At 42.7% G+C, this 144,179-nt stretch overlaps 2 protein-coding genes across 3 annotated transcripts; both read left to right on the top strand.

Annotated features, from left to right (window-relative positions):
* Positions 1-34,074: 34,074 nt before the first annotated feature.
* Positions 34,075-82,840, top strand: ARL8B (ADP ribosylation factor like GTPase 8B). The gene is made up of 7 exons (XM_027522428.1): positions 34,075-34,437; positions 69,109-69,189; positions 70,528-70,601; positions 71,233-71,326; positions 74,803-74,870; positions 75,180-75,250; positions 80,321-82,840. The coding sequence occupies exons 1-7, from the start codon at positions 34,135-34,137 to the stop codon at positions 80,368-80,370; spliced, it is 741 nt and encodes a 246-aa protein (XP_027378229.1). The 5' UTR covers positions 34,075-34,134; the 3' UTR covers positions 80,371-82,840.
* Positions 82,841-90,410: 7,570 nt separating this feature from the next.
* Positions 90,411-118,743, top strand: EDEM1 (ER degradation enhancing alpha-mannosidase like protein 1). Of its 2 annotated transcripts, XM_027522384.1 has the most exons (12): positions 90,420-91,061; positions 96,904-96,976; positions 100,326-100,429; positions 101,629-101,800; positions 102,829-103,012; positions 104,089-104,263; positions 106,302-106,422; positions 106,885-107,055; positions 109,024-109,097; positions 109,967-110,063; positions 112,469-112,672; positions 114,971-118,743. In XM_027522384.1, exons 1-12 carry the CDS (start codon positions 90,550-90,552, stop codon positions 115,058-115,060), a joined length of 1,977 nt encoding a protein of 658 aa, XP_027378185.1. In that variant the 5' UTR covers positions 90,420-90,549; the 3' UTR covers positions 115,061-118,743. The 2 variants fall into 2 exon arrangements, 1 of the variants encoding a protein (XP_027378185.1); XR_003507729.1 differs by lacking the exon at positions 109,024-109,097 and having other exon boundaries at positions 90,411-91,061; positions 114,971-115,184.
* The last annotated feature ends 25,436 nt before the right edge of the window (positions 118,744-144,179 follow it).

Consider the following 144,179-nt stretch of genomic DNA (forward strand, 5'->3'; position numbering starts at 1 on the left):
GTATAGTTCCTCAATGCTTGTTTTTTGCTAATTTCATTTGGTTTATTTAGAAGAAAATATGAGAACTGGCAGAAGAGTCTGAAGGACTGCAGTTGGTCTTCAAACCAAGGCTCACTTAGCTCTTGATTCACTGAGGGAGAGAACAGGTTCACCAGCTTGTGCTTTCAACGTAAAAATTGTCCACTTGAAAAATAAAATTGAGTATAAAGCATCTACATGTTAGAAAATATCTAAAAATGGACATGGTTTCTTTATAGAAATGCACTCCCTCTTTGCCAGTTGTACTCACAAAATGAATTAAAATTTTCATGGTGAACAGATTGTTTAAAGCTTAACAGATAGTGAATTCAGGATGTTCACTGGGTGGGTAATTCTCCATTTGCCCCAGATCTTTTCTCCACATTTCTAGACTCTGCTCTGAACCCTGGAAAGCTGATCCCTGTGAACCGTGTTTGTCACCCAAGTCCTCTTGCCCCCTGACTTCTAGTTGGCCAGTAGGAGGCACCAGCTGGAGGTTCAAGCATGGAAGAGGGAGAAAGGTCTGGATATTTATTCCTCCTGCTTTTTCACGACTTGGCCTGATTAGGGCTGCGTCTGTATCACTTTGTGACTTCAACCTCCCTCAAACAGCCCCTCTGCATGGTGCTAACTCTGAACCAAGCTCTGGTAACATCATTTTTCTTTTTTTGACTGTGTTGGGTCTTCGTTGCTACATGCGGGCTTTCTCTAGTTGCAGTGAGTAGGTGCTAATCTAGTTACCGTGCGAGGTCTTCTCTTCACAATGGCTTCTCTTGCTGCAGAGCACAGGCTCTAGTGTGTGCTTGGGCTTCAACTGATGTGGTGAACAGGTTTAGTTGCCCTGTGGCATATGGGATCTTCCAGACCAGGGATTGAACCCATGTCCCCTGCATTGGCAGGCAGATTCTTAACCAGTGGACCACCAGGGAAGTCCTGGAAACACCTTCCAGCCTGCAGGTGGTAATGGCTTCTCAAGTTGCTAGTCCCTGGGTACCTTGGCATCCCAGTTACTTCCTTGAACCCTGGCCACCTCCATGAGTAGTTGCTCAAAGTCTGTTTAAAAGTACCAGCTGGTTATTCCAGCTATATGACATTTTGGAAAGAGCAAATCTATGGAGACAGTAAAAAGATCAGTGACAGTCAGGAGTTAGGGGCAGAGGGATGGTTGAAAAAGCAAGAGTGCAGAGGATTTTTAGGGCAGTGACAATACTGTGCATGATATTATAATAATGGATATGTGTTACTGTGTTGTTGCTATTTAGCTGCTTAGTCATGTCCAGCTCTTTGTGACCCTATGGGCTGCATCCCACCAGTCTCCTCTGTCCATAGGATTTCCCAGGCAAGAATTCTGGAGTGGGTTGCCATTTCCTTCTCCAGGGAATCTTCCCCACCCAGGGATCGAAACTGCATCTCCTGCATTGGCAGGCAGATTCGTTACTACTGAGCCACTAGGGAAGCCCGTGTGTCCCTATACATTTGTTCAAACCTATAGAATGAACAACACAAACAGTGAACCCTAACATAAACTACGCACTTTGGGTGATTATGATGTGGTAATTAATGTAGGTTCATCAAATGTAACAAATGTAACAGTCTGATTGGGGGCATGTTCATGGGGGAGGTTGTAAGAATGGGGACAGTGGGTATATGGGAAATTTGTACCTTCTCCTCAATTTTGCTGTGTTGTAAAGAAAAAAATCAATTAATTAAATTCCTAGCTGTATATACCATGTGTATTTCCATGACTACTGTATGGCTTTTTGTGTATACATTGAGTAACAATAGCATCATAAGAATGATGGCCGTAGAGGAGGAGATAGACCTGGGGAGCAAAAACAAGACAGCCAATGACTGTCCCAGACTGTAGGAGATTTGAGTGCAGTGCAGAGACCCAAAACAATGGTGGCTTCAACAAGAGCCATGTATCCGTCTCACATAAAACTCTATGCACTTGTCTTTCAGATGGAGGTGATGGTGGGGCCGCCTCCCTGAGTTGTTTTGAGGATTCGTGGAGCTAATGTATGAGAACTTCATGACCAAGGAGGAAGTCCTGCTTTGAACTAAGCAGCACAGGGTTGATTGCTAGTAAGAGAAGTAGAATATTTCCTTCCCCATTTGCTCTTGTTTCCCATTAAATAAAAAGCAATGATATGAAACAGTACCAAAAGTAAAAAACTTTCCCATGATTAAAAATAGTCTTAGCACACTGCTGTGCTAAGTCGCTTCAGTCATGTCCAGCTCTTTGCGATCCTATGGACTGTAGGCTGCCAGGCTTCTCTGTCCGTGGGGATTCTCCAGAGAGCCGCTAGTGTATAATAAACGTAGCTTTTATTGCTATTGTCATTGTCACCCTCTGTCATACCTCCCCGCGTCTGCCTTGCCCTACTCCTTCTTTTGATTCTGTTATGTGGGAAATGAAGCCCTTTATGATGTGCTAATCTAGCTTTTGATTTTACTGTGTTCCAACTCTCTTGGTAGTTAGTTTTGGAGGAAGGAAACCTTTGGGCAACCAAAGGAAGATTAGTGGCAGAAGGAAGGTGGTCAAATAGCAATTAAGGACTTAGATATGGCAAGTGTCCCACATTGGTGAACACTTCAGTTTGGTTCAGTTCAGTTGCTCAGTCGTGTCCGACTCTTTGCAACCCCATGAATCGAAGCACGCCAGGCCTCCCTGTCCATCACCAACTCCCGGAGTTCACTCAGACTCACGTCCATCGAGTCGGCGATGCCATCCAGCTGTCTCATCTTCTGTCGTCCCCTTCTCCTCCTGCCCCCAATCCCTCCCAGCATCAGAGTCTTTTTCAATGAGTCAACTCTTCGCATGAGGTGGCCAAAGTACTGGTTTCAGCTTTAGCATCATTCCTTCCAAAGAACACCCAGGGCTGATCTCCTTTAGAATGGACTGGTTGGGTCTCCTTGCAGTCCAAGGGACTCTCAAGAGTCTTCTCCAACACCACAGTTCAAAAGCATCAATTCTTTGGAGCTCAGCTTTCTTCACAGTCCAATTCACACATCCATACATGACCACTGGAAAAACCATAGCCTTGACTAGATGAACTTTTGTTGGCAAAGTAATGTCTCTGCTTTTGAATATGCTATCTAGGTTGGTCATAACTTTCCTTCCAAGGAGAAGCATCTTTTAATTTCATGGCTGCAATATGGTTAGAGGTTTTGCAGGACCTAGCATTTCCCTAAAGTTATTTTAAAATATCTATTGTCTATTTTATAGATCACCAGTCCAGGTTCAATGAAGGAGGCAAGGTGCTCAGGGCCGGTGCATTGGGATGACCCTGAGGGATGGGACGGGGAGGGAGGTGGGAGGGAGGGTCAGGATGGGGAACACATGTACACCCATGGCTGATTCATGTGAATGTATGGCAAAACCCACCACAACATTGTAAAGTAATTAGCCTCCAATTAAAATTAAAAAAAAAAACCTATTGTCTATTTTAAATGAGAAGAGCATTTAGCTACTGCCAAGCTAAAACACGTCTGCCTCTTCCACTGTGGTGGATACTGGAGCTGGGGGTTGAGCAGTGAATGCCAGTATGAGGGATGACATCACCTGGCCCTTCAGGATGGAATTCTGGTGAGACAAGGTAGATCCCCTGGATGCCGCCAGCCTGGTCACTTCTTCGTCATACCACCTAACCCACCGCCCCATCTGGGAAGCAGGATAAGCCTAAACCTGAAATAACTGAGGAAACCAGGAGCTGAGATTTCATTTCCTGCCATGTGGCAGAACAAGGGTCCAACAGAAGCTTACTACCAAGTGGAAGTAAAGTGAAGTGAAAGTCACTCAGTCGTGTTCAACTCTTTGTGACCCCGTACAGTCCATGGAATTCTCCAGGCCAGAATACTGGGCTTCCCTGATGGCTCCATGGTAAAGCATCCACCTGCCAATGCAGGAGACGTGGGTTCAATCCTTGGGTAAGGAATATCCCCTGGAGAAGGAAATGGCAACCCACTCCAGTATTCTTGCCTAGAGAATCCCATGGACAGAGGAGCCTGGTGGGCTACAGTCCATGGTGTTGCGGAGTAGGACATCATTTAACAACTAAACAAAAACAATCGCCTAAATCAAGATATTTTAGAAGAAATTTCAACATGAAAAAATTTCCCCCTGAGCTCTATCCCAGTCAAAATTATGCCAAAAATGAGAACTATTCTTATTTCTAATCCATAGGTTTTTGCTGTTCTTGAATGTCATACAAATGCAATCATAAATATATGAATATTTAATTTCCTTACATGACTTCAGATCAGATCAGATCGGATCAGTCGCTCAGTCGTGTCCGACTCTTTGCAACCCCATGAATCGAAGCATGCCAGGCCTCCCTGTCCATCACCAACTCCTGGAGTTCACTCAGACTCACGTCCATCGAGTCAGTGATGCCATCCAGCCATCTCCTCTGTCGTCCCCTTCTCCTCCTGCCCCCAATCCCTCCCAGCATCAGAGTCTTTTCCAATGAGTCAACTCTTCACATGAGGTGGCCAAAGAATTGGAGTTTCAGTTTTAGCATCATTCCTTCCAAAGAAATCCCAGGGCTGATCTCCTTCAGAATGGACTGGTTGGATCTCCTTGCAGTCCAAGGGACTCTCAAGAGTCTTCTCCAACACCACAGTTCAAAAGCATCAATTCTTCGGCGCTCAGCCTTCTTCATAGTCCAACTCTCACATAGTTATTTGGGTTTAGATAATGTGCTCAGGAAATGCTGAATACATGCTTATGGCAGGCATGAAGGGCTCTTACTTCTAGTGGCACAAATAAAGCTTTATAAATATTTATTATAATAAATAATAATATAAATAAATACAAATAAATATATATATAATAAATAAATATATACATCTCTCCTGCATTGCAGGCATATTCTTTACTGCTGAGCCACCAAGGAAGCCCTAATCTATTTATAGATTATTTTTTTTATCATTCATTCATTCAACAAACATTTGTTGCTTGTTGGTCAGGTTCTTTTGGAGCAGACATTGAGTTAGACTTTGAGCAGCAAAGTATTTATTAGGGATGCAGAAGAATTGATGCTTTTGAACTGTGGTGTTGGAGAAGACTCTTGAGAGTCCCTTGGACTGCAAGGAGATCCAACCAGTCCATTCTAAAGGAGATCAGTCCTGGGTGTTCATTGGAAGGACTGATGTCAAGCTGAAACTCCAATACTTTGGCCATTTGATGTGAAGAGCTGACTCATCTGAAAAGACCCTGATGCTGGGAAAAGATTGAAGGCAGGAGGAGAAGGAGACGACAGAGGATGAGATGGTTGGATGGTATCACCGACTCAATAGACATGAGTTTGGGTAAACTCCAGGAGTTGGTGACGGACAGGGAGGCCTGGTGTGCTGTGGTCCATGGGGTCGCAAAGAGTCAGACATGAATGAGCAACTGAACTGAACTGATATCTTCTTTTATGAAATCTTACTTTTTAAAAAAAAATTGATTTAGTTGTTTTCTACTACTGAATTATAGGGTTCCTTTGCATACCCTAGATGGAAATCTGTTGTCAGGTAGATGTTTTGCCAATATTTTCTCCTAATCTGTAGCTTGCTTGTGTCTCTGATGAGAAGTTTGAAATTTTAAGGAAATCCAACTTATCAAATTTTCTTTTGTGATTTCACTTTCTGTGACCTAAGAAACCTTTGCCTATCCTCAAGTCCCAAAGGTATCCTTCTGTATTTTCCTCTAGAAGCTTTATGATTTTATCTTTGATTTATCACAGGTCATGTTAAAGGTACATGGACAAATATTTTAAAAATTTCGTTGTACTGCTTTAAAAAATTGTTATGGTTTTCATTTTATGACAACTTATAATTGTTTTCCATTTAGAGTCAACATACAGGTTTCTTTCTTTTTTTTTTTTTTTCTCTTATGGTCACACCCTGCAAGTCGTGGGATCTTAGTTCCCTAACCAGGGATTGAAACTGGGCCCTCGGCAGTGAAAGTGTGGTATACTAACCACTGGACCTTAGGAACGCCAGGGACTTTCCACAAGTTTCTTTTTCAAATAAACTTATTAAAGTCAAAAAAGTGAGAATGAAAATATTAGTGGAATGGATGATAGCTAACAAAAATCATGAAGATGACACTTGATTTTGGAAAATGTTGAACTACTGTGTAAAGCAAGAAGCTTTAGCTGTTGTTGAGTCCAGATGACAATTGATTTAGTTTCTTATTGACAGCTGAAAATAACTTCTCCATTGATCTTTGCATTAAGATTTGGCATGATTTCCATTATATTTAATTTTGGCTCAGGTCTAGTCCAGGCCAATACCATTTCCAACGACTAACAACTTCCAATTATGCAGAACATTGGTGAAAAGAAAAGCAGAGAGGACTAAAAAACAGTGATACTATATTTTAAAATCAACATTTGACGCCAATCATCTTTATTTGGCCTTGGAGTACAGAATGAAGCAGGGCAAAGGCTAATAGAGTTTTGCCAAGAGAATGCACTGGTCATAGTAAACACCCTCTTCCAACCACACAACAGAAGACTCTACACATGGGACATCACCAGACGATCAACACCAAAATCAGAGTGATTATATGCTTTGCAGCCAATGATGGAGAAGCTCTATACAGTCAGCAAAAACAAGATTGGGAGCTGACTGTGGCTCAGATCATGAACTTATTGCCAAATTCAGACTTAAATTGAAGAAAGTGGGGAAAACCACTAGACCATTCAGGATTTGACCTAAATCAAATCCCTTATGACTATGCAGTGAAAGTGAGAAATGGATTCAAAGAACTAGATCTGATAGAGTGCCTAATGAACTATGGATGGAGGTTCATGACATTGTATAGGAGACAGGGATCAAGACCATCCCCAAGAAAAAGAAATGTAAAAAAGCAAAATGGCTGTCTGAGGAGGGCTTACAAATAGCTGTGAATAGAAGAGAAGCAAAAGGCAAAGGAAAAAAGGAAAGATATACCCATTTGAATGCAGCGTTCCAAAGAATAGCAAGGAGAAATAAGAAAGCCTTCCCCAGTGATCAGTGCAAAGAAATAAAGGAAAACGATAGAATGGAAAAGACTAGAGATCTCTTCAAGAAAATTAGAGATACCAAGGGAACACTTTATGCAAAGATGGGCTCAATAAAGGACAGAAATGGTATGGACCTAATAGAAGCAGAAGATATTAAAAACAGGTGGCAAGAATACACAGAAGAACTATACAAAAAAGATCTCCACAACTCAGATAATCACAATGGTGTGATCACTGACCTAGAACCAGACATCCTGGAATGTGAAGTCAAGTGGGCCTTAGGAAGCATCCCTATGAACAAAGCTAGTGGAGGTGATGGAATTCCAGTTGAGCTATTTCAGATCCTAAAAGATGAAGCTGTGAAAATGCTGCACTCAATATGCCAGCAAATTTGGAAAACTCAGCAGTGGCCATGGGACTGGAAAAGGTCAGTTTTCATTCCAATCCCAAAGACAGGCAATGCCAAAGAATGCTCAAACTACCGCATGATTGCACTCATCTCACATGCTAGTAAAGTAATGCTCAAAATTCTCCAAGCCAGGCTTCAGCAATACGTGAACCATGAACTTCCTGATGTTCAAGCTGGTTTTAGAAAAGGCAGAGGAACCAGAGATCAAATTGCCAACATCTGCTGGATTATCGAAAAAGCAAGAGAGTTCTAGAGAAACATCTATTTCTGCTTTATTGACATGCCAAAGCCTTTGACTGTGTGGATCACAATAAACTGTGGAAACTTCTGAAAGAGATGGAAATACCAGATCACCTGACCTGCCTCTTGAGAAACCTGTATGCAGGTCGGGAAGCAACAGTTAGAACTGGACATGGAACAACACACTGGTTCTAAATAGGAAAAGGAGTACGTCAAGGCTGTATATTGTCATCCTGCTTATTTAACTTATATACAGAGTACATCATGAGAAACGCCGGGCTGGATGAGGCACAAGCTGGAATCAAGATTGCCGGGAGAAATATCAATAACCTCAGATATGCAGAAGACACCACCCTTATGGCAGAAAGCAAAGAAGAACTTAAGAACCTCTTGATGAAAGTGAAAGAGGAGATGAAAAAGTTGGGTTAAAGCTCAATATTCAGAAAACTAAGAGCATGGCATCCAGTCCCATCACTTCATGGCAAATAGATAGGGAAACAGTGGAAACAGTGGCTGACTTTATTTTTTGAGGCTCCAAAATCACTGCAGATGGTGATTGCAGCCATAAAATTAAAAGACCCTTGCTCCTCGGAAGGAAAGTTACAACCAACCTAGACAGCATATTAAAATGCAGAGACGTTACTTTGTCAACAAAGGTCCATCTAGTCAAGGCTGTGGTTTTTCCAGTAGTCATGTATGGATATTAGAGTTGGACTATAAAGAAGGCTGAGCACTGAAGAATTGATGCTTTTGAACTGTGGTGTTGGGGAATACTCTTGAGAGTTCCTTGGACAGCAAGGAGATACATTGAGTACATGGGTGGATCAGTCCTGGATGTTCGTTGGAAGGACTGGTGTTGAAGTTGAAACTCCAATACTCTGGCCACCTGATGCGAAGAGCTGACTCATTTGAAAAGACCCTGATGCTGGGAAAGATTGAAGGTGGGAGGAGAAGGGGACGACAGAGAATGAGATGGTTGAATGGCGTCACCAACTCAATGGACATGAGTTTGGGCGAACTCTGGGAGTTGGTGATGGGCAGGGAGGCGTGGCGTGCTGCAGTTCATGCGGTCGCAAAGAGTCGGATACAACTGTGCGACTGAACTGACTGACTGATCTTTATTTGGAGCATTGTACTTATTCTGAATAAAATCAATGAAGAAATTTCAAGGACAGTACATCTTTTTGCTTTTTTTTAAAAAAGGGGGTTGTGATAGCGGAATGTTGCATGTGTTTGAGTTTAAAAAGAAAAACTTTTCCAAGATATGAAAAAGAAGAGAAAATCATGTCACAGAAGGTTTTTAGAGCAGTGAATACTCTTATAAGGCTATCATGATGGATGTTTATCATTGTACATTTGTCCCTACCCATGAAATGTGTGACATGAAAAGTGAACCTAAAGTCTATTTGGGTGATTATGTGTCTGTGTCAGTTCATCTTTTGGAACAAGTGCACCACTCTGGAGGGGGGAGATGCTGATAAGTTGGGAGATCATGCAAGTGTGGGGACAGAGGGCTTATGGGGAACCTCTGTACCTTCCTCTTAGTTTTGCTGTGGACTTAAAACTACTCTTTAAAAGTAAAAATTTTATTTTGAAAACAGAGAAATTTTTTAAAAAGAAATTATTTGTCTATCAGTGACTTTGTTCTGATCAGCAGTGTGGATTATGAGGGCAACTTTTCTAGACAACTCATTTCTGCTTATATTGTCTCATCCTCAGCCAAGGTTGATAAGGGAAATAGAAGGGCCAACTCATTTGAATTTGTTTAGACCAGCACTCTCCAAACTTTTTTTCGTCTTCTACTTTATCAGCAGAAAACTTTGAGCACATGCTCCCAATATATGTTTGTACATTTATTTATTTATAAATTATATATAGGCTCCTCTACTCATACAAATAACCTCATAAAACATACCTAAAATGGAATTTTAAAAGAATGAAACAAGGATAAAAGTATTTTATTTAATTTATTATTAACACTAAAAACTATTTCTTCTCCTCTGTAGCTGATCTATTCATATGGAATATAAGAAAAGAATCACCTTCTCTGTTTCCTATCATCTTGTGCTTATATTCTCAGTTTGTCTTCCATCAGTAGATTTGCTGCATGTATCTATTAACAATATTTTTCTGTGAAGGTTAATTTTATTAAAATTGAAGGAGAAAAATCTGTAAATCCATATAAGTAGGAACATAGTAAAATATGCTAGAGACAGATGTCTTAGCCAGGTTCTCCCCAAAGTAGAGCCTGGTACAAAGTCTTATTTGCAGCTAATTTACTTGGGAATGTGATCCCAGAGAACAGTGATGCAGGAAAAGGGAGTGAAACAGTAGGGAAACCAGTACAAGAATGTCTGGCCAGGCTGTCTCTCCGACTGCCCTGAGTAAGGTAAGTTGGTACTTCAACTCATTGCAACCTTGTGGGGAGCATTATGGAGTTCATTTCACAGCTGTGTGCCCTTGGAGCAAAAACAGGAGACTTTAGCCATCGGCTCCTCTCCTGAATTGATGAAGAGTGGCTTTCTGGGCACAGATATCCATTTTTTTTTTTTTTTTTCTGGATTAAGCAAAGGAGGATCCCAAGGAGTCGGGAGAGGGAGCCACAATGTTGGCCATATCAGAGGCTTTTGAAGTGATACAGAAGAGGTCTCCCACGCAGCAGAAAAACCCAAAAGAATGCATTTATAATCAGAGTGATCCAATACTGTACTGCCAAATGGTCATTTGGACGCTGAGTGAACGAAAAGCTTTATTTCCTTCCTTCCTCCCTCCCTCCATCTCTTCTCTCCCTTCCCTCCCTTCCCCTTCCTTCCTTTTCTTCTTTTTTTAAACCTAAATATAAGTGAAAGTTGTAATGACTTATTGTCTTACCTTACTGTACAAAAATTCTTCCATCCTGTACTCCATGAGTGAGTTCCCATGCTGCTCAGAGGATATACACAACCAATAAAAAGATACTAGAGGAAGTAAATTTGTTACTATTGAAAAAAAATCCAAGCAGTATAATCCAAAAGCCAAAAAGCATTTAGATTTCCCAGTCCTTTTTAATTAAAAAATGTCCAAGATTTGGAACAATTTATGTCCTAGAGTGGATGATAGAGTATTGGCAGTATAGAATTTGAACATTTATTGTGTATACAAGATAATAGCTGCTATTCGAAGATGTTTATAAGTGGTGAGACAATCTATCCTTGTAAGTTTGGGCATTGAGCCAGACTATTAGAGGGTGACTTTCTTGAATTGTCTTGGTCTCTGAAGGAGATATTTTATTAAATTTATGCTTTGGCATCATACTCGTGGCTTGTGTTGAAGAAAATCATAAGAAACAGCTGAAAGTAATTCACTGCTATATTTGCTTTAGAGGTGATGTTGGAGGAATAGCCATTACATCAGCCAATATGCCCTTTATGAAGACTTCTGAAGAAATCAATGCTCAGGCATCAATACTAGTTTTTCCAGAACAATGGGTACAGTGACTAGGGTGTGTGTGTGTGTGTGTGTGTGTGTGTGTGTGTAAAATCAATCAAAATTTATTTAAATCTTGTATTCAGTGATCAAAATCAGTATTGAAACTGTTTTTCTTTCTGCTTTGGCCACCTGAAAGTTTAGTATTTAATTTGCTGCCCACTTTTAAAAATTGGACAAGACCATAGAGCATGCTTTATCTTGTTATTGGGCCTTGATTTTCCATACTCTGTTTCTTAAAGCAAGAAAGAAAATCTTCGGCAATTGCATGCATTTTTTTTTTCAAAGCAGCCTCAAGTATGTTTAGAGTTAGACTAAGAGCAATTTTCTTTTAAAAATTATTTATTTATTTATTTTTGGCTGTGCTGAGTCTTGGTTGCTAAGCATGGGCTTTCTCTAGTTGCGGCAAGCAGGGCTACTCTGTCGGTGTGGTGTGCCGGCTCATCGCAGTGTCTTCTCTTGCTGCGGGGCGTGGGCTCCAGGGCGCATGCGCTTCAGTAGTTGTGGCACGTGGGCTCCATAGCCACGGGTCCTAGGCTGCAGAGTACAGGCTCAGTAGTTGTGGTGCACGAGCTTTGTTGCTCCATGACATTTGGGATCTTCCCAGACCAGGGATTGAGCCCGAATCTCCTGACTGGCAGGTGGATTCTTTACCTGTGAGTCACCAGGGAAGCCCAGGCTAGGTGCAATTTTAAAAATAAGAACACCACGAGACAGCAAAAGAGACACTGATGTATAGAACAGTCTTATGGACTCTGTGGGAGAGGGAGAGGGTGGGAAGATTTGGGAGAATGACATTGAAACATGTGAAATATCATATAAGAAACGAGTTGCCAGTCCAGGTTCGATACACGATACTGGATGCTTGGGGCTAGTGCACTGGGACGACCCAGAGGGATGGTATGGGGAGGGAGGAGGGAGGAGGGTTCAGGATGGGGAACACATGTATACCTGTGGCGGATTCATTTTGATATTTGGCAAAACTAATACAATTATGTAAAGTTTAAAAATAAAATAAAATTAAAAAATAAAATAAAAATAAGAACACCATTTCAATATTCTGAGATTCATATGATGTAAATAAATCATTCCAAATGATAGGTATTTTAGCATTTAAGATCACGAGAAAAACTAGACTATGAACATTTATATCCTGCACTATTTTAAGTCTCTCATTTTTTTTAACCTTGATGCCAATAAATAACATTCCTTGATTCCTTTCCCAGTTCAAAACAGTTGTAGAATAAGACACAGCAGAGAGACAAATGGAGATAAAGATGTTATCTCTATTATTGACAAAAGTGATTGTAGACCATGGCTTCAGCTCTGTGTCCCCGAGGGCTTGCTAACACTCCACTGGAATTAACAGACTTTCCCACCTAGGCTGTGATACAGAAGGACTCCAGGTCTTCCCATAAGAACAGAGCCTGCTGAGCAGTCCACTGCCCATGAAGTGTAGGCTGCCCCCGTACATTTTCAGGCTGGCAAGTCCCAAGGCCTGATCCCAAGGCCTGATTCCACCATGGCCTGAGCTACCCTCCTCATTCCTTCTCCCAGAGCCACCAGTCAAGAGAGGTCACTGCTTCCCCGGGGCAGGGAAGGAGGTGGGCAGAGAGGCCAGAGTATCACCCTAGTGGGGTGTTACTGAATGGTTACCATCGCTGTGTTTCTGGTTGAAGGGTCCTACACATTGTACGATGTTTAGCATCCTTGACTTGTGATTCAACTATTTAACAGTCAAAATACTGCCCATGTATTTCTAGATGCACCTCTTTACCTCACAGAGTTGAAAACCTTGCTTGAGAGGAAGTTCCTCCACGGACACAGGAGGCCTATGTGTGACTGTGAATGGGAGTGAGTGAGAGGGGTCAGGTTTCTTGTTTATGTTAATGCCTTTGTTGTCATATACTTTCTATCAGCTATAAATTTTTTAACTTAGAATGATAGTGAGGAAGTTGGTGTCATTCTGGCCTTACCTGGTGTCCCCAAGAAATGTTCAACATAGCACAGTGAGGCAGCCAGCCTTCAGATTTGCTTCAGTGGCTTCTCACCCCTCCAGTTGGTAGTTCCCACATGTGATCTCAGGAATTGTCATATGGGAACCTTGGTGGCTTGACTTCTGACTGAAAAATCCTACAAAACTAAAGCAGAAGAAGAGGGCAGGTGTGGAAGATACCAAGGGAAAGCTTGGGGAGGAATGGGGAGGCTTTTGCCTCTCCCACCAGAGCCACCCTAAACAAACAAAAAATAAAAGCAAATACATCCCCTGAGTCAGACAACAAATTTCTATTGGCTATCTACTTTACGTATGGTAGTGTACATGCTTCCATGCTGCTCTGTCCATTCATCTCACCCACTCCTTCCTCCCTTGTCCATAAGTCTGTTCTCTATGTCTGCATCTTAATTGCTGCCCTGCAAATCGGTTCAAAGAAAAAAATAAATTTAATATCTGCTCCATCACGGTCCCAATTTTAGCCATCTAAAGGAACTAAAAAGTTAACATTTTTAAACGTCCATCCTTGTTTTGAATCCATCACTCTCAGATATGACAATTTTTCATTATTTTTAAGTTCTACAGGTAGTTAGGGTCTTAACCTGACGGCTCAGTAGGTAAAAAATCCTCCTGCCAATGCAGGAGACACAGGAGATGTGGGTTTGACCCCTAAGTCAGGAAGATCCCCTGGAGGAGGGCATGGCAACCCACTCCAGTATGCTTGCCTGGAAAATCCCATGGACTGAGGGGCCTGGTGGGCTACAGTCTAAAGGGTCATAAAGAGTAGGACATGACTGAGTGACTAACACTTTCACTTTTTCCCACAGGTAGTTAATACTTATTTCAAACACTATTGCATATTCATATCTTATCGACTGTAGATGGTATCTGTTGTCTTCAGGCCATGAGTTATGAAGAACACAGTGCATTTTCTCTACTACCTTTGTACCCACAACTCTTCCTTCCCCATCTAGGTGTTATCTTTAATTTTTACAATGGTGATCTTCATGACCTAAAATAATATTATCAAACCTCAGTTTATTTTTGGAATGTAGACATTTGTCTATTGACACTCCCCAGTAATGGAAATGGAAATCAACTCACAAACATCTCCATCAAGCTCTCACCTCCACACACTTTCAAATTTTTATTTTTCTTCTTTTTTACTGGCAAGATGGTAATTCTTTTCTTATCCATTTCAAGATTGAGTCTAAATTTCAAATTTAATACAACTATTATAATATTTTCATTAAGTAATCACTAGTGCTGTGATTAGTTGCTCAGTCAAGTCCGACTCTTTGTGACCCCATGGACTGTAGCCTGCCAGGCTTCTCTTGTCCATGGGGATTCTCCAGGCAAGAATACTGGAGTGGGTTATCATGCCCTCTTCCAGGGGATCTTCCTAACCCAGGGATAGAACCCAGGTCTCCTGCATTGCAGGCAGATTCTTTACCATCTGAGCCACCAGGGAAGCCCAAAGAGCTAAATTAATCTGATTGAATCCATAGAGAAGAAAACGTAATCTTGTGCCCTTAAACTTCAGCTACTTGGCAGGAGATGCCTTGACCATCAGTGTTCAAGGGTACCTCCCTTCCTTGCTTTTGAATTTTCCTCTCTTCATCTGAATCATACTTAACCATACTGCTGCTGTTTTGTCTTACTCTATGTTCTTGCTTAAATTTTTTTTCCTCATTTTGCTAAACTGTCTCCTTTTTAATTACTATGTTGTTCTGGACTTCTGTTTATTTTATTGAAGGATAAACATAAACATGTCCTGTAAGCACGTGAGTGCCTTCATTTCTCCAGGAGGTCACTGTGGCATGGGTTAACTGTAGGTGATGCACATTCCTATTTTGCTGGCTGAATTTTTACCTTGTAATTTTCCATCAGAGACTGCAGATTGGAATATGAGTTTGTTAGAATGCCCTCCTTATGGCTATCATTGAAAATCCTCACTTACTGATTTAAAAATATTAAAACAGACAATTGGCAACTTTGGTGGCTATTGATGGTACAGAGTTACTTAAAACAAAGTCCATCCTGTCATCATGCGCTGTTGGCTGAGAACTCCAGCTCTGACGCTTTTGTTCATGACCCTTTTATTCTCAGGCTCAGCTGATAGTATTAAAGATTCCTGAGAATCATATTTGTGTGTCAGCCCTCCCATCTCTCCCTCTTTTTACACCCAATCATTAAAACTGGTGAATTTTATGTCTTGATTTTTTTTTCCTTTGTAGATACCTTTATGGAGGCAGTTTATGTAGAGGAAAATGCCCAAATCTTAAGTGTACAAATCTCAGGACAAACAACATTCCTGTTACTCTGGAAAGTTCTCTTATGCTCTTCTTTAGTTAGTTATTTCCTCTCCTCCGAGGTAACTCCTCTTCTGACTTCTAGCACCATAGTTTATTTTGATCTCTTCTAGAATGAACTTAGGAGAAGGCAATGGCACCCCACTCCAGTACTCTTGCCTGGAAAATCCCATGGATGGAGGAGCCTGGTAGGCTGCAGTCCATGGGGTAGCTGAGGGTCGGACATGACTGAGTGACTTCACTTTCACTTTTCACTTTCATGCATTGGAGAAGGAAATGACAACCCATTCCAGTGTTCTTTCCTGGAGAATCCCAGGGATGGGGGAGCCTGGTGGGCTGCCGTCGCACAGAGTCGGACATAACTGAAGTGACTTAGCAGCAGCAGCAGCAGAATGAACTTAAATGGAACTAGACCTTTGGAGTCCTTTGTGTCTGATTTCTTTTGCTCAACATAATGTTTTTTGAGATTTATCCATGTTGTTGTGGGTATCTGTAGTTGGTTCTTTTCTACAGATGAATGTTATTTCATGAATATACCAAAAATCTTTTTCTCCCCATTCTTCTGTTGATGGGCATTTGGATTTTTCCTTAATTTTGGCTATTATGAAAAAAGCTACTATGAGCAGTTGTGTATAAATCTTGACGTGCGCTTATGCTTGTATTTCTCATTTATACACCTAGGAATGCCTTTTGCTAGGTTATAGAGTAAATAAATACATGTGAACTTTACAGAAAGATGCCAAATTGTTCTCCCATAGTGGTGGCAGCATTTTATACTCTCACCAACAATATATGTGTTCCTAGTTGCTCCACATCTGTCCCAATACTTGACGGTTTTTTTTTTTTTTTAATTTTAGCCTTTCTGATGTATGTATAGTAGTATCTCATTGTAGTTAAATATTTCTTTGAGAATTTTATTTTTCAGTTGAGAGTATATGTATCCTAGCATGTATGAATATGTCTGCATGTGATTCGTGTTGGCTGTGTATAGAAATCTAGGATCAAAAAAAAATCCATTCAAAACTAGAAAACATGATGTCACTGACTTTTCGAATCATGTTTGCTGAGAAGTTCAGTGACAGTAATGGGTCTCTGCTTTGCAGATAAACAGTACTGGTGCAAAGAATGTGAGTATTTCTTGAAGGATTTTTTTCTTTTATCTTAGAAATCTGAAGTTTCAATTGTGTGTTTCTCTTCATGAACTTTTTCTTTATTCCATTTAGCACTCAGGGACCTTTTAGATTCCCCATCTTTTTTTTTATCTTGACAGTTTCCTCTCTTTAGGGAGATTACTTTCTCCTCTTTGTGGCGGCTGCATCTCTTCTTTCTGATAGTCCTAGTACGTAACAGTTGTGACCTAGTGGACTCATCTTCTATGTTCTTCAACTTTTTAATCTTTAACACAGCCTCCTCCATTATCAGCATCACTAACCAGAATGATACTTAAAAAAAAAATCAGAGTGACCATACACTGACACATCATAGTCACCCACAGTCCACAGTTTACATTATTGTTCACTGCTGGTGTTATATATTCTGTGGGTTTGAACAAACGTGTAAAGATACATATCCATCATTATGACATCATACAGCGTTATTTTCACTGCTCTAAAAATCCTCTGTGCTCTGTCTGTTCATCCCTCTCTCCCTTCCCTCAGCCCCTGGTGAGCACTGTTTACTGTCTCCACAGTTTTGCTCTCTGCAGAATGTCATATGGTTGAAATCACACAGTATGTAACCTTTTCAGATTGCCTTTTTTCACTTAGGAACATGCATTTAAGTTTCCTCCATGTCTTTTCATGGCTTGACAGCTCATTTGTTTTTAGTGCTGAATAATAATCCACTGTCTTGATATATCACTGTCCATTTACCCATTCACTTACTGAAGGACATCTTGGTTGCTTCTGAGTTTTGGCAATTGTGAATAAAGCTCCTATATACATCTGTATGGAAGCTATTGTGTAGATGCAAGTTTTCAACTCCTTTGAGTAGATACAATCTTAAAAAAAAAAAAAGATTTTCCACCTCTTTGCTTTTGCTCTACATCGTAGGGGATTTTTTTCAAGATTATCTTCTAGGTTGCTGTCTTAGGCCTCACTTTATCTGTTCTATTATTCAGTCAGTCCATTCAATAATTAATTTTGGTCAGATTCTTTTATTCTGCTTCTGTCTTTCTCATATCAGCCTATATTATTTTATGGATGTAAAATATTCTCAAATAATTTTGATGGTCTTAATTAGTTCTTATTTAAAAATTAAATCTTTTTTTGCTGATTTTTTTTTTCTTCCTTCTTGGGTCAGTTGTGTTTGTTCCTCTTAATCCTTCTCTTCACTGTTTTTTGTTTTCCTTAATCATCTGGTGTACTCAGTCTAAACACAATTTGTGGCAGCTTATATTTTCCAAAGATAAGTACGCAAAAGTATTCCATCTCATATATACTTCTTAAAATGTGATGCTGACACTGTTCCATCAAGAAGAGAAGTGTATATTCTTTCCCTTGAATTGGAGACAGTCTGCAATTCACAGTCTGCAATGGATGTGATGCTATATGACTTCCAGAGCTAAGCCACAGGGTCAGTTCAGTATCTGCCTGTCTCTTTCTTAAGATATGTCCCTTTGGAGCCCTGAGCTGCCATATATGAAGCTGAGCTGCCCAGAAGCCACTACATCTGTAGACACCACACAGAGATAGCAAGCAGTGCCTGTAGTCCAGGCCCAGCATTTGAACTGCTCCAGTGCTCCGAGGAGCAGACACAGCTGTCCCCACTGAATTCTGTCTGCCTCAATTGAAGATTTGTAAGCAGAATAATCGTTGTTATTATTTTAAGTTTTTCGCCACTTGCAGCCCAATGATAGATGACCACAACACTGCTCTTAACCCGTGATGGCCTCCCAGCTGCCCTACCCTGTGGATTTCCACCTTCAAGCTTCTCTTGTTCTTGGGAAGGATTGCTCTTTATTTGAGTGCTTTCTCTCTTCTCTCTTCTCCCTTTACCAAATCCCATTTTGCTTCTACCTTTTAGAATCACTCCCTCCCCCAATTTTAGCTCTGGTCCTGGTTCCTCTACGTTGTTTTTCTTCATAGTTATGGTTTTAGTAGCATATAAAAAAATAACTCCTTTATCTTCTCAGCAGGCCTTGGGGGACTAAATTCTGTCCTCAGCTGACCAGAAGCCTTGAAAAAGTAATACACACACACACACACACACATTTTCAAAATGGAACAAAAATTCTGAGTGGAAATAATTTGGCAAAGAAAAAATTTTGGTCAGTCACACACAATGAATTTTTAAGTTCTGGAGAAGTGAACATTCAACATGATGGAAAGCAAAGTTACAGTATGAAAAACCTCCTTTATTTTGGTGAGAACACAGCACATGATCTGTCCTCTTAACAAGTTTTAAGTGTGCAGTACATTATTGTTGACTGTTGGAACAATGTTGTAGCACAGATCTCTTCTTACCTAACTAATCCTTCTTACCTAACTGAAACTTTATGCCTCCCCATTTCGCCCTCCTCCTGGCCCTTGGTAACTGCTGTTTCAGTCAAGGATTTTAAGAAGTTGACTGTTTTAGAAACCTCACAGAAGTGTAATCATGCAATACTTGTCTTTCTGTGACTGGCTCTTTCACTTGGTATAATATCCTCCAGGTCCACTGTCTTGGCACATATAGCATAATTTTTTTTCTTTTTAAAGGCTGAATAATATTCCACTGTGTATATATACCACATGCCCCCAGTCAGAACCCACGGAGAACCCCAGGACCAGAACACATGGAGAACTTGAGAGTTTTCCACAAACCTTCAAGAACCTGCTTGCCCTTATCTCCTCTGAGGAAAATATTCCTATGAGGGGCTTTCTTCCAAGAGTTGTCATACAATCTGAAAAATGAACTCACATCTCAGGCTGTGTCTCATTGGATCAGAAATGGCACCAAAACTCTCTGAACATGAGAAACTCCATGCTCTAAGGCTGTGTGGGGCATGAAATTCTTCATTCCACTCTGCATGGTGAAGAGCTGTCCAATCTCTGTGGGAAATATATGTTCTAAATGAACAAACATAAAGATGGGTACTTGACTTGGGCTGTCTCCTGTGCCTCATTGATCAAAAAAGCAATTGGAGCTAGAGAGATTGCTTGGCTGGAGAAAGGGACCATGTTAGCTCAATCATAACATCCCATCTTGGGACTTCCCTGGTGGTCCAGTGCTAAGACTCTGTGCTTTCAATGCAAGGGGCACGGATTCCATTTCTAGTCAGGGAACTAAGACCCTACACCCAAGGGCACAGGCCCCCCGCCCCCCCAAAAAAACCCCAAACCCTCCAATCTCCAAAGGAATCTCTGGGCATGTTTGCCGTGGACAAGTTACAGGAAATAGACTAATAGGGTGAGTGTGACAACCAAAGTTAGAGTGTAGCATTTACTTCTAGGTTCAGCCTTAGGGCTTGGGAGAGGGCAACACCTCTGACGTTGCTTTGCGAAACACAAAGTGCAGCCGAAGTCCTTGCTGAGGACCAATGGGGCTTTTGTTTCCATGTGACCGTCTTCCTCAGAGCTATTTTTTGGGAAGTATTTTGTTTAAAATACAAAAATCTGTGTATCACTGGATGCCTGATTAACTAGACTCTGGGAGGAGTGGGGAGAAGGATGGAGCCCAGGAAATCTGCGTTTGCAGCTTCCTGGGATATTCCTTCTGCACACTGAAGTTTGAGAACCTATACATGGGTTCAATCCCTTGGTGGGAAAGATCCTCTGGGGAAGGAAATGGCAACCACTCCAGTATTCTTGCCTGAAAATTCCACAATGCAGGAGGCTGGTGAGCTATAGTCCACATGATTCGCAAAGAGTCAGAGATGCTGAGTGACTAAGCACAAAATACAGGTAGCTTTCTTCAAGGATGTGTGTGTGTGTGTGTGTGTGTGTGTTACGGGGGGGGTGGTATATGCACAACCTGTGTGTCAAGGGTTATGTGGTGGCCATTCTTAGAAAGGGTCCAAGGTTTGTGGGACCAACCTCTTGCCTAGAAAAGAGGGTGATATTAGCATTTTATTGGGTTGACCAAAAGTTCAAATGCTCTCTGAGAAGTTCCCTTTGGGAATAAGAAGGAAGCTAGTGATGTCATTTCCACCAGACTGCAGAGCCCTCACAGAGGTAGCCCCTTTGAGGAAAGGTGATCTCATGGGAGGATGTCTGTTAGAACTGTGTTCAAATGTTGTAGAGTGCAGTGAAGGGCTCCTTGGGTCAAGGAAAGGAACAAACATAATCTACGTTTCTTCAGGGGAAGTGCTATCTAGGGCATGAAGTTGGGCAAGCAAGAATCCACTCCCAGTGTCACCAGCCCACTTGACAGACAGGCCATCAGTGGGGCCAGGGACTGCATAGGTGGTTGACATACTAAAATACTTTTGTAATGGTGGTTCCCTGTAGCCACTGCCTCAATCTCCTGTCCCCTCCAGTGTTCTCTCCTGACAACTCTATCCTTGCTTCCCCCTCATGTCCAGTATCTATGATCTAATGAACAAAGATTAAATTCAGGAATGATGGGGTCCCAGAACCCTCCCTGGCCCTGCAGCTTGCTTATCTTCTGATGGGTTGGTGCCATGCAACACTAGATGGTTCATTATTTGGGGTCACAGTTGTAGTGGGTGATTCATTTCTGACAATGACATCAAGTGATATCTTGGAACATTAGTAACTCTGGTCAACTCTGAAGTGAGGATGCTTCCTGTTGAGCAGACCCCCTTCTTGGATTCTAACGTCCCCTCTATAGTCTTGCATGCCAAGGCCAAGAGAGCACCCCAAACAGACAGATACCAGACTGCCTTCTAAACTTGATATATAGGCCTGTGAACAGCTCCTAATTCTATTTTAAAAATAAAGACATAGAGTCATTGCAAACCCCAGGGTCAGGAAGCAATTCATATGGGTTAAATAAGCATAAGGAATTATTATTTTTATTAAATTACCATGTATGTCACAGAAAGGTTACTGAAAACAGATCATCAGGGCCTGTGGTTTCATGGCCCATTGGAAGTTCAGACCAGTAGAACAAACCTTCCAAGAGGGTTTTCCTTTTTCTGTTTTGTTCACTGAGACCCCGTTGCCTAGGGACTAGGACAGTGCCTGGCACATAATAGGTGCCCATCAAACGTTTTTTGAATGATACCACAATTTCAAAGGATACCTAGTTGTTTGTTTCAGCAAAGGTAAGAAGAAACAAGCAGGAGATAACAAATCTATTTTCTACATGGAAACATGAGAATTTAGAATCCCTACCACTGTAACTGTGGGATTCTCTATTAGAACTTAAATATCCATGGCTTTGACTTGCAACCTCTGCTTTTGAGGCCAATTGCAATTTACTATGTAGAGTAGTACTCTATATGCGTGCTCAATTGCTCAGGCATGTCTGACTCTTTATGACCCCACGGACTGTAGCCCACCATGCTCCTCTGTCCATGGGATCTCCCAGGCAAGAATACTGGAGTGGGTTGCCATTTTCTTCTCCAGGGGATCTTCCCAATCCAGGGATCAAACCCATTTCTCCTGCATCTCCTGCATTTTACCACCTGGCCACCTGGGAAATCCTGTAGTACTCTAAAGAATTGACAAAACAAAATAGGGATGTCCTCATTATTCCAGATTTGCACTTGAGCTCTGTGGAGAGGCTCTCAGTAAAGGCTCACTCAGTGACAGGCTCTGGGCAGATCTAGACTCAGGAACTGAGTTCAAGAGGCCAGAGGGATTGATGGATGAGATGAAGACTATTTTTTAATTAATTTATTTTTTAATTGAAGGATAATTGCTTTACAGGATTTAGTTGTTTTCTGTCAAACATCTACATGAGTCAGCTATAGGTACATAGACTTTAAAATTTTTATTTGTTTTAAATTATTTTTTAAACTAAAGTAGAGTTGATTGACAATGTTGTTAGTTTCAGGTATACAATAAAGTTTTATACACACACACACACATATATATTCTTTTTCAGATTCTTTTCCTTTATGCTGCTGCTGCTGCTAAGTTGCGTCAGTCGTGTCTGACTCTGTGCGACCCCATAGACGGCAGCCCACCAGGCTCCACCGTCCCTGGGATTCTCCAGGCAAGAACACTGGAGTGGGTTGCCATTTCCTTCTCCAATGCATGAAAGTGAAAAGTGAAAGTGAAGTCGCTCAGTCATGTCTGACTCTTAGCGACCCCATGGACTGCAGCCTACCAGGCTCCCCCGTCAGTGGGATTTTCCAGGCAAGAGTACTGGAGTGGGGTGCCAGTGCCTTCTCCATCTTTTCCTTTATAGCTTATCATAAAGTACTGAGTGTAGTTCCCCACGCTATACAACAGGTCTTTGTTGGTTATCTATTTTATGTACAGTAGTGTGTGTGTTAATCCCAACCTCCTAATTCATCCCTCTCCCCTTCCCTCTTTGGTAACCATAAATTTGTTTTCTATATCTATGGGTCTGTTTCTGTTTGGGGATGAGGTGAAAGTTTTTTTTTCTTTAATTTTATGAATGTTATTACTTGGATTCTCTGGATCTGATTTTCACCACATGAGATCTTTTAGTTGAGGCATGTGGAATATAGTTCCCTGACCAGGAATCGAACCTGGGCCCCCTGCATTGTAAACGTGGAATCTTAGCCACTGAACCACGAAGGAAGTCCCTGAGGCGAAAGGCTTTGGACTTGATCTCCTGTTGTCAGATTTCTTCTTGGCATTTCACCTGTTTTGCATTTTCTGTTTGCTTCTCTGAGCCTCATTAAAAAGTAGCTTAAACATTAATTAGCAGCTATCTATTATTTCCCTCCTCTTATTGAGCCCACAAAATCAAGCCCTCAAAGCAAAATACCCAGAGAGAACTGGCAAGCCCTTGAAATTCAATAGATTTTAGTTGCATTAGGATGATTGCATTAAATGAAAACAAATAAACACACACATACACACACCCTTCTCTAACAGTGGCACACCTGACCATTAACTAGGAATGCTAATCGGGATATTAACAGTTGTAATTTCTTGAGTACTTACTATATACCAGGCAGGTATTTCACATCCATAAGTGAACTGTCATGTTGGTGAAAACATGGAAACTGAGGTTTAGGGAGATTATCTTGTTCAGTGAAATGAAGCCAAATTAGAAGGCTACTTATAGGCTTTAAGTGTAATATGCTTTTGTGAAAGTAGCCAAATTATAAGGCTACTTCTGGTTTAAAGGTGCCTCTAATGTGTTTAGTGAAAAAAGGCAGATTTCACAAAAGCATATTATACTTAATTTCATTAATAGAAATTGTACATAAACACATACACATGCACTCATATATCTTCATAAACACATGAGAAAAATCAGCAGAAAGTTGCCCAAACTTAACGCAAGTTACCCACCTTCTCTATGCCTTGGTTTTTACATCTGTAAAGTGGATGTGGTAAAAGTATCCATCACATGAAAAGGACATACTGGTTAAATGAAGCAGTCTATATAAAGCATTTAACACAGTGCCTGACACATAAGTGAGTCCTTGATCTGTTTTTGCCATTATTATTTTTACTATCACTACTATTACTAAAGAAAAGTCAGTTCAGTTCAGTCGCTCACTGGTGTCCACTCTTGCGACCCCACGGACCGCAGCCCGGCCAGGCTCCTCTGTCCATGGAATTCTCCAGGCCAGAATACTGGAGTGGGTTGCCTATTCCTTCTCCAGGGCACCTTCCCGACTCAAGAATGGAACCGGGGTCTCCTGCACTGTAGGAGGATTCTTTACCAACTGAGCTACCAGGGAAGCCCTATATAATTTACATTATATATAATGTAAATTATTTTATAAAAAGTACCGCTCATGTCAAAATTTATTTCCCCAAGCGCTTTTACCTTCACTCACAAACATCCAGTACAATAATAATGAACTCTTAAAAAAAAAAAATCTGAAAGGTCTATTCAAGTGTTTCTGTTCCACAGCGTATTTTTGGCGCAGAGCAGTTTGTGGAACCCCATGTCATTAACAAAGTTTTCTTTGGCTGCCTAGGATCAGTCTTCCCCCAGTACATCCGCAGGGCAGGCGACCTGCCTGAGTCTGCTCAACGCCGGGGTGTTTTGGACTGATGCATCTATTCTGAAAGCTTCCAGGCCGCCTTTGAACTTGGCTTGACAGCCGATGAAACTCTCCCGGAGCATCCCAGACGATCCCGCGGCGCTTGGGAACCGTGTTCCTCTCTCTAGCTGCCAGAAGGAGCCCTGCAGTGCGCCCGGCAGCCGCCAGCTGGAGCTCAAAGGCAGCGGCGCGGCTCGGAGACCGCGGAGACCGGGAGCCTCGCGGTGGGGGCGCCTCGCTCCTGCCGCCCAGCTTCCTGCGCGCACCCCGCCTGCGGGAACCAAGGGCATCCTTTCCAAAGCTGGACGGAAGTTCACTTACATCTCCCTGTTCTACGCCTGTCTATTGCATTATAACAGGTTGTTGTAGGGGTTTAATACGACCAAACTGAAACGTTGTCAAAGGAGAGAGATCCGAATGTGGAGAGGACTGGAAACTGGCCATTACTTCATTCACTGGCAAACATTTACAGTTTCCCCTGCTAGGTCTCAGGGAAGATTGGATCTTCCCTGGTAGCTTAATCGGCAAAGAATCTGCCTCAGTGCCGGAGACCCCGGTTCGATCCCTGGGTTGGAAAGATCCCCTGGAGAAGGAAATGGCAAACCACTCCAGTATTCTTGCCTGGAAAATCCCATGGACAGAGGAGCCTGGCGGGCTACAGTCCATGGGGTCACAAAGAGTCAGACACGACTTTGCAACTAAACCACCCACCAGGTGTCTGACCTGCAGCCAGGGGCTGGGAATGCCAAGTAAGGCCAACCAGCCTTTCCAGACAGAGGGCCTCAGTCTAGTTAATAATAACAGGGTAAAACATGGTTTGGATGAAACTGTTTGGTTCGGCTTTTGGCTGAAGCACCAAAACCAAAATTCATGTCACATATCAATGAGATGTGTGAGATCGCCCTGCAGAATTGCAAAGAGTGATGGCTTGGAGGCGCTGAACTCTTCATCCCCACTGAGGGTAGGAAAGGGACCTAGAGAAGGAAATTGAAGGAAAAAGTATTCCAAGAGGGCTGTTGATGAGTTGAATCTCCCCCCCAACCCTTACAGCCAGGGAGGGGGCATGTGAGGCTAGTTCTCTTAGCTTAAAACCAAGGGGAATGGGCTTTAAAGGGACCATTTAGAGAGGCCATCTGGGAAATCTAAAACATGTGGCCTGGGTTGACTAGCTGTTCTGACTGAAGAGGAAAAGGTGTTACCACGCTGGGGGTGAGCTTACCCCCAAAATTTGTGAAGACAAAGTACAGTGAGTGTTCCCAGGAGAGCGGATGTGGGTCTCCAGTGGAGAGAACTGAGGTGGAGCTGCCTTAGGTCTTGTCCGTGGAGACCTCCTGGTGGAGTGAGGAGATCTCAGCAAAAAAAGATAAGACTCCTAAGTGCTCTGATTCTAAAGGAAGGAATCCTTAAGGCACCTGCTAACACAGAGATGCATTTGCCTGAATCCAGTGAACTGCAAGTAAGGTACTTCCAGTGTACCACGAGGGGCACTGTCAGCCCGAAACACCTGCCATGCCTGGAGAAGGCCAGTCTCTACCATGGCCATGCCAGTCAAGCCAGCACTTTCTGCTCCCCACGCCTGGCTCCCTGTCTCCACTGCATCTGTGCTTCATGGGTAGGGTGACCGTAGACCCCAGTTTGACCGGGGTGGTTCTGATTGACTTCCAAAGTTCTGGCATAATTATTAACAGCACCCCCTTTCACTCTCAAAAGGATCCCATTTGGATGAGAAATTTCATGTTCATCCTACTGATGGGAGGTAGCCCCTTAGGCAGGTCTAACCTCCAATGCCTCAGTCTGTAACCTTATTTGGAAATGAGGTAATCAAGTTAAGATGAGGTTATGAAAGTGGCCCTCTATGACTGGTGTCCTTATAAAAGGAGGGAATTTGGACACAGAGTCAGGCATGCACCCAGGGAAGATGCCATATGAGGATGAAGGCAGAGATGGGGTGATGCCTGTACAAGCCATGGAATGCCAGCAATCTACCGGAATCTACCAGCAATCTACCTCTCCTGTGGGAGAGGCCTGGACCATGCTCCCTTACAGCTCTCAGAAGGGACAATCCTATGACAGCTCGATCTGAGACTTCTGTCCATCAGACTGTAAAACAAAGCATCTCTGTTTTCTAAACTCCCAATCTGCTATCCTTCTTTATAGCAGCCTGGGGAGATGAAAACACCAGGAAACAGAAGCTGCCAGTCTTATCCTCTGTCCCCTTCCCAAAGGTCCAATCTGCAGCTCAACCTAGGCAGCAGGAGAAATTTTGCCTAAAATAATTTGTTTTTTTCAGTTTTCTTCAAACTCCATATATTTGTTACTGAACCTGAAGTATGTGCAGGTTATTTTTGACGGCGTAAGAATATGGGTGCAGGGGGAGAAGCCTAACTCTAACTGCACCAGAGCAATGGCACAGCAGCAAGGGGTGCTGGGTGTCCCCAGAAAGGAGCTAGTTGTCTGGAGAGAAGATAAACCCAATAGCAAACCAGTAGCAAGTAAGCTGTTTGTTAGTATTTCTGCGCTGCAGTACTGAGTGAGGTTGGTGATAAAATAGTCCTCCTACCTGGGTGCCACTGCTGCTGCTCCCACCTCTCAGTACACCATTGCCCCAGGTTGGATTTGAAAGACAGGACGGTGGGAAATAGGAAAAAACAAACACCAAAGAGTAACGTTGAATCCAGCAGTTTTTCAGCTGGGGCAGTCTTGCCCCTAAGGGATGTCTGGAGCTGTTTTTTATTGTCCTAACTGGGGAAAATGTGTGCTACCAGGGCCTAGTAGATGGAGGCCAGGGATACTTTTAGAGATTCTGTAGAATACAGAACAGCTGCCCACAGCTGGAATTCTGTGGCCCCAAATGCCCATAGTGCTGAGGTTGAGAAGCTCTGGCTTCAATACTGAAACCATAGGATGTATCTTAAGTGCTTCCAAAGTGCCCCTGGAAACAGACAGGACTCCCAGGGCATGTGACTGTAGAATGGGAAGCCTTAGAAGGGGACTGTGTTGGTCACTTGCTGGGTAGCGTGCCTGTCACAACACGGAACTTCCATGTGAGGCATTGGGATCTCGGATGTGAGAAGCATCAGTAGTGGCATTTAAGGAGCACCTTCTGTGCACAGAGCTCTGCTGAGAGGCAATGTTGCATTGTTTCATTTGACTCTTGTGACAATCCTAAGTTGTTGTTTAGTCTCTAAGTTGTGTCCAACTCTTTTCCGACCCTATGCACTGTAGCCTGCCAGGCTCCTCTGCCGTGGAATTCCCCAGGCAAGTATACTGGAGTGGGTTGCCATTTCCCCTCCAGGGGATCTTCTTAACCCAGGGATCGAAATTTTGTCTCCTGCATTGGCAGGGGATTCATTTCCGCTGAGCCACCGAGGAAGTCCAACAGCCCTGACAGGTAGATATATTTCCATTTAGGCTAAGAGAGGTGTAGTAATTTGCCAAAAGTCAGAAGGGAAAAAACTGGGATGCAAACCTACTCCTTGACTCCAGAATGTGTGTTTTCTTACCTTACAACTGGATTTGCCTCTTGGTGAGAGTTGAGCCCAAAGACACAATTAAGCCAAAGAGCCAGAGAAAAGAGGTTTTATTACTTGCAGTGAGTAAGGAGAACACCGGGATCTTTCCCAAAGCGGTGCCTCCTTGAACAGCAAAACTTTAGTTAAGGACATGCATATTCATGAAGGGGCTTGCACAGTGCGTGCATATTCATTAAAGGGCTTGAGCAGAAGAGAATTCAGCCTAGAATTGGGGCAAAGGTTGTCAGGATCCACGTTTTGGTTGATTAAAATCACGGGAGTCAGAAGAGGTCAACATCATCATTCCTTAGGTTCCCACCAGTCTGGGGTCTCAGCATGTGGGGACCTTAATTCCTGCAGAACTCAGAGATTTGTGTCAGATTGTTATGTATAGCTCTTGAAGAGGAACTGGACTCTGTTTTGTCCCTGAACTGTTGTTTCTTGACTGCTTTCCCCTTGTTCCTGCCTTCCCTTGTTTCCTTAACATCATTAATTACTGAGACTTGCTCAAAAACAAACATTGTGGCCAGGCTTACATCTATGACGTATGCCAAAGAACGGCTTCTTTTGCAACAAGAAAGAGAATAGACTGGCTTAAAATTGGGAAAGGAGTACCTCAAGGCTGTGTATTGTCACCCTGCTTATTTAACTTACATGAAGTGTACATCATGTGAAATGCAGGCTAGATGAAGCACAAGTTTGAATTAAGATTGCTGGGAGAAATATCACTAACCTCAGAAATGCAGATGACACCACCCTTATGGCAGAAAGCAAAGAGTAACTAAAGAGCCTCTCAATGAAAGTGAAAGTAGAGAGTGAAAAAGCTGGTTTAAACTCAGCATTCAAAAAACAAAGATCATGGCATCTAGTCCCATCACTTCATGACAAATAGTTGGGGAAACAATGGAAACAGCAAAGACTTTATTTTGGGGGGCTCCAAAATCACTGAAGATGGTGACTGCAGCCATGAAATTAAAAGAAGTTTCCTCCTTCAAAGAAAAGCTATGACAGACCTAGATGGCATATTAAAAAGCAGAGACATTACTTTGCTCACAAAGTTGGTCTAGTCAAAGCTACGGTTTTTCCAGTAGTAATGTATGGATGTGAGAGTTGGACCATAAAGAAAGCTGAGCAGCGAAGAATTGATGCTTTTGAACTGTGGTGTTGGAGAAGACTCTTGAGAGTCCCTTGGACAGCAAGGAGATCAAATCAGTCAATCCTATAGGAAATCAATCCTGAATATTCATTGCAAGGACTGATGCTGAAGCTGAAGCTCCAATACTTTGGCCACCTGATGAAAGAACTGATCCATTGGCAAAGATCCTGATGCTGGGAAAGATTGAAGGCAGGAGGAGAAGGGGATGACAGAGGATGAGATGGCATCACTGACTTGGTGGACATGAGTTTGAGCAAGCTCCAGGAATTGGTAATGGACAGGGAAGCCTGGCATGCTGCAGTCCATGGGGCTGAAAGTGTCGGACATGACTGAGCGACTGAACTGAACTGAACATCAAGAAAGCCTTGCTGGTTCTCTTTCTCCAGGACCCCTCCCCTTTCTTATCTGGTTAGACTTTTATCCCCGAAACCATAACACTGGCCAGTAATCAACTCCACCAAAAAGCAGTGATGACCTGGATGAAGGAGAGATCCATCTGAAAAAAGTTAATGCTTCTATTTTGCACCTGCATTCTTTTCTTTTTCTATGTTTTTCTACTTTGTTGCATTTTATTTCATTTCCTTACCTCCCTTTGTACCTTTCATAGATACTGGAAACTAAAGCCCAGAGAGGGGACATGACTTGCCCAAGGTCACTGTTTAGTCTTAGCCAGAAGAAGAACTTTTAATTTAAGGCTTTTTCCTGTCAGCAGAATGCTCTTTTCATTACCCAGTGTTGAGTAGCCTTGGAGTTCTCTAATGATTGACTTTTCTTACAATGGGGTTAACTAGCTCTTAGATGAGTGAGGAACATGAGGAACATGAGGAACATGAGGAACACTCATGATGAGTGTTGCTTCTGAAGAGAACTCCCTGGGACTTCCCTGGTGGTTCAGTGGTTAAGAATCTGCCTGCCAATGCAGGGTACGCAGGTTCAGTTCAGACCCTAGTGGGGGACCTAAGATCCCACATGCTAGGAAGCAACTAAGCCGTTGTGCCACCACTAGAGAGTCCATATGCTGCGATGAAAGATCCTGCGTGGTCCATCTAAGACCTGACGCAGCCAAATAAAGAAAAATAAGTAGATAGAACTCCAGAATTGTTTCTTGCTTCCCTGTTCCTGAGGCCTACCCTCCTTTTAAAAGACAAAGCTGACATTCTTCCCCTTGTCAATTTCGAAGGACTCTCTCTGTAACCTGGGTGACATCCATGGCTAAGAAAAGATTCTGGCTCCTTGACTGACTTGGCCAAGATGCAGCCATGTCCTGCGGAGAAGGCTCAGGTGCTGTCATTTTAAGACGCTGTGAGGCTGATAGTCAGGCCAGTGGGAACATATGGAATGTGTCACACCCATCTTCTTCTTTGTCCAAAACTATTATCCCATTAGACAAATGTGAGGCTCACAAAACAGAGAGCTAAGAGATGAGACACTAACCACTTATTTTCTCAGAATGACTTTATTGGTTTAGATAAAAACCAATGTGAAGGCGATTACAACTTAAAATCATGTCCCTAGCTGTGATATTTCCTCCCCTGTGTCTCAGGTTTGTTTTGTTTTCTTTTTCTTTTTTTTGCCTTTTTCTTTTCTTCTTGATTATTTATTTTTGAGATCGACCCAGTGCAAGCTTTGTTCAGTGGCCAAAGAATGGAGAAGCTGGGACAGATCAACTTCTCACACACCTGGCAAGAACGAGTCATTCTGTTTTTCTTTTTAACTTTTTATTTTATATTGGAGTAGAGTGGATTAACAATGTTGTGTTAGTTTCAGGGGTATAGCAAACTGATTTACTTGTACATATACATGTATCTTCTTTTTCAAATTCTTTTTCTGATAGCTAAAACTAGAGTGGTCTTCAGGGATGCCTCTAGCTCTGATGCCATAGAGTTTTCCTTTTCTTACACAACAGTCATATAGCAAGCGCATGCGTCATTCTGACTTGCCTTGTTCTCTTCATCCACATTCTCAGGACACTGGGATTCCTGACCTTTACATGTGACCTGGGAATGATCTGAGCACGTGATCTGGCATTCCCATTTTTAAAACTTAATTCTAAATAAAGTTCAAAGGGAGGAGTACCCACAAAGGACTTTGGTTAAAATATCAGATAAAGGTGGTATCTTTGCCCCTGTTTTTCAGATGAGAAAATGGGCCCCTATATTGTTAACTAAATGTCCGGAGTCACTATGTTCCAGAAATAATAACTAGCATTTCGTGAATGTGAATGCTGTGCCAGGCGCTATATGAAGAGCTTCATGTGGACTCATTCACTTGCTCCTCACAGTAACCTTTTGAGGCTGGTAACAATTCTCTCACTTTACAGTGGACAGAGGAGCAGAGAGACTGAGCGACTTGCACAGTTCACACCGCTGATAGGCGGACGGGGTCATACCACAAGGTTCCTTCTTCTGTAAACGCTGTAAATATACCAGCTTGCCTTTCATTACCTTACTTCATCTAATTTGCAATTATTTTATTTCATTCTCATTTGAATGCTACAAATTATGTACTTACTCTCAGTGGTGTGCCAATAAATGTCTAATAACTGGCTCACTAGGGAAGGGAGGAGCCTAATTTGTAGTGTTTGCCAATTTCAGGGGTGCAAATATCCCCGGTGTTCATCTCAAGCTACTAATGAGACATCAATTAACCCAGACTTTTGAAAAGAACTGTTCTCCGTTATAGGGTATTTCCATTCTGTGGATACATGTACATAACTTCAAGAATTATAGCTAATAGTAAACTGTATTAAAATAATTAGGAAATGATGTTTTGAATATTTGAATATTTATGGTTTTATTTTTAATGAAATGTATTTAACTGTAGGTAAACAAAGGAAGCTCAGAATAATACCTACAACATGTTCCCATTTTGGGGCTTAAGAGAAAATTCTCTACCCCATATATGTGTATAAACATTTTCTGGTGCTGGGTGCTTAGTCAACTCAGTCATGTCTGACTCTTTGCGACCCCATGGACTGCAGCCCACCAGTCTCCCCTGTCCATGGGATTCTCCAGGCCAGGATACTCGAGTGGGTTGCCATGCCCTCCTCCAAGGGATCTTCCCAACCCAAGGATTGAATCCAGGTCTCCTGCATTGCAGGCGGATTCTTTACTGTCTGAGCCACCAGGGAAGCCCATAAATGTTTATTTGACCAATAAAAAAGTAAATTCTTCAAATGGGTTACATCAGAGATGGGGAAGTGAGGATGCCCAGAGACAGATTATGCCTCTGTACTTCTTGATTGTTGTACAACCATCATACTGTGCTTTTATGACAAAAAATAATTTATAAAGGTTTTAGTTTTAGTTTTTTGGTTTTCTTTGTTTTTGCTCCCACTACACAGCTTTCGGGATCTCCAGGGACTGAACCTGGGTTGCAGCAGTGGAAATGCCAAGTCCTAACCACAGGACACCCAGGGAAGTCCCGATATAAAGTTTTTTTTTTCTTTTAATATGAAACTAGAATAAGGAAGTAAGGAGTGACTTTTCTATTAAATGGAAAAGTGGTGGTTTCTTGGCCATTTCTTGGTGTTCCCTGGCTTGCAGCTGCAACACTTCAGTCTCTGCCTCTGTCGTCCCGTGGTTTTCTCCCCTTCTGTGCCCGTGTATCTTCTCCTCTTCTTACAAGGACACCAGTCATTTTCAATTAAGGGCCTACTGTACCCTGCTAAGACCGTCTTAACTGATTATATCTGCTTTGGTCCTCGTTTGCAAAGGTCACATCCTGAGGTACTGGAAGGTCAGGACTCCAACATATCTTTTGCAGGGACACAATTCAATCCATAATGCCTTCCTACCATCATTGCTGCATGGAACTGCCAGAGCAAATTTTAAAAATATAAATTGGTTCACCTTCCCAGTTCCCTATTACACCAAGATCGAACTAGAGCCCCCATGCCTTCCTTCTTCTGATCCCAGCCTCTGCCTCCATTCATCTCTCTTTCCATTCCCTGTCTTATTAATCTGAGGTGACAGCACTGAATTCTGTTCCTAGAGCATTCTAAACACCTTTCCCCTTCAGAGTCTTTGCTGTTCCTTCTGTCTGGAATGTGCTTCCACTGGATGAGTGCCTCGCTCTCCTTCTCACAGCCTCTAGGTTATCACGTTGAGGGTCATCTCCTCTGAGAGGTCTAGTCTGACTACATCAGGGGCCACTCCCTATTCTTCTCCCTCTGTGGAAGGTAAGCTCCTCAGAGGGAGGGTTTTCTAAAATCTGAAAACCTTGCAGACATTTTAATGTACCTTTTAATTAAATTAAACTTTTCAACAGGCAACTCATTTATATGATTTAAGTGAAAATGATATAAAAAGATATTCAGAGAAGTCTCATTCCCATTTCTGCCTTTGACCATCCAGTTTACCTCACCCCAATAGAAAACTGTTTTTATTAGTCTTCCAGCATTTCTTTATGCAACCATAATATGTGTTTTATATATGTACATATGTATTCTTGTTTTCCCATATTATACCAAAAATATCATATAATGCATAGTTGGTGCCTTAGTTTATGCACCTTGAAAATACTTCCTGGACATCATTACATATCAGTTTACAGAAAACTTTCTCATTTTTTAAAAAACAGTATTCAGTTTTGGGAATGTGCTAATCACTCCTCTACTGATAAACACGTGTGGCTTCCATCTTTTGTTACGTAGGACAGGGATTTTCATGATGAAACCCGCAGAGTTTTGAAGTCTTTCTGCACAGAGCCGACAGTCAGTAAACAATTGTAGAGAAAATGAATGATGAATGAATCAACAGGAATGAGCCAAGGAGTATATAGTAGGAAAGGAGCCCAAGGGCGGCACGCTGGTGCACGGTGCTGCACGGAGGCTCCACCAGGTGGCGCTGCAGGCGGCGGGCGCGCCTGGCCGGACGGGCCTTGCCGCTCTTGCCGTGGGCGCCGGCGGCGGCGCGGGGACGAGCGTGGGGGGTAGGGCGAGTCATATGACCGGCTCGGCTTCCTGGCTCCGGCCGCCGTCGCCCGCCAGTGTCCGCCTGTGTCGCGCCGGGGCCCCGAGGAGCCGTTGGCGGGGTCCGGGCCGAGGCCCGCTCGTGTGCAGGTCGTCGCCGCCGCCGCTGCCCGCCCGCTCGCCCGTCCGTCTGTCCTCCCTCCCGGCCGCCATCATGCTGGCGCTCATCTCCCGCCTGCTGGACTGGTTCCGCTCGCTCTTCTGGAAGGAGGAGATGGAGCTGACGCTCGTGGGGCTGCAGTACTCGGGCAAGACCACCTTCGTCAATGTCATCGCGGTGAGTGCCCTCCCGCTTACCCTCCCGGGGCGCCGCAGCCCGCGAGTCCGGCCCGGCGTCTGCTCGAAGGCCGGGCGGTGGTGGGGGGGTGGGGGTCCCCTCAGCGCGGCGGGGCTCTTGGGAGTGTGCGTGTCGGGGGAGGGGGCAGCTGTGCTGGTCGCCTCCCCGAGCGTCAGGACCTGGAGTTTCCCGCGTGTTGGTGGCTGAAGTGTATCGGTGCGGTCGGCAGTTGAAGGGTTATTTCCATTTAGTCGTCTTCTTCCAAGCGCCCTGTCCTCGTCGCGGCCGGGGTTTGGAAAGGGTGTAATTGGCCTTGTCACATTTTTAAGGCGCTTGGGGGTGGGGGTCTGGGATTTCCTTCGAGTTTGGTCTTTTCGGGCCGCGCAGGGGTTAACTTCAGCTTGTCACTTTCCTGAAGGGTGGGATTTGGCCAGTCCGTGTGTCCCGTGAGAAAGCCTAAAATAATTGAGATTGTCTCAACTAGCCACTCGGGACGGAGAGCACCATTGTGAGGAAAGCAGAGGACCAGTGTGGGTTCATCCCTCAATTCTTCGGGCAGCTTGTCTCGTGTTATTCAGTTAATTGGTTTTCTCACCCGTTCCCCGAGGGGCCGAGTAGATTGTGCTGCGTTCGCCGGTAAAGCTAAAGACAGACATTTCCAGCCAGTCCATAATAGTGCACAGCTTTTATTTTTTTAATTAATTTGTTTATTTGAAGTATAGTTGATTTACAAGTGCACAGCTTTTACAAAGCCAAGAAGTTGGGTGGGTGGGTGGGTGGGGTCTATATTTCTAGAGCTAATTGTCCTCATTTAGGGGCTAAGATTTGTGGTCAACATGAAGTTGGAAAAGAGGTGTTGGTCTTCTGTAATGGTTTTTCTTACATACAGAGAAAGGAAGGGACTGGGTAGAAACATCCACGCCCAGGGAATGAGTTTCTGGGAGGGAAAGAAATTGCCCTGGGAACCTATATACAGTGTGGTGTTTATTCATCGGTGATTGAGGGGAGGAGGATAATTAAATTTTGCTCGTTTGGTTGGCAGGGGAAGGAATAAGAGTGAACGATTCTCGTCAGTCTTCGTTTAGAGCCCAGGAGTTGCTCTGACTCAGTCTTAGCTGATACGGACTTGAGCTTGTCATGGATGAACTTTTGAGCTACTCCAAAGAGAGATGGCAGCAGTTTTTCCACCGTTTAGATGATGGGTGAAATCCTTTTTTTATTGGCGACTCGCTGTCCAACTGGTTTGGTTAGTGGAATGATTCAAACACGCCTGTCTTGTTGGAGAACACAACTTGTGTAACTTGTGACTCTTAGTCCTTGCAGTGATAGAGCAACAGGAAGGAGAAGTAGAGATGAGCAGACATCCAAACTTGCTTTGAGGAATATTGCATATAAGCATAAGGAAAACTTGCCTACTTGTTTGGCTCTTGTAATGTTATTGGGCTGGAGGCTTGAGATGACTGTCTTTTCATCAGGCCTAAAAGAGTGGATTGGATATCTAATATCATTAAAATTAGTAAGAAAAAACTTCGGGCTTTGGCTAAGTATCCATATTCGAACTCCTTATATGATGTGGAAAAGATAAGCTGAGCTCATTTAATTGTAAATTTTCTGATACTGTTTTGGGATGTTGAAGAATTGGTGTCTCTTCCTAAATCCTCTCTTTTTGAGAAGACTTAATTATAGTGTTTTGTAGGTTTATTACTACAATGAATTGTATTTGTTACAGAGAAATAGTTATGGTTGGGAAACCTAAAAAGATTTTAGTAAATCTTGAGGAACTCCTGAAACCATAAGCTCGATTTTCATGCTTGTGTGTTTAGTAGACAGGTTAGCTTGACATAATGAGCATGAGCTTTGAAGTCAAACAACCCTGGATTTGCAATCTGGCTCTGCCACTTAGCAGCCTTGTATCCTCTTTCAGTCTTTGCTTTCCCATCTATTAAGAGGAGTTAATAATAGGTTTCTTACAGAGTTGCTGTGAGTGCATGAAATGACAGATGTTAAGTGATGAGCATCATGCCTGCCCATAGAAGGGGCTAGATAAATGATAAGTGTTGTGTTATTTGTAGTGGGTACAGTCATTTAATGCAGAAACGGCATTTTGAAAAATATTTAGAAAGATATTAGCTGAGGTCATTCCTTTGCATTTGTGTAGGTATTCAAATGTGGACTGCTGTAGTGGATTCATAGATCATGACAAGTAATCGCAGCGTGTCCTCCCTCTCCCCCCATCTGTTAACATCTGGAAAGCTGTTGAACTCAAAGTGAACTATTGTTTTAACGTTAGACTCTTATTTTTGTTTCGGTTTGGGCAAGCTGTGCAGCTTGGAGGATCTTAGTTCCCTGAGCAGGGATTGAACTCTGACCCTTGGCAGTGAGAGCTCTGCGTCCTAACCACTGGACTGCCCGGGAATTACCTAGACTCTTCTTTCTGAATGTGGGTTGCAGATGCAGTCTTAGTCACTCAGTCATGTCTGACTCTCTGCGATCCCATGGGCTGTAGCGTGCCAGGTTCCTCTTTCCATGGAATTCTCCAGGCAAGAATACTGGAGTGGTACCCATTCCCTTCTCCAGGGGATCTTCCCAACCCAGGGATCAAACCCTGGTCTCCCACATTGCAGACTGATTCTTTACCCTCTGAGCCACCAGGAAAGACCGTAATGTGACTAGGTTCTGTTAAGAAAAAAATCATGACTGTGATCGCCTGTGGTCTTTAAGATGATGGAAAAAAGTTGTCAGTTACTAAGTCCTGTCCGACTCTTTTTCGACCCCATGGACGCCTACCAGGCTCCTCTGTCAATGGGGTTTCCTAAGCAAGAATACTGGAGTGGGTTGCTATCTCCTTCTCCAGGGGATCTTCCTGACCCAGAGATCAAACTCGAGTCTCCTGTGTTTGCAAGTGGATTCCTTACTGCTGAGCCACCAGGGAAACTTGGAAGAAAGAGACCTCAGTAAATTTTTTTTAAACCTCAGGCTTTAACCTAATCTGTGTTTCTTATATATCGAGGGTGAGGGAAAAGTTAGTAGTCTATAGTGAATTTACAGAGTTTTAGATAGAAACAGTATGTCTAAAATAGTAAATTTAGCTTTATTTTTAAAAAATCAACTGCATTATTCTTTGTATAAAATGTTTGATTTATAGACTCAGAGATTCAGACGTGTTGAACACTATGTGTCACTTTAGAAAGATGGCCATTTATTTCTCAAATTCAAAGTAATTTTACAGGTATGAAAAGCTTCAGGTGAAACTGGTTTTCTTAGGTAAATATCAACTTTTTGTAAACATCACATTAAAATGTGGCTATATTTACTGCCTGAAAAGTTAATAAGACTGAGAGATGTTATTTAACTTACTGTAGAGGTTTGTGAAGCTGAATTACTTACATGTAGAACACCTCCAAGTCTTTAGTTTTTTGATTAATGTTAGAAAATGAAATACTGCTTATTGCTAAGTATTATGGCAGTTGTTGCATAATAAATCATGTGTTTTGTATGTGTAATTTATGTTGAGTAACCTTTACTCTTAACTGAGACTCTTAGATGGGTTATAAGATAGTTATGAAGAAATGTTTGGTAGGATTTACCAAAATGGATAAGTTTTATAGACATTGTGTATTTTTGAAAGTAGTAGTATTATAAAAAATTTCTCTACATTTTTGTGAAGTGTTGATAGCTCATAGGTTAATCAAAGGAAAAGTTTATTACTCCTGAGAATTACGAAAAGGAGATACTTGGAAAGACTGTAGAAATTTGGACCTAGAATAATTTTTTTAAGTTTGTTTAAAAAAAAAATTAAGTGGTCTACTTTTATCCTTGTTTTATAGATGTAGCCAGGAGATCCAGAAAGGTTAAGTGAAATTCCTAAGGCTAATTAGTAGCAGAGATAAAATTAGAACCCAGGGCCAGTGCATTTTCTCCTTACCTACCTCTGTAGACCTGAGATTAGAATCATAGAGCTCTGAATTGGGAGATCTTAATTCCTTAAATATTTATTTTGAATGTGAGCATACTCCTCTTATGAATATGAACAGCATTTTAAATCCAACATCTTAAGCGTATTGACTACCATTTGAGGACTACACATGCATGCACACACACAAATACAGTCTGTGTGTGTGTGTGTGTGTGTGTGTGTGTGTGTGTATTTGAAGACATGAATTGGGGGAAAGAATGATCTGCCCATGAATTAGGGGCAAGGAGGCACACAGCAACTCAGCAGTGGCCACAGGACTGGAAAAGGTCAGTTTTTATTCCAATCCCAAAGAAAGGCAATGCCAAAGAATGCTCAGACTACTGCACAATTGCACACATCTCACACGCTAGTAAAGTAATACTCAAAATTTTCCAAGCCAGGCTTCAGCAATACGTGAACCGTGAACTTCAGATGTTCAGGCTGGTTTTAGAAAAGGCAGAGGAACCAGAGATCAAATTGCCAACATCTGCTGGATTATCGAAAAAGCAAGAGAGTTCCAGAGAAACATCTATTTCTGCTTTATTGACTATGCCAAAGCCTTTGACTGTGTGGATCACAATAAACTGTGGAAAATTCTGAAAGAGATGGGAATACCAGACCACCTGACCTGCCTCTTGAGAAACCTATTTACAGGTCAGGAAGCAACAGTTAGAACTGGATATGGAACAACAGACTGGTTCCAAATAGAAAAAGGAGTACGTCAAGGCTGTATATTGTCACCCTGTTTGTTTAACTTATATGCAGAGTACATCATGAGAAATGCTGGGCTGGAAGAAGCACAAACTGGAATCAAAATTGCTGGAAGAAATATCAATCGCCTCAGATATGCAGATGACACCACCCTTATGGCAGAAAGTGAAGAGGAACTCAAAAGCCTCTTGATGAAAGTGAAAGAGGAGAGTGAAAAAGTTGGCTTAAAGCTCAACATTCAGAAAACGATCATGGCATCCGGTCCCATCACTTCATGGGAAATAGATAGGGAAACAGTGGAAACAGTGTCCGACTTTATTTTCTTGGGCTCCAAAATCACTGCAGATGGTGATTGCAGCCATGAAATTAAAAGACGCTTACTCCTTGGAAAGTTATGACCAACCTAGATAACATATTGAAAAGCAGAGACATTACTTTGCTAACAAAGGTTCATCTAGTCAAGGCTATGGTTTTTCCTGTGGTCATGTATGGATGTGAGAGTTGGACTGTGAAGAAGGCTGAGCGCCCAAGAATTGATGCTTTTGAACTGTGGTGTTGGAGAAGACCCAACCAGTCCATCCTAAAGGAGATCAGTCCTGGGTGTTCATTGGAAGGACTGCTGCTGAAGCTGAAACTCCAGTACTTTGGCCACCTCATGTGAAGAGTTGACTCATTGGAAAAGACTCTGATGCTGGGAGGGATTGGGGGCAGGAGGAGAAGGGGACGACAGAGGATGAGATGGCTGGATGGCATCACTGACTCGATGGACATGAGTCTGAGTGAACTCCGGGAGTTGGTGATGGACAGGGAGGCCTGGCGTGCTGCGATTCATGGGGTCGCGAAGAGTCGGACACGACTGAGTGACTGAACTGAACTGAGGCACACAGCACAGTTGAATATTATTACGTTCGAACATTTAAATAACTAACAGGCGTTGTTGGGTTATTGAACTATGTTGTTATTGTTTAGTTGCCAAGTCTCTGCAGCTCCATGGACTGTAGCCCGCCATGCTCCTCAGTCCATGGGATTTTCCAGGCAAGCATACTGGAGTGGTTTGCCATTTCCTTCTCCAGGGGATTTTCCTGACCCAGGAATCAAATCTGCATCTTTTGCATTCGCAAGCGGATTTTTTACCACTTAACTACCAGAGAAGCTGAACTATGTTAAAAAAAAAGGAGAAATAATTCTGTGATCAGAGTGTTCCTTATTGAATTACTCTCGGGTAAGAACGCCAAAAATAGTTTTTATATTTACCTGTAAAGTTTAGCAAATCTGAACTGTGACTATAGGAGCTGGCCTTCCGGGTTGCCTTCAGATAGAGATTCGAAATTGTGGAACAGGAAGCAACTTGCTAAAGAGCATTTCTTCAAACTTCTTTATCCTTTTCCCCTCACTCATTATTTTTTCCAATGCAGGCTTAGAATCCCAGAGCAAAATGTTCTTGTTAAAAAGCTGTTAAGAGTGCATTAAGGCATTTTAAATTACTATCTTAGAGGATATTTCACAACTTAAAGCACTTACTAAGTTTCTCAAATGTTAAGTCTCTTTTAAGATAAAGAATGTCACTGCACATGGATACAAAATTCATTGTACTATAAAAAATAGTTACTGTTTTTAGAAGATTTTTTTTTCCTAATTATCAAACTATCACAAGTCATTAGTAGATATTTGGAAAGAATACTATAACATAGAAACTGCTTGTTATCCCCACCATCCAAGATTAACTACTGTCAGCATATCAAAGTATTTCCTTTTCGTCTTTTTTTTTTTTTTAATAATGTGTATATCCAAACCCTTTTTTTTTTTTTTTAAGTTTTGAGATACTATTTATAATGTTTGTATCGTGGTTTGTTTTAATTATCATGTACACATTCTTCTGTTCTAAAACCATCTTTAATGCCTTCATAATTTATTCTGTTATAGCATATCTTGTGGATATACCATAATGTATTTGATCATTTCCTCATTATTGGACATTTGAGTGGTTTCCAGGGTTTTGCTGTTGTACATCAATTTGATCTGCATTTCCTGGGGATGGATTCCAGAGTTGGCATCACTGAATCAAGGGCATGAACATATTTCATGTCAAATGGCCAAAATTGTTTTCCAGAAAGTATGCACTCCTACTTAGAAGGTCTTCTGAACAGATTTTATATACTACGTGAACTTGGACTTCATTTAAGCACTGTGTCCTATGGTATTTTTAGGGAATACTTAGTTTTGTTGTAAAGTTAACCAGCAGTATTTTTAAACTATCCTATCAGATAATTGCTCTGTTTTCATGTTTTCATGCTTCCCTGGTGGCTCAGACAGTAAAAGCGTCTGCCTGCAATGCGGGAGACCAGGGTTTGATTCCTGGGTTGGGAAGATCCCCTGGAGAAGGAAATGGCAATCCACTCCAGTACTCTTGCCTGGAAAATCCCATGGACGGCGGAGCCTGGTAGGCTACAGTCCATGGGGTCGCAAGGAGTCGGACACGACTGAGCAACTTCACTTCACTTCATCAGATAATTGCTCTGTTTTCGTGTTTTAAGAAGTACCATTTATGCTTCAGCAACTGCTAAGACTAAGACTGTAGAAAACATAATTCCTTTTCAATTTTCTTTTTTTAATTGAACTTTTAGGCAACCCATAAAAATACAGCTGATCCCCTGTAGCTATCACAGTTTAGTTTTAAACTTACTGGTGGATTGCATCAGGAGTTTGTATTGCAGAATTATGATGTATTTCCGTGCAGTCCTTACCCAATCTTGCCCTGTTACAGTGGGATGCTGCTTTTTGAAGGGAGAGGTGTTAGAAATATTTTTTTTCTAAACCAGAGTCTAAAGAAGTTTGCTAGATAGATCACTTCTTGAAACTATAGCATATGACATTTTTAAACTTGTAACTTGAGTATTGTTTATATTTGTAAAAGTTGATTCATGTCTTTTGAGCTCTTGTATGAAAAAAAAAAGGAAAAAGTATTAACCTGTTTGCTGAATAGGTCAAAATCAAATGATAATTTAAGGATTTTAGTTTTTCTGAGATGGGACAAATCAAAATTGAAATGTGTAATGGAGTAATTTGAGTTCATTTCTTTCCTCAAAGTCAAAACCACAGGTCTTATATTCTATTGTGCTATTTTTTTTTTAAGGTTACAGTGTTTCTTAAATTAGACATTGGATCTGCTATTTGGATCTGATTTCATAGTTTGCCCAGTTTTATTTAATAGAGGAACATTCTTATTTCATATCCTGACAGGAACTTAAAAAAAATTAAAATAGTAATAAAATTTTAGGGTTCATTTAGAAATGATCTTCAAGAATACTGTAATTTTAAAAAATTGTAATACTGGCAAAATAATTTTAGGATTCAGATATCTAAGTTGTGACACCTATCTTGAAAATTGAGGCCTTTTCTGCTAGACTGGGGTTAGAAAAGTAATTGTTGTTAAAAAGGAAAAATTGAATGATGATTGGCAAACTGATTCTAAAAATGTCCTTTGTACCAATTGACAGGAATTAGTTAAGCATCCGCCAGAATAGTATTACTGTGAGAATATATTTTGAGCCTAAATTTGTTGGCATATGAATGTGGTATAGTTGAGTTTATTTAGAATATGTTTAAGTGGCTCCTTGAGTTAAAATGGCAGGGAGGTTAGGAGTTGAAAGCCAGATGATCTAGGTTCACATCCTGACTCTTGTGGTATTTTTGGTAAGTTATTCAACTCAGTATCTGCTTCCTTATTTGTAAAATGGGAATAATAGTCATTTCTTAGAGTTACTGTGGGTTAATACTTATAAAACACTTTGAACAGTGATCAGGATAAGGCATGTGTTAGCTGCTAGGTTACTGTTTATATAATGTGATCTCCTTGGAAATTCTCTTTATTTGTTCTCTTGAGTATAAAAGTGCCTTAAACACTGCCTGGCACATGCTTGGTACTCAGATGTATTTACCAGTAGACAAACATTGCATTTAAAATACAAAATTAAGAACAAATGTCTTTATGAACCCATATTCATATTTCAGTGTGCGAAGTGTAGCGTAGTTAGGAATGAGAGTTCTGGAGTCTGACAGATTTGGATTTGAATACTGACTTAGCTATACATCACTTTTGTTAGCGTCTGTGTTTCATTTTTCCTCCTCTGTAAAAAGTAGATAGTCAAAGAACTGCCTCCTGGAGTGGCTTTCAGAATTAAATGAATGTTTGTGAAGTGCTTAGCCTTGTGCTCAGAGAAGGCAATGGTACCCCACTCCAATACTCTTGCTTGGAAAATCCCATGGATGGAGGAACCTGGTGGGCTGCAGTCCATGGGGTCGCTAAGAGTCAGACATGACTGAGCAACTTCACTTTCACCTTTCCCTTTCATGCATTGGAGAAGGAAATGGCAACCCACTCCGGTGTTCTTGCCTGGAGAATCCCAGGGACAGCGGAGCCTGGTGGGCTGCCGTCTACGGGGTCGCACAGAGTTGGACACGACTGAAGCGACTTAGCAGCAGCAGCAGCCGTGTGCTTAGCACTGTGCCTTGTACATAGAGAGCACTCGGTAAATGGTAACTAAAAAAAATGGTGACTGCTGTGTGTCGGGAGTAATGTTGGGTGTAATCATCAGCTTTATGTTAAATTACTGCTTATATTTGTCTTGATTATATTTAACTGTAGCTTTTGTTTAGGAAGTAAGCTTTTGTTTTGTTTAATTGTTTGAAAAATCTTGAACGTTATATTTTATCATGTTGAATTTTTTTGATAGCTGAAGTGGGCTGGTAGGAAAATGTCTTAGCCTCCTGGATAGGCTAGTAATTTTTGATGGACCTACTTGTATAATTCTGTGTGTGTGTGTGTGTGTGTGTGTGTGTGTATGTAATTGCAGTTTTTGTTGTGAAAACAGTTTGAACTGGGAATTGGAAATATGAGTTGTTCTTTTGTTTGTCCTACCACTGACTAATAGCAGGACTGTGGCCAACTCATTTAACTTCTCTGTTCTTCAGTTGTGATGCTTCTAAAGAGTGAATAAGCACTGAGAACCTTATTATTTGAGGTGTAGTGGTGTTTTCTTACATCTGGAATTGGACCTTTTACTCAGAGACCAGAAAATAAAATGAAAGTATAAGGCTCCAATATACGATAGTTATAAGGTCCCAGCCTCTTCCCAAAAGAAAAATTGAGATGTAAAAGGTGGAAAGGTAGATTGAACCCAATAGGAAGAAGAGTGGCCCTTTTGAGTCGTACCTGCCCTCTAGAATATAGGTATCCTGTACAAGTGTATGCACAGAAGACAATTTTAATTTTGGACAAAAGACCATAGTATTGTTTCTTGCATGTGTTTGTTGTAATTTTTCGCCAGGATTTAAGGGTCAAGTGGGTTTAAATCACCGTTGACCGCTGTAAATTTGCAAGTCCCAACAGACAGTGCTGAATCTGTATTGGCCTGTTCCCCTAGATGAGAAGTGGGCTGTGTAGACTGCATGCAGACTGGGCCAGAAAGGGCTTTTGGCAGTGTTTCTTCTCTGAAGGTGCCTTAAGGTCTGGTTTAGACACTCACCACTAGGCCTACTTTTTCTTTACTTTTTTCTTGAAAGGTCATTTTGTCTGGAGAAGGGTTTAGCAAATGTATAGATTTGGTCATTTCTGAATAGAAGGAAATTGAGGGGAGGAAATTCACTTTTTTTCCCCTTCCAAAATCTACCTGTTTCACTCCACTAGCTGTTGGTTTCCTTATTTTGGTTTTATTTCTTTATTCAATGGCTCAATTAAAAACCTTAAAACAATGGGAAGGAGTGGCAGGGAGACTCAGGAAGGAGGGGATTTATGTGTACTTACAGCTGATTCACATTGTTATACAACAGAAACCAATTCAACATTGTAAAACAGTTAATCTCCAATCAAAAATTTGAAAAACCAAGAAACCGTAGAATGTTTGTTTTTTTAAAAAAATACCCCAAATCCATATTGTTTAAATAGTGCTGATACAAATAGGAAATAATAATAATAACACCATTAAGGTTTAATTACTGTTAATATTAAGCTGGGTATCCATCACATTTTCCCCCATCCCTTTGTATATACAAATATATACTTTTAAAAATGGACATAGTTGACATGTAACATGAATTTGGGGTTTGTAACAGTGATTCTGTGTTTGTACATATTGTGGAGTAATCACCACAGCAAATCCAGTTCTCATCACTAACATCACTAGCCTTACATCGTTACAGTTTTTTTTCTTGTGATGATTAACTCTCAGCAACTGCAAATACACATACAGCACAGTGTTCTTAACTGTGGTCCCATTTCTGTACATGGCACCTCATGACTTATGTATTTTGTAACTGGAAGTTTGTATCTTTTGATCTCCTTTCATCTGCTCCCTATCCCATCCGTTTTGTGCCTGCAAGCTTGGCTTGTTTTGCTCTTTGTTTAGATGCCATATATGCGTCTTCCTCCGTGAGACTTATTTCACTTAGCCTAATGCCCAGTACATGCTTTCTGATCACAGTGATGGGATCATGCTGTACAGACTTAGTGGTCTCGTGTGCTCTAGTCTGTTTGATTTACCTTGTGTCATGGTGATAGGTGACTCAAGTTCAGTCAGTTCAAGACAGAACTCTTGATCTCTTCCTCTCTCAATCCAAGGATGGATATCTTCCCCAGTCAGGATTGCTCATATTGCCTCCATCATAATTTTCACCACACTTATACCACCATCAGAAGTTATCTTGCTTTTTGTCTTCATTTGTTTTCTGTATATAAGTTCCATAGGGGCTTTTTCCTTTTTTCACTGCTGCATCCCAATGCAAAGAACAGTGCCTGGCACATAATAAGCTCTCTAAATGTTGAGTAAATGAATGAATGAATTTAACAGTAAACTAGTGTGTCTGTTCTGTTACACTCAAACTGTGTGCAAGGCATTGTGGTAGGAGATGATTTGTAAATGTACCAGACAAGATTATTTATAGTAGAATATGTGCCTTATAGTAGTCATGTATAGGTTAGAAATATCAACTGTCTTAAAATTTTCTCATAATGCTCTGGAAATCTCCCTACCCTCATGGAAGACATCAGAGGAGTTCTAGAAAGGCAGTTTGCTGGGACTGTGCTGAGAATGGGTGTCAAGCTAAGCTTTGATTAGAGTAGTTTTCATTCATTCAGTAGTTATTTGAGGCATTGTTCTAGGCAGCATATGTATAATGAAGAACAAAACAGACATGTTTCCTTCCCTCCTGGAGCGTCCAGTGCCGTGAAGGAACAGTAGGAGAAGCAAAGGAGAAGCAGAGACACGTTTGAGGGCAAAAACTTTTGTCAGATTAATTATAACCTGTGTGAGTGCATGCTCAGTTGTGTCTAATTCGTTGTGACCCCATAGGACTGTAGTCTGCCTGCATGAAGGAAAGAAACAAAAGACCGGAAAAATAGGCTGATCTAGTTCACAAAAAGCCTTGACTGAGTTTGAATCTGTAGGCATGGGGAGGCATTGAAGATTCTTGTTCAAGGGAATGAAGAACTGTGTTTCCAAAGGATTAACTTAGTAGCAGTGTAGAGACCATCAAAAAGTTAACAGCTCATTACAAGGATCTAGTTGAGAGAGAATGAAATGGGGATAGGGAGTCAGGGAAAGTAGTGAGCATTATTATGAAAGTGGAGTGAGTACAGTTGAGCAGTTGAATCAGATGGGTCAAGCCAAGGGAAATTCATACGTAGTCAAAGACCTTTTTAAGGATTTAAGTGAATGGTGGGAAATGTGATTGTATGGTGAACAAGTAGCCCATATGGGGTAGAGAAGAGAGGGTATGGTGAAGAGAAGGAGATGTGTTGAGTATAAAATGTATTATATACTTAATGATATAAAGGGAACGATGTTTGGGAATTAGTGCTATGTTTAAGTACAGTGGAGCTAAAACTGAGCATTGAAATTTCATTCCACGTCTTGCCAGTGTTTTGTACACAAGGACCAAGCAGGGTATCTCCACTTCTTTGAATTGCAGTTGGACTATCTTTACTTATTTTTGGTGCTTAGGGACATTAGTCTGTGCCCAGAATGCAGGCCGTCCATAACAGGTCCTTTAGACAGCTGAATTCAGTGACTCAGACTCTTGTAGTCTTGGAAGCTTTTGCTGCTTAATTTGAAGGGGATATTTCTATCCCAGGAACATCCCTGGTTTAGTGTCTTTCTTCTGAGAGAAAAGTCGGTGTGTGTTTTTTGTGTGCTTTCAACATGCAGGGCTGGATGGAAACACAAGCTGGAATCAAGATTGCCAGGAGAAATATCAATAACCTCAGACATTCAGGTGACACCACCCTTATGACAGAAAGCGAAGAGGAACTAAAGAGACTCTTGATGAACGTGAAAGAGGAGAGTGATGAAGCTGGTTTAAAACTCAACATTCAGAAAACAAAGATCGTGGCATCTGGTCCCATCACTTCATGGCAGATAGATGGGGAAACAATGGAAACAGTGACAGACTTTATTTTTTGGAGCTCCAAAATCACTGCAGATGGTGACTGCAGCCATGAAATTAAGATGCTTAACTCCTTGGAAGAAAAGCTATGACCAACCTAGACAGCATATTAAAAAGCAGAGACATTACTTTGCTGACAAAGCTTTGTCTAGTCAAAACTATGCTTTTTCCAGTAGAGTCATGTGTGGATGTGAGAAAGGGAGAAGTGAAGGTGAAGTCGCTCAGTTGTGTCTGACTGTTTGCGGCCCCGTGGACTGTAGCCTACCAGGTTCCTCCATCCATGGACTTTTCCAGGCAAGAGTACTGGAATGGTTGCCATTTCCTTTGTCAGGGGATCTGCCTGACCCAGGGATCGAACCTGGGTCACCCGCATTGCAGGCAGATGCTTTTACCGTCTGAGCCACCAGAGAAATGGATGTGAGAGTTGGACCATAAAGAGGGCTGAAGGTTGAAGAATTGATGCTTTTGAACTGTGGTGCTGGAGAAGACTCTTGAGAGCCCTTTGGACTGCAAGGAGATCCAACCAGTCCATCCTAAAGGAGATCAACTCTGAATATATCATGTCTGACTCTCTGTGACCCCATGGACTATATATGTAGCCCACCAGGCTCCTCCATCCATGGGATTCTCCAGGCAGGAATACTGGAGTGGGTTGCCATGTCCTTCTCCAGGGAATCTTCCTGACCGAGGGATTGCGGGCAGACGCTTTACCCTCTGAGTCACCAGGGAAGCCCGAATATATATTAGAAGGACTGATGCTGAAACTGAAGCTCCAATACTTTGGCCAGCTGATGTGGAAAGCCAACTCACTGGAAAAGACCCTGATACAGGGAAAGGTTGAAGGCAGAAGGAGAAGGGGATGACAGAGGATGCAGTGGTTGGATGGCATCTCTAATTCAATGGACATGAGTTTGAGTAAGCTCTGGGTGATGGTGAAGGAGAGGAAAGCCTGGTGAGCTGCAGTCCTGGGGTTGCAAGAGTTGGACGTGACCGAGCAGCTGAACAACAACAGCAGCAGCAGCAAACATATAAAGTATCTGATCTTTTGTGATTTAAGTTGGGATTTTTCTTAGGTGTTGGGTAAGCTTGTGGATAATATTAGGCTCAGAATATCATTTTTTCTCTTTGTTATTTTACTCTGTAGTTGCAAAGACAGAGTGTAGTCCTCAGTCCTCGTATCTCAGGCTGTTTGATGTCCACTTAGAAACTCCCTTCGTGTGGTCTGTCGTGGATTTATGGTGCTCGCAGTGCTCACAGACACCAGTGCATTTTGGAACATGTGGACATCACCATAAAACAAGACAGGAAATGGCTGTGCCAACAGCACCATGTCGTTCTCAACGGTAGTTAACATGAAGAATGTTCCTAAACATCCTACTATTTCTTTATCATCCTTTTCCTTTATCTCCATTACACAGGGCATTCAATAAAAATCTTTGCATTTCATTTATTTAGTTACGGAAACTGTTTTAAGAAGTGCTTTCACACACAAGGCGCTGTACTTTTTTATTGGCTCATTTGTCGAGTGGATATTAAATAAGGTAAAGAAAGGTGTAATAACACAGGTTTTAGCTAAAGCTGGAATTCAGCTTCAACTCTCAGGTTGAATGTTCTGTTCCATAAAAATGGTGAGCTGTGCTGAATCCATGTTTACAGACAAATCCTTTAGGCTTGCTTTGCCACCTGATAAGTACTGCTCCTCCAAGTCTTGCAGCTGAGACTAATTTGGAAATTATCTGTGATCGTGTGGTGGTCCATTTGCAGTTTTAGCTTTCTTTGGCCGTTTGTTGCTGTATGCTTTCAGTCTGCTTTACTAGTCCCTATTTTATTGTTCCTAAGAGCATTTCTAAATCTTAGTGTTGTGTTGTGCTTTTGTGACACTTCGGAGGAGGTCTTAAATTTGCCAGTGAAAATCAGCAACGTGGATATGGGGAGAAGGATGGAGGCATCAGGCCTTTGAGTACATGTTAGACTCTGGTAATGAAGGAGAATGAGACATCCGTTCTTTTTGGGCCTATACCTTTTCTTTATTGGACTACAATACAGTTTTTAGCTCCCAGTGTTCCTTTTCCCTTAGATGACTGTCTTATGTATTGTTTAGGGCCCACATCTGTGAACCCTTGCCCCAGGGAAAGTTAATTGTCTCTTGCTCTGTTTTCACAGTACTTTGTTCAGAATTGTATTTGTGCCAGTTATCTGTTCATCTATGCCTACTTCCAGACTGTAAGCTTCGTTATTATTGTTTTGGCCCCTAAGTTAGCTCTGGGCCTGACTCAATAGCTGCTTCATAATTCTTGACTTAACAGAGTGAGGCAGTGTTGGGTCATGTTTAAATGTGTTGGATCAGACCTGCCTCAATTTGAATTCTTGATCTGCCCAAGTTCTGTGACCCCCTCAAAGCTTCAGTTTGCTCACTGGCAATTTGGGAGTGACCCTGGGTATCCCATGCACTCATGGTATGAGGTAAGATAATCAGCACAGTCCCTGGCGTACAGTGCTCCACGGTTGGTAATTATCACTGTGGTTGATGGGACATTTGGGGATTCAGACAGGAGCATGTGCTCGAGCTAAATGGTAGGTGAAATGGAAAGCCCTCACTCCTTAGTGAGCACTGAGCAGGGATCCTGTTTCAGCGACTCCTGAGTTTTAGGGTAGAGGTGTAGTGGGCTCCGAGGACCAGTTTCTGAATGTTGATGTAAGTTTTCCAGTATTGTGAGAGAGAAACTAAGATAACAGACTATCCTTTGCCATAATCCACTATAGATGTGCTAGGAAGTTTGGAGTAACCCTTTGAAAAATTTGCTAGTCTGTTTGGTTTGTCTTCCTGTTTGTAACTTTGTGGTCACTAATTTTGGCTTGGTGGAAGAGATTCTGATCTGCTCTAAGTTTATTTTATTGTACATGCTAGTAGATTACTAACACAGTATCCATTCATATTTACAACCTCTCAGTCCACGGGGTCGCTAAGAGACGGACTCGACTGAACGACTTCACTTTCACTTTTCACTTTCATGCATTGGAGAAGGAAATGGCAACCCACTCCAGTGTTCTTGCCTGGAGAATCCCAGGGATGGGGGTGCCTGGTGGGCTTCCGTCTATGGGGTCACACAGAGTCGGACACGACTGAAGTGACTTAGCAGCAGCAGCAGCAGTTGATCATTAAGTGTGTTTTTTGTTGTTGCTGTTGTTGAACATCCTAACGTTGGTTTCAAGCTTCTGTACAAATAATGACCCTTGCCTGTCAAATAACCCTCAAATGCCTGAAGTATTTTTTTTCAACTGGAGTGTAGTTGCTGCACTCAGTATTATATTCGGGTAGAGAATAACATTCTGGCTTTGAAATTTAGATCTGGGTTCAGATTCCAATTTTGCCACTATTTAGCTGAATATGTGATCTTGAGACCTTGACTTCTGATTGCCTTTTCTGTAAAATGAGGCCAGTAAAATGACAGATGTGCCACTATTGTTGTTTTTATTGTTATTAATAGGGTTAGCCAACAGCATGTATCCTAGCTAATAAGTAATATGTTCTTGATGCAGTAAACACATATCACTGGAGAATATTCTTGTTCCTTCAGTCTCTTTCTGCACTTTCCGTTCCCTTCCAAACTCCCCACCCAACTCCCCACCCGGATGGTAGTAAGCGGGGCTGCAGACAGCTACTGAATAAATAATGGTGATAGCCTCTTGGAAGGCACGCAGTTTGGAACTGAGTGCTGTGCAGTGACGCAGTGTTCATGCCTGGCCACCATTTAAGAGCTGCGTTTCAGTATGAAGCAATCCTGATAATACTGACTGGGCTAGTGGAATAACTTCACAGAGTGTAATGTTTCTTTGGGGACACCCATTGAGCCAGAGGGTAAAAAATAACCATGAGAGAGAATGTATTCAGACCATGGCATTTTGTGCAGCCATGCCAATATACTGCCAAAGGGATAAATATTGAATCAGAGATGTCTCTACTGATATGCAGATAAACAGATAGCTAAAAGAATTGATATACTCTCGTTTAAAACGTTGAGGTGAAATTATTGACTTTGATTTTTTAAAAGGTAAACAGTGCTGCTAAACATTTTACAGTGAGGGAAGACAGAGCAATCCACATGATGTTATTAGCGGGTGAGATAAGGTTGTAAATCCACAAGGCTGGAAAATTTAAAAGTAGGCAATAAAGGGCTAGTAAATTAAAATTCATGTTTTAATGTATCCTAAGGATAGATCTCACAGTTTGTTTTCTCAGAGTCTGACATCACAATTATGTTTAGAAACATTTTCTTGCCTCCACTACTGCTGTCTAGAATGCCTCGGCTAGTCCTTAAAAGATAAGGGAGGCTTGCCTGTTTTATGAAATAAAAACCTATGGAGCAGGGTTTCAGTAGCTTCATTTATACCTTCCAGATGGAAAAGGAAACTGATAAGAGATTATGCATGTGCTGTCATCTGGCATGATATGCTGTAATCCTTGGATATATTTAGAGAATTTTTCATACTAACATTTAAGGGTTCCAAGTAGCAGTAAGAGTCACAGGTTAAATTCCAAACTAGGAGACAGTTTCTTGGTACTTTCTCAGTAATTGGTATTTGTTTAATTGTAGATCTAAAAAGCCACTAATGGATATTACAGTTTCAGTGAACAGTGAAATTTGTTTCCCTGGAAATAGAATGAGGCAGACTCAGAGAATTGTGTTAAATGTTGTCAACGGTTACATGGCCCAGAGAAACACCCATATAACTTCCCTTAAAGAAATGGAGATGAACAGGAAGCAAAAGTAGTTAATGGATATTATTGGACCTGGGAGTTCTGAATGAGTCAGTTCAATTCCTCATGGGTGTTTTGTCTAAGAGAAATTAGGGCAGTTTGTGACACAGAGTTCGTGGGGCTCCCAGTGGCCTTCCTAGTCATGTTCTTTCAGAGGTGGCGTTGGTCATGGCATCATCTTCCTATACAGGATGTGATTAGTTGTTTTCTTCACTTTGGGGACCATGTGTGGCAGTTTTAAAAATAATGCTCTCATGGTGTTTCAGGAACTAAGCCTCATGGATAAGTTCCAACACAGATTGATCTTGTCTTTAATTCTCTACGTAGTGAATGTTGGAACAGATTTTAACACTCCTTAAAACTGAAGCATGGGTACAGTCAAAAGAGAAAAGACACTCTCAGAGAAGCAGCTCTATATGTGGAACTGTGATTTGCTGTATTTTGAAAATTAGAATTAATTTCAGAGATGTTACCACCAGAAGCCAAGGGGCTTGGCGTGCTCCCACTCCCCTCCCTCCTCCCCCAGCATTTGGTTCGACAGAACTGCCCGGTTTTGACATCTAGACCATTCAGCATATCATAACCAGTGAGCCATTCCTCTTCCTTCTTGTTCCTGTCTTATATTTTATGTTTATTTTCGGACAGAGTATCAACCTTTGTGTATGTTGTAAACTATTTTTGGGTATCAAGGTAATGCTGAACTTATAAAATGAGCTGGGAAATATTCCTTGAGAAGGAAATGGCAGCCCACTCCAGTATTCTTGCCTGGAGAATCCCATGGAGGGAGGAGCCTGGTAGGCTACACCCCATAGGGTGGCAAAGAGTCGGACACGACTGAGCGACTTCGCTTTCGATTTAATTTTTAGGGAAGAGATTTTGTAGAGTTTGTATTGTTTTGGTAGAGTTCCCCAGTGAAAATATCTTGGTCCAGAGATTTCTTTTTAAGAAGATTTAAAATCACTAATTCCATTTCTTTAATAAATTGTGGCTGTTGTTTAGTCGCTAAGTCGTGTCCGACTGTTTTGCGACCCTGTGGACTGTAGCCTGCCAGGCTTTTCTGTCCATAGAATTCTCCGGGCAAGAATACTGGAGTGGGTTGCCATTTCCTTCTCCAGGGGATCATCCCTACCCAGAGATCGAACCCCGTGTCTCCTGAATTTGCAGGCGAATTCTTTACCACTGAGCCACCAGGGAAGCCCTCTTTAGTAAGTAGAGGACTGTTAAAAAGGGCTTCCCTGGTGGCTCAGTGGTAAAGAACTCGCCTGCAGTTCTGGTAGATTGTGACTTTTAAGGAGTTGGTCGATTTCACTGGAGTTGTTAAATTTGTGTGGGTAGAGTTCATAGTATTTCCTTATTATCCCTTTACTACCTATTGAGTTTAGTAATATCTCCATTGTGGATGTTTGTAATTTTTATCCCCTCTTTTTTCATTGGTCAGTTGTTCATCAGTTCTGTTTATCTTCAGAGAATCAGCCCTTGGTTCCTTTGATTAATGTCAGAGGATTTTCCGATCAGTGTTACTAACTACTGCTCTTACTGTTTCCTTCTCCTTGTTTTGGATTATTTTTTTCTCTCCCACCCTGCTTTCCTAGTTGTATTGAGATATAATTGACATAAGCACTGGGTACATTTCAGGTATTCAGCATAATGGCTTAACTTTCATATATTGTGAAATGATTACCACAACTTTAGTTAATCCCATCATCTCAGTTAGATACAAAAAAAAAAGAGGGAAAAATTTTTTTTTCTTGTGGTGATTAACTCTTAGGATTTTACTCTCTTAACAGCTTTCAAATATACCATACAGCAGTGTTAACTACAGTCACTGTGCTGTACATATTTGTTCTTTTTTTTTTTTTAATTTCTCACATTGTTAATTTGAGGCTCTTCTTATTAGAGAAGAATATACACATTTGAGTCTTCCTTCTAAGCATTGCTTTAGCTGCATCCCACAAATCTGGATAAGTTTTTTATTTAGTTTAAAATACTTTGTAATTTTCCTTGAGACTTCCTCCTTGCCCCAAAGACTATATTTGGTTATTCCTGATACTTTTGTATTAATTATTTCTAGTTTAGTTCTGTTGTAGTCAGAGAACATAGTTTCTATGACTTGAACCTTTTAACATTTCTCCAGTGTTGTTTGATGGCCAGTATTTGGTTTATCTTGAATGTTCTATGTTTACTTAGAAAGAATGTGTACTCTGCTCTTTTTGAGTGTTCTATAAATGTCAGTTAACCTCGTTTGTTGTTATTTAACTGCATCCTTGCTGGTTTTCTTGCTATTTGTTCTTTCAGTTAACATGAGAGTAATTCCACAGTCACTGTAATTGTGGGTTTATTTCTCCTTTTAGTTTCATTAGTTTTAAATTTATGTATTTTGAAGCGTTGTTAGGTGCATACACATGCAGGACATTACATGCTTTTGGAGAAATGATTCTTTTATCATTACTTAGTGTTCCCCTTTATCTTTGGTAATTTTTCTTACTCTGAAGTCTATTTTCTTTGATACGAATATATTTACTCCAGCTTTCTTCTGGTTAATGGTTGCATGGTGATACTCTTTCTGTCCTTTTTCTTTTAACCTACTCTGTCATTTTATTTGAAGTGGATTTCTTGAAGATAGCGTACGGCTGAATCTTCGTAAAATATGTGTATTCTGGCAATCTGTTGTCAGTTGTGTGTTTAGACCACTTTACTCTCATTATTGGTGTGCTTGCGTTGAGTTCTGCCATTTTGTTCGTTTTGTCACCCTTTTTTGTTCTTTTTCCTCTTTGCTGTTTTCTGTTCATTTGGACTCTCTTAGAATTGTAATTTCTTGAGGTTTTGGCTGTTCTCTTTGTATAGCTCCTTTAGTGGTTATCCTTGGGATTAAAATACATATACTTTACCTAATTTACTTAAAATTATCGTTTCATGTGGAAAGTAGAAACTTACCACCATGTAGATGTGTTTACTTTCTTCCCTTTGTGTTATATGTGTCATATTGTATCCGTAGATGTTGAGAACCATACCAGTGTTATAATTTTTTCTTTCAACTATCAAATATTTTATTGTAAAGAGAAAGTTAATAGTTTATTATATTTATCCAAATATTACTGTTTTTGTTGCTTTCTTTTAATTACTAAACTCTAGGTTTCCTCTGTTAGTTTCTGTTACAGCTGAAAAATTTCCTTTTGTATTTCTTTTAGAGCATGTCTGCCAGGTGCAAATTCTTTTTGTTTTCCTTCCTTTGAGAGGGTCCTTATTATCTTCATTCCTGAAGGGCATTTTCACTGAATATAGAGTTCTAGGTTGACAGTTCTCCCCCCTCCTCCAGCACTTTTGAATAGACTTTTATTACTTATGATGAGAAATTCATAATCATTCAAATTGTTACGCATAGACATTCTAATTGCTATTTTCATGTATCATTTCTCTCTGGGGCTACTTTCAAGATTTTTTTGTCTGATCTCAGCAGTTCAATTATGATGTATCTGGATATGGATTTCTTCGAGCTTACCCTGTTTTGGATTGGTTGCACTGCTTGAATCTCTTTCACCAAATTTTGAACATTTTCAGCCATTCTTCTCTCTTTTTTTCTTTATCGTGTAGTTGGCATACAATGGTTAGTTGTATAATCTGAAATAAAATGATTAAATATTCATATGCCTTGCAAAATGATAACCACAATAAGTGTAGTTAACCTCTATCACCTTTCATAGTTGCCAAGAAACTTATTTTCTTGTGATGAGAACTTTGAAGATTTACTCTGGGCAACTTTCAAATATTTAATACAATACTATTAACTTTGTCACCATGCTGTACATTATATCCTTATGACTTACTTACTTTACAATTGGATTTTTGTGACTTTTGACCCTTTCACCCATTTCTGGCAACCACTTGTCTGTTTTCTGTATCTGTAAGCTTATATTTTTTGCTGTTTTCTTTTTAGATTCCACATATAAGTGATATCATTTAGTATTCGTCTCTGTCTGACTTTTTTCACTTAGCATTACTCTTGAGGTCCACCTGTGTTGTTCCAAATGGCAGGATCTCATTCTTTTTAAAGAGTGAATAATGTTCCACTGTGTGTGTGTGTGTGTGTGTGTGTGTGCACGCGCAACACATGTGTATATAACTGTCTCACATTTTAAACGTCTTATCATTTGTCATTGGATGCTCAGGTTGTTTCCATATTGTGGCTTTTGTAAATAATGTTGCACTGAACATGGGGATGCATGTATCTTCTTGAGTTAAAGTCTTCATTTTCTTCAGATAAGTACTCAGAAGTGGAATTGCTAGGTCATATGGTAGTTCTGGAATGTCAGGTCCATGAATCAAGGCAAATTGGAAGTGGTCAAATAAGAGATGGCAAGAGTGAATGTCGACATTCTAGGAATCAGCAAACTCAAATGGACTGGAATGGGTGAATTTAACTCAGATGACCATTATATCTACTACTGCGGGCAGGAATCCCTCAGAAGAAATGGAGTAGCCATCATGGTCAACAAAAGAGTCCAAAATGCAGTACTTGGATGCAGTCTCAAAAACGACAAAATGATCTCTGTTCGTTTCCAAGGCAAACCATTCATTATCACAGTAATCCAAGCCTATGCCCCAACCAGTAACGCTGAAGAAGCTGAAGTTGAACAGTTCTATGAAAACCTACAAGACCTTTTAGAACTAACACCCAAAAAAGATGTCCTTTTCATTATAGGGGACTGGAATGCAAAATAGAAAGTCAAGAAACCCCTGGAGTAACAGGCAAATTTGGCCTTGGAATACGCAATGAAGCAGGGCAAAGACTAATAGAATGTTGCCAAGAAAATGCACTGGTCATAACAAACACCCTCTTCCAACAACACAAGAGAAGACTCTATACATGGACATCACCAGATGGTCAACACTGAAATCAGATTGATTATATTCTTTGCAGCCAAAGATGGAGAAGCTCTAAACAGTCAGCAAAAACAAGACCAGGAGCTGACTGTGGCTCAGACCATGAACTCCTTATTGCCACATACAGACTGAAATTGAAGAAAGGGAAAACCACTAGACCATTCAGATATGACCTAAATCAAATCCCTTATGATTATACAGTGGAAGTGAGAAATAGATTTAAGGGCCTAGATCTGATAGAGTGCCTGATGAGCTATGGAATGAGGTTCGTGACATTGTACAGGAGACAGGGATCAAGACCATCCCCATGGAAAAGAAATGCAAAAAAGCAAAATGGCTGTCTGGGGAGGCCTTACAAATAGCTGTGAAAAGAAGAGAAGCAAAAAGCAAAAGAGAAAAGGAAAGATATAAACATCTGAATGCAGAGTTCCAAAGAATAGCAAGAAGAGATAAGAAAGCCTTCTTCAGCGATCAATGCAAAGAAATAGAGGAAAACAACAGAATGGGAAAGACTAGGGATCTCTTCAAGAAAATCAGAGATACCAAAGGAACATTTCATGCAAAGATGGGCTCAATAAAGGACAGAAATGGTATGGACCTAACAGAAGCAGAAGAGGTGGCAAGAATACACAGAAGAACTGTACAAAAAAGATCTTCACAACCCAGATAATCACGATGGTGTGATTACTGACCTAGAGCCAGACATCCTGGAATGTGAAGTCAAGTGGGCCTTAGAAAGCATCACTATGAACAAAGCTAGTGGAGGTGATGGAATTCCAGTTGAGCTATTCCAAATCCTGACAGATGATGCTGTGAAAGTGCTGCACTCAGTATGCCAGCAAATTTAGAACACTCAGCAGTGGCCACAGGACTGGAAAAGGTCGGTTTTCATTCCAATCCCAAAGAAAGGCAATGCCAAAGAATGCTCAAACTACCGCACAATTGCACGCATCTCACATGCTAGTAAAATAATGCTCAAAATTCTCCAAGCCAGGCTTCAGCAATATGTGAACTGTGAACTTCCTGATATTCAAGCTGGTTTTAGAAAAGGCAGAGGAACCAGAGATCAAATTGCCAACATCCGCTGGATCATGGAAAAAGCAAGAGAGTTCCAGAAGAGCATCTATTTCTGCTTTATTGACTATGTCAAAGCCTTTGACTGTGTGGATCACAATAACCTGTGGAAAATTCTGAAAGAGATGGGAATACCAGACCACCTGATCTGCTTCTTGAGAAATTTGTATGCAGGTCAGGAAGCAACAGTTAGAACTGGACATGGAACAACAGACTGGTTCCAAATAGGAAAAGGAGTACATCAAGGCTGTATGTTGTCACCCTGCTTATTTAACTTCTATGCAGAGTACATCATGAGAAACGCTGAACTTGAAGAAACACAAGCTGGAATCAAGATTGCCGGGAGAAATATCAATAACCTCAGATATGCAGATGACACCACCCTTATGGCAGAAAGTGAAGAGGAACTCAAAAGCCTCTTGATGAAAGTGAAAGTGGAGAGTGAAAAAGATGGCTTAAAGCTCAACATTTAGAAAACTAAGATCATGGCATCCGGTCCCACCACTTCATGGGAAATAGATGGGGAAACAGTGGAAACAGTGTCAGACTTTATTTTTCTGGGCTCCAAAATCACTGCAGATGGTGACTGCAGCCATGAAATTAAAAGACACTTACTCCTTGGAAGGAAAGTTATGACCAATCTAGATAGCATATTGAAAAGCAGAGACGTTACTTTGCCAACAAAGGTTCGTCTAGTCAAGGCTATGGTTTTTCCTGTGGTCATATATAGATGTGAGAGTTGGACTGTGAAGAAGGCTGAGCGCCGAAGAATTGATGCTTTTGAACTGTGGTGTTGGAGAAGACTCTTGAGAGTCCCTTGGACTGCAAGGAGATCCAACCAGTCCATTCTAAAGGAAATCAGTCTTGAATATTCATTGGAAGAACTGATGCCGAAGCTGAAGCTCCAATACTTTGGCCACCTGATGCCAAGAGCTGACTGACTGGCAAAGACTCTGATGCTGGGGAGGATTGAAGGCAGAAGGAGAAGGGGACGACAGAGGATGAGAAGGTTGGATGGCATCACTGACTTGATGGACATGAGTTTGAGCAAGCTCCAGAATTGGTGATGGACAGGGAACCCTGGTGTGGTGTAGTCCATGGGGTCGCAAAGAGTTGGATGTGACTGAAGTGAACTGAACTAATGCTAATACCCACCCCCCAACCCTCACGCTTCTGAGTTTAGAATCTGCTTGATCCCACATGTGAAGATTATGTAGGATAATTTTTTTTTAATGTGAAGATACAAGTGTATTTTACAGATGTATAGTGGACTTTTGATGTTCATGGGAGAAATACATCCAGACATTAATGACTTGATAAGTTAGCCAATTCTGTATATCCTCAAGCGCTCCAGCACTGATTTCTTTGGGAGCCCTTTTTTCACGTTGTTATTTATTTATTTTTTTTCACATTGTTATTACATCATCAGAATTTCTGACTGAGTGAAAACGCTGCACTGTGATGTGGTCGCCCAGTGGTTGACTAGGATGCTCACTGTCAAATTGTTCTACAAACAAGTTGAGTTTTCTTCAGCAGTTCTTTGGAGATACTGTGTTGGCACAAAAGTTCTTTTAAGTTTTTCTGTAAGATGGTAATGGTACAAGACCCTGAACGAACTTTTTGACCAACCCAGTAGATGTGTAAAACCATTACTAATGTGCTGTTAATGCAAGTTATGATGAAAATTATGATGGATATATGAAATAGTAATCAGAGACTTTTTGAAGTGAATTTTCTTCAGGAATAGAAGTTTGCAGGAATGAAGGTTTTCAGGCTTCTAATAGAAGTTGTGGGTTTGAGGACATTTTAATCCTCAGGAGTTGTCTTTGTAAAGGAGATTGCTGCAGAGTAGCTGTCTTGGTATTAGCAGTGCTAGTGGTAAAGGACCCGCCTGCCGATGCAGGAATCATAATGAGACTAGGGTTTAATCCATGAGTTGGGAAGATCCCCTGCAGGAGGGCATGGCTACCCACTCCAGTATTCTTGCCTGGGAAATCCCACGGACAGAAAATCCTGGTGGGTTACAGTCCATAAGGTCACAAAGAATTGGTTATGATTCAGCAACTAAACGACAGCCATAACTCCTGTTGGACCATAAAGAAGGGAGTCAACAGTCATAGGTGTTTGTGAATCAGTACAACTCAGATTCATCATCTATGTCTGCTGCTGCTGATTGGATCATCTTGCAGCAGAGTTTTAGAACTAGCCTGCCTCCATCAGAACATCCAGACCAGAGTTCATAAATGCCTCATCTATGTGCATAAGACAGATGAAGGAAGAGCACAGCACTCACTGTGCCCAGGTGGAAGCCGCTGCCAGTCAGTTGGAGTTGGCAGAGCAGATGGAAAATATTGACATCTAGAGCAGAGTCTCCACAAGGGGCCTGTCCATGCCAGATCCTAAGGATGCTTTTTTATCTTTTTGGCTAGTGTTTTTGAAGAGTGAGAAGCTGTTTTGACTATTGTTGCAAATTTTGTCCTTTTTTGAAGGATAATATTATAAATTTATGATTTTGCTGAAGGTTTTTATTACTTGATTTCCTTCAGAAAAATAACTTAGGAGTTTAGTTTATTCGGAGTTATAGCTCTTTTTCAGAATTTGGGCCATTTGAAGATGAGAGGCCTTAATTGACCATGCCCTAAGAAACCTGAAAATTTTGTGTGCTACTTAATTTTGTTTGATAAGGACTGAAGAGAATCCCTCCATCTTAAAACAAACTAAAGTCAAAACCCACTGGGATTTTGAGAGATGTTATTCTTTGGTTAGTAAGATTTAACTCTCAAATGAAGCTTAAATATGTCCTTTTAAACTGATGTCCTGTGGGAAGGAATTATGTCTGTAGTTGGAAGTAATTCTGGGTTTGCGCTTAAAACTGATAACAAATTACAGTTTTTTCGGAAATTAAGGAAAATTGTCCAAAGATTTCTAAAAAGAAAATGAACATGATATGATCCTTGATATACCACTGTACTGAATGATTATACCTTTTCTAGCCCCTTAAAAAAAGAGAGCCTCAGATATGACATATGTGTTCACAGTGGAAACTATGAAGTGCTGAGAGAGAAGAGAAGAATATGTATTAAGTGGGATAGTTTTCACCCAGAAGAGGAACTTAGACTTGGGAGAGCACACTGTGTTTAATTCATTTCTCAGCTTATACATAAATATTAAAATATAGAAAATCAGAGTAGATTTAAAAATGCCAATTTCAAAGCCTAGAGGCTTTTCCTTTATATAGAAATGATTAAATATGGATTTTTCTATTAGAAGACATTTGTAAGTCAGTATCCTTTTAGAACATTGAAGGACAGAACTAGATTAGCAGTGATTTGTTCCTGAACTAGTTGTCATAATTTCTTAAGATTGAATCTGTTCATGAGTTTCACTAATATTATAGTAGGAAATTTATTTTTTTAATTCTAGATGTGTCCTAGATATGATACACAAGAAGGTGATATTTGATTATCCTGTTTAAGAGATCTTTCTTTGGAAACAATTTCAAACTTACAGAAAATTTGCAGGAATGAAAGCACTCCAAAAAACATTTATAGACCCTTTGTTGAGGTCAGACATGTCACCTCATTGCTGTAGCCTTCATGTACTGTGTATGTCACCCTGTATAAGGAAGATCTCTCTGTGCCATGCCCATTGTTCCTAGATGTTTACATTTGTATTTTCTGAGTTTAGGAATATTTTCTTATGTGACTAATTTAGTTGCCAACTTTATTGTGTTTTTTAAAAAATGATATCTCATAGATGTTATCTATCACTATTTTGTCAGTTGACCCAGTAATGTTGATAGTTTTTTTGCTCCCCAGCAGAGGATCCAGTCTAGGGTCAGGTACTGCATTTAGACATCCTGTCTCTTTAGCACCTTCTGTCTAGTCTGAAACATTTTAGAGTTTTGATCTTTTATGACATTGGCATCTTTGAAACTCCTCCTCTCCCCCTGCCTTTTAAATACAACGTTCCTCTGTTTCGGGTCAGTCTGACGTTTGTTCATGATTAGATTTAGTTTATGCCTTCTCAGTTGAAATACTTGGATGTTGTGTCCTTATGGTAATACTTCTTTGGGCACATGAAGTCCATTTGAGAAGTCCATGTGAAGTCAAGATTTTGTCTTGATTTCTTCATTGTATAATTACTTGTTTTTCCCTCTGCAGCTGATGAGTGGTTTGTGAGGTATACTTTAAGACCGTTTAAGGAATGGAAATACCTTATTCCTCATCAAGATTTTCTCCTAGATCTACCTTTCATTTTAAATAATTCCAGCAAAAGTGGGTTGCCATTCTTTTTTTTTTTTTAACTATTGTAGTTTGAAACATAAGAGTAATATTATTGGCAGTAATTTAACTTACTAGTGAAAATACAAGAACCAAATAATGATACAAACTAGGAAAATGGGTATTAGTAATGAGTTTTCCAATTGAATTAAACGTTCTTGGAAAAAAAAGTGAATTACTTGTATGTTTATTTGCTTTATCTTACTTGTCAAATGTGTAAATTTTGGCAGTTTAAATGATTTGCGTCATAGTTATGTTGTTTAAAAAGAGAGACGACTGCTCTGCTTAGCATGTGAAAGTAGTTTCTTTTGGCTGAGAGGAGAAATGTAGTCTGAATCTTTTGTTCTTGCTGTTTATCTCATTCTGTCTCTACAAAGTATCTTGATAACTAAAACCTTAAAAAATAAAAAGATTCTTAGAGAAAAACCTGTGAGAGATTTGTCAAAGCAGGTATTTTTCCACTTGTGTTTAAAGTTTATTGAATTGGATCAGACTGCTGCTAAAGAGAAACAGATCAAGCAAAGAGAAGCTTCTCCCATGTTGTTCACAGCTTGATTTCTGCATTTGTTCATTTACGAGAGCAACTGTAAAATCTCATCTGTTGCATCTGGAATCTCTATTTTAAAGCACTGAAATGTATGGGTATTTCACTGTGTTCTCACAAGTGTCAGAGACCATGGTATATGAGCAGCCAGTGCTTGCATGGTGCGTTTCTACCTTAATCTGGTTACAAAGAATAAACACCTTCCCCATTCTTACTGTCTTAGAGTATGGTCAGTGAAGTGTCCTTTCACTAGTACAGGTCCTCTGCCTCATGTTTCTGCCTTCCTGGGGTTAACCATTACCTTGGTTCTTCTCTTTCCTTTTCTTTTTGCCTTACTCATGCGATCCACAGTAATAAATTTAGGTAAGCTCTGTGTACTGGAGTTGACGCAAATAGAACTTTATGGGACAAGGTCTGCTTTTAGCCTTTGGTATACTAATGATTTTGGGGGGAGAAAAAGTCACATTTTTCCTACTCTTGAAGGCATTCATCACTTAACTATATTTTATTCAATTTTAATTTTTTTTTAACACCAAGAACATTTTATATTGGGTTATAGCTGATTCACAGTGTTGAGGTCATTTCACTTGAACAGCGAAGGGGGCTTAACTATCCATGTACATGTATCCATTCTCCTCCAAAACCCCTCCAATCCAGGCTGGTACATAACACTGAGGAGAGATCCTTGTGCTGTACAATAGGTCTTTGTTGACTATCCATTTTAAATGTAGCAGTATATTTTAAATGAGAGGCCTGTGAATAAGCATAAAATAAAAAGCAAAGACATTACTTTGCTGACAAAGGTCCGTCTAGTCAAGGCTGTGGTTTTTCCAGTACTCATGTATTGATGTGAGAGTTGGACCATAAAGAAGGCTGAGCGTCAAAGAATTGATACTTTAGAACTGTAGTGTTGGAGAAGACTCTTGAGAGTCCCTTGGACTGCAAAGAGATCAAACCAGTCAACCCTCAAAGTTATCAACCCTGAATATTCATTGGAGGAACTGATGCTTAAGCTGAAGCTCCAGTACTTTGGCCACCTGATGCAAAGAACTGATTCATGGAAAAGACTGATGCTGGGAAAGATTGAAAGCGGGAGGAGAAGGGGACGACAGAGGATCACATGGTTGGATGGCATCACCGACTCGATGGACATGAATTTGAGCAAGCTCTGGGAGTTGGTGATGGTCAGGGCAGCCTGGCGTGCTGCAGTCCGTGGAGTCGTGAAGAGTTAGACACAGCCGAGCAACTGAACTGAATTGAACTGATGAATAAACATAAAACCATAAATGCTAGAGCTGTAAGTGACTTTGGAGATAGTCTTCCAATTTCCTTTTCTTCTAGTAAGATAGCTTAATCCTGAAGGTAAGATGACTTGTGTGTGGTTAGTAATTAGTGTAACTGCTAATAAGATTCCTCGATCTCGAGGGTATTTTACCATCTTATTTTGCTTCAAATTTATTTTGTCCCAGCCAAACAAATTCCAGAGATACAACCTTGTGACTCTAGGTGTGCATAATAGCTGCAGTTTCATCCATTGTCCCAAAATCATTGTGAGTGCCACTCATGATCTTGAATTTGTGTTAAGTGAAGGTCAGTTTATATTTGATATGCTATTTAAGAAGACAGGTATGAAAACATCTTTTTATTTCTCTTTACAGATGTTAAAAATAATGTGACTTTGAGCAAATAGCTTAACCTGTCATTGCCTTGGTTTTCTCATCTGAAAAATGAGGATATTGCCACATATTTCATAGGGTTGTTATAAGGATTAAGTAAGTTAATATTGATTAATATTTACTGAGTATTTAGACCAGTGCTTCATGCTATGTAAGTATTTGTTAAAATAAAGAGCATGATACACAATTAAGTAGTATTTTTAAAACATCTACTTGTTTCCTAAATTGCTAGTCTCAGTTTAGTGGCATTTTGACAGCATAGAAATAAATTCTGTTATTTAGAGCACAACTGCCAACTGAGTGGTTTAGTCATTCAACACAAGCTTTGAAAAGTGACAATTAAGATTTGACACTAAGAAAGAAGTAGAAAACGCTTCCAAATCTATAAAGTTGTTGTTCCACAAAATCCATTCATCAAAGCCAACAAATGTTTTTTGAACAATTATGCTGTACTCAGGACATTTGGAATTAAAAACCCAAAGATACGATTACCTAATTTTCAGCCTTTGCAGGTTATCAGTGGCAGGTGAATGAGGGAAAACTATGGTTAACATCTGCCAGCAGTGAGAAGTAATGGTGAAGAAAGAGATGAACAACTAAGACAGTTCAGGGTCAGCTGAGTATACTGCAGCCCCTACATCATGATCGTAATCATAAAATTTTACTGCCAGAAGGGCCTGTGAGGATTATGGAGTTTAGTTTTCTTGTTTTACAATTTGTAAAATGACCCTGAAACACCAAGAACATATTCAGTCATATTCCAAGGATTGTGAAAAGTTAGCCAAGTATGTACTGCACCTTAGAAAGCTTCGTGTGCAAGCTGTTGTAGAAGTTTTGGTACCAAAAAACTTCAGCTTTGATTTCTGCCTGCCTCATTATGTATAGCTTCTTTTCCTAATGATACCAAATAAATGAGGCATTATCTCAGACCTCTCCTCAGATATTAGTTAAAGCCTATTATAATTCACAGTGGCGAACTTTAAGAAAAATAATCAACCACTGTTGAGCAGTGTGACCTTGGGAATTTATTTCCTGTTCCATAAAATGATAATGATTGCCTTCACTTACGTCACACAATTTTTTATAATTGTAAAATGCACAAGATATAAAATTTACCATCTTAACTATTAAGTGTATAATTCAGTACTAATAAGTACATTCACATTTCTTTGTAGCCATCACCACTCTCCATCTGTAGGACCTTTTATGTACCCAGCCTGAAATCCCATACCCACTAAGCATTAACTCCCTGTTTCCACCGCTCTAGCCTTTGGCAACTACCATTCTACTTTCTGTTTTTATGAATTTAACTACTGTAGGTTTCTCATATAAATCGAATCATGAAGTTTTTGTCTTTTTTGTGCCTGGCTTGTTTCACTTAGCACAGTGTCCTCAAGGTTCCTCCATGGTGTAGCATGAATAAGGTTTTAAGGCTGAATAGTATTACATTGTAGGAATAGACCACACTTTGTTTATCTGTGCATCATCAGATGGACTCTCAGGTAGCTTCCACATTTTGGCTGTTGTGAATAATGCTGTGAGCATGGTTGTATAAATATCTCGGATTCCTACTTTCAGTTATTTTGGGTATATACTCAGAACTGGAATTGCTGGATCATGTGGCAATTCTATTTTTAGTTTTTTGAGGAACTGCCATATTGTTTTCATTCTCCCACCCCTGACAACTACTGATCTTTTTATTTACTGTTTTCTTTTTTTTCATAATATCATATTGTTGGAATCATGCAGTATGTAGTCTTGCCACATTGGGTCTTTCATGAAATATGCATTTAAGGTTCCTCCATGTTCTTCGTGACTTAGTTGCTCATTTCTTTTTAGTACTGAATAATACTATATTGTCTGGATGTACCAGTCTTATCTGTTCACTTACTGAAGGGCATCTTGGTTGTTTTAGGTTTTAGCAATTATAAACAATGATGCTGTAATCATTTAATGTGTGGATTTTTTTGTGGACTTAAGTATTCAAGCCCTTTTGGTAAATACCAAGGAGTGTGATTGTTGGGTTGTATGGTATGAATACGTTTGGTTTTGTAAAATACTGTCAGCTGCCTGCCAAAGTAGCTGCACCATTCTGCAAACCTATCAGCAGTGACTGAGAGTTCCTCTTGCTCCACATCCTCATCTGCATTTGATGTTATAAAAAAATACCAGATTTGGGCCACTCTAAATGGTTTGCAGTGGTATCTCATTGTTCTGAATTGCATTTTCATGGTGACATATGATGTGGTGCGTCTTTTCCTGTGCTTCTTTGCCATCTGTGTATCTCCTTTGGTGAGATCTTAGGCTTATATTTTAGTTGGATTGTTTTCATATTGTTGAGTTTTAACAGTTCCATTGTATATTTCCAGTAATAGTCTTTTATCAGGTGTCTTTTGCAAATATTTTTCTCCTACTCTGTGGCTTGTTTTGAGTCTCTTTGACATTGTCTTTTTCAGAGCAGAAGTGTTAATGAAGTTATTAGCTTATTTCCTTTATAGAGCATGCCTTTGATGTTACCTTTGCTCATGTTTTAATCAGGTTATATGTTTTGTTTTTTTGTCATGGCTAGTTTTGATATATGTACATTTGATATCACAACTAAATCTTCACATATAAATCATATATGTGAAAGTTCTGAAAATTATACTGTTTGACAGGTGAAAATAAAATAGTTATTATGGTTATATTAACATTTTTTCTAAAATTAGCCCAAATGCCACTGAACAGTAGGGGAAAAGAAAAAGAGGTAGAACATTTTGGGGGATATGTAGAACAAATTAGCTTGTGAAATTGGAATTCATTGTGCTCAGTACTTGTAGACATTTTGAAATGAATGTGTGGCTAATAGTTGGCCGATGTTAGGGACTTTAAAATAGTCCCATTTTGTTAAAGAGCCCCGTGTTGATAGAGTTCATATTCCCAAGTCGCAAAATACATAATATTAATATATAAAATCAGTATTAATGTGACTCATTAGGTGTACTTCACTAGAGGATATAAAGAATGTTTGAGTGGACAGACATATGTGCTTGGGTGGAGAGACTTGGTTCAATATCAAGAGTTGATAAAAGGCAGGCAGTATTGTAACAGAAATAATTACTTTCTAAAGTTTATTTCAAATGTGAGCAATGAACCACATTTCTAAACATTCCAAATTCTTGATCTTCTATTTAGAATAATACATAGATAAGCTACAGTAATTTGTGTAATCCTAATTTATTTCCAATTGGAAAAAAACAGACTAATGGAAAAGAATTGAGGACTCAGATATAGAACTTCCGTTATATGAAATTTGCCATTTCACGTCAGTCTAGTCAGGAAAGTGTGGATTTATAGATCCATTTGTAAAATGGACCTTTGTTACACTGTGTAATCATAAACATTTAAAAATATAAATAGTATTAGAAGATACTTAATTTTGGTCTCTGACAGGAAGGTCATAAACCAAAAAGAGAATGGAATTGAATAGAATAGAATCCTACATAAAAGGAGGATCATCTTTATGAAAAAACATTTTGTAAGCATTATTAAAAAGCTGACTCAGAAGAGCAACAGTGAATTTTAACAGTATTGTCAATATAATTTCAGTGCTACAAATAGAAAACTCTAACCATTTGCTTCTGATTTACTTCTGCCTTGTATACAAAAAAGTATGTATAGGTGGAGGAAATTTACATAACAGATTTCTTAAGTAGTTGTACAGTATTTTTCTTAAACTTAAAAATATGTAAAATTTGCATTAGTTTCGAAAATATCTTTAAAAGGAGAATGTCTATGAATGAAAAAAATGCATCTCTTCAAAATCTATGGCTATCAGGAATATTTTCTTAAGGTTACCATCACTAAAAAATTAGTTACTTGCTTAGAGCCGAAGAATTGATGCTTTTGATCTGTGGTGTTGGAAAAGACTCTTGAGAGTCCCTTGGACTGCAAGGAGATCCAACCAGTCCATTCTAAAGGAGATCAGCCCTGGGTGTTCTTTGGAAGGAATGATGCTAAAGCTGAAACTCCAGTACTTTGGCCACCTTGTGTGAAGAGTTGACTCATTGGAAAAGACTCTGATGCTGGGAGGGATTGGGGGCAGGAGGAAGAGGGGACTACAGAGGATGGGATGGCTGGATGGCATCACCGACTCGATGGACGTGGGTTTGAGTGAACTCCAGGAGATGGTGGTGGACAGGGAGGCCTGGTGTGCTGCGATTCATGGGGTTGCAAGGAGTCGGACAGGACTGAGCGACTGAACTGAACTGAATATGGGTACAGAAGTAAAGTTGATGTGAAAGGTTGTACAGTGTTGCAGTTTTAATAAGTAACAATTAGTCTAACTTCAAATGTTTTCTTTCATTCAGTCAGGTCAGTTCAGTGAAGATATGATACCTACAGTGGGCTTCAACATGAGAAAAGTAACTAAAGGTAACGTCACAATAAAGGTACGTCAGCTGCTTGCCATACTTGATGTAAATTGTTAGCACATACAAATTAGGAGTTTTTCTGTTTGTTTCTTTTGGTTTTTACATGAGTATTGGCAGTTCTTAATTGGGCATGTTCCAAAAGAGTATAAATTAATTTTTTTCCTTCTTTCTCTAATAGATACAAATGTTTAAGTGTTGAAATGTTAAGTCTCATGAAAAACTTTGCATATGGGTTGGCAAAAGTAATATTTGGGATTTAGATGTTCCTAGGAAATAAAAATCCCATCTTCAGAGTGTTTGGAATGTAATATTGCATATATTTCATGAATAATTTATGTTGAAAGAGAGTAACTGTTTATAATATTGGTAACTTAGTATTGTATTTATGGTAGCAAATACAGTAACCTAGTTTTCCTTTCTTTACTACTAAGCCCTAAAATTAAAACTATAAAACAGTAAAAAATTAATTAGTTTAACATAATTTTGTTTCTAGAATAAGTTTGATAGGTTTGCATTGTGGACTGTTGGACCAGTTTTTAATTTATTTTTATTATTTTTGACTCCTTTGTTCATGTGGGGAGTTTTGCTTCTACAGCCTGAACCCTTATGGCCGTTTTATCCAGTTCTTGTGGCTCACAGAAGCTGTTTACTAAATTCTTTCTGTAGCTTATCTAATGAAGCTTCTAATGTCTCATGTGTATGTCATTATGCATGCGTCCAGTGTTTGTAGCTAAACTGGAAGCCTTTTGAAGATAAACATCATGACTTAAGACCTTTACATAGCCCTACAGAGTAGCCATAATGGTGAAATGACTGTAGTCGGTGGCTTTCATATGGATAAAATAATTTTATATAAGAAAAGCACCTAGGTAGGAATATTTTCTATGTTATATACGGAATAATTGAAAATGATTACATTCTAATATATATACCCCATCAGACAATTAAACTCTAATAGATTCTGAATGAAGTGTTTTTTTTTCTCTTGGACTTCAAATGTGGATGGTGCATGATCATGCAGATTCTAAGAGTACTATTTTTTAAAGAATAGGTTTTCAGTATTGGAAATCTATTGGTTAACAGGCAAAGAAAGTATTGCCCCAATATGAAATCTTTGCCACGCAGCACGTATTAGATCTAACGTAAACATATTAAATACGGACTTCAAGTTCAGAAATGGCCCCAAGAACTTCCACGTCAAGAGCTTGTTTGAGCTCAGTTTTTTCCAAAGCAGTTTGGCTCTCACATTGTGGAGCTGAGCATATCTGCTTCATTTTTTCTCTTCTATCTGCAGCTTTTTTCTTCACTGTGTTATTTGAAATATTGTTATTAAGATTTGTCTATCTTGATTTGAAGATTTGGGACATAGGAGGACAACCCCGCTTCCGGAGCATGTGGGAACGGTACTGCAGAGGAGTCAATGCTATTGTGTAAGCTGCCTCCCTTCCACCCTGAACCCCTGGTCCCCCATCCCCCCTTATAGTCAGTTTAGGTTTCAAGGGAATAAGTCATTTTTCATACTTTTAAAGGCTTAATTTTAATTTCTGGCAGTAAAATCTTTTTTAGGTATTTTCTTAGTATAATTTCCCATTAACATCAGACTTTAAAAAGTAATCATCAAATGAGACTTTTTTTTTTCTCTATGTTGCTAAGAGCTAATGGATATACATACATGTTTTACTGTCATGTCTTAGCCCCCTAAAGAACAGTCTGTTTCTCTGCTTATTTTATTGATGTGTAGTTGCTTAACAGTATTGGTTTCAGGTGTACAGCATAGCGATTCAGTATTTTTGCAAGTTATATTCCATTATGGGTTATTGAAAGATAATAGGTATAATTTCCTGTGCTATATAATATATCCTTGAAGCTTATCTAATTCTGTATATAGTAGTTTGTATCTTTAGGACAGTCTTAAGTATTTTGGGGTGATAGCCTTTTAAAATCTAGGACTTAATTTTGATCAACAGTTTCAGTAGTATAAATTAAGAAAATTAAAAATCTGTTCATTGTGATCATTAAAGAATATGGTGGAGGCATTTTGAGATCACTTTTTTTTTTAAGTTACATGATAGATGCTGCAGATCGTGAAAAGATTGAAGCTTCTCGAAATGAACTACATAATCTTCTAGATAAACCACAGTTACAAGGAATTCCAGTAAGTATGGTTAATTTCACATTATATGATTATAATATTTGTAGTTATATTATTAAAAGTTTAATTATGCATTTTTGTTAATTATGTTTGAAATCAGTAGAGTATCTTATTTGTTTTAAAGTCTGGAAAGCTTATATTTACTGAGTATCCATCATATGCTGGGCAGTGTGCTATTTAGTCATTTCTTAACAAGCTGTTCAGTGAACTGTATGTAGTAGAAGCAGTGGTTAGTCCTGGGGAAGTAGTAGTGAACAGAAGTAGATAGAAACATGCTTCCTGCCATCATGGAGCTTATGGTTTAATAGGAAACTAGGTAGATGATATGAAAATGGCTTGAATAATGCAGCTCTGATAAGTGCTATGAAGGAGAGATTCAAGGGGCTTATGGAGTTGTAAGTTACAGGGCAGATTTGATACAGTTTGAGAGAAGAAGGAAAGATTCCCCAAGAAGTGCTACTTGAGCTGAGGTGTGAGGGATGTGTAGGCATGTGAGGGATGTGACAGTTGGAGGAAAAGAGAGTTGCAGGCAGAGGCTCTTAGGCAGGAGGAAGTGGGGTTTGCGAGGAGGCTGGTGTCTCTAGAGCGCTGAGCAGAGTGGGCGGGAAGAGCATTGTGAGCCTGTGACAGCAGGGTACTTCAGGAGGCTGTGCTGGGTGGGACTGGGTGTTTGAAATGCTCAGACTTACCTAAATCATTCTTACTTCAGTTTAAAAAATGGATTGCACAGGGACTATTCCCACATGGTGCTATGGTAAAGAACTCACCTGCCAGTGCAGAAGACGTAGGAGACACGCGGGTTCGATCCCTGGGTTGAGAAGATCCCCTGGAGAAGGGCATGGCTACCCTTTCCAGTGTTCGTGCCTGGAGAATCCCTTGGACAGAGGAGCTTGGCGGGCTACAGTCCATGGAGTGGCAAAGAGTCAGACACAACTGAAGCAGCTTAGCATAAGGAGGACAGTTTTAGGAAGCTATTGAAACAGTTTTCAAGTTCAAGACAGTTTTGAACTTGTCTTGGCAAAATAGAGTACCATGGATTGGGGTGGTCATAGACAAGGTTGTGAGAAGGAAATAAATGTGGAGGCTGTTTAGGAAGACAGTCCACCAGACTTAGCAGGGAAGATAAACAGGATAATTCCTAGTTCCTGGCTAATATGGTTAGATGGGAGGTGGTGCCATTTGTTGAGTGAAAAAATGCTGGAAAAGGCCTAGGCTTTACCCTCATGACAAGGTCATGAGTGTCAGATCTCTGAAGTGTGTTATCTCAGTTAATCTTCACAGTGTACTGAGGTTGATGGTGTGATCCCTCCTGGTAACAGTTGTTACTTGCTCAGGATCACATGGCGACTAGTGTATTGCACAGCCAGGTTTGAATCTGTTTATTTCTGACTTCAAGGCCTGTCCTTTTCCTTCTGTATTAACTAGTTCTGCATGTTGTTGTTCAGTTGCCTAGCCATGTCCGACTCTTTGTGACCCCATGAACTGCAGCATGCCAGGCCTCTCTGTCCCTCACCATCTCCTGAAGTTTGCTCAAATTCATGTTCTTTGCATTGGTGATGCCATCCAGCCATCTCATCCTCTGACACCCTCTTTTCCCTCTGCCCTCAATCTTTCCCAGCATCAGGGACTTTTCCAGTGAGTCAGCTGTTCGCATCAGATGACCAAGATATTGCACACCATAAGTAAAAAAAAATCTTGTTCCCCATGAGAGTTCTTAGTAGCAAACAGTAGAAAGCTGTTTAAGTAGAGAGGAATTCATTGAAACAATATTGGGTAGTTTACAGAGTCTTGAGAAGGCTTCCCATAACCGTGTTGAGAAAACACACTGGAACAAGGGAAGGCTGAGCAGCTGCTAGGACCACATCCAGATTGACATCATACAGTAAGTCTGGTGACCCCACGCAGTTGGTGAACACCAGACACAATCACTCCAGTTGGAAGAGCATTTAGTTGATGCCCCTTCTGTAGCAGAATGGGTTCAATATTCCTGCTTTCTTGTAAAACTGGCTCTGCATTCAGAGTTTTGGTTGATCGTAGATTATATGTCCATTCTCTAGCAGAAAAGAAGGCTGGAAAAGAAAGTATCTATAGAAGCAATAGCTTTATTGGGAGGCAGAGTCATAAGGTGGAAGATTTCTTTGTTTTTTTTTTTTGAAAGACTTTCTTAAATGTAGGAAGAGGACTAAGATGCCAGGCAATCCCAAAACTGAGAACTGATCACAAATGACCGGGGTGTATTTTTTTTTCAACTCACATAGATCCAGGTTGAGAACCTGAGGTGACTTAGTAAGACTAGTGAAAGTTAGTCACTCAGTCGTGTCTGACTCTGTGACCCCATGGACTGTAGTCGTGAGGCTCCTCTGTCCACAGGATTCTGTAGGCCAGAATACTGGAGTGGGTTGCCATTCCCTTCTCCAGTGGATCTTCCCAACACAGGGATCAAAACCTGGTACTTGCATTGCAGATGGATTCTTTACCTTCTGAGCCACCAGAGTTTGGAAAGGGGTAAGAATGGGAGAAGGGAGGACAGGCTGCCCAAGGGTGCTGAGATTTGGCTTTTGGCTCTCTGACCCCTACGATTTCAGCATTCTTTCAAGAGCTCTTGGTGCTCCTTGCACTCTGTGCATCTTTTCTTGGCTCTTTCTTCTTTGTGAGAAAAAGAGTCTAGGGCCTGTGAGTAGAATCAGTCACAGTATCTGGAGTTGAGGGTGGGGGTGGGACTTGTATTAAGTGAAAGAACATAGGTTTGACACGTGTTTGACGAGGCGACAAGGTAGCCATGGTGTGCACTCTCCTAGGCTTGGTCAAAGATACAAGTTCTTGGAGAACATTGACTCAGAGTAAGGATGTTATCAAATACATTATGTGTACTCACAGTTTTTGCTTTTTGTAAGGCAGAAAGGAGATACCTGGGAAAGACAGATGGTTTTGGAATGCCCCTCTCCACTTTCCTCTTTTTGCAAAGCACATCTAGTAATCACATGACACATTTGTTCTCAGAGTTGATGGCTACTGTATTTATCCTGGTTCCCAAACTTACCTATTGTCTTAATATTTATACATGATATTTTATAGGATGGATATAGAATTTTAAAGTCTTATTTACATGTTTACTGTTAGATTAATGCCTAACAGGTAATAGTGGTTGAAAATCATGCCTCTACCCTTGGCAGTTAAGATCATATTCACATTTTGGTGAAGATTTGTTAAGAAATAACAGAATGCATACCATAGACTTAGAATATCTTAAATAGAAGTTGGTAGCCACGTATTGAATTAGACATCTGCGTGGCATTAATAGAAGTTAGAGTAAATGCTTATTTGAATTACGAAGTGAATGAGATAGGCCAGTGGTCATGTAAATATGCTTTTAATACTGTGGCATGCAGTAACCTCCTAATTTTACTGTGGACACATGTGAATATGCTTCTGTGACATTTTCTTACATAAAATTTACTCAGTGACTTTTCTTTTTAAAGGTGCTAGTACTTGGAAACAAGAGAGATCTTCCTAATGCCTTGGATGAGAAACAGCTCATTGAAAAAATGTATGTCTTAAGAATGAATGATGGTTTTTTTTTGTTTTTTTGTTTTTTAATTGGTTCTATTTTGCCCACAAAATCTACTATTTTTTTGTTTTGTTTAGCTTTGCTCCATTATTTAGTAATGATCATAGCCCTGTTTTGGGGTAGATAAACTTGACTTACTAGAGAAGTAAACCCGTAAAATTTTATTAGTAATAACATAATTTCTTCAGTATAATAATTTAAAAGAACAAGTAATATTGAGCATAGAGAGACAAGATGACAATTGTTTTTAAAAGCCCAGACTTACTTTCCTAATTCTGCTTCTTACAGGAATCTGTCTGCTATTCAGGATAGAGAAATTTGCTGCTATTCAATTTCTTGCAAAGAAAAGGATAATATAGGTAAGAAATGACGGATATTTGTGGAGAAGTTGATATCAGTAGAAGGGATGTCTCTTTCTTTTTACTGTTTATTACCTTTATTTCTGTTTACTTGATTTCTCCTATAAAGTACTATTGCTTTTGCCTCAGGAAAAAGAGTAGACATTATACCTTTTAGCAACAAATACAGTATCCTAACTCTCCTCTGTGCTATTTAAAAAGTAAATGCAATAAAGACATGAGATTAATTATGTGCTATCAGCTTATTGCATTTTTGCAGAGCTAGTGTCTTAACTGTGCTTCATAACAGAATGACGTTCTTGAAATAAGACTTAACAGAAGTTGGTTTATAGACACTGTAAGGATTTTACGTTTATCAAACCAGTATATTACTGCAGTATGTTAGCACTCGCAACTATAAGCCAAAAATAACCCTTTACCTACTTAATATTCTGTATTCATTTCCTAGGACTGCAAAGTACTACAAACCGGGTGGCTTAGAAACAGCAGAAATTCGTTCTCTAAGGTTGAGGAGGGTAGAAGTTTGGTATCAGTGTCAGCAGGGCTGTGCTCTCTATGATGGCTCTAGGGGAGGATCTTTCCCTGCCTTTTCCTGCCGTGGGGCTGCCAGCAGTCTTTGACCCTCCTTGATTGTAGCTTTGTATCTCCACCCTCTTCCTCTGGCTTCAACATGGCTTTCTCCTCTGTGTGTATGTCTGAGGGTCTGTTTTCTCTTCTTACAAGGACGGATGTTACTGCACTAGGGGCCAACCCTAATCCAGAATTACCTCATCCTGTGTCTGCAAAGACCGAATTTCCAAATAAATTCTGAGGTTCTGGGTGGATGTGAATTTTTAGTGGTCACCATTCAATCCAGTACAGTATCCGTAAAGAATAAATATGTCTGACTCAACTTCAGTCTCTTAATTTGGTGAGGTATTATTTAATTAAAGTGTATTGGCATGGAGAAGATCAGAAAGTTAAAAAAAGAAAAGAAAGAGAAGTGTTTGACAAGATGAAAGGCTTTTCTGTATTAGCTGCTCAAGTGAAAAGACCCGTAACAGTGCAATAAAAAATACTCCCTAGTAAAAGATAACTTTGTCACAAAAGCTTCTCAAGCCATCTTGTCTGGCATGACAGACTCCACTGAAGTCTGAAAGGAGAGTTTGATGCCTGTGCCTTGAAGCAGATGGGTAGGAACCTAGGGATTTTCATGGCTCCTCACTTCTCCCAGTTGGTGGTCACTGGTGAAAAGTTTTCTCTCAGTGGGTCACTATAGAAAAAGAGGCTCTCCATCAGGGCTGCATTGTGACTAGAAATAGCGTGGGCTTTGGAGTAAGGCAGCCTCAGCGTGGAACACCTGGTCCTAAGTTCCTTTCTCATTGGCCTTGGACAGAGCACTTAAACTCCCAGATTTCTGCATTGTACTCATCTGTAAAATGGGGATGGTGGCAGCAACTTCGAAACTCTCTTGCAGGAGTGAGTAAAAAAATGAATTGCAGTGTTTAACTTGTGGGGGACATCACAGGAGTATATTCGTTTTCTCTTGCTGCTGTCAGTCAGAAGCCTGTCACTGACCTTACTGAGCTAAAGTCTAGGACTAAAGTTACAGGCGAGCTCCTTCTGGAGACTGTAGAGGGAAGAATCCATTTCTTGGCCCTTTTCCTCTTCTAGAGAGTGCCTGCTGTCTTGGCTCATGGCTCCATCCCCATCTTCAAATTCTCTCTCGCTCACCATTCTTCCATAATCATTTCATCAATTAAAAAAGTATATCAGAATAAAATGTAATAAATCAATAATGCCAAAACTGTGTGTTTAAAAGGTTTTTTGACACTTTTCTTTAGCCTTTATTCAATATGTATTGTTTCTCCCTGTACTTAACTTTTTTTCCCAGTCATTTCCAGTCTGTATCTCAGCTCCTGCCCTATTCCCCTCAGACCTGCTCTAATTCGCTTATAGTAATGATGGTTTTTGTCACTGATTCTGGGCTTCCTTTAAAGACCACCCAGAGCAGTCTGAGCCCACTACATTGCTGATGGACACAACCTCTCCTCTGTTAATTACATAGAATAAGTGACTTGTTATTTTGGGATCATCTAGCTCATTTGAGAACAGACTGTTCCAGCAATTAGGGTTACTTCAAGTTTATTTAAAATGTTTTTCCTATATTGAGGGGAACTCTTGTTAAGTTTTAAGCTGTGCCCCCAAGAGAGCATTTACTTACACAGCAGAGGTTTTCACGGAGGGATTATTTTTCTCCCAGAGACATTTGGCATTTTTTCCCCCTGGAAACTCTTTCAGTTGTCTTAGGAGGAGAATGATGCTGGCATCTAGTGGGTGGAGACCATAGTGGCCTTAAACATTCTCTCACCTCCAGAGCTGAGAAATGTTCGGCCTAAAATGTCAGTAGTGGCAAGATTGAGAAACCCCGTTCTATACTAACCAGGATTTTTAGTATGTTGTGCTATTCTGTAAATCCATTACTCCCTTAAAACCCTTATTTTCTGCTGTGACAAACTAGTCAGATACTTTGCTCATTTATGAAGGAAATGCAGGAGAACTGATGAGACCTTCTTAATGCTTTTTAAGCCTAATCTTCACAGTTTACTTCAGAGCTCCATGGTCACCAGGTTTGTGATCGTAGAACTCCTGGTTCACTTCATGTTATTATCAAGCTCAAGGAAACTGATCCACTGTTAACTAGATTCAAAATTAGTTTGTAAAGCCTGTTTATTTGGAACGAGAAGTGCAACAGCCAAGTCAGGCTTCTTGAGTGAAAAATCTCAGAATACTCTCCTTAATTTCAGCTTTTGTAATATATTTTAGTACCAAATTTATGAATTTTCTAAATTGCTCCCTAAAGTATTCATTGCACATGGGTTGGGTTGTGTGTTATACTTGCAGCTTTCTAATGGGGAGCATGAGGTCCCTTAGTTTCATTAGTAATATGTGCTCAACCTATGCATCAAGTGAAGTCGCTCGCTTGACTCTTTTTGACCCCGTGGACTGTAACCTACTAGGCTCCTCCCTCCATGGGATTATCCAGGCAAGAAGAATACTGGAGTGGGTTGCCATTTCCTTCTCCAGGGGATCTTCCAGACCCAGGGATCGAACCCGGGTTTCCCGAATTGCGGGCAGACTCTTTAACCTCTGAGCCATCAGGGAAGCCCTACGCATAGGGTAGATTATTTCAGGGAAGATGGTCTTTTTGAAGATGGTTGATACTTGTGGCCTTATCATAGAGGTAACTACTCCTTCATCTGAATATCTTACTTTTTGCCTTTTAGTCTGGTCTTAAGGATTCATCTGTCTTTAGAGTGTGACTTAAGTCCAGTGTCCATAGGTTGGTTGGTTGGTTTTTACCATGTGTTTCTTAAATACTTAAACCTTGTCATTTCACTTTCACATTTCCCTTTGCCTCCTTTCAGTTCTAGTGATTGTGGCTTTGCTTATATCACACACTGCTGTCCTCCTTTTGAAGTGCAAATGACCTGCTTCAACATTGTTTCCCCAACTCTGAACAGGTTGTGTCTGTTCATATCTCAGCTCTAGGCTCTTCTTTGTATACAGTGTTTGGCTTACAGTTTCTGTAATGAATGTTAGCTGGAAAATTGGGAGATTGAATATTTTCCAGGCTTGGAGAAGAGAGTGCTGCTTCTAGTAGATGCTTGGGTATCCTTTATGCGGGTAACACATTTTAAAGAACTCAAGGGATAGTAATTCAGTGTTTTGATTTAGCTGCCTTCTGTCAAAAGTGCTTTTCCTGCCTATTCTCAGCCACTGTAGCTTCAGTTGCCACCTCCACAGTGGTATCTCCATTTCTTCCTCAGATCTGTACAGCTGAAACTACCTGCTGAACGTCTTCATGTGTTAACCTTCTGTACCTCAAACCTCATGTGCTCACTGCCAAATTCTTTGTCTTATTCTTTCCCAAATCTGTTCTTCCTTTAGCCACTGGGTTAGTCAGCAGCTGCATGATAAACACACTTATTCAGGCAAAAAGATTATTTCTCACCCACTGCATTTGGTCAGTCCTGTTAGTTCTGTATTTTAAATATGCTTCCCATTTTATTCCTCTGTTCTTACAACACCCGATGTGCTTCAGGCCTTTGTCCCTTTGCTGTTCGTGTTGTGAATGATCAGTCTCTATACCGGCAGCCCTCCCAGGTGCCCTCCTCCGTTGCCATTGTTGAACTTGCTACAGTGAACTTACAGTTTACAATAAACAGTATAGCTTTCCTGCTTAAAATTCTCCAATGACTTCCTATTGACTTGAGAATAAAATCCCAACTTCCGAGCCTCTTAGAATGGCGCATAAGGGTATCTGGCTCTCTCTAGGCCTGTGGTGCTCAACTGAAGACAGCTGTGCTCCACAGGGGCTGTTTGGAGATCCCTGGAGACATGACTTGTTTTCACAGCTGAGGGTGGGGGTGGTAATAATGGCATCCTATGGTCGGGGTTATAGATGTTGCAAAATATTCTACTATACACAGGAAAGACTCTCCCCTCCACCTTCCTAGCAAAGAATATTCAGCCCCCAACGTCAGGGTGAGCTTGAGAACCTCTGCTCTAGCCTTAGCAGTGAGCGGCATCCCTTCCCCACCTCTGCGCTTCAACCACCTATCACTTGTCATCCATCCAGAGCTCAACATTTTGTTTATTCTTTTGCGCTTTCTTATGCCTGGAATTCTGTGAGGGCCATCCTCCAAACCCAAATGATACTTGGAAAGTAGAGAGGGGTTCTCCCATCTCTTTGGATTCCTGGAACTTCACATACAATACCTGATCTTACAGGCAATCATTAAACTTTTGAATGAATAAAGAAAGGCACATGCTGTTCTGTACACAATTTAACTTTTAAACTGGAGACTGTTCAGTTCTTTGTGTTTCCAGATTAACCTCTCAAAGGTCAGGTAATGAAGAAGAGTAGTACAGATACAGATATCTATGTATTATAGTAGTAGAGAGGCAGAAAAGAAGAGGGCGGGCCTGACATGCTTTGAAATAGCCGCATTTTAAATATTATCTCTGATATCTCGTTTCTTCACTTTGATGTCTTAACATCTTCACTTTTTTTCCCTCCATCTTTAGATATCACACTTCAGTGGCTTATTCAACATTCAAAATCTAGAAGAAGCTGAAGCATCTCCTGAAGTCTTCCAGTCCTTCCTGGCTCTAATCCTAGAATTATTGTCCGTTCCTCTGAAGTACTTCCCAGAATACGGTCCTTCCTAAACCCAAGAAATTGCCTTTTTCAGAGTTTATTTCTCATGTGCACTGCTGAAGATGTGTATCCCTAATCCATCATAAAGAATCAGCTAGAGTTGTCATGATAAAGTCAACACACACAAAAAGACTTCCTATACATACTTGTCGTTAACAGTGTGTAGAGCTTTTTTTTTTTAAACAAAACAAAACACACTTTTGACCATCTTAAATCAAGAAAAATTGCATACTTCTGTTCTGGTCTTTCTGGGCCAGGTTTTTCTATTGGTTTTCGGTAAATGTCTATCTATGATATTTCATTATAGAGTCCAGTAGCTTAATACTGATACTGACTTGATACAGCATGACGTTTCTAGTGCCACACACAGTATTTAGCAAACCTTTAGCCTGACTCCTGTGGGATAGAAACATGATGTTTATATATCTCACAAATGCATGTGAAATGTATAATTACACCTTAGGAATTTAAAAAAATGGTCTGCAAAGAGTGAGCAGAGGCACCAGATGAATGTTGTTATTGGTTCTTTACACTGGGAAGATCTTAGGCAATGAATTTTAAACACATTCTGCTCTGTGAGAATTCTTCATCTCCAGAAGGCAGTTGGGGGTACGGGAGGAACTGAGGCATGCTGTTTTGTATCTGTCCAGATCATTACTTCTATATTTTTTCTCCTTTTTTTTTTTCCTGGTTCAACACACTTTTTTAAGGGGTTGGGAATTGAAGATTTTCTCAAAAGCTTTCATGAATTTAGAGCATTCCAGCCAATATAATAAAACGTGTTAAGAATGTCAGACTGTTCACACACCTGTTTGTTCTTTCTCTGTCCAGTTATTAAACCAGTGTTGCTGCATGACACTCTAATTCTTGACTTTTTATATCCAGTCGTAAAGTTGACTTTCAGCACAATAGATACTTAGAGACAAATAAAAAGTCTTATTTTCTCTCTTACCAATACAAGCTTTGGCACTGTTTTGTCTGGTGCCATTGGACATCCTGATTATTGTGACAACTCTAGACCTGCCTGCTTTCTCTGATGTAATCATGCCCAGTGTCCGCAGGTTGTCGAATAATCACACAGAGAGTGGAGGAACCAATGCTGTCTATTGTTTGCTTCTATGCTACGGAGATGTGTACAGACTTCCATGAACATGTTTTGTAGCTTAGTTATCTTCATACACATAAAGGGACATATGAAAACTGGATCACTTGTAAATCGTTACTTACATAGCCCACTGTAGTAGCTAAAAGTCTGTGGTACACCTGCTTATGTGTTGCCTCACACTGTGTGTGATTTTGTTTCCTTTGTTAAGCAGCACTCATGTAGACAGTGCATTTCCAAACGTGTTGAGCACTCAAAAGTGCAGTCAACCGTAAGTTCTTTTAATGATACCAGTTTTAATTTATAGACTGCCATGGCCTTAAAAATATTCTGTACAAAATACTGCACCGTGTTGCACAGACACTACTTGCTTTCCTCCACTCACATTTTTATGAGTAGAACCTCAGCTTTTAAAATTCTGTTCTTACTCTGATGCATGTTGCATACTTCCCTGATGGGATGGATGGTTCTGTAAACAAAGGGATATGTAAACTTGCTACTATGTATCAACACCATTAATGGTCACTGTGAACCATTACAAAGAATGTGGCAACTTGCTTGTGCCTGAAAGGAGGAACCAGAACTAGAATGTGTGACTTTGCGGGGACCGCATAGGTTCGTTTAATTGACCTACAGCTAAACCGTAATGTGTTTGTGTGTCTCTTCATTGCTTCCAGCGTTTCAAGACATCCAGACACTACTACCAACATTTTCCTGTGCACTAACTTCTGCATGTGAAACTTAACAGTTACTGAACTTTGTAAATACGTGAATTTTTTTAATTTAGGTGGATGCATTTTTTTTGTCTGTTTACTGCTCTTCTCAGCTTTATTCAATAAACTTGCATTTTGAGGGTTGTATTGACAGTTTGAACTTAAAATATGCATCATGATGGAAGGTGCTGACACATTGGAAAGGGGTTGGAAAGATACCATGAACACAGTCTGTAGAACATGTGCTAGAAAGAAATCAACTCAGCTGTCAAAGAAGTGGGTCTGTGGGCCAGTTGAAATAAGCACTTAAATATTCACAGGACTGACATTGCGACTTGTGGGGTGGAGGCAATGATATTGCTTGTAATGGGCTTCCCTGATGGCTCAGAGGTACAGAATCCACTTCCAATGCGGAGACTTAGGTTTGATCCCTAAGTCGAGAAGATCTTGTGAACTGTCATAATACACCAAATTTAGGACTTTTTGAAAATAAGTGGCAAGAGCTAGTTAAGCATTTTGTAATCCAGTTTTTAAAATCATAACAAAACTATTAATAAACTGAAATTGCAAGACATGTCTCCTTACTGACTTCAGTTCCAGAATGAAAAGATTTAAAAGTATCAAACGTGGTTTTCCCAGAGGGGCACACTTCTAAAGTAAAACATTTGATCTGTTTTGTTTCGTATGTTATCTTTCACACTGTGAAAGTGAACATTTATTCCATCAAAGCTATTGGGGAAATGATCTTATGTATTTTTTCAGAGAAGTTCAACTTGGCTTTTCTTCCATATCCACACTGTCACTCTGTACAACCATACAGTGTTGGTCAGTGACATGTGTGTTTTTACATTTCTAGGATAGAAGTAACTGGGCATCAGGTTTAAGTTTTTTATTGAATTGGTGGAACCATACAGTCAAGCTACCAATTTGGTCCTCAGCAGCTTCCTACTAAAGTAGTATTTTGAAGGAGGCGTGTTTTAGGAGCAGGGTGGGGAGAGGATATAAGTTTAGCTTACTTTACCCTCAGTTCTAAGTCTATGTTTACTTTCAAAAGTTGAGACTTCTAAAATTAGTCCCTTTGATTCTGTCAAGTAAATTGCATGAATTGGACTGCGTCTGCTTTTGGTGTTTATTGTTTTTGACTAAGGAACTAATTGCCTTGTGTACTCTTTTCCTGTAGGATCCAGTTACACTGAAATGTTGATTTGATATTATAATTCAACCTTTCCAGGGACTGGAGGATTGAGAACTGGAGTGTTAATTTTACTGTAGCTGGAACCCTATCTGTAACATCCGGTTGGCTGAATGTGTGTGCATGTGTGCTAAGTCGCTTCAGTTGTGTCCGACTCTGCTATCCTATGGATTGTAGCCCACCAGGCTCCTCTGTCCATGGGATTCTGCACGCAAGAATACTGCAGTGGGTTGTCTTGCCCTCCTCCAGGGGGTCTTCCAGATCCAGAAGATCCACATCTGTTAGGTCTACCTGCATTGGCAGGTGGGTTCTTTACCACCAGGGCTCCCAGGGAAGCACAGTTGGCCAAATGCTTTTCTCTAGAAATGTGTCGTTGCGGGAACCACTATGTTCAGAATGTGAAATATTTTAATTTTGTTCCAAACTTTAAAGGTGGTACAGTCAGCAACATATACATCAGTGAAGATACTTGAAGACAGTTAAAGCAAACACTAGGCTTGCCTGATTTCCCTTCAGTTTGCAGTTCTACAAATAATGCAACCTGTGGCAGGTGCATCCTGTTGATTAGTAAATATTTTCCACACAATTTCTGTTTAAAATTCAGCTATTAATAAAAATAGGTACTTTTGTAATGGCTGCTTCTTGAATGTCATTAGGGAAACTAGTCATTGATGTCCCAGACAGACTCAATGGAAAGTTCCTTAATCTGAACAACAGCCAAAGTCATTCATTATTCCATTTCATTAAAGAGCTGTCTCCGGTAAGGTAATTTTAAAATCCCAAGGTAGCCGGTGATTTAGGAAATGTAGATTTCTTGGCAGAAATTGGGAAGGAGGGGATACCTTAACCTCATTTTACTGGGTCTTGGAGGTCTTGTATTCATCAAAGGATTGTGGTGTGAAAAAATTGTCACCTTAAAATGCTTCCTTAGCTTGGTTCCATGTGCTGGATGGGTGTTTAATAAGAGAATGAGTTCTTTTCTTTGCTGTTAACGATTGTGTGACTGGTGAGTTGCTGAACCCCTTTGGCTCTGCAGTGTTCCCTTATGAATAGTAGAGGGTGTCTACTATCATTTCTCCCACTAACAAGCTCTGGTTCTAGCAGCCTAGAGATCTGGATGGTGGTGAGACCGAAGGCAGGGAAGAGATGAAGATGCCCACTGGTCCTGGTGTCCCCAGTGATTATGTTAGTGGTGTGTGAGCCTCCTAAAACCACAGAAATGCTTATATTTCATAACTTTAATTTTAATGTAGTTAAGGGCTAGAGATCACAGACATTTTACAGTATGACATAATAACTTACATTTTGTCTGAAGGAAATGCTGTAGCCACATGGGCTTTGAAAGCCATTAAAAATTTTCAAGCATTTCTCCCAGACTGCAAAAAAATATATTCTGGTATACAATGTGGAAAAATATAAACCACATATATACTACTAATTTGGGGGCACATATCTAGAGTGAATGTTTAATACTTTATAACTGCTGTGTTGCTAGGGTTCTGCTGGAATTGATCTAGAGCTTGGAGAAACCTGGGGCAGTTAGAAAATACTTCCTTTAAAATACGGAGGGGGAAATCCCGCAACAAAAATTATGCTCCCTTTTGAGCTGGGGGAGTAGAACATCAACAGATTGCTAATTATAGTATGTCTCCAACCAGCTCTTACATAATCTACAGCCTTCAGTTTTATACAGTCTGTATTACATAATGTACTATCTTGTTTCTACATTTTAACAGAGTCCATCTTTTCTACTATTATGCAATACATGAATTAGATGACTCCTTTTTCTACTTGTATAATCCCCTAAGGAAAAAGAAATCGTCTTACCAGTAGCCACTTTATGAAATTGCTAGCTCTCCTCACTCTTAAGAGTTAAAAAGTATCATTCCTACTTTATCTAGATGCATCAATAACTTAAGGGCTGGGGCATGTGGCATATGAATGGTGGTGATGAAAATCATTTCTTGTTGGAAACGTGATGTGTTTGATTTAGCAGAACATGTGGGCAAGGAAGCTCGCCACGTTTTTTCTAAGTTCCATTTATTTTCCCAATACTTTGATTTTTTTCATAAGCCCCATTATTCACCCATGACTGAGTTACCACTCTTCCACTACCATCCCTCTTGATATCAATTTCTTATCTTGTATAGTGTTTTCTTATTGAAAAAACAAATATAAACTTTTGGCTTTTATAAACATTACTCCAGTGGATCATTATGTCCGCGTGCAGCAATTCACAGAAACATGGCTGGGTCAAAGGGTAAATGCCTTTACACTTTCTCTGGGAATTGCCACTTTGGCCCCCTCAGGGGATGTACTAGTTTTTATTTCCAATAGTCTCTGTCCCCTGTGTCTTGCCAACCTAGTGTGTTGACAGACTTTGAGACTAATGCCCTTACAACAGGTACAGATGATAATTCTCTACTGTCCAGTTTTAAAACAAATGTGAAATTTAGCGTTTCTTACCTAGCTAAGGAAACAGTATTACTGAATTATGGAGTTGGATCTTTACCAAATCAATCATGGGGTTACAGGTATTCCCCCCCCCTTTATTGTTTGTTTATTCTCCGTTACCCCCACCTTTATAAAGCAAGTATGTATTGCTTCAGAAAGAAGCAGTAGTCAGAATTTTGAAAGTCATCTTTTTTTTCTCACATTATTGTTTTGGGTAATAAATCACTTATAAATTCTTAGGGGAGAAAAAGCCTTCCTTTTAATAGACTATTTTAGTCCTGATATTTCACATAGGAAGCTCTGAGACTACTCTCTAGGGTCATCAAAAGGCCAGAGGTTTTTTTCTGGCTTTGCAGTTTTTGGCGGCTAGTGCATTGATTCACCCAGGCAGCCTTACAAAACTGATCCTCAAAACTGTAATGTCTGTTTACAGTGGAGGATATCTTTGAAGGAACTGAAATAGATGTAAGCAGTCATCTTCAACTATCAAAGTCGGACAGAGATTGAATGGACCCTGATGTGTGGAAGCTGGAGCAGGTTGAGTTAAATAGAGCTGGAATTAGACTTGATTCAAAGCTTTTTCAACTGTTCTTAGACTATGGTGAGTTTTAGCCCTTGTCCTATTTTATACTCGGTTTCCTTAGACACATTTCTTTTTCCTCCTAAAATAATGCTTTGATAATAGAGGCTTAGTTATTTAATTCATCCAACAGCCGACCTTGGCTGTTAATATTCCAAGTACTTATACTAGATGCAGGTCTTAACCCAGAGTTCATGTGTCATAATAGAGCTCAAGCTTCCTGTAAAGAATCCGCCTGCACTCAGGACACGCAGGTCCGATCCGTAGGTTGGGAAGATCTGAAGAAGGAAATAGCTACCCACGCCAGTATTCTTGCCTGGGAAATTCCATGGACAGAGGAGCCTGCCTACAGTCCGTGGGGTCACAAAAGATTCTGACACGACTTAGTAACTGAACAGCAGCAATGATAGGGCTCACCATGTCTGCAGCACTGTTGTAGGTACACTATATACAATAAACTTAATTCTCAAAACCATGTGTGGTAAGTACTATCTCATCACCCTCATTTTACAGATGAAAGAACAGGTCCTGAAAAATAACTTCCCAAGGTTACTCAGAGGGCAGTGCTAAGATCTGAAGACCTGGCAGTTCGACTTCTGAGTCTGGGTTCTTAGCTGTTATCTCTGGTGTTACCCATTTTTATTCAGTGTTCCCTTTAATCAGTCCCCTGATGTTTTGTGAGATTATGTATGGAAACATCTATCATGACAGTTACTTAAGGAGTTGATTTTTAAGATTGGGTTTTCCTGTTACAGCTGGGTATTGTTCCAATCTTAGCTACATTTACCTCGAGGGGAGTCTAGTCTAAAGGGCTAGCACAAGATTTTTGTTGTTACTGTTCAGTTTAATTGGAGAAGGAAACACTTTGTGAGTCTGACCCCTAAATCTTAGGCTGTGCTGCTGCTGCTAAGTCACTTCAGTCGTGTCTGACTCTGTGCGACCCCACAGACGGGAGCCCACCAGGCTTCCCTGTCCCTGGGATTCTCCAGGCAAGAACACTGGTGTGGGTTGCCATTTCCTTCTCCAATGCATGAAAGTGAAAAGGGAAAGTGAAGTCGCTCAGTCGTGTCCAACTCTTCGAGACCCCGAGGACTGCAGCCCACCAGGCTCCTCCGTCCATGGGATTTTCCAGGCAAGAGTACTGGAGTGGGGTGCCATTGTCTTCTCCCTTAGGCTGTGCAGGACACTAGTATCAGCATTGTTGGTTTGGGAAGAGTAGGGAAGCACCAATTTTTTTTTTTTTTTTCTCCTTTGAGGGCCAGCTAGGTACAGTGAGTTTCTGGGACTAAAGTGTGAGAAACCAGGGCAATAATTCTTTCTGCCTGGAGCCAACTAGCTTGAAGAACTTGAGCCCCTCCCACCCCCACCCCCCCCCCCCCAACCTGACTTCTTCCCTTTATGGCTTATGGAACAGAGCTTACAAGCTTTTCTGTGAAGATTAAATGAGAACATGTGAAATTATTTTGAAACTTGCTCAACATATACAACTGGCAGCTGTTGTCAGTTTGACCATGAAAAGCATCTTTCAACAGTCAAATGGTTTTTCTCTGGTTATGAAAAAAGATTTGTTTTTGTTAGTTGCTCAGTTGTGTCTGACTCTTTGTGACCCCATGAACCCATCAGAATTTTCCAGGCGAGAATGGAGTTCTGTGGGTAAGAATACTGAAGTAGGTAGCCATTTGCTTCTGCAGGGAACCTTCCCTGACCCAGCGATCGAACGTGGGTCTCCTGCATTGCAGGCAGATTCTTTACTGTCTGTGCCACCAGGGGGGTCCTGGTCTTTGTTAGAACTTGTATCTAATGTGAAGATAGGAGTTGTTACCAATGTGTTCTGCAGTTGACCGTGATGAGTCCAGATTTACAAGAAAATAAGTTAGGAAACATAGGACACGGTCCTTAATATTCTTATTTACTTTGCAAGTTCTGGAGGAGGCAGACCTGAAAGTTGAGGATCAAGACCCGAACTTGGACTTTCAGATGCAGAGTCCATAGGTGCCTTTCACAGAGAAGAATCTGTAGGCAAAAGATCCAGGCTCCAACTCTTTTTAACATTCTTTTCAACGCTTGGGCAGGCAGGATTTTGGACAAGAATAAGACTCAGTCAACAAAAAGGGCCTTACTATGTGCCAGCTACCTTGTATTATAATCAGATGTTTCTTCGGGTTCCTTCTTAGTCCCCATTATACCTCCTCTGTGTTCCTAAAAACCCCCTGACCCTGAGAATGTGATGAGTATGCCACATGACAGCTTCATCATCCTCTTAATCACTCCCCTGGTCCCTCGGCCAGTCCGATTTGAGCTAACCATCAGGCCTTGCTTCTCAAGCTTTTCAGGAACCTCAGTATAACAGGCACGTGGTTTAAACTTATGGAGGGCAAAACTTAGCAGACATTTCCAATGCAGCAAACAAAAGAAAACAAAACCCTCATACGGTTGTCATCACATGAAAGCAATAGTCCTTTGGAGCCGACATTTGCCATATTACTAATTATGGAAAGATGGTGGTGGTGGTTTAGTTGTTCAGTCATGTCCGACTCTGTGATTGCATGGACTGTAGTCCACCAGGCTTCTCTGTCCGTGGGATTCTCCATGCAAGAATACTGCAGAGGGTTGCCATTTCATTCTCCAGGGTATCTTCCCCACCCAGGGATCAAACCTCTATCTCCTGCATTGCAGTCTTTTTTTTTACCGCTGATCCACCACAGAAGCCAATGGGAAGCAGATTCAGAGGGGTAAAGATTTGACCAGGAATCTTTCCCATACCCCAAAGGTTAGGTCAGACGACATTGTACAGGAGAGATGGTAGCAGTGGGAGGGGCAAGAAGCGACATGGTTAAATGAAAAAGTGAAAAGTGAAAGTCGTTCAGTCGTGTCCAACTCTTTGCGACCCCACGGACTATACGGTCCATGGTATTCTCCAGGCCAGAATACTGGAGTGGGTAGCCTTTACCTTCGCCAGGGGATCTTCCCAACCCAGGGATCGAACCTAGGTCTCCCGCATTTCAGGCCGATTCTTTACCAGCTGAGCCACAAATAGATATGGTAAAAATAATTTGGTCGTGGCAGCGGCAGCCTTGACTCCTCCCCCCAACTCCTGATCCGTTTAAAAAAGATTCTTTCCTTGACAAAGGCAATATAACCTACCTCAGTATTTCGAGATTGACGGTTGCTAAAAATTGCTCAAGAGCGCTTGTTATACGTACATTCTCGGGACGTTCCTTTGGACCTCGGTGGAAAGGAGCTGGGAATATGGGTTTTACAATCTCTGTGAGAGATTCTTACAAGTTAGCGTGTTTTAAAAAGTGTTAAAGGTACAAGATAGGATGTATTAACAAAAAGAAATCAGGACACCGTTTTGTGCAGTCTTAAGCTAAACGGTAGGATCATCACCCCCACCATATAACAGACAAATGAAAAACCCTGCCCTACAGAAATGTCCTTTTTCCTCCTCGTCCCTTACGTCTTTTATCTGTCACCATTCCTAACATAGAGCTGGAGTGGTTTTCTTCCGCCTCAGGTCCGCGGGAAACAGGCTCTACACGGAACCGGGCGGGCCCGTGGCCACGTCCTTGTCCGGCAGCTGGCTGCTCCCGTGCCGAGCTCCCATTGGCTGGAAGTTGCCTTGTCCCGAGCCGGAGCGGCCCCTACTCGCCACGCCAGCCGGTCCGACTCCTACTGCCCAGGGGGCGGGGCCGGACGCCGGGCCGGGGGCGGGGCCGGACGCCGGGCCGGGGGCGGGGCGGAAGGGAGGGGCGGGGCCTCGCGGTTCTGAGGACGTCCGGGTGGCCTATGGCGCGGTGGGGAGTCCCGGGCCGCTCCCTGCGAGGCCGGGTCGGGGCCGGGCCAATCCGGGCGACTGGGCGGGCGAATGCGAGGACTGGCTGGCCGGGCTCGAGCTGCTAGGGGTGGGGGGGACAATGGGCCAGTTCCTGGTGCGTCACGAGGGAGTTCCTTAAAGGGGAAGTGAGCGGAGCTACGGGGCGGACGTGGGGTTCGGTGGTCGGCGGGGAAGGCCCCCCGCGTTTCAAAATAATGCCCGCGGCGCCCTCGCGACCATGCAATGGCGAGCGCTCGTCCTGGGGCTGGTACTCCTTCGGCTTGGCCTCCACGGAGTGCTGTGGCTCGTCTTCGGGCTGGGGCCCAGCATGGGCTTCTACCAGCGCTTCCCGCTCAGCTTCGGCTTCCAGCGCCTGAGGGGTCCCGACGGCTCCGCATCTCCCGCCTCCGGGCCAGCGGACCGGCCCGGGGGGCTGTCGGGGCCGTCGTGGCTGCAGCCTCCGGCCCCCGGGGCGGCAGAGGGGAAGCGGCGGCGGGCTCCGCGGCGGCCCGGGCAGGGCGTGTGCGGCCCGGCCCACTGGGGCTACGTGCTGGGCGGCCGGGGCCGCGGCCGGGACGAGTATGAGAAGCGCTACAGCAGCGCCTTCCCACCCCAGCTGCGCGCCCAGATGCGCGACCTGGCGCGGGGCATGTTCGTGTTCGGCTACGACAACTACATGGCGCACGCCTTTCCTCAGGACGAGCTCAACCCCATCCACTGCCGCGGCCGAGGACCCGACCGCGGGGACCCGTGAGTAGCCTGCGCCGGCCCGGCGCCCCAGAGCGCGCGCCGCACGCGCTTCCTTCTGTCCTCCGAGCGGGTGCAGCCTTGGGTCCTCCGGATTCCCCCGGCGCTGCCTGGGTGTTTAGTGTCCCGGGGGCAGCGCCCGGTGCCTCGGCTCACCCGCTTTGAGGTCGCCCTGGGCCAGAAGGGTGCGTGGATGGGCCGGTGGCTGTCTTCTGTCTTGATTCTCCTGGAATTTCTAAGTTACTGGACACCTGAGCCCTTTTACAGATGGGGAAACTGAGGCCCAGAGATCTGAAGGGACAGTGGCACTACCGAGGACTGGCTTGGGCTGGGGGCCAGGGGTGGACGGGGACGCTTAGACATCCATCTCCAACCCTTTCTCCAGGTGAACATCATATCAAACTGAAATGCAGCTTCAAGACAAGCTCTTATCTCCCCACTTCTAGCCAACTTCCACTTAACTGTATAAAAATATAAAAATTCAGAAGTTGATCCTGAGAAGGGACTTTTAAAGCCCTACAGTGAGTTGTAGGCAGAACAGGGCTACAGTCTTTCTCCTTTATTACAGGGACTGCTCCTTAGGCTGAGGATGGTTAGGTGGGAGCGGGAGAGAGAGATTGAGTGGTCCAGATTTAGGGTCCTGATACTCAGAGTGACCTTCCTTGCCCTGTAGGGTCTATCCCATAATCTCCCTCACTCTGGTGGCAGAGCTGTGAGGAAAGATCTGTCAGTCCTCCCATTCTGTCAACCGTGTTTGCAGAGGCTGAGCTCAAGGGTCACCGCTGTTGACCTCAGAGTCCAAGAGGGCAGCACTCCCAGCTGAGGACCTCCTAGCTGGCGGGAACCAGTGTGCCTTGACAGACACTCACCCTGTTAGACTGGATAGGTGACTGTCTTTCTGTGGGTCGCTCCCCTCGGGTGGGACTGGAGGAGTTGGCCTGCTGGTCTCTTTGGACATTTGAGGCTTGTGATTTCCTTCACCTGAAGAGAAGCAGCCAAGTTCAGTCCTTAGGTCCTAAAAAGGAACTCATACACCAAAGGGGATTGAAGAGTTTTAAAAATGGTTTGATTATCTACAAATTCTTGTTTTAAATTGCATTTGGAGAGAATGATTTTTTGTGAAGCCATGGGCACATCCCGGCTTAACTTAAAAGGACTGGGCCTTTCTAGAATTGTAGGAAACTGGTGAGTTATTTTTTCATTTTTGCACTGTATCAGGCTTTATACACAGAAGTGTATTTTCTATCTCAATTTTTTTGGGAGAAAATTTTTAATTAAAAAATTTAGAAAATATTACTGGGCTTTTCCACATTGGAGGAAATTAAGTTGTTTTGCTTAACTGACTTTCTTTGCTTCCTGATGACATATGCTGAAGAGTGGTTTGGTTTGACTGTTCAGTGACAGTCTGGATAAGTTGGGGTCAGGTTGCTTTGAGACAGATTTGTTGCTGTTGGAAAGACGGAGTTAGAAATATCGAAGGGATACCGTATAAGAAGAGTTGTGCCCATAGGTTATTAATAAACCTTTTGGTTAGTCAGCCTTGGTGTCTTTAAGGAGATGAAAGAGCTCTGCGATTATGGCAGCCTTGAGTAGACCCTGGCCACTTCTAAAGTGAAAAGTTAATTTTTCTTCCTCCTTTTCCTTTAACATAGCTACTCTTAGACTTTAGTATATTTGAGGAAACAGTAGGCCACATTTACATCTCTGAAATAAATAGCCTGTAATAAATATATTACAGATATTTATTTTAAGCAGATGTATTATTATAATTGTCAAGTGAATTCTCATGATTCATGTGAAAAATAAAATAACTATTTGAATAATATGTAAAAAGTACAGAAACGAAATGCGAGTACTAAACATACGTGTCTTTTCTTTTTAGTCGCATTTACTTAAGGCTTAACTTGCCTGTCTTGTTTGACTGGAGATAGGGTGAGGAGTATTGACATGAAATAAATTAAACCGGAACACTGTTTAAAAATAGCAACTGTTTCTGTCCAGTTACAGATCACTATGCAAACTCAGTTCCTCTCACATCCCCAGTTTGGGTTGGAGGCTCCAAATTCAGGTTCCTTCAAGTAGATCTGGATATTAAAAATTTGCAGTCTCATGAACCAACAGTGTTATTTCAGACCTTGGGTATGTGACCCTTCTTTGCTTTCTGCCCAACGCTATTGCAATTCAAACAAGAAAGCAAATCAAACCAAACCTATACTGGCTCCCACATGGACTGGTTCCTAGGCACCTCTCGTTTAGGATGGCTCCTCCACATTCCTCTTCCTTCCTGAAATCCTGGCCTGTTCAGAATCAGGCTCACGTCTTTTTTTCCATGACGTCATTGAACTGTTTGAAGATGACTGTCGTTGATCTACTCAGTTCTCCTTTTGGGTCCTTTCTTTGAAGCTGCTGTTCCATGTTTTAATATTGCATGACAGTTGAGTACTGTTGTGAGTTCACCTTCCTTTCCCTGTGTCTTGTCTCAAATCCCTGGTACACAGGGACTGTTTGTTATATTACCTCTGTGCCTACCCAGCACCAGGTAGATTTCTGAATAGGTTAAGTATATGTGGGGATTTTTTTTTTTTTTAACACATACCTTTAATTTTGAACACACTATGTGAGCATTGTTAGCTTCATCACCAGAAATTTTCTATAAAAGGCCAAAGTTCTCTCCACCTTCTCTGTTCTGGGTTGAGAAGAACCTTAAAAATTCAGAGTGGGATGAGGGTCATGAATAGCCATACATGATGAATTAAGTGGGCTGCCGTCGTGGTTTGGCAGCCGCTTATGTGGAAAGACAAGCACTTTTGAGCCAAGACTGTTACCGATTCTTGAGTACCCATTCCTGTACCAGAAGTTTGAGTTCCTGGCCAGGCTGAATGGTGATCAAGAAGATCTCTACAGAACAGGTCCAGAGTCTCAACCGCAGGGTGGGCTGGCCTGAATGGAATCACGATAGTTTGGTGGTGTTAGGCCAAGAGGCTTTTGTGATGTTGATTTTTTCTTTCCTTCTCCTCTCCATTTTTCTTTTTTTCTCTTCTTGGCACATTTGAAAAGAGTGTGTATCATTGATCTGGTGAAAAGAAAGTGAAAGTGAAAGTTGCTCAATCATGTCTGACTCTTTGCGAACCCATAGGCTATACAGCCCATGGAATTCTCCAGGCCAGAATACTGGAGTGGGTAACCGTTCCCTTCTCCAGGGGATCTTCCCAACCCAGAGATCGAACCCAGGTCTCCCTCATTGCAGGCGGATTCTTTACCAGCTGAGCCACCAGGGAAGCCCTGATTTGGTAGAAAATAATTTCAAGGTGTTTTAATGAATGCCTTAGATCTTTTGAATGGATTTGTCTGACTGAATGGAGAGAAGGAAGTACCAGTTAATCACTAATACAGTTTTTCCTGTGATAGCTCTTGTACTGGTTCTTTGTCAGTGACTGCGAAGGTGTTCTATTGAGAAGTATTTTAAACCTGAGTCCCTTTTAGCTATGTCCTAAAAGGAAAAGCACAGTAAAACATGGGACGGAGTACAGGGCTCCAGACCAGTCACTCCTTCCAGGGGCTGGGGCATGTGGAGAGGGTGACAGATGCCATAGAAGAGGGTATTGCTCGGAAAGGTGGTCACACGTGGTTTACCCAACATCTAGCCTGGAGGCTAAGTGATGAGGGGCCCCGTTTTCTGCTGAGATGGGTGGTTGGAGCCAGCTCTTTGTTTCTGAACAGCAGAGCAAGGGAGGTAAATATTTAAGTCCAGGAGAATGATCTGGAGTTGGTTGAATTGAGGATCTCTCTGTCTCCTTTGCTCTTCTCCTCCAGCTTTTGACACTTCCTATACCCTTTCTGCGGAGAAGGCAATGGCACCCCACTCCAGTACTCTTGCCTGGAAAATCCCATGGATGGAGGAGCCTGGTAGGCTGCAGTCCATGGGGTCGCTAAGAGTCAGACACGACTGAGCGACTTCACTTTCACTTTTCACTTTCATGCATTGGAGAAGGAAACGGCAACCCACTCCAGTGTTCTTGCCTGGAGAATCCCAGGGACGGGGGAGCCTGGTGGGCTGCTGTCTATGGGGTCCCACAGAGTCGGACACGACTGAAGTGATTTAGCAGCAGCAGCAGCAGCAGCATACCCTTTCTGGCTGGCACCACCCTTGAAGTGCAGATTTGAACCCGCAGCTCTTGTCTTAAGAGGAACTTTTACAATTGTGTACTGCTACTACTACTACTAAGTCGCTTCAGTTGTGTCCGACTCCGTGCGACCCCATAGACGGCAGCCTACCAGGCTCCTCTGTCCATGGGATTTTCCAGGCAAGAGTACTGGAGTGGGGTGCCATCGCCTTCTCCGTTCAATTGTGTACGTGTGTTTAGAAAGAATCTAGCTGTAGCAGGTGCAGTTTTTCAGCCGTGCAGTGTGCTTGCTTCATGGCTGTGAGATATGGGTTCGCCCTGGTTCCTAGATAGCCCCTTCTAGATAGCCTGGTGCACAAAATGTAGGTAAAGTTTTGCTATACATTCTTTGCCCTAGACTAAGTGGCATAAGCAACATAAAACTAAGGTTCAGGTAAGAGAAGATGTGAAGTGTTGGAGCTGTTTGTGCCTGCGCCACGTGGGGCCTGCTTCGCCCCAGCTAAGGCACATAGGAGGCCTCTGAGAGAGCAGAGACCGCATCAGGAACACAGAGATGCTTGCTGTCCCCAGGAGTGTGGGACAGGACCCTTTAGAGACACCCAAGGAGTAGGTAACGTGGTCTGGGGATTGGATGGAAGATGTCATAACACCGGTGCATCAGTTGCTGAAAATAAAACTAGGGCTTTTTCACTGTGGTCTTTCATACTCATAACCTTTAAACAGTCATCCTGTTTCCCTCCTTAGGTACATCTTTTTTCATTTCTCTCCTCAGTTTCAAATCTTTTCAAGCTTCTGCAGTTATTAGTACTTCCTGGGTCTGCAGGAATGGGATGGGAATAACTGAGCCCCCTAGAATTTGTCAAACCGACTTGATGACTTTCAGTCTTTCTCCATCCCCACCTTTCCCAGGTATATTATTGTCGTCTTGGTGGTTTTTTTAGCGTTACAAAGAACTTGTCAGTTAACCTCGCTGCGGTCTTGAAGTTGGCATTTGAAGATGATTTCAGAATGGGCGATGGGTGTTGATTGTGGGGCAGGAGGTGTGTGGCAGAAGCATTAACACAGCTCTCGATAAGAGAAGCCCTGCCCTTGTTTCTGTTAAAATTCCATCCTGTTAAAACCCCTCAAGATTGATGGAGCTGCGGGGGTGGGGTGGGGGTGGGGGGGATTCTTTGGGTGAGATGTGAGTGAAGCAATGTAGAAAGCAGTTAATTTATTCCCCCCGCCCAAAGGACAGATGAGTGAGATGGGGACCGTAGTTGAGGTATTTATTTGCTGCTTTGTGTGTGTAATCTGCCGCAGTGTCTGATTTCTGTATTCAAGTTTTAGTTACAGGTCATGTGACAGGGCCTCTCCTTTTTCATTCCTAACGATTTCGAAATCAGAACTTTTTGAAGCTAGACAGAGAGATCATCTATGGCGATAAAACTGGATCTCAGAGAGAGCAACGACTCTTGTTTTCCATCTCCTTGCTTCCTGTTTCATGCTCTTTTTTTATACCGTATAAATGTGTGCATCTCTGTTCTCCTGTGACACTGTAGAGGCTTGTGTGGTCCTTGTGTGGCAGAAGGACCATTGCCCAACTGATCCATCCACAGGAGTCCCTGAATAAATAAAGGCTTCTAGCAATTTTAGTTTCTGATGAGTGTTTAGTTTTATTGTCTTTTTTTCTCCCTCTTTTAAAGTACCTTTGTGTAATTTTCGTTTCATTTCTTTTTCAGCTCAAATCTGAACATCAATGATGTGCTAGGGAATTATTCCCTTACTCTGGTTGATGCGTTGGATACCCTTGCAGTAAGTGTTCGGCCTTATTATTATTTTTTTTTTTGAAGTTAATTAAGATATTTTGGAGTTAATACCGTTGCTTCCCCCCAGGGATGAGAATTCCAGGAAATGTGATCCTCAGAATGTATTCATAGCCGTTGTTTATTTTAATGAGCTTAATATGGAGAGCAAGAAAAACACTGAAGGTCAAATGAGGGGAAATGTGATCCCCCTAAAAATGTGGAGAAGGCAGTGTGAGTATTTTGGGGAAACCTATTTTTGTCCCAGTTTCCCACTATTTTATTCCTTAAAGGAACCAGTTTACAGTTCTTGGGGTTAAGATTTCTGAAGTGAAAGTCAAGATCTCCAGGGGAGAAGATCCCCTGAAAGGTCCCACAGCTCCTTACTCCCTGAGAGCAGGTCCAAGCCCTGCTCCCAGCCTCTGCAAGAGACCCTCTGTGTGAACACTCTTGTGATCTTTGCTTTCTGAGTTTCGTGTGGACACTGCCCACTCCAGACTTGGGCTGCCAACTCGGAGACTGCCTTTACCTCCTCAGGCCTTATCGGTTCCCTCAGCTGGAGACCTCAGGACACATTCACACATGGAAAACGGGCCGGCCCCATGCACAGTTCTTATTACCAGGCTGCCCTGTGCACATGCTCTGCATCATGGCAAGGCCCTGTAATTCCAGCGGAATATTAAAAAATTTCCTTATAAACCTGATTTTACTACCGCTTGGCTCTTCTTCATTGTCTCAGCACACTTTTACCATTAGAAAATGTTTACTCTAGCCGATTCCCAATCCTGCATTTTAACTGTCCTTAAAAGAGTTTAAAACTGTCAGGAGTTAGAAGTGGGTAATTCTAGCTAAGTTTGCATGACAGCTGTCCTAGATCTTGGCCAGCACTAGAATTCCGAGAGCTCGGGGAGAGCTTGGGCGGTCTTTGTGTGTTCCCCTGGGCTCATGGTCTGCAGGAAGTCCAGGCTTGCGTGCTGCCAGGCTGTAGTTGCACAGCAGTTTAGTTTCCCTTCTCAGTTTAATTTCTCCTTCTCAAGTGATGGCTGCTGCCTGTCAGCATCTGCCGTCACTCATCAAAATGGGCCCAGGCTAGTGTTGTTGTTTAGCCGCTCAGCTGTGTCCAGCTCTTTGTGACCCCATGGACTGTAGCCCACCAGGCTTCTCTGTCCTTGGGGTTCTCCAGGCAAGAATACTGAAGTGGGCTGCCATTTCCTTCTCCAGGGGATCTTCCCAACCCAGGGATCAAACCTGGCGTCTCCTGCTTTGGCAAGCAGATTCTTTACTGTTAACCCACCAGGGAAGCCGCCCAGACTAGTATGTTCACCCTAATTAGAGTTAACTCGTTGAAGATACCAGAGGCTGACTCAGCCTACAAGTATTGCTTTAAAAAAAAAAAAAAATCCCAAGACATATATATATATCTAGCTTATGAAAGGCCACCTTTTCTCCCTGAGCCCTCTCTTTTGGTCCCATTGTATCTTTTTGTAAATATCTTTATTTATTTGGCTTCGTCGGGTCTTAGTTGCAGCAGGTGGCACCTTTGTTTTGTCATGTAGGATCTTTAGTTGTGGTGTGGGTTTAGTTGCTCTGTGACATGTGGGATCTTAGTTCCCTGACCAGGGATTGAACTTGCATCCCCTGCATTGCAAGGCAGATTCTTAATCACTGGACCACCAGGGAAGTCCCCCATTGTATCTTTTTATCTCTCTGCCGTGCTTGTGAAGTACAGAGACCTTGCCTCTGTTCATCACTGCACTCTGTCCACGCCTCATGGTGTCCGATACATGGTGGGAGTACAAATAGGTGTTAAGAAAATGAATTTTGACAAATCTGACATTTCCCAACACAGATTCCAAGGGTGTGCTCCTGCAAAGGACAATTCTGTTCCCAAATGAACTTGAGAAATCCTCCCAGTCTGCCCACTCTTGGAAAGCCACTGTGGACACCAGCCTTTTCAAGGCTGTGAGAAGTTCTGCAGTAAAGAAGCCTGTGTAATGCTTCTGTCCAACCCAGCTTTTCTTAAGCCTAAGTGAGCGATTTCAGAGCATCATTACTCTGTTCTGTAGCTTATAAAATGGTAAATTACAATATGTCACTGAAACCTTCCTCCTCTGTCTTGCACGTGCTCTGAGCTCATATCAGCATCTGCAGCTGCTAACAGATTCGGCTGCTGGTGAACATCAGTAGGGAAACAGACCCATTGCTGTGGTTTTCACGGTAGAAATATCCGGTCTTTGATGTACACTGCAACCTTCTTTTTCAGATGTTACTTCTGTTGAGGTTTCCTTTTGCTTTTGCTGACATTTTAAACAAACCGTAACAGGTGTATTTGGGAAACACTCAGACAATAGCAGTCCCTTGACTACTTGATGCAACTTGCAGCAGGATTGCATGATCTTGTTAAAAAACCAAATTAAAAGCCAGAAAAGAAACTGTACTTTCTCTGCATGGAACAGCAAAATAACAGTGAGGGGGAGAAAAAGAAAAAAAGATGCACTAGATCAATAAATACTAGGAGATAAGAAACACTTGAAAAAGTAGTATCTGAATGACATCATTTGTTTTTTCATTCTTTTTTTTTGGATGTGTCCTTATGTTGTCATTATAGTCCCAGGACGGTCATAAAATTTTGAACAGCATGAAAACATTTCAGTTCTGGTTAATTTATCAAATTTTATGCTCAATTTGCACTTCACATAAGAGAGAGATGCTTGGAATGATACCATATCCACACACCCAAAAATAGGAATCATAATTCTAGAATATTTTTTACAAAGGATGTAGGGCTGGTTACTTGCGTGTTGTGTTGGTTTTGAATGGCATTGGCCTTATGCTGTCCTCCCAAAGATAATACCACTATTTCTCAGCGTGTTCAGACATCTGGGTAACAAGCAAAGAGTCAGTTTCCCAGATGTTTTAGTCTCCTGGAAACCAAGTACCCAAGCTGTTGAATTATTTGAGGAACAGAGGGAATAGCCTGTTTTTTTGTTTCTTTTATTTTGGGATTGGTTTTTACTCATTTCAGGAACTTCAGGAACTGTAATGCCTGCCTTGCTAAATAATCAGAGTGAAGCTGAGGGGGGCTGGGGAGGGGTGACGAAGGCTGCTAATGATTTTATGAGGAGTTATTGTCAAAGTTTTGCCATCTGGAGATACGGTTCTTGAGTTTGGTGGAAATGGGCTTGCCATCTGTCCCAGAATGTATTCTAAGAGATAACTGGGCTTTTGTGTTTCTGCTGCCATGAGTGGCAAAACCACAGCACTTACAGACATTCAGATGATGTGGCCCAGCTCCTGTGATCATGTAACCTCGGTGTCATTTCATGCCGTCATAATGGCGTGTGTTCCTCTTTTTAAAGATAATGGGAAATTCATCCGAGTTCCAGAAAGCAGTCAAGTTAGTGATCAACACAGTTTCCTTTGACAAAGATTCCACCGTGCAGGTCTTCGAGGCCACCATAAGGTAAAAGGATTGTCAAACAGACTGAAAGCCGCTCTTGTGTGTGTGAGTGAGGGGAATATCCCTGTGACGGTTCATGGGCCACAGGGTCCAGCTGGGGAGTCCATGTAGACCTCGTGGGCTCAGTGTCCCCTTTTCCTCTCTTTTGGATGGATCAAAACTGAAACAATGGCCATTTCAAAGTAATTCCATTTGGGGCTGAATAGAAAGACACTTTAATGTGTATTTAAGATAGGTGTCCCTTTAAAAGAGTTTTTCATGATTTCACTTTACGTCTGGTCTCATTTCCTTCACTGTGTCCTAGGAAAACCCCTGTGTATTTCTGAAGAAATCAGAGTTTCTCATCTCACCTACCACCTGCAGAAAACCACTGCTTACCATGTGGGTCACTTTGCTCCCATGTGTCTTTCTCTCTCCTTCCTTTCCCCCTCACCCCCGCTAACTTCCTCCATCTCTCCCTCTTATGTATTGACTCATGTTTTATATCTCACCTTTTTAGTCTGATAGACCGTGACAGCTTTCCTATTCCACTGAAACTTTGAAAATTGTATCATTGCATAACATTTATTTGTGTAGCATTTATTTAAAGTTCTGAAAAATGTCACAGTCCACTTCTGCTCATTGGAGGGGACATGAACTTGTGGCCCCTGAGGGCTGGGGATGTAAGCTGGTGGCCCCTGCCTCTCGGTGGGCCATTCTCTCCTCTTCTCTTCCTCTTCCCCTCCTTGCCTCTGCACCAGAAGTTGGAGAATTTCATGTTGTTTGGCAGCTAGAGCTACAAAAGTTACTTGGTATTTGTTATCTTGCTCTTTTCTTTTTTCTTGTTTGGCTAAGTTTTCTCCCCCAAGTGAGAGAAACCAAGAGTAGTTTATTAGTACTAAAAAGTGATATTTATGCTGGGACTGATGAGGCCGCTGTCTTGTGATGAGATGATGACGATTACCAAACAAGGTTATCACTAGAAGGGGGTTATTCTCAGTAGACTCAGATGAATGGATCGCCCTCTCCTTTTCAGTAGTGTGCTTAGCTAGCAATTGATTGTTCCCTGTCAAGGGCCAGAAAGAATGTCAGGGGGTCAGCAAGTTCAGCCCCTCTGATTCAGGCAGTGCTAAGTCCACAGGGGATTCGAGCCTGCTGCTGTCATTCTGAACCAGATTGTACAGCCAACATGATTTTTATTCTTTTGTTCTTCCTGTCTTTAGGGTTCTGGGGAGCCTTCTTTCTGCCCACAGAATAATAACCGACTCCAAGCAGCCCTTTGGTGACATGACGATTAAGGATTATGACAACGAGCTGTTACACATGGCTCACGACCTGGCCGTGAGGCTCCTCCCTGCCTTTGAAAACACCAAGACTGGGATCCCCTACCCTCGGGTAGGTGGACGGTTTCCATAACTCACCCCTTGCCTGAATGAACACTCTTTGTTGATGAATTTATTTGCGGGAAGGAGTGGGGCTGATGTGGAAGAGGAAATCCATGTCCTTGAGAGAATTTAGCCCTAAATATGATACACATCGGTTTTAACTCATTCAGCATTTACTGAACACCTATCGTGTGCTAGGCATAGGACATATCTGACTTATCCTTCTTCTTAAGAAAGTTACGTTCCTCTGTTCAGTCAGTCTTCTTAACCCCTTTTACAGGTGGGATTTGTATCCTGTGCTACAACAAAACAGTGAGGGGAATTTGTCTTCGTTTCTGACCTGGGTCCATTTCCCCAGACACCCTCACACGTATACCATAGGAGTTCAGTGTATGTTGTTTCACGTGGATCTTTCAAATAAAGCCTGTATAGACAGCAAGTTAGCTGCTGATTTAAATGCAACATATGGAAGAAGATTCTGTCTTTGTGGCGTCTGATTTGCTGAGCCCAGAGCTCCTCTGGGAATTGAGTCAGCCTCCGGGTAACCAGTAGAGAACTGCCAGACCTCGGGAGCCTCCATGATGGAACAGGCTGTCACGCTCTTGCTAGGTGCCTTTTCTCTCCCAGCCTGAGATTTGTTCATGTTTGCTGAGCAGGACTGGCTTCATAGCAGCTCACTTAAAATTTCTGCATGATTCCACAGCTTGCCTTTGTCCCCCATACCAAAGCCTGGTGCTGCATAACCATGAAGAGAACCTGGAAATCTGCTGAAAAGAGGCGTATTAGTGAATAGCGTTATTGTGATTCCTCCAAGACTGGCTCTTACGAATAACACAGGGCTCTGGTGTTCGTATCATCTTGTTTGTGTGTCTTAAACTCGTTCCCATGTTTGTCTCGGACATAGAGCAGGAGGCGGGGGCTGACTCAGCCTGCAGGAAGCTTGGTTCCTTAGTGGAGTGTGGTCGCTGTGACTTGGCCTCCTAGCCACGTGAGTTCCTTGACTGTTGCCACAAATCCTTTGTCTCTTCCTATCCCCAGGTGAATCTAAAGACAGGCGTTCCTCCGGACAGCAATAATGAGACGTGCACGGCCGGTGCTGGTTCCCTCCTGGTGGAATTTGGGATTCTAAGCCGACTGCTGGGGGATTCCACGTTTGAGTGGGTGGCCAGGCGAGCCGTGAAAGCCCTTTGGAGCTTGCGGAGCAGCGACACGGGATTGTTAGGTGCGGGGACCCTGTCAGGTCTTGGTGCCGAGAGCATCACCCCCTTTCCTTTCCTCTTCTCTGGGGCCCTCCCTCCTCTCCACTCCTTTTTCCTTGTACCATGGAACCTGAAATTGACAACTCAGAGAGGGGGGCTCTCAGTGTTTCTCCGTGTGACTTTTCTTAGAGGGAGGCTGGAAGGTTTGATGGCATGGAATCATGCTTTTCCTATCTGAGGGCTCCCTTCCGATTTGAATCCCTTGGCATATTCCACTTGAAAATAATTGTTAATGGGAATGCTATAAAAAGAGCTGCCTCAGAGGCAAATGATGTTGTTTCAGTATGAGGTTCCAAATATAGGAATTTAGAGCTAACTGGTAGAGTGACTTTCTCCTTTACAGAAATCTCACCGTATGATAGTAGGTTGAAAGTCAGATTAAACCAGTATTAGATTTTTCTTTTTTTCCTCCAGAATTTTGGTCAAGACATTATTAAAAAATTATTTCAAACATACTGAAAAATTCAGTTTCCTATTGAAGTAAGAGAAAGGTTCATGAATAATGAGCCCCTATGTACTCATTATTTATCTTCAATAATTATTAGTATTTTACTAGCTCAAGATGTTATCTTAAAATAGGTTGTTGCCTCTTATAACTGTCTTATTTTGAGAAATATTTTCTTGTCACTGGGAGGGAACTGGATTGGGGGTCCTGGAGCCTAGAGTGTCATTGCAAAAGTACTGCCGTTTAAAAGTGATTTTCGATTATTCCTTAGTTTCTCACAAATTTGTTGTATTTAACAACAGGAAAAATAAAATAGTCTCCCCATTTTTCACCCAGTGTCACCCCAAACTGTCAACTTTAAAATTTTCCATAAGCCCTTGCAGCCTGTCACATGAAACTTTTGTATACAGCACTTTTAAATTCTAATATAGATATTTTCAGTCTTCCTTCCATTTGTCAGATCACGCAAGAGGCCTTGTACCCTTGCCGCCTCTTCCCTGTGCGGGATGAAGGTACTGAGGGGCCATGGGGCTGAAGTAGGAGGCCTCCTGCCCCTCGGCCCTGGGTCCTGACGAGCTCCACTTATTTTCACAGGCAATGTTGTGAACATTCAGACGGGCCACTGGGTCGGCAAGCAGAGTGGCTTGGGTGCCGGACTGGACTCCTTCTATGAATACCTCTTGAAATCTTACATTCTCTTTGGAGAAAAAGAAGACCTAGAAATGTTTAATGCTGCATATCAGAGTATTCAGAACTACTTAAGGAGAGGGTATGTCTCCTCACCGCCTGTCTCCTTGTTCCGTTGAGCAAGCAGAATGTGTCGTGAGGTATTCATGTTCTTCTCCACGCAATTCGCAGGCTCTGGTCTCGGGCCTCGTTTTACTGCCTCCTAGTTGTTAGCTGGTCATCTGGGGATGAAGCGGTGTATTGGCTCTTTACGGCTGTGTGACAAATTACCCCGAAGCCTAGTGGCTTAAACAGCGAATGTTTTCTCGCCAATTCTCACGAGGTCGCCCACAAGTTGCAGCCATGTCATGGCTTGGGCCAGGCTGGAGGGCTCCCTCCCAAGCTTTGGTTGCTCCCTGGCTGTGGCCGGAGGTCTCAGTTCCTTGCCACATGGACCTCTCCATAGGCAGCTCGTGGCAGCTGGCTGCCCCAGAATGAGTGGTCTGAGAGAGACAGAAAGAGACCCTCCAGAAACCGCCCTGTGCTTTCACGTCCTAATCTGGGAATGACAACCAGAACTTCTGCTGGACTGTTGGTCACACAGACCAAGCCTGATGCAGTGTGTGAGGGACAGCACAAAGGTGTGAGGGCCCAGAGGCAGGGGTCGCTGGGGGCTACTTGGGGAGTGGCTTGTGACAGCCCAGAGGCAGGGGTCGCTGGGGGCTACTTGGGGAGTGGCTTGTGACAGCCCCAGAGGCAGGGGTCGCTGGGGGTACTTGGGGAGTGGCTGCCACAAGGAGTGACACGTCCCCGGTTTCTCAGGCTTTAACTGCACATAGAGCTGCCTTGTGGCACAGTTGTTTTGGTTCACTTTCCAGAGAAGTTAGGTTCAGTCTTTATACTTGATGAGAGGAAGGACAGTTATCACATTTTTTTTCCCTTCTGTGTTTGTTTTCTTAGTAATTATTTTTTATTTTATTTTTTAAATTAATTTTTATTGGAGTATAGTTGGTTTACAGTGTTGCATTAGTTTTTATGATACAGCAAAATGGCGTATTTGGTAAAAACAGTACTGTTTGCTGCTTGTCGGTTGTGCATTGAGGATGGCAGAGAAGTGCCATTTGAAGCTGCAGCAGCTTCTACCCTGTGCCTCCTCTCTCTTCCTGGGTCTTCCCCTGTGCACTTGGCGTCTATTAAGTGGCCAGAGCAAGTGACAGCTACTGAGTTGCTTGCTTGGTAGGATTTTCTCGGACACATTTCCACCCTAGCTGTTGTATGAACAGGCAAGTGCTATGTTTAGGTAAAAGGCTGTTTGGCCAGAGTTCAGTCCTTTTTATTTTTTAAAGCCCCTGCATTTACTAAATTGAGTGGTAATCCCTGAGCTCCTTGGCTCTGATGTGCTCCTCCAGGCCCAGGCCCTGTGGTGTAGGATTCTATTAGAGACGAGACTCTTCTGCAGAAAGAACTAGGCTTCCCCACTCAGGTCAAGACTGACTCACTGTATATACCAAATTGAAAGTGAAAGTTGCTCAGTCGTGTCCAACTTTGCATCCCCATGGACTATACAATCCATGGAATTCTCCAGGCCAGAATACTGGAATGGATAGCCTTTCCCTTCTCCAGGGGATCTTCCCAACCCAGTCTCCCACATTGTAGGCAGATTCTTTAGCAGCTGAGCCACAAGGGAAGCCCAAGAATACTGGAGTGGGTAGCCTAATCCCTTCTCCAGTGGATCTTCATGCCCGAGGAATCGAACATGGGTCTCCTGCATTGTAGGCATTTACCAACTGAGCTATGAGGGAAGCCTGTACGGAAATGCTTTTGCATTGGCTGGAAAATATACCAAATTACATGGAAATATTACTCAAACCTGCATGTCAAAGTGCTTTCTGCAAAGTGCAGTGACAAGTCAATGTGTTATGATGGCCAAGTTCGGAACTTTTGTCTTACAGTAGGTGTCATCTCGTGCTAGAGTACTGTATTGACAGGGAGAGGCGGTCTGTCTCCAAAGGTTTAAAGACTGTGTTGGGAGCAAAGGTTGATGTTGATTCCACTGAAGTGAAGCTGCTGGGGGCTGATGGAGGAACAGGGCTAGAGCTGTGTCTCTTCCTTCTCTCTGACCATTCTGCTTGGCTCCTCAGTCGGGAAGCCTGTAACGAGGGAGAAGGGGACCCGCCCCTCTACGTCAACGTGAACATGTTCAGCGGGCAGCTCATGAACACGTGGATCGACTCTCTGCAGGCCTTCTTCCCTGGACTGCAGGTATTTCACAATTCCGTTTGCTTAGTGAAGTCATTGGAAAGTGTTCTGCCCCCTCTTTTCTTTGTATGGTTCCAAAATGTTCTCTGGCTCCTTCAGATTTGGGCAGTTCATGGCACAGTATGTGTCCATTGTTCTCTTTGAAAATTACTCCGCACTGAATCAGCGCAAAGCCATGCCTGAAAAGTAAAGGGTGTAAAATTTCTGGATGGTCCATCTCTCAGTTGTCAATGCTTTGCTCATGAGGAGTTAGCCTCTTGTCCTCTGCAGTGCTCGGGAATGTGGCACTGATGGCCAGATGGGGGGTGGCGTCTGTCCCACAGGCAGCTTTTGGGTTGGGTTTGTCTCCAGCTATGTTTGCGGATCAGATAGCCAGTGGGTGGAGGGGGAGCCCAGGGCCCATGTGTCACGTCCTGCCACTGTGAGAACCCCATCCTAGCCTGGGGCCCTGCGTCTTTCCCGCAGGTTCTGATAGGAGACGTGGAAGACGCCATCTGCCTGCACGCCTTCTACTACGCCATCTGGAAGCGCTACGGGGCCCTCCCCGAGAGGTACAACTGGCAGCTGCAGGCCCCCGACGTGCTCTTCTATCCGCTGAGGCCCGAGCTGGTGGAGTCCACGTATCTCCTCTACCAGGTACTGCTGGGAAGGCCTGGAGCAGTTGGTTCACAGGGAGTGCTTGCCGACAGGTGGAGAACCAAGTTACTTCACAGTGACCGTTGGGGTGACTGCCCGCCCAGAGCCTGGTGAGCGCGCAGCGTCAGCTGTGGTTCCACAGGACAGGGAAGGCGTCTGCGGTCACGTACGCATGTGACCCACATTCTGCAAAGCTGGCTTCTATCTTCACTCCAGGACTTGTTTCTCCCACCCTTAAAACAATCAAGAGGCACATTTGGTACTCACTGTTTTCCAAATATATTGGACCAAAGAACTCTCCCTGGGGAACCCTGGGCTGTGTAAATTATTGAGACGAACGAAGTCTGTTCCTTAGCTGGAAAGGGAATCACCTGGGATTCATCTGAATACCTATTTTTTGTTTAATCCTTTAAAAAAAAAACAGTCTTTTTCTTTTGTGAAATTACGAATGCCAGAGGAAATGTCACTTTAACTGTGAAGAATCTTCTCCCCCACAGTTTAAGGCAGATATTTATACCTCTGTGCACGCCATGCATGTATACACACCGAGAGTTGTCAGCCATTCGCAAATATAGCACCAGAGCTGCTCACTTTCTGAGAAGCTGGCCCTCCGTGTGTTCAGCAGCCGTATAATGACGTGTGTAGTGAGCAGGCCCTTGCAAGGAGATCTTACGAGCTCTGCTAGCAGGATTAGTGCTGTAGTTTATTTTTATTTTTTCATTTTGACTGCACTGGGTCTTCCTTGTGGTGCGTGGGCTTCGACTCCAGAGCGAACAGGCTCAGTGCTTGTGGCACATGGACTTACTTACCCCATGGCATGTGGGATCTTAGTTCCCTGACCCAGGATCAGACCCATGTCCCCTGCATTGGAAGGAGGATTCTTAACCACTGGACCACTGAAGAATTCCCAGTGTTGTAGTTTAGATTTATTCAATAATTTTTTTTTTTTAAAAACACCGAATCCTTGCCATTTGCTTCTAAAAGAGGCAGAAATCCTGTGCAGCTGGTAATTGACCTCACGGGGGTAGAGAGACCTTGTGAGTTGTAACCTGTCAGAGGAGGAGCCAGCTTGTGACTCTGCCTCCCTGGACTCAGGGCCGAGTCAGGCCACTCACGCTCCAAGGGTGACTCTCGGGCACCGTCCGTGGCCTCCCCTTAAGCTGAGGTCTGTTGCCCTTGGGTTTAGGCTCTTGGCTTCTGTCACTGTTTCTTTCCTCTTGCAGCTTCTTCTTCACATTGCCTATTTTCTTAGAAGCCAAAGAAATCTTCGGCTTTACCGCCTTGCCCTCTGAGGCCTCTCCCTGCACTCTCCTAATCCAGAGACAGTGACTTTGTGGTTGTTTGCTTCTGCTGCTCCTGCGGGCTTGGCACTGGGAATGGATTGTAGATTATCCCCAACTTTTAAACTTGTTTTGGGAGGAAAGTCTAGTCCTCCCAGAGAATTTTTCTTTCCCTCACAAAACCATCTATGAGCCTGTGACAGAAGAGGCAGCAGCCCCGGGTCTGCGTCCTGGGGGTGATTAGAGGACAGAGAGTGTGGAGGCTCCTGCAGATGCTTCAGAAATCTTGTCCCCAGGCAGTTCTTCCCAGCGCTGTGTGTGGAATGGAGGCAAAGTCCTGTTTTCTGTGCTCGCGGTTGAGGTTTCTGAAGAGTTCTCAGACAACACAGAAACTGGATTTGTCCTTAGACGCAGGACTGTCATGATGGGGGATCAGGAAAGCCAAAGGCAGGGGGTTGATCTGCCCTGGAAGCAGGCCTTCTTGCCATCCCCAGCCCGACATTCAAGTTAAGCAGGTTGGAGGTGCACTTTGACCAGAATTCACCGTATACCTTAGTCCTTTTAACGTTCGAGACCCTGCAGGATAAAGTGGCCGTGCCTCCTCGGGAAAGCCCCGCAGGCAGCACAGTGTGTATGGGTGGCGTGTCTCCCAGGCCCCCTGGATCACCTTCTCTCATGTTCTCTCTAGGCAACCAAGAATCCCTTCTACCTCCATGTAGGAATGGACATTCTGCAGAGTCTGGAAAAGTACACAAAAGTCAAGTTAGTTTCCTAAGTTCCTTCCTTTTCCTGTTGACCACTTTTATTCTGAGTCCTTCTGGGGTGATAATATTCTATTTGGTGTTTTACTCTTTAGAACAGACCCTTAATGTTAATTTTGCAGGGAGATTCCTTCTTGTATAGTAGAACCTGCCTGTTATAGTGTGAATTAAAAAATTTTTTTTCACCTTTATTCCTGTAGAGTTCTAGCAGACTCTATGGACTCTTTTTAAGTAACTTATTTCCCTGTTATACAAATAATACATATGCTAAAAAGTTTAGGGAGTATAGAAAATATAGAGGTAGAATATTATCACTGTGATCTCCATGTGCAGAGATAACTACCATTAGCATTTAAGTATAGAGTCTTACACTCTTTTTTATACATTTATATATGTCTGTAATGTGTGTATATATGTATAAAAACTAAATTTTGTGACCTGCTTTTCTTAACCTAGTAATAAATAAATAAACCTGTAAAATAAATATTTTCTTACAAAATACTGTTTTAAACCATCCGAATGAGAAGTCAGTCTACAAGTACTGGGACATGAAATGTAAATCAGTCCTTTAGAATTTGTTGCCAGTCATTTTTCTTGGTGTCTTGTCACACTTTTGGCAAACACTCTCCACCACCTTCATACCCCTTTCCCCACCATTCACCTAATGATTTGGCTGCCAGACCACTTTTTAATGAATTTGCAGACAGTCAGTTGAGGCTAAAAAAAAGGTAGCTTTTAAACCCACCCTGTTTCATTTTCCCCGGTGGCGTTTGATCATTTGGTTATTCTGTTAATAGATTGCTTCTGCCTCTTAAGTGAATGAGCAGGTGGGAGGGGCACTGTGGGACTGACCGGACGACTGTTTCGTAGGTGTGGCTACGCTACGCTGCATCATGTCATCGACAAGTCCAAGGAGGACCGGATGGAGAGCTTCTTTCTCAGCGAGACCTGTAAATACCTGTATCTGGTACGTGTGCTGTGAGATTGACCCAGAGTGTTTCATTCTGCTGAAAGCAAGCATGCCTTTTTTTTTTTAATGGGAGGACAATTGCCTTACAGTATTGTGTTGGTTTCTGTTGTACAACAGCATGAATCAGCCATAAGTATACATATGTCCCCTCCCTCTGGAATCTCCCACCTCCCCACCCCCATCCCACCCTTGTAGGTCATCACAGAGCATATTCCTGTGCTATACAGCAAGCAAGCATGCCTTTTGCCTCCATCTAACATACATGAGCAGGCACTGCTCCGTGCTGGGCATCTCGCTGGCCCAGGGGTGCCACCCTGTCAGAACAAAAGCACGTTGATGTGTCCTCTGTGGTTCCTGGCCTCATGGAGGAAGTACTGCCCAGGACACACACACACACATACACACACACACACACACACCCCTACACACACACACACACACACACACACACACCCCTACACACACACACACACACACACACACACCCCTAGCGTCGCACACACACACACACACACACCCCTAGCGTCGCACAGCGTGTGGAGTGCAGACGGCAGTTCTTAGAGGACCCTTGTGAGCCTGGGGGTTGGAACGTTCCTCTGAGGAAAAGAGCAGGGTCTCAGATCTCATTTTCCCTGACGTGTGTGCTCTCGTACACACACACACACACACACACACACACACACACACACACACACACCTAGCATCGCACAGCGTGTGGAGTGCAGACGGCAGTTCTTAGAGGACCCTTGTGAGCCTGGGGGTTGGAACGTTCCTCTGAGGAAAAGAGCAGGGTCTCAGATCTCATTTTCCCTGACGTGTGTGCTCTCGTGAGACCCACAGCCCAGCCAGCTCTCTGTCCAGACACACATGCTCACCTGTTTGGGTAGAAACTGAACTTTTGGATCTGGAAGAAACCTTTGGGATCATCTGGTTGGTGTTCATTCTTCCCCTTGGGATCTGTCATCTCTGGAGGGAGGTCAGGGGACTTGCTTGTGTTCCGGGGGTGGTGACATGGCAGAGCAACCAGTCCTGACTCCTTGTCCAGTGCTCTTTCCACTCGGCTACTCAGCCTTGGACGTGTGAGGCATTTGCACCAGGGCATGAGGCTGCTTTCTTTCTCTCAAGGCTCCAAAGGTCGGGACTTCCTGGTGGGGAAACAGCATGGGGACCTTAGGCAAAGATCCAGAGATAGCCATCAGTGGTGATAGGTTCCCTGTATCTAGTTCAGTGGTTCCCAAGCCCAGGGGCAGCTGGATTGGAGTCACCCTGTTAAGATTAGAGCCATGTTGAGTTGGAAGCTTCAGAAGCAGGCACAGGCATCTGTCATTCTGCCAAGTGGCTCAGATGGTTCTTCCAGACATCCCGTCCTGCAGCCTGTGGTGTCTGGGATGTTCATGGGGCAAATCCTGGAGCGAATGAATGAAGGAGACCCCCAGGGTGTTTGAAGGGAAAGAACTCGGTCCGGTCATGGGGGGAGGGGGAGAACCTGGGCTGGCCCTGTTCTTCTCCTTCGAGCTGTGTAAACATAGACCAGCCCTGCTGAGTGTTTTTTTCTCATTTGTAAAATACTTGAGATGCCTGTAAGGTTTTTTCCCATCTTGAAGAGATCTGTTTCTACTTTTTGCCTCATTTGTCATTTTTTGCACACCTGCCTTCTCCCACTCTGACCTGTCCCTACTCAGCTAGGTCTTTCTAGATGCCCTCGCTGCACGCTTCTTCACCCCCACGTCTATTGCTGAAGGAAGGGACTGCCTTGGGTGCCCTGTTCCCACAGAGCCCATGTAGGAATGTGTGTCAGGGCCAGACCCTGGGGATCCAGTGAAGAATAAGCCATGTACCTCCTTCTCTATGGAGTTTTTACAGTTTAGGGCTGAGGTGGGGGCCAGTTCCTGAATCCCAGCACTTGAACTCTTAGGGGAGTGGGGCGAGGAGCATCATCTGGGGCCTATACAGACTAGTGTCACTGGGGTCTTAGGCCTGGGCTTTCTAACCTCTAGGTCTAGGTGGGGTCAGGGAAGTTCAGGCATCTGAACTTAAACACAACCGGTGATTCTGCCCCACGGGCTTCCCAGGTGCTGCTAGTGGTAAAAAATCTGCCTGCCAATGCAGGAGACGTAAGAGACGCGGGTTTGATCCCTGAGTCAGCAAGATCTCCTGGAGGAGGGCATGGCAACCTACTCCAGTATTCTTGGCTGGAAAATTCCATGGACAGAGGAGCGGGGCTGGCTACCAGTCATAGGGTCACAAAGAGGCACATCGACTGAAGCCACTGAGCACGCACACTTCACAGCCTGGGTTGGTCTGAGAGCTTAGCAAATTCTTATCTCTAAGTAGTCTGGCTCACCCCTATGAATTAGTTCCAAACATGCTACAATTGTATCTGTGTTTTTTCCCCCCACTAGCTCTTTGATGAGGAGAACCCAGTACACAAATCTGGAACCAGATACATGTTTACAACTGAGGGACACATTATATCTGTTGACGAACATCTCCGGGAGTCACCCTGGAAGGAGTTCTTCTCTGAAGAGGGAGGGCCGGACCAAGTGGGAAAGTCTGGGCACAGGCCTAAACCTCAGGAGCTGAACGTCATCAACTCCAGCTCCAATGTAAGTTGCTGTCTCAAGGGGTGATTTGTCCGTGGAGGAAGAGAAAACACTCCTCATAATATTGTCATCCAGGGGTCTTAACAGAATATTCTTGGCACCTGCAGCTTGGGTAATTTGAGAAGAGTTTCAGCAAGGGGCCGTTTCTGTAGGTGCCATCAGGGTGTAAGGACACAGTGGGGGCAGCCGCCCGCCAGTGCTCCGGGCTGAGGGGCCGGTGGACTGGGTGGTCATGGGAGCCCTGATGCAGAGAAGCCTGTGCTGGGGGCGGCCTCTGGGCAGGAGCCGCTGCTCTGGGCTGGCTTCTGTGACTGTGTGGGAAGGGGGCTGGCAAAGTGAACATAGCGCTTCCGATCTGCTGGAGCTTCTCGTGGGCCAGCCCCACCAGGAGCCCGAGGGCCGGGGAGCCTGTGCATAGCGTCCCTCGGGTCAGGATGTCCCTGGAGGTCCAGTGGTTCTGCTCTCCCAATGCAGGGGGTGCATGGTTGATCAGCTGTCAGGGAACTAAGATCCCACATGCCATGTGGTGTAGCCAAAAAATTTACAAAGTGCAAGACGTATCTGGCCTCATTTAAAGGGGGGGCTCAACTGGGCACTCCTGGACCATCCCCGAGAGCAGTGAGGAAGGTTTGGAAACACATCCTCGAGTCTTTCCTTTCAGCCAAAGGTAGTTGTGTTGATTTGAGCCCAGCAGGTTGGTCTGGATGTGGGCGCTGCATCCGGTGATAGAGCAAACCTCATGATCTCACAGTGCATCCTATGCCAGCTCCCTCCTCAGGAAAAGCCTCAGTTGCCAAGAGTCCTGCCACCTCCCCCCAGGCTACCTGGGTTAGGGCATGCCCTCTCATCCCAGACTGTACTTTTTCCTTTTGTGTCTCATTGAAAGTCTTTCAGTTTCTGAACTAAATCAACAGGCCAGAGCAGAGCAAAGTCCTTGAAATTTCCAGTAGGCCATGGAGTGTAGATTAAATGAATAAAATACAACTGAGAAGGAAAGGGAAGGGCAGAAGGAAGAGTAACCATCAGAGTCAGCATTTATAGAGTTCACATGTGCTGAGCACCAATCTAAGTGCTGAAATTAAGTATGTGAACTTCTCATAGCAGCCCTGGGAGGGGTAGGTAGTCTACATGTCCGATTCGTAGCTGGAAGCAGCGAGGCACTGAAAGGTTCAGGTCACGGCGGAGCACGTGGGGGAAGCCAGACTCGGACTGGAGGAGATGCTCACATCATAGACCAGATCCCATTGTGCCAGGCGCCGGGGTTTGGGCCAGTCATTGTGGTCCTGGTGCTGGTTCGGCTCAGGGTCTGTTGTGGACAGAGATCTGCTCCCCCTGAGTGCTCGTCAGTAGGAGGCTGTGTAAAGTGCTGTTGGGACATGGAAGACGGAGAAATTAGCCTGCTGGCAAGCCAAGGAGGGCTTCACTCAGGAGCTTGCTTCTCAGTCGCTACTAGAATGATGAGGGGGAGGTTTCAGAGGGACAGGCAGAAGGCACAGTTCCTACAAAAAGCAGGAGCTGGGAGGGAGGGTGGGGACCACCCTTAAGGACCTGTCAGTCTGGATCTTGCGGAGATGAGGCCCTGGGCAAGCGAGTTCCAGTGAGAGCAGCAGGAAAGTGTTTTTCTGAGGAGGGGCATGAATGTATGTGGAAACTGCTTCCACACAACACATTTGGTTCTCAAACTTAGGTCCCCTCTGAGAGAGAGGGAGAAGAAAGCTTTGCACTCTTAATCATGTAAACTCAGAAAAGCAACAGTTTTCAAATAGCCAAGGTTTTTTTTCTTTTTGCAATTCTAGGTCGGTTAAACACCCAAGGGATACAGCTTTTAGTCCGAACCATCTGTACTTGCATGCACGTATGTCTTTTTTTGGCCACACCTTGCAGCATGTGCGATCTTAGTTTCCTGAGCAGGGATTGAACCTGTGCCCCCTACAGTGGAAGCGTGGAGTCCTAACCTCCAGGGAAGTCCCTGGGTGCATGTCTTTAGTTTCCCTGGGTCTCTACATCTTCATCTGTAAATTACATCAGTGGTCCTAAACTGGTGGTACCTGTGTTCCTCAAAGGACATTGGGCAGTGTCTGGGGACATTGGTTGTCACAGCTGGGGGTTAGGGGTGAGGGGCATGTAGGTGGAGAGGCCCACGGATGCTGTTAACCATCCTGCAGTGCCCAGGATAGGCCCAAAGAGTCCACAGTGCCAGGATGAGAAACCCCAGGGGAGGTCATCTGGTCACCCCTTCTGAGGGATTAACACACACGGTTTTAACTCGTTCAAATGGTACTTCATTGATTTTCTTTCCAGTGCAATCGGGTTCCTGATGAGAGGCGATACGCCCTGCCCCTAAAGAGCATCTACATGCGACAGATTGACCAGATGGTTGGCTTGATTTGATCTGCCCTCCCCCGTGTGGTCTCCATCTGCAACCGGACCCCAAACAGCTGAACCCCGGGCCAGGCCGAGACCCAATCCGAAGTGGAGGAGGATGGAAGTCTGGCCATCCACGATGGTGTAGGAATTTTCTTTCCAGCTCCCCGCGCACATCTGGTAGATCCTTGCACACTTTAGTGTTTCTCTTCTGTTCAATAAAATGCCCGTTTGTCTTAAGGATATACTTTGAAGTGGAAAGGTACGTAGAAGTTGGCCTCTTACGATGTGCACCGTGGACAGGCTGTCTTTGGCTGGATCCTCAGAGCTTCCTACTTCGGAGTCTGTCGAGTCAAGTCTCCTCTGCCTGTGCTCGTGTGACTGCAGCCTGACTACCTCTCCACCAGAGGATTGTGAATGAATTTCTGTGCAACAGGTCCTGCGGTTCCCCTCACCGCTCTGTTTATTCTATTTTGTCATCCTCTCTCTGGATCACTGGGCTCCTTCCCAGGTCTCTCCTCCGTGACTGTCAGTCACGTGGGGAAGAATCCAGTTATGCATCTGTGCCCCGTGTGATTGTCAGAGTGACAAGATTATCTGCTCACAAAGGGAGCCGGATTCTAACAGGCAGTCTCTTAGGTTGTCACATCCCCGTTCAAGAGCTTTACAGGTAGGTCTTCCAAGTGGTGGTCTCTGTTTCTCATGAGCTTACCTGAGGATCTCCCATGGTTTCAGAACCAGGTGCCTTTTAGGGAGAGAAAAATACCTGTGATCATCTGAGTCTTACATCTGCCAACCAAGGATTCTCAGTTCTGACCGTGTTTGGGTTGGGAGTGTTTTGTTTTCGTTTCCTGTGTCTAGTGCCATTTAGCCAAGTCAGGGAGAAAGAAATGACCAGATGACTTCCTGGTGTCCTTGAGCCGTTTCTCTGTGTAATACAGGCTTTCGATTAGTGCCTTATATTTTTGTTTGGGCCACTGGATGTCACAGCTGCTGCTATGGTTTTAGCAGGCTTGTTTCGTATTGCTCCATGGTGAGACCACAGTGAAAGGGGGATGGGATGGGGTATCAGATAGGTAGATTCTGAAAACTTCTTGGCCCATCCTTGCCTTTCAGCCTGCTATTTTAAGCAAGCATATATACGAAGGAAGTCGTGCTAAAGCGCCTCTTTTCTTTGTTGTCATTATTTCCTTAGCGAGAATGGACTATGTCTCTTTGAACTTGTGCAGAGTGCTCAGAGAAAGCAGAGGTGGGCTTGAACCCTGAGCTTGGCTTCCCTGTAGCGTCAGAGGTTGACATGAATCTCCGCAGAGAGGGTAGGAAGTCTCTTCAAAACCTCCAACTTCACCTGTCGTGTGTGGTGCCCCCGTTACTGCTGGCACACTTCAAATGATTTTATTTTAGTCTTTTTAAACCTAGAAGAGAGGGCTGTGTAAGCCATTGCATTTCCTATCAAAAGAGAGGAGTTTTATTCTTGAAAACTTGTGTTACTGTTTTTTAAAAATGGATATATAATTCAGTTCTTTGAAATTTCTAAAAAAGGGATTTTCAGTAATAAATGTCACAGTAATAAATGCCTGTCTTTTTAACATTTACTGTGCAAATTGTTTTAAAGGAAAAAAAAAACACATCAAATGCTTCTTATTTTACATTTTTTCTTCATTTTAGAAGCATTCTGTTTATCAACACTGTCTCATCTACTGAATAGAAAGTTTTCTTTGAGAATATCCTGTATATTTTCAATATTTTCAATATTTTCAAACCAAAATATCCCATTTAAATACAAGTGGCCCTGTGCCTTTTCTCCAGGTTAACCAAGGTGGGACTATCAGTGAGCCTCTTGGGAGAATGGGGCACCTCAGGGAAGAAAGTGGGCCCTCCGTGATCACGCAGTGGTGTGATCACACCCCCACAACCCCCTCCTGTGGGCTTAGGCATCCCATCGCCCCTCCCACTCTGGACCAGGGGCCAGGACCTGAGTGTTGCAGAAGCATCTCAGGGCCACAGGTTGACGGAAGACATGTTCCCTCTTAGCTTCCAGGCCCTGGACTTGTACTGGTTGTGAGTCCGAGGGTGAGGGGCTCATTCTCACCCTGGTTGCCAAGCTTTCAGATTGCCCTCAGTGACTAGATGCCAGAATGCCATCTCTTGCTAGTTACAAGAGAAGGTTCTCTGAGCCACATTCAAATCTTGCTTTCTTTTTGAAGATCAGAATGTCGACAACTGTGATGTATCCTGCAGGGTTTTTGCTGTTCCTTCTATTCTGTGTTGGAAGAGATCAGGGAGGGGAGGGCTGAGGAGAGGAATGTCAGGGGAAGTCCCTTGCTCTGTTACTTGCCCTGGGAACACCCTGATCCCAAGCATGCCATGCTTTGGAACAGCCCGCACCATCCTTGCATTCCCATGCGCAGCTAGTGTCTAAAGGCTCCGCTTTAGTTGACTCAATGAAAATGGTTTTGCCAAACCTTTGTGGGAAGCTACCTTATAGCTACCTTTGTGGGTTGAGTTGAAATCTACCCCCTCAGAGTTCTAAATCGTTCCAGGGCAGGCTTTGCGGGTTGAGATGGTGTAACTGAGAGATTCCATTTCCTGGAGAAGGAGGAGGTGATGAGGGAAGTGTTTGCTAGCTCTCTGATTGTCTTGGCCTGGGTGAACATCAGCTTCCATGTTCAAGTCCGTGCTTCAGAGCTTCTGCATCCCCAGGTTCTGAGGCTGTCCTGGGTCACAGGGCAAGAGCACACACTTCAGTAGTTTTCTAGGTATTTATGCTCCAGGATGGTGTCTGTGCAGATGGAAGTCAGTCTCTAGCTCCCTGGCTGGATAAGTGCCATGGTGCAGTCTGAGGGTCTCAGCTGAATTCCACTCTTACCTCCACACCGTGTCCCCCACCAAAGGAAAATGCCCCTCAGCCATTTTCTTAGCTCACTTGATTGAATGATTGCAAACTGTCACCCTTTGCTTTGGGTTTCACAGATGCAGTATCAGACATTCCTTTTTTCCAGAGGTCTTTCTCTTTTGCTGATTTCAAATTTAATGCTGGTTAACAGGTCGGGCTGGATGATTGCCCTAGCCCTACAGTGGCTGAGCAGGGACTTTAGGGAAAAAAAATCTTGATCTTTCTTTCCTTTTGCATTCCCAGACATCCAGCTCCTTCTCTAGTGCCTGTTCCTGCAGGGCAGGGACTCTTATGAAAGTGAGAAGGGAGGGGTGGGTCTCTGGGCTGTGTCTCCAGGTTTTATAGGGCTCAGGGTTGCGTTCCCAACTTGAATCTGGATGTGAATCTGGCGAGAATGTCGAGTACCTGTGGACCTTCCCAATTCATTACCCGCTTCCCTCTTTCTGAGAGGCAGAGAAATATTTTGAAAGGTATTTTTAGTTTTAAATAGCAAAACACAAGCTGTATTTTTTATTTATTATGCCCAAGAAAGGTAAATCTGTTTTTACAAAAGGAAAAAAATCTAGAGTTGGAAACTCTGGGAAAACCTATTGAAATACACAAATGCTTCTGTCTGTAATGTGCAATATGCTTTGCAACTATAGATGATATTTTATGTGTAATCTGTAAATAAGAAATGTATTTAAATTAAAAGGGAGCTTTTTGTAAAAGGACCAAATGTTCTTTTATAAATGTACTAAGAAATATCTTGCTCTTGGAAATTTATTAGGATTTTTATGAGTAATTTTTATTAAAAGAATTCTTTTTTTTTTTTTTTGAGTTGTCATTTTGTTTCTCTTTTATGTACTTACATATGCACATTATATAGAGGGCTAACACAAGGAGCACAGTCTTTAAGGGAAACAAAACTGGATGAATAAAAACTTTATTTTGTTTTTTTACAGCTCAGCCCTGACTAATACCACTCCAGTTTGTCTGCCACGCCATGATTTAACCGTCCTTCACATACGGGTCAGAGCCACTCTTGATGACCTTTGTTCTGTTCCTACCCTCTTTACCTTGGCCTCTTTCTCCCAGGCACTGACTCACTCACAATTCTTGCTGTCATTTATCCAAGTCTTTCTACAGCCTGGAAGCAGTTCTCTCTGTTACCTTAAGCACGGCAGTTCCTTTCTCCCAACTTCTTACAGGTTAAGATGGGATTCATGGTCCAGAGGAAGCACGAGCCAGGAGGGTTTCGGAGGGGTGGCCCCTGTGCCTACTGCTGCCTGAGTCATGACAGTGTCTAGAAGGAGGTTGCTGATTTGGTCCCTGTGAGATCCTGCCGTGCTAGTTCTGTGTCGTGGCAATTTTGATGGGCCTTTGTAAAAATCATGAATTGCTACAGGGTAAAGAGTAGTCTCGAGATGGAAAGTGCCTGCTGATACCAGAATGCACGCCCATGTAAGGCAGGGTGGGTGTTTATGAAGTCCCATGGGTTAGTCTGCCTGAAAAGCCGAGGCCAGCCCAGGATGCCTGTGGACAGTTGAAGAGCCATGGATCCCGCCTCGGCCCCGCCTTCCCTCTCCAGGAGGCTGAGCCTGGGAGCCTGAGTCCTCGGCCCACCACGGAGCGAGTGGACTAGAGCGTCCTGTGTGGATGCCACTGTAGAGCATCAGGGTGAGGCTTGGGCCTCAGAGCCACACCATTTGAGGTAAGTCCTAGCTCTACCACTGATGAGCTTTGTGCCAAGTTATGCAAGTTATACCATCTTGTTTTCAGTTTTCCCATCCATGACATGGATGGTAATAAGAATCCATATGCATAGGGTGGACTGAGTGGGTTATTACCTGCAAGATGCGCCATGGGGCACGTGACAGGCTCAGTATGTTTATTATGCTTCTGCTGCTAAGTCGCTTCAGTCGTGTCTGACTCTGTGCGACCCCATAGACGGCAGCCCACCAGGCTCTGCCGTCCCTGGGATTCTCCAGGCAAGAACACTGGAGTGGGTTGCCATTTCCTTCTCCAATGCATGAAAGTGAAAAGGGAAAGTGAAGTCGCTCAGTTGTCTCCGACTCTTCGCAACCCCATGGACTTCAGCCTACCAGGCTCCTCCGTCCATGGGATTTTCCAGGCAAGAGTACTGGAGTGGGGTGCCATTGCCTTCTCCGATGTTTATTATAATCATGACCAAATCAGATTTGGTACCAAGGACCAGTCCTACAGCCTTTAAACAGGGATCCCAGGGAGAAATATGTTTTCCTCATTTTCCTCTGGAGAGGCCTGGCCCAGAGTCTTTCCCCACAGCTCAGAATAACCTCTGTGCCTGAGCAGGGGATGTGTGAGGAAGTGGTGTGGCCACTTTGGGGTCTGTACTGTCTCCACATGACAGAAATGCCCTTCTGGAAGAGCTTGGTCTTCCTTAAGTATCCACCTTTCCAAGGCCAGGGTTTCTTGCATCATGGGAAACACTGAGGAAACCCTGCTCTGAGTGGAGCAGGGCTAAGGGCAGCTTCCATGGCAGGCTGGTCAAATTCTTGAAGGAAACTTCCCGCTTGTTTGCAAAGTTTGACACCTGCTTAGCGAGAAGACTGAATGGAAGCCAAGATCTGGCTTTTGTCCTTGGAAAGCCTATCTGAGCCACTGTAAGGGATGTTTTAAAACAACACTGAAAGTTACTCTTTTAAATATATTTATTTAAATCTAAAAACCATTGAAGTTTGTTACCTACGATTCTACTGCAGGGGATGCAGGTTCAATCACTGGTCAGGGAACAAAGATGCCACATGCTGTCCTGCATGGCCAAAATATTTGAAAATAAAAATAAAAGTACATTCAAACATGTTCTTCTTTATTCCTTTTCTACCACAGAATTTTATACTGATTGAACATATTTCAATCCTTTATAAGTTTTGCTGTGCACACAAAGTGTGCCACAAAATACAGTTTGCTAAATAGAAGGTTTAACACATCTTCTGTGATCATAAAACTCTAAGTATTAAAAACATTTTTTTCAGGATTGAGCTAACATTGCAATTACTATATGAATGGCATAAATATGTATTTTGATAATTATTGAAAAGGTATTTTGTTGAAAAAAATTTCCTTTGATTACATAACAGTTTTTTTTTTTTTTTCCTTCTCTGGTTGAATTGCATGTATCTGGATGAACACCACTGGAACATGACCACAGAATGAGATGAATTTTAGTATCAATTACCATCCGTTTTCTTATTTTCATAGATGTAACTTTCTTCACAGAAATAAGTGGATAGGAATACAAAGAATTTTTATAGCTATTACATATAAATATCTGGGGATATAGATATCTTAATTATTTGAACTTAGCAATATTGCCAAAAAATTACCCAATACTTTATGATGAGGACTTATCTTTAAGAATCCGTTTGTGGACAGATTAACTGGGCTTTCTTTCAGTTTTGTTGTAAGCAGAGAATTGGAAACCACTGAGTTACAAAAAGCTTTGTTCAGTTATTAAGAGTCATTTACTTTTGCACTTTGTGGTATGTATTTCAGAAAGGCCTTCCAAGATTTATCAAATGATTATTCTTTGTATCTGTTATTTTTCAATTTAGAGGCACTTTGTATAACCTGAAATACTCGAGTGCTGGGAAATTTAGAAATAATATTCAGTGCAACATATCTCTGATAATACATTTTTAAGAATAAGTGCCTTTATCTTATGACCTCCCTTAAATATGTTTGCATCAGAACCTTGAAGCTGCAGGCTTAACACATCCAATTTAGAAAAATATATGCATCATTTAATCTAATTGGCTAAGTCGATCCTTGTTTTCAAGCTAATTGGCACTGCGGCTTCTTTGCTCACCGGAAAAGTCTGACTTCATTTTTCAGTCCTAATAGATGTGGTAATGCATGTCCAGTAATAGTCATCTCCCCTCCGGGTTCTAAGGTGGAGAAATGCTGGCAGGAGATTGTTCTCTAGTCTGCTGCAGGAATGAAATGCGTGGAGACAACCTCTGGAGCAAGGCATTGTTTGCCAACAAGGAGGAAGGGAAAAGGCAGGTTGCTACATGAAAAATATTTCACCTGGACCCTTTGAAGTGAAAGTCACTCAGTCATGTCTGACTCTTTGTGACCCCACGGACTATACAGTCCACGGAATTCTCCAGGCCAGAATACTGGAATGGGTCGGGTAGCCGTTCCCTTCTCCAGGGGATCTTCCCAACCCAGGGATCGAACCCAGGTCTCCTGCATGGCAGGCAGATTCTTTACCAGGTGAGCCACCAGGGAAGCCCAAGAATATTGGAGTGGGTAGCCTATCCCTTCACCAGCAGATCTTCCTGACCCAGGAATCAAATCGGAGTCTCCTGCATTGCAGGCAGATTCTTTATCAACTGAGCTATCAGGGAAGCCCAACAGAAAGGGACCCTTTGGTGCCCCAGAATAAAAACACACCATGGCTGTGCACCCAGAGTAGTGGGTTCTGGGTTTGTGAGAGGCCTGCCCTCTGATAAGGTAGAAGACGGAACTGTGGGTGTTGAGAGATGGTAGAACATACATCAGGTCTCAAGCTGGTCCATTTTAGGTAAAAGTACAAATGTGTGTTTTTACCTTGAGGATCTTGAAATTGATTCCCTTGGAGTCAATGGGTTGCAGGCTTCAGAGTGCCTCCAGTTCACCTGGAGTGGGTGTCTATGAAAACAGGTCACTGGGCTGCACTTCACAGTGTAGAATTCAGTAGGCCTGGGGTGAGACCTGAGAATCTGCATTGCTGACAATTTTCCAGGTAAGACTGATGCTGCCAGTGTAGGGACCACAGCTTGAGAGCTTTCCCTTGGAAAATCTTCTAGTAGGAGAGACACTGTCAACTTTTCCATGTCTTGCAGGGGTTGATCCAAGTTCTAGAGGCACCCCTTTAAGAAGAAGAACATAAAATTATAAAAGTGAATCTAAAAGTGAATATGTATTTAGGATGAGAAAAGACACAGCAAATCACAACTATTAAAAACTAATATATAACAAAATTCATAAAATAATGTTTTAATTAAAGTCACCTGATTCATCTCTTTGATTCATACATATTTTGGTTATATATTCTTTGACTGCTGTCTGTATTTACACTTACATTAATATGTGCATGGGGCTTCCTTGGTAGCTCAGCTGTTAAAGAATCCACCTGCAATGTAGAAGCCCCCAGTTCGATTCCTGGGTCGGGAAGATCTGCTAGAGAAGGGAATGGCTACCCACTCCAGTATTCTGGCCTGGAGAATTCCATGGACTATATAGTCCATAGGGTCTCAAAGAGTCGGACACGACTGAATGACTTTCACTTTCACTTTAATGTGCACATTTTGTGGCTCACATTCATGTACCCTTTCCCTAACATCCCCTCTACCCTCTGGTTATGGAATCTCAGCTTCCTGGCAGCCAGAGCAAAGAGGGAAAGTTGCTGGGCTCTTGGCCTCTCCTTATCTAAATAAGCCAAGTCTATTTCTTCAATAGAAGACAAGTGGTCCTGAGGCAGAAGAGTTTACATGGATTTATTTAAGGGATATTCCACTATATTTATGATTGCATTTTAAAAAAACTACTGAGACAGCACCAGCCTGCCTTTACTGCTTTTACTTTTTCCCTGAAACGTAGCTGGCTTTCCCCATGTATTATCTCATTTAACACCTAGACTAAGCCAATGAGAGAAGCCCCATCATTACTCCCATTCTTCACATTAGGAAATAGTTCCAGAGAAGTGGAACATCAGCCCAAGGTCACCCAGCCAGCGGGTGGTCTCGGCACCCAGATCTTAAACCCTAGTTATATCATACCAGTTGGTATTCTGCATCCATGGATATGGAGGGATAACTTCATTATGAATAGTTATAGAAGGGACTTGAGTATCCTCAGGTTTTGCATAACCAGTCTCCTGCAGATACCAAGGGATGACTGTGTATCCACTGGGGGGATGTTTCTCAGATTGGCTTTCTGTAAGTTGACGAATATTGAATAATGGTCTATAGTCTTTTACATGAGCTTATAAATTCTTTTAAAATAATATGTGATATAGTGATTGAACTTATAAACAGATGAACTCACATACAGACAAACAACCCAGAACTTCTAGCTTTGGTGAAGGAGGCGTGGTAATAGGGACTCTCTGCACTTGCACATACACCCTAACTTTCCACATCCCACAGCCAAGGCAGTTTTATAAGATCCAGGTCCCCTGGAAACCACTTCAGATCAGATCAGATCAGTCGCTCAGTCGTGTCCAACTCTTTGTGACCCCATGAATCGCAGCACACCAGGCCTCCCTGTCCATCACCAACTCCTGGAGTTAACTCAGACTCATGTCCGTTGAGTCCGTGATGCCATACAGCCATCTCATCCTTTGTCGTCCCCTTCTCCTCTTGCCCCCAATCCCTCCCAGCATCAGAGTCTTTTCCAATGAGTCAACTCTTTGCATGAGGTGGCCAAAGTACTGGAGTCTCAGCTTTAGCATCATTCCTTCCAAAGAAATCCCAGGGCTGATCTCCTTCAGAGTTGACTGGTTGGATCTCCTTGCAGTCCAAGGGACTCTCAAGAGTCTTCTCCAACACAGTTCAAAAGCATCAATTCTTCGGCGCTCAGCCTTCTTCACAGTCCAACTCTCACATCCATACATGACCACAGGAAAAACCATAGCCTTGACTAGATGAACCTTTGTTGGCAAAGTAATGTCTCTGCTTTTCAATATGCTATCTAGGTTGGTCATAACTTTCCTTCCAAGGAATAAGTGTCTTTTAATTTCATGGCTGCAGTCACCATCTGCAGTGATTTTGGAGCCCAGAAAAATAAAGTCTGACACTGTTTCCACCGTTTCCCCATCTAGTTCCCATGAAGTGATGGGATCGAATGCGATGATCTTCGTTTTCTGAATGTTGAGCTTTAAGCCAACTTTTTCACTCCACTTTCACCTTCATCAAGAGGCTTTTGAGTTCCTCTTCACTTTCTACCATAAGGGTGGTGTCATCTGCATATCTGAGGTTATTGATATTTCTCCCGGCAATCTTGATTCCAGCTTGTGTTTCTTCCAGCCCAGCATTTCTCATGATGTACTCTGCATATAAGTTAAACAAACAGGGTGACAATATACAGCCTTGATGTACTCCTTTTCCTATTTGGAACCAGTCTGTTGTTCTATGTCCAGTTCTAACTGTTGCTTCCTGACCTGCATACAGGTTTCTCAAGAGGCAGATCACGTGGTCTGGTATTTTCATCTCTTTCAAAATTTTCCACAGTTTATTGTGGTCCACAGAGTCAAAGGCTTTGGCATAGTCAATAAAGCAGAAATAGATGTTTTTCTGGAACTCTCTTGCTTTTTCTATGATCCAGCGGATGTTGGCAATTTGATCTCTGGTTCCTCTGCCTTTTCTAAAACCAGCTTGAACATCAGGAAGTTCATGGCTCACATAATGCTGAAGCCTGGCTTGGAGAATTTTGAGCATTACTTTACTAGCATGTGAGATGAGTGCAATTGTGCAGTAGTTTGAGCATTCTTTGGCATTGCCTTTCTTTGGGATTGGAATGAAAACTGACCTTTTCCAGTCCTGTGGCCACTGCTGAGTTTTCCAAATTTGCTGGCATATTGAGTGCAGCACTTTCACAGCATCATCTTTCAGGATTTGGAATAGCTCAACTGGAATTCTATCACCTCCACTAGCTTTGTTCGTAGTGATGCTTTCTAAGGCCCACTTGACTTCACATTCCAGGATGTCTGGCTCTAGGTCAGTGATCACACCATCGTGATTATCTGGGTCGTGAAGATCTTTTTTGTACAGTTCTTCTGTGTATTCTTGCCATCTCTTCTTAATATCTTCTGCTTCTGTTAGGTCCATACCATTTCTGTCCTTTATTGAGCCCATCTTTGCATGAAATGTTCCTTTGGTATCTCTGATTTTCTTGAAGAGATCTCTAGTCTTTCCCATTCTGTTGTTTTCCTCTATTTCTTTGCATTGATCGCTGAAGAAGGCTTTCTTATCTCTTCTTGCTATTCTTTGGAATTCTGCATTCAGATGTTTATATCTTTCCTTTTCTCCTTTGCTTTTCACTTCTCTTCTTTTCACAGCTATTTGTAAGGCCTTCCCAGACAGCCATTTTGCTTTTTTGCATTTCTTTTCCATGGGGATGGTCTTGATCCCTGTCTCCTGTACAGTGTCACGAACCTCATTCCATAGCTCATCAGGCACTCTATCTATTAGATCTAGGCCCTTAAATCTATTTCTCACTTCCACTGTATAATCATAAGGGATTTGATTTAGGTCATATCTGAATGGTCTAGTGGTTTTCCCTACTTTCTTCAGTTTAAGTCTGAATTTGGCAATAAGGAGTTCATGGTTTGAGCCACAGTCAGCTCCTGGTCTTGTTTTTGCTGACTGTATAGAGCTTCTCCATCTTTGGCTGCAAAGAATATAATCAGTCTGATTTTGGTGTTGACCATCTGGTGATGTCCATGTATAGAGTCTTCTCTTGTGTTGTTGGAAGAGGGTGTTTGTTATGACCAGTGCATTTTCTTGGCAAAACTCTATTAGTCTTTGCCCTGCTTTATTGCGTATTCCAAGGCCAAATTTGCCTGTTACTTGGTGTTTCTTGACTTTCTATTTTGCATTTCAGTCCCCTATAATGAAAAGGACATCTTTTTGGGTGTTAGTTCTAAAAGGTCTTGTAGGTCTTCATAGAACCGTTCAACTTCAGCTTCTTCAGCGTTACTGGTTGGGGCATAGACTTGGATTACTGTGATATTGAATGGTTTGCCTTGGAAACGAACAGAGATCATTCTATTGTTTTTGAGATTGCATCCAAGTACTGCATTTCGGACTCTTTTGTTGACCATGAAGGCCACTCCATTTCTTCTGAGGGATTCCTGCCCGCAGTAGTAGATATAATGGTCATCTGAGTTAAATTCACCCATTCCAGTCCATTTGAGTTCGCTGATTCCTAGAATGTCAACATTCACTCTTGCCATCTCTTGTTTGACCACTTCCAATTTGCCTTGATTCATGGACCTGGCATTCCAGGTTCCTATGCAATATTGCTCTTTACAGCATTGAACCTTGCTTCTATCACCAGTCACATCCACAGCTGGGTATTGTTTTTGCTTTGGCTCCATCCCTTCATTCTTTCTGGAGTTATTTCTCCACTGATCTCCAGTAGCATATTGGGCACCTACTGACCTGGGGAGTTTCTCTTTCAGTATCCTATCATTTTACTTTTTCATACTGTTCATGGGGTTCTCAAGGCAAGAATACTGAAGTGGTTTGCCATTCCCTTCTCCAGTGGACCACATTCTGTCAAATCTCTCCAACATGACCCGCCCTTCTTGGGTTGCCCCACGGGCATGGCTTAGTTTCATTGAGTTAGACAAGGCTGTGCTCCTAGTGTGATTAGATTAACTAGTTTTCTGTGAGTATGGTTTCAGTGTGTCTGCCCTCTGATGCCCTCTTGCAACACCTACCGTCTTACTTGGGTTTCTCTTACCTTGGGTGTGGGGTATTTCTTCACAACTGCTCCAGCAAAGCGCAGCCAATGCTCCTTACCTTGGACGAGGGGTATCTCCTCACCGCTGCCCTAAACCACTTAGACAGCTGCTTATGCTGCCTTCTTCACAGGGTTCAGGGTTCTAATATGATCTATCTTGGTCCCTTCCCCCCACCAAATGGCCTCAGCCTCAACCACCAGTATTTTTTTTTTTTTTTTTTTAATTTATTTGGCTGTGCCAGGTCTTAGTTGCAGCATGCAGGATCTGGTTCTCTGACCAGAGAGCAAACCCAAGCCCCCTGCAATGGGAGCCGAGAGTCTTAGCCGCTGAACCACCAGGGAAGTTCCTCAACCACCAGTCTTGGTCTCTCCTTAGTAGGAATGCTTTAAACATCTAAGACATCATTTGAATTATCAACATCGTTGCCTCTGCAATGTGTAAGCCTGGTTTGGGCACAGGGACGAGGGAGATACAGCAGCACAGGACTTCTGTCACTCAAGTGCCCAAGGAAAAAGGACTTACCTTCAGTTGACAGAAGAGTAAGGTGGCTGTCAGAAATGCATGAAATTAGGACTCAGCCACTTACTAGTGAAATGCAAACCCAAACTACTGTATTACCTGTAAATTCACCCAAAATGACTGATACCAAGAATGGTGGGAATGTGAGTGAAGGGGGCATCATTCTCCGCTGGTGGGAATGCAAACTTGCAAAACCACTTCGGGGAAGAGTCTGGCCTCACACGGCAGAGCCGGGTACACACTCTGGCTCAGCAGCCTGGGCTGCAGCAGGATGTGCAGTGTGCACTCTGGTTGCCATGGAGCTGTGTGATGGGGCGGCCCCAGCGTTTCCACTCCTCAGCAGGCCATCTTTAGCAGAAGTCAGCAAACTATGGGACTATAGCCCAAATCCAGCCTGCCATCTGCTGTTGTTTCAAGTTTTGCAGCACAGTCATGTTATTTGTTGACATCTGGTCATGGTTGCTTTTATGATACAATGGCAGAGTTGGACAGCTGGGAGAGACAGGGACTGTGTGGCTTGTAAAGTTCCATATATTTACTGTCTTCCCATTTACAGAAAATCTGCGCCCAGCTTCCAGTCTGGAGGATCCCTTGCCTATGGGAATCAGGCGATGGTATGACACTTGGGGCTTCCCTCCTGGCTCAAGTGGTAAAGAACCTGCCTGCCAGTTCAGGAGATGTGAGTTCCATCCCTGGGCTGGGAAGATCCCCAGAGAAAGAAATGGCAACCCAGTCCAGTATCTTTCCTGGGAAACCCCATGGACAGAGGAGCCTGGTGGGCTATAGTCCATGGGGTCACAAAAGAGTCAGAGAAGACTTGGTGACTAAACAACAACAGTGAGACTGTTCTCAGCAGTTCTGTGTGCTAAAATGGAAAACATGGAAAACAACCCAAATGTCCATCAAAAGGAGTCAATTTGTACAATGGAATATTATACAGCAGAGAAGCGAGTCACAACAGGTCCATTTATATGCAGTTCAAGGGCAACTCAAGATAAATGTATGCATTTATATACATTAAATACAAACACATGTGAGAGCTACAAAGAAAAGTAAGATGATTGTCATAAAAGTTAGCCTGGGGCTCATCCCTGGAGTAATGTCAACCCACTCTAGTACTCTTGCCTGGAAAATCCCATGGATGGAGGAGCCTGGTAGGCTACAGTCCATGGGGTCGCTAAGAGTCGGACACGACTGAGCGACTTCCCTTTCACTTTTCACTTTCATGCATTGGAGAAGGAAATGGCAACCCACTTGCGTGTTCTTGCCTGGAGAATCCCAGGGACAGGGGAGCCTGGTGGGCTGCTGTCTATGGGGCACAGAGTCGCACAGAGTCAGACACGACTGAAGTGACTTAGCAGCATCCCTGGAGTGGGTGTGCTTGGAGAGGCACATGGGGGTCCTGGCAATGTTTGTTCTTAGTTTGTGCTCGTTCTTAGCTGCACGAATGCCCACATTTTATTCTTTGTATGGTCGACATATTTTAGATGATCTCAGTATTTTTGTCGAATTTCATAATAGATAAACTCATTGTATGTGAAATTGGCTTCCCAAATTTTGAAACACAAGTCATCATCCAGTTCTGGCACAGCCTAAAAAAATGGCAAAATGTTCATCAAAATAGGGGGACATAAAACAACGTGCATCCTTTGTGGAGAAATCTCCCAAGTGTTTTGGGGCTCCTCCCAGCCTCTGAGTTTTGTTCCTCCTGTGCCTTAGTCCTCCCTTGTCTTTCCTGGACACATACCAAGACGAGGGGCTGCCGAGGGCTTGCAGCCCAGGTTTTTTTGAAAAAAACTTTTGATTTTATATTAGAATATAGCTGATTTACAATGTTGTGTCCGTTTCAGGTGTACAGCAAAGTAATTCAGTTATATGTGTAGCCATTCTTTTTCAAATTCTTTTTCCCAGTTAGGTTGTACATGATATTGAACAAAGTTCCCTGTGCTATACAGTAGGTCCTTGTTGGTTATTTTCTTTTTTTTAAACTATATGAGGTATGTACGTAATGTATTTTTTTTTTATTGGAGCTAATTGCTTTACAATGTTGTGTTAGTTTCTGCAGTACAACGGAGTGAATCAGCTTTCAGTATATACATATTCCCTCCCTCTTGAACCTCTCTCCCCACATCTCATACATCTAGGTCATCACAGAACAGGGAACTGAGCCCCCTGTGCTGTGCAGCAGGTTCCTGTCCATGTTAAAAATGTTAGTGTGTACACGACAATCCCAAAATCTCTCTCCCAGCTCCACCCTTCTCCCTAGTAATCATAGGTTCATTCTTTGCCTGTCTCTGTTTTGTAAGTTCATTTGTATCATTTTTTTTTTTTAGATTCTGTATACAAGTGGTATCATATAATATTTCACTTCCTCTGTCTGACTGACATCACTCAGTATGACAGTTTCTAGGCCCACCCGTGTTGTGCAGCCCGGTTTTGAGTGGTTATCCAGGAAGGAAAGCCTGTAGTAGTGTGGCCCCACTTCGGCAGTAATGTTTCAAGAAAATGCAGTTGCATGGCCCATGCAAAGCCAGTGAAACTCACTGGAAGGCTGAATCTCAGAGCTTATCTCTGGAACACCTGCTTCAGACTCACCTGGCTGATGGAGGGGTGCGGAGGGGGAAGGCTGGCGGCCAACAGGAGGAACCAAATTTTCATGGCCCCAAGGAAAGAATCCCAAGGCTTAGATTTCAGGCCTGTACCTTCAAAAACCACCCGCTCTGAAAACTGGCCATTTCCCACCAATTTGCTTCTGAAACACCACCCGCTGTGATTCACGTTCTATGAATTGTTGTACATACTGTTTACTTCCACAAGAGACCACTCTTGCTTCACTTTTCCTTATGGTGTCTTAAAAAAATACAGTCTTAGCCACCAGTGGTACAGAAAAAAAGAAAAAAAAGTGTTTGGCAGGTTTTAAACACAGTGTGCAAAAGTGTAATTTCAGGGTCCTTGGGAAACATATCAGATTCTTGGTGTGTGCTGCTCATTGACGTATGAATGACAGTGAGGACACTGGGCATCTCTGTAGGACCTCCTCTCAGGACCAAGCTTTTTCATATATATCATTCAGTTAAGACTCACAGGGGTATGTGTCTTGGGGTTGCTGTTTTCCAGACAGTGAAACTGGGGAAACACCATGAGTCAGAGTCAGGGGATGACACTTGAGAACAAGGGGAAGTAAGAACCGTGGAACCGTGGAAACTTCCACCCCAGGCCTTCCTCAGGGTTCAGGTGGGTGGTTTGACTTTCATCTCGTGAAGTTGCTTTCAGCTTGATATGTAATTGGGCAGGTATGTTGTTCTGCAGAAATCTTGGGTGGTGGGGGTGGTCTGTCAGTGTCCAGGGAGTTTCCCAGACCACCGCTTCCTCCGTCTGTCCCTCTTCACAGTCTCTCACCAACAGTCTTCACTCTGGATGCTAGAAGCTTCTGAGTCCTTGAGCCTCCTGCTCATTGCTGCCTGCCTTGTTTCCATTATCCCACATGGCAGACAGAGGGCAGTATTTGGAATCAATATGGTGGGTTTGATTCTGGCTTCTTATTAGCTGGGCTAGCTATTGTTAGTAAACGTCTCTGACCCTTAGTGTCTTCAGATCTGTAAAAGGGGGCTAATTATACCCATCTCACAGGGTCTGGCAGGGATTCAAGCAATTGTGTGTGTAAAGGGCCTGGCATGCTGTGGATGCCTCTGCTTAACAAATCCTTTCCTTTCTTCCGCTCTTGCGTATATCAGCTGTTTCTATGGTTGTATGGCCTGATTCTAAGAGAACTCAGGGAATTCTTGTTACTGACTAGTTACATTCAAGTACCGCCCAGCAGTCTTTGATGCAGTGGGTCTCCTATTTAAATAAGAACCTGTTGAATTTGGAGATGCCGGGCCAGACCTCTGTGGGGATGTCCCTCAGGAGAGCATGGCTGGACCATGGGTCCTCCTGTCACCTCCAGCCCTGGTACCTGGCTGAGCCATCCAGGTCACCCTCACCAATATGGGCAGATGGCATCCACTCCACAGGGGGCCGATTAGCATTAAAGGGCAGAGAAGCTGCAAATTTGCTCTCTGCAGGGTAAAGTCATCCATCTTTCTCTGCCTTGGACCTCAGTGCTGCTGTTTCTTGGGTTTTATAAGTCATTTCATGGATGTACACCACTGGCTGCCCTGGTTCTTGGGCCTTAGAACTTGGACTGGAGCTACCCCACCGGCCTCCCACACCTCTGTCCTGTGGCTGACAGGTCCTGTGATGTCTCAGCTTCCATAACCAGGTGAGGCCAGTCCCTCACAGTAAATCTCTTTCTGTGCACCTTAAAAATATCTCCTGGTATGATTCCTAAACATGTTCCTGACTCGGAAGCTACTTTTTGACAGTCATCTTCGGGGGGTCATGAGGTCAGTGGTTAGAGGACCACTGTTTGAGAATGAGTCTAGAAGTTGGCTGCGGGGGTGGGCATCTTTGCTGGGGAGGTGGGGCAGGGTGGGCATCTCTGTGGAGGAGTAAGCTTCTCCTGCATCTTAGGCTTCCTTTTAGGGACTGATTAAAATGAGCAAATTTATCTTTTCTAGCCAACTCCCTGCTGTACCACCCCGTGAACCCGTGGGGCACTCAGTAGCTGCTGACCAAACACTGGAAATACTATTAATATTAGTATTAAAATTTTGCTGCAGAAAAGCTTGGTTCTCAAACTGGTTCCTGAAGCAGCAGCAGCACCTGGGAACTTACACAGAGTGCCAATTCTTGGGCTTCCCCGAGGATTTATGGAATAGGATCTCCTAGGGGTGGATTCTGCAGTCTGTGCTTTTACACATTGCTGACCAGGGGATTTTTTTCATCAAAACTAACACAGGCACCACCATGCCTGTGGCTGGTGATTTGTTATGTTAGTGAATATGGAAACACTGCGTTTGAATAAATATCAACAACTTTTTTGCACCTAATGCGTTTATTTGAAATGCTGTGTGTCTTACTAAAGCATCCAGTGTTTTGTTAGAGGGTGATAGGCTATATAGCAGGCACCTGTGTGCAGGAGAAGGCTATTACAAATATACCATGTTTCACTTTGCTTTCCCAGTCTGTGGAAGAGCAGGCTACACTTACGGGCAGCACTTTTTTTTTTTTAAAGTTCTGTGGGTATTATTTCCTCTAGAATATTTTCATTTATTTCACCTGGTAGTCGACAAAGTGGATCTTCATGTTGGGGGGAGGGGCTCCTTTAGAAATTAGAAATTTTTTCATCTGTCATTTTTGAAAATTTTATGGTAATAAACGTGTATAATATGTACAAGGTTGTAACAAAAGCATAACAGAGCAAAATGTGGATGATAATGACAATCAAAGTTTCATATAATGAAGGCTTGATCAGTTTTAAGCTCTAACAACTTTGCACAGTGATGTTAATTGTATCACTCTCTAAGAATGTATTGATACATCTCTGGTCAAAAGTGTTCAAGTAACAATATGTCTCCGGTCAATGATGAAGCCTCAGGGATTGTGCAGTGAGTGGCAGATCCCCCTCCTGGGGGGCGGGGGCGGCCAGTGGGGCTTCCTCCCAACCCTCTGGGGCAGGTGTTCGCATCCCTCTGCTGGCTGCTGGAGGCATGGGAGCGGGGGCTTGCTCTCTACTTGCCTGGATGCACAGGTGCTGAGCATTTGTTAAGCACTTAGTGGGGGTGCTGATCATTTAGTCTCCTGTTGAAGAGGCCGCATCACATAAACCCTTTAGTTGCGAGGCAGGTTTGGTGTTTCTATTCATTCATTCTTTTACTGAGTAAATATTCCACAGCTCTTATGTACCAGGTGCTCTTCTGGGTACCCAGGATATGCTGATAAGAATGTGCCTTTGCAGAAATAAGCCAGTTTACACTATAGAGTTAGCGCATGGTAGGAGCTTTAAGGGTAGGCTAAGAGGATAGAATTTTGGGTGGGGGAGGTGAGGACTGTGCGTTGCTGCCCTCTTAATCCTTGTTCTGGGAGGGACCCCTTGACTTTCATTGCTACACATTTTAAAAGATTACACTTTCTTCACCCACAGTTTGGGGGTTGGGTGGGCACATGACCAAAGTCTGGCCAATCAGAGCATTCATCTTCCTGTCCTGCCCCCACAACAGTGATGGCTTCAGCAACGGGTTCCAAGCTGCCCTAAGGAGACTGAGTCTTGAGGCTTTTCCTAGATACTAGTGCAGAGAGAAAGAAATGTAAAAACCACTTTTAATAATGACTGAAGTTACTGAGCTGTGAGGATTTTAGGCTTGGGGTTTTCAGAGGCTGCCACACAGGATGAACTATCTTGAGAAAAAAAGCCCACACAGAGGAAGTGGAGCTGAGAGGCAGCAAGTATCCTGATCATGTCATTTGAGCCTGATCATTGTCGTTAGATCCCGCTATGCCCGAAGCATTTACCCCTAGACTTTTCAGCTTGACGAGCCAGTTATTTACTTATTCAGCTAGAGCCTCTTCCAGTCCCTTAAGTCACAATATCAAACTTGGGAGACAGGGTTCAAATCCTGGCTCTGTCACTTACTTGCAGGCTGGTTGAGTCTCAACTTCTTCTGTTACAAGGACTGGTGGAAGGAATTTAACGAGGGCAGTGAATTTACCAGGCAGCTGCCACAGCCCTTGGCCCATAGTAGGATCTCAGGGCAGGCTGGATTGCAGACAATAATTAGCTGTCAGGCTGATTTCTTTTTACCTTAGCTTAATTGTGTTCATATTTTGCATTTCTGAACATGTGACTGCATTCCCAGTGGCCGGGTGAGTGGCTCTGCTATTTTTCATCTCTGTTCTGACAGTCCAGATGGTACAGTGCAGTCCTTCTCTCTTCCCCGCCTCTCCCCACCCGAAGATGCACAAGGAGACACATTCTTCTTTTTCTCAATGAAATACAATTACGTGGAATTCATGGCATTGATGATATTCATTGTCTCAAATTACACTGTTTCCTGGTGCTGGGTTGAGAGCTATATAATAATGTCCTGATAAGGACATTTTCTTTCTAACCCAAAGTGTATGCAGATAGATGACACCTTCTAAGGGCAATAATTTCTCTTTTTCTCAGAATTATGAAAAAATCAGTCATTCTGAGGCTAATCTACATTACATACGTTCTTCACACATCCATCAGTTTCAAAATAGATTTCAATGAGGAAAGAAGTAAAAGTCTCTCAGCCCAAGAGACATCAAGATGATTTGATTTTAATAATATGCAAAGCATGGGTGCGGGAGGTGGGGGAGAAGAATCACCAGGCTTGTCCAAGTGTAAATAAGCTGCTAACAAGAGAAGGCTGGAAGCATTGACTTCTGCTGTGGGGGTGCTGGAAGAGCAGTCTGGACTGACCAGTCCTTAGACTGGAATCTGCCAGAGCCACAGAAGAGGCCATTTGGAGCCCACAGGTACCATAGTTGGCTTCCCAGGTAGCTCAGTGGTAAAGAATCCACCTGCAATGTAGAAGATGCAGGTTCGATCCCTGGGTCAGGAAGATCCCCTGGAGAAGGAAATGGCAACCCCCTCCAGTATTCTTGCCTGGGAAATCCCATGGACAGGAGCCTGGAGGTCTGCAGAGTCAGACATGAATTAGCAAGTAAACATCATCACCACCATAGTTAGCATCCACCTAGGGTAGCATTCTTCAACTTTTTTTTTTTGCATTATTGCCCCCACCCTCCCTGCCCCTTCCTCCCACGCCAGCTTCCCCCTCCCCCGTCCCCCGCCCAACCAAGGAGAATCCCATAGACAGAGAAGCCTGGCCCGGCTATAGTCCATAGGGTCACAAAGAGTAAGACAGGACTGGGCACACATATGCACACAAGGTGCCTCTTAGACATTTTCCCCTAATCCTCTCCAACCCCTGACAATGAAATTTTAATGCCACAGATAGACTAGATACCTATTTATGTACTGTAGATATAGTTGTGTTTTATGCATAAAAATAAGATTTTTTTTTTGCCTCCAGGAGCCAATTTTTGCCCTGTTGGTGGTTTTGTTTCCATGAAGTATTCATGATATCTAGTGCTTATTATGTAGATAGCAGCCTCTTTTCTGAGGGCCTCCTTCTATTAGCTAATTCCTACCACCTGAGGGCAATTATCTGAAAAAGGGCAGCTGTGTGCCTCTAGCAACCAACACTCTCAGGGGTGAGGTGGTGGGGAGGGGCAGGGCGGCAGGGCGGCAGGGCGGCAGGGCGGCAGGGCGGCAGGGCGGCAGGGCGGCAGGGCGGCAGGGCGGCAGGGCGGCAGGGCGGCAGGGAAGGGGGGCCCTCCCAGGGAGGGGAGAGCTGGGCTGGGCGGTGCCGGAGTGTCTCCTGCTATCACCTTGCTGAGTATGTGTTGCTTGGGTTCTTTTCAGAAGTTTAAGAAAGTCCTTCCTGGGGATTTTCCTGGTGGTCTAGTGGTTAGGACTCTGCGCTGTCACTGCCAAGAGTCCCGGTTCGATCCCTCGTAGAGGAACTAAGATCCCAGAAGTCTGGGCATGGCTGAAACCTAAGTCTTGGAGGCTTTCCTGGAGAAGTACTGCTTGAATTGAGTTTTAAAGGATGTGCAAGGGTGAATATGGCAGAGAGCGAGGGGGAAGGTGAGGCAGGGCAAGAATGGGAAAGGAAGAATGTACAAAAGCTCTGGGGCAGGCAGGAGCATAGAGTTTTAAGGGACAAAGACAGGTCAGATTGGCTGAAACCCAGACAAAAAGGGCCTCAACATGAGATTTTGGCTGGGAAAGTAGGGCACGGCAAACCACACATTGGCCACATCAGCGAGCCAATCTGATGATTGTGCTTCATTTGGAAAGCATTGAGAAGCCATGGACAGATATTTTTTAGTTCAATTTTTATTTTTATTAGTGCTCACCATCCGCAGTCAGCAGGGAGATTAATTAGGCTGTTGTGGCAGGGAGGGAACCAATTCTGACTATGTAGGAACAGTTTCTTTGACTTGCTTTTCGTTGCTTTTGTTACTGTAATCATACAGAATGATTTGCCTCAGAGAATCCTGCCCCTCTGCCTGACTGTTATACTAGAGTGCCTTTGTTCAGAACCCTGTCCACCCGTGGATGGCAGAAAGGAAGAAATGAACACATCTCCTGCCTGAGGCTTGCCGTTCTAGGAGATGTTTACAAGACTGATGGCCTTTTTACCCTGCTTTCTCTCCACCCCCCATCCCTTCCCCGTCTCTGATCTGTGAAAGAATCTGGCGTCCAGATTCCGATAATTATTTTCAGACACTAGCCTGCCATCTTCTTGGTCAGCTGGCTTTCTGAATAAAGTCATTTTCCTTACCTCAACACCTCTTCTCTAAGAGTCATTGGCCTGTTGTACAGCAAGCAGAGCGAGCTTGAACTCAGTAAAAAAAGGCCATAGTGTCTATCCTGGGTATGCAAACAGCCAAAATAGTTTGCATTAGAGGAGGAGAGGGCTGGCAGAGAGATGGAGAGAAGTAGACAGATTTGGGAGGTCTGTAAAACTGAGGGCTGGAGAAATTAAATCACTAGACCACATTCACACTGTGGCTACTTAAATTTATATTAATAAATTTTAATGTATTTTTTTCTCAGTGCCATTAGCCACACAATGAGTGCTCCATAAGCACGTGGAGGTATCTTACTTGATAGGCAGATTATAGAACATCATTGCCACAGAAAGTGTTGCTGGAAAGCACTCATCTAGCATCCAGGTCAAGAGCTTCCCTGGTAGCTCAGGTGATAAAGAAGCTGCTTGCAGTGCAAGGGACCCAGGTTCGATCCCTGGGTCAGGAAGATCTCTTGGAGGGGAAAATGGCAACCCACTCCAGTACTCTTGCCTGGAGAATCCCATGTACAGAGGAACCTGGTGGGCTACAGTCCATGGGTCACAAAGAGTTGGACACAACTGGGCGACAGCATGCACACACGCACGAGTGAGGGAGCACGCAGACACAGCACCCAGGTCTCCTGAAGCTCCTTGCCTAAAGCACGGCCAGTTTGTTGCTCATTCTGGAGACTGAGTGCTCAGGGGCTGAGGTCTGCAATTCTAGGCTGTTCTTGACCTGCAGGTGCCCCTAAAACAGAACAGAGCCCAGCACAGATCCTATTTCATGCACAACCAGTGCTGAGGGGTTTGCCCAGCTTCTGAATATATTGGCATGCAGCATACATGTCTCATGGCTAGAACTTCCCATTTCTGAATTAGATAAAAGATGTCAGAAGAATAATAAAGTTACTTTCGGTGAGTACATATTATCTGTAATGAAATGAAGTGGGATTGCCAGCAACTTCAACTCAATCTTCCATCTCAGAGGTTTATTAACTCTAATCCCACTAGAGTCAGGAGCAGGATCTGGGAGTGTACTAAAATGGACTCAGTTTGCAGATTTTTTTCTTTCCTTGAGTGTTGGTGGTGTAAAAAGAACGATATTTTTTAAAAAAACAAGCGTTTGTTTACGTTTTCCCTTCTCATTTATGACTGACTTTTGTGGCGATTTTTTTTGTAGTAATCCTGTTTTAAAATAGATGCAGGATAGCAAATCAATGGTCTATGTATTTGTTCTCCCATTCCTTTCAGACATCATTAATCTACCCCAGAATTCTTTCCCTGTGATTCCAACAGACCCAGCAGGGGCGAGAATAGATCAGAAACTCAAAAAACGTAGTTGCTGTCCTTAGATTGCTGCTGTTGGTTAGTCGCTAAATTGTGTCCGACCCCTTTGCAACCCTATGGACGACAGCTCACCAGGCTCCTATGTCCATGGGGTTTTCCTGGAAAGAATACTGGAGTGGGTTGCCACTTCCTTCTGGAGATCTTCCCAACCCAGGGATTGAACTTGAGTCTCCTGCATCAGAAGGCTGATTCTTTAGCACTGAGCCACCAGGGAAGATTAGGGACAGGTATTTTATCTGAGAGGGAGGAAGATCAATACTCAGTTCTCAGAACAGTGGTAGAGCTGTTTACTTCTGTGAAAGAGGAGAACAGTCTTGCTATTTTGGGGGCTGTTAAGGAGGAATGGTTTATCCCAGTCCATCTGGCAGGAGTTAAATGATGGTAGTCAATCCTAAAGGAAACCAACCTAGAATATTCATTGGTAAGACTATTGGTAGTGTGTTACTATACATATTAGGAAGAAGCTTGTGCTTTATATCCCCCCAAAAGGCCCCAGAGAGCAGTGCCTGGGTAGCACCACAGCCTCACAATTTATTCCCAGGGGAAAACAGTAAAAGGCATCAGGTTACCCTTTGTGCCTGCAAGAATTGCTGTTCAGGGTCAGCAAGCCCTGGGGTCTGTTGATGCTCAGACCATTGAGGAAACCATACTCTCCCCATGGAGCAGGGCATATCCAGATATACCTTCACAGGGCTTCTGGCAGCCAGCACAAGACAGTAAAGCCATTAGTGCTGCTTGCTGATTCTTTCTGTCCTGCAGTTCTGTCTGGGAGTGATCCCATGGGCTTGAAGTATTGTTTGGACCAGAGAGGAAAGCAGCCCAAATCTGGTGATTTTAGGACAATGTGCTTGGCCTGGCTGACGACACCCTGTTCTCCAGGCTTTGACAGAATTCGTTGGCTCTCATCATGTTCATAGGTCACTTGGTATTCTGTCCCCTGGCTCTGGGCCCTCTGATGTGTAATAAATTGCTGTTACTCATAGTGATTTATACCCATGGATTCTGTGGGTCAGGAAAGCAGACAAGGTATAGTCCCCTTTCTATGGCACGTTGGTGTTCCAGGATGTTGGAATCTCAGTTGGGAATAATCAAAGGTTGGTGGTGATGGAACTGGGGGATGGACTCTGCTGAAGGCTTATTCCTCCACATGTGTGGTGCCTGGAACTGGTGTGGCTTCTTCAAAGCATGGGAGCCTCGGGGTCATTAGACCTGGGGCAGAAGCACCCTCGCCTGTGATGACCCAGCCTCCAAAGCCATCAGCATCAATTCTGTTCTGTGGTTGAAGAATCTGCAAGCCTGCCTGGTTTCCAGGTTGGAGAGTCACAGGTTGTCTTTGACAAATGCACTTCTTCATCTCTCTTAGAAGTCCAGTGGCAGAGGGCCAGGCTAAAAGAGGGGTGACAGCTTCCAGTGTATGAACTGGACAGGTGTCCATGTTACCTGTTGGTGCTCTGAATTTCCTGAAGTTGTGGTGGTGTCTTAGTCTTTGGGGGTTGCTATCACAAATTACCACAGTTGGATTGCATATAAACAACAGAAACTTATTTCTCACAGGTCTGCAGCTGGAAATCTGAGATCAGGTACCAGCGTGGTTGGGTTCTGGTGGGAGTTCTCTTCCTGGTCCGTAGGTCGTGTCTTCTCACTGCATTCTCACATGGTGGAAGCAGTGAGGGGCCCCTCTGGGTTCTCTTATAAGGGTACTAATCCCATTCACGAAGGTCCCACCCTCATGTCCTAACTGACAACCAGACTCCACCTCCTAATACCATTGCCTTCAGAGTTAGAATCTCAACATATGAGTTTTGGTAGGAAACAAACATTCAGACAATAGCAGTTTGGGATTCAACTCCAGTGCATCCGTCTCCCTGAGTATCAGCCACGAAGCCATTCACTGCTTGCTGTGAATATCTTGTCTTCAGTATGTGGCAGAGGACCCTTGATTTCCCAATGTTGGGCCATCAGAGTCACCTGGAAAGTTTGTTTAAAACACAGGTTCATGTATCCCACCCCTCCAAGAGGTGCAGGAACCCTAGAGTGAGAAGGAATGATGTATAGGAATTGAATGAACAGTAAGTGTTCATGTTTAATTCTCTCTTATAAAAGGAAATCATAACACAATCAGACTTATGAGCCATGCTTTGAATGACTGAATGTGTGTGTGATACGTGTATGCAAATCACACACACACACACACACACATAATAGGCAGCACGGTGTGTAAAGTGAACCTTGGTTCGTTGATATTTTATAAAGATTTTTCCTTTATTAATTTATATTGGTGCTACTGCTAATAAATCATCTGCTTTGAGCAAATGTGAAGTCATAGAGATCAGCCTGCAATGAGCTGAGCTCAGAAATGTCTGTAAGGGAAACTGAGGGAAACAAAGATTTTCTTTTCTGGTAGCAAAGCCCAGCTACGCTTTTCAGAGTGAAGATGTCTTCTTTGCTTCATAATCTAATTAAACTACTTCTGTACTGACATTAGGCATAGAGGGCTTCAGAATTCTTCCAAAAGTAATAATAAAAATTTACAAAGAAGTCACAAGGTGGGAGAAAAGCAGTATTTGATCCTTTGAGTTCAGAGTTCATGAGGTTAAAAATTCTTTAGGGTAGTCTCTCCAAAAAGACCAATTAAAAAACAACAGAATTACTCAAGACAGTTTACTAAAAAAAAAAAAAAAAAAATCAACACTGAATATAGTAAAAACCATTGAATCGTATACTTAAAATGGATGAATTGTGTGGTATGTGAATTAAATCTTGATAAAGCTTTTATAAATACATTTAAAAAAATCAGAAAAACCAAATTCCACATGCACTAAGCTTTCTGTAAGAATCAGGTCATTTTCACTGGAAATTGACAGTCTGATGATAACCCTTCAGGCAATTTATTTTCTAAGTATGACCTTGTTGAAGAATTTATAATTGAAGTGATAAAAATTTTTAAAAAATGCAACAAGATGGTGGTACTGTTTAAAATACTGAAAGAGTAGATTTCTAGAAAACATTGACGGCAGAGATGTCAGATTATTCATTATCATTTTTCTTTTGTTATCTATATTACCTGTTCTCTACATTTCTTTTGTTACCTACATTTATTACCTGCTGCCCACTTGGGCTTGGTAGAGGGGGTAGCGGGAGCTACAGATGAGAAATACTGGCTATTTGACTACTGTTAATTTTGCATAAGTCTCAGTTGCTGAAATCTGTAATTTGAACATGGCTGTTCTTTGAAGTGCTCTGGTCTCCGAGTTCAATCAATTTCTCAATCATGTAACAACAGCAGGAACCACTGAAAAAGAGACAGGGGCTACAGAGAACTACATGTGTTCCTTTTCACAGGGTACAAAATATGAAATTCGGTGTCTCCTTCACAAAACCTCGTTTAAAACACTGCACATCTGACTGCCTTGGGGGAGGGACATGAAATGTATTTTTAAACGAGACAAAAGAAAGTCAGAAACGATCATTGTTAGATGAACACCAGAAAAAAGAAATCAGCACCTGATGAAAGGCAAATTATACTGTTCACATTGATTGCTTTTTCTCCCTTTTAAAAAATGATTTATTATCCTTTGATATCACAATCAGTTAGCTAGTTTGCCATAGCATAAATATTTGATCTTGGTCTAGTGCTTTTCATCACTGCTTTTTGCTGTATCCAGACATCTTTGCTTTTGCCTCCATCTTTCCCTGATTAAAGTGAGGAGACAAACATGAGGTGTGTGAAGAGAAAGGAAACCATTGACCTGTAAATTATCAAAGTGAAGGAAAGCCTCAGGGATGTAAAAATTACCAACAGGGAGAAACTCCAGATCCATTATTTCCCAGGCACTATATTTGGTGTGTCCTTTTTTGGGTTTTGTGTCTGTCTGCTGGAGAAAATCAGGATATTAGGGCATTTGTTTATCTCTAAGTTGCAGTCTTTTACACTTTTAGTTCTGATTAAAGTGAGCCGTATGGGGGATAGCGGGGGGCGGGGTGGGGCTGGATTTATGATGGTCATTGTGTATGTGAAAACAGGAGTCCAGCTGGACAAGAAAGAAGACCTGGAGAAGACTGTGGACACAGTGGGGGAAGGAGAGGGTGGGATGAATGAAGAGAGTAGCGTGGAAACATACACACCACCATATGTAAAACAGCCAGTGGGAATTTGCTGAATGAGGCACGTAGCTCAAACTGGTGCTCTGTGGTGACCTGGAGGGGAGAGTTGGGGTGGGAGGTGGGAGTGGACTTCAAGAGGGTGGGGACATATGTATACCTATGGCTGATTGATGTTGATGTATGGCAGAAATCAATACAAAATTGTAAAGCAATTATTCTCCAAAGAAAAATAAAAAAGAAACTTGGGTCCAAATCATGTGGCTGGGACAGAGCATACACTCAGTGGCTTTGTGGGACCATTGGCAGTGTGTATTGTCCCCAAAAGGGTGCTACCGTGAGAACCTGGCAGCCAATAGTCCCACCCACCTGGGTGTGAGATGAGGGGTCTGGTAAGGGGAGCTGGATGGTGTACTGGAAACTTGAGTGCACCCAATGACTTGAGTTCTGTATTTTGGGGTCAACAAATCTAGTCCAGCTTCCATAAGAGAAAGACTTTTGTATCTCTGATGTGGGTATCTCTTGCATTCTTATTTTCTCCAGGTTCAGTTCAGTTCAGTCACTCAGTCATGTCCAACTCTGTGACCCCATGGACTGCAGCATGCCAAGCTTCCCTGTCCATCACCAACTCCTGGAGCTTGTTCAAACTCATGTCCATTGAGTCCATGATGCCATCCAACCACCTCATCTTCTTTTGGCCTCTTCTCTTCCTGCCTTCAATCTTTCCCAGCATCAGGGTCTTTTCAAATGAGTCAGTTTTTTGCATTAGGTGGTCAAAGTATTGGAGTTTCAGCTTCAGCATCAGTCCTTCCAGTGAATATTCAGGACTGATTTCCTTTAGGATGGACTGGTTGGATCACCTTGCTGTTCACAACTCTCAAGTCTTCTCCAAAACCACAGTTCAAAAGCATCAATTCTTTGGCATTCAGCTTTCTTTCTAGTCCAACTCTCACATCCATACATGACTACTGGAAAAACCATAGCTTTGACTAGATGGACCTTTGTCAGCAAAGTAATGTCTCTGCTTTTTAAAATGCTATCTAGGTTGCTCATAACTTTTCTTCCAAGGAGCAAGCATCTTTTAATTTCATGACTGCAGTCACCATCTGCAGTGATTTTGGAGCCCCCAAAATAAAGTCTGTCACTGTTTCCATTGTTTCCCCATTTATTTTCCATGAAGTTATGGGACCAGATGCCTTGATTTTAGTTTTCTGAACGTTGAGTTTTAAGCCAGCTTTTTCACTCCCCTCTTTCACTTTCATCAAGAGGTTCTTTAGTATTTCTTCGCTTTGTGCCATAAGGGTGGTGTCATCTGCATATCTGAGGTTATTGGTATTTCTCCTGGCAATCTTGATTCCAGCTTGTACTTCATCCAGCCCAGCATTTCTCATGATGTACTCTGCATATAAGTAAAATAAGCAGGGTGACAATATGCAGCCTTGACGTACCCCTTTCCTGATTTGGAATCAGTCTGTTGTTCCATGTCCAGTTCTAACTGTTGCTTCTTGACCTGTATACAGATTTCTCAGGAGGCAGGTC

The sequence above is a fragment of the Bos indicus x Bos taurus genome, chromosome 22 (genome assembly GCF_003369695.1).
Source record: "Bos indicus x Bos taurus breed Angus x Brahman F1 hybrid chromosome 22, Bos_hybrid_MaternalHap_v2.0, whole genome shotgun sequence".
Lineage (NCBI taxonomy): Eukaryota > Metazoa > Chordata > Mammalia > Artiodactyla > Bovidae > Bos > Bos indicus x Bos taurus.

Coding starts and splice junctions, on each gene's coding strand:
- ARL8B (XM_027522428.1), top strand. CDS start 34,135: ATGACCGGCTCGGCTTCCTGGCTCCGGCCGCCGTCGCCCGCCAGTGTC. Junction 34,438..69,108: donor CCTTCGTCAATGTCATCGCG/GTGAGTGCCCTC, acceptor TCTTTCATTCAG/TCAGGTCAGTTCAGTGAAGA. Junction 74,871..75,179: donor AAACAGCTCATTGAAAAAAT/GTATGTCTTAAG, acceptor TGCTTCTTACAG/GAATCTGTCTGCTATTCAGG.
- EDEM1 (XM_027522384.1), top strand. CDS start 90,550: ATGCAATGGCGAGCGCTCGTCCTGGGGCTGGTACTCCTTCGGCTTGGC. Junction 96,977..100,325: donor ATGCGTTGGATACCCTTGCA/GTAAGTGTTCGG, acceptor CTCTTTTTAAAG/ATAATGGGAAATTCATCCGA. Junction 112,673..114,970: donor TCATCAACTCCAGCTCCAAT/GTAAGTTGCTGT, acceptor TTTTCTTTCCAG/TGCAATCGGGTTCCTGATGA.